Source organism: Anas acuta, chromosome 2 (genome assembly GCF_963932015.1).
Source record: "Anas acuta chromosome 2, bAnaAcu1.1, whole genome shotgun sequence".
Lineage (NCBI taxonomy): Eukaryota > Metazoa > Chordata > Aves > Anseriformes > Anatidae > Anas > Anas acuta.
The window spans coordinates 151,414,529-151,558,707 of record NC_088980.1 but is presented as its reverse complement, the minus strand read 5'-3'; the positions used below and the strand labels follow the sequence as shown (position 1 = coordinate 151,558,707).

Below are 144,179 nucleotides of genomic sequence, written 5' to 3'. Positions count from 1 at the left end.
GTTATCTCTAAATGTGTTTATGAAGTTAGATGTTACATAAAACCGCCAACAACAGCTTCGTGAGGAACCCAGTTCTGTCACTGTATGTTAGGTAAGATCTGAAACACTATATTGAACTCCTCAGGAGTCACCAGCCTCTCTCTGCCTTGTTCCTGCTTTCTGATTACATTTAGACAAGAGGTAGTGGCTCGGAGGAAACAAGGCCTTGAACAGTGCCTGAAAAAGTGTCATGAGAATGCCATTTTGGAGCTAGACACATCAATCTCACTTAGACCTTGTGCTAGTTGTCTGCCTCCATGCCTGGATCAAGCCCTAGGCCAGGAAGCTGACTTATAGTTTTATTCCTAATCCTTCTCTGATGCATTGTTCCCAGGACTGGTCCCATGATTTCCTTCAAGGCTGAACTTTTCCATCCTCTCAATATTACCTAACTGACGGGTGTGTTTTGAGTCAAGTCTCGGTAAGCAGCTGCCTCTGTATCTTGATAATGTCAACGGATGAAGTATCTATTTCCAGAAATAAAGTGCTACTGGTTTGCACCAAACCTCAGTGTAATCACTAGAGTCTATCCCACTTGCTAATGCAGACAGTGAGGGCTGAGTAACAGAAAAATACTCCTAATATAATAGGTTATTGCCCCATGGGGCAATTTTTCAGTAGCAGTTGGAAAGACTGTGATCCACATTCATTTCTCAAAGATGACAGCAAGGGAGGGGACAAGAGACTGCAGTTTCTGGAATGAGGAGCAGGGAAAGGGTGCAAAGAGCAGGATAAGCAATTGTCAGAAGCTCTTTGGAAAAATATAAACAATCTGGTAAGGGGGAGGAGGTGTGGGAGCTGAGCAGAAGCAAATTAAAAGGATAATTAGAAGAGAAAAAAATATTGAGTAGCTGAGTACATTTTAGCTGGTGAAGCCAGGGATTTCAGATGTATTCACAGCAGACAGATGGTAAAAAAAAAGGGGAAAAAAAAAAAAACTACCAACAGTGTACCCTATAATCATTTCCTTAACATGAATATTAAGGGGGTTTAGTTAGGGATGGGAAATATAGAGTTGGCAGCCTCAATATGCAATTAATTTGTCTTGTATCTTTGCAATAGTGGAAGAGGGATCAGAGCAACCAGAAGCAAAAGCCCCAACTCTGGTTTAATGTGGGACATGAGCTGGAACAGCCCCACCATCCTCCTGGACTGATATTTTAGCTGAAGTTTTCACATTTCCTTGTGTAAAATGTTGGGATTTTTTTCTCAGTCACAAATGTCTCTGGGCACCAGGAAGTTTAAGAACATATGGATTAAACAGATAAGCCATTTTGGTGTATAAATTATCAATACATCCTAAAGAAGAATGAACTAAACAAATGACAAAGAACTGTAACACCCAACTCCCCAATCTCCAACAACATCAAAATAGCAACAGCTGCAATAAGCATAAAAGGAAAGAATAGAAACCACATCAGCAGCAAAATGAAGAAACTGCATGTCTTCCAGAGCAATGGAGCAAAGTGCAGAGATTCCCATAGTAAATGACCGCTCAGCGCACCTTCATGGCATTGAGCAGAGACTAATGCAGTGAATTTCTTTGGCTTAGTACCAAAAATGCTGTCATCTTGATCAGGGTATACAATTGGCTTATACAAACCAGCCTGGATATCTCTATGCAGTGTGCTCCAGAGCCTCAGGTCTACATCTCAGTCCTCCAGGGCCAGTTGAGGTTTCCATGTAACAGACATTTTGGCAGATATGCTTAAATTTATCTTGTTTCTTTTTTTTTTTTTTTTTTTTTTTTCAGTGGTTAAAAGGTAATACTTTACATGTTACTGGCTTTCTTCAGGGATGTACTTGTTTCACCTGTCTAATCTAAAGCTAGGTTCAACTATAGTCAGGATGAAAAGAATCATCCCACAGACTTGGAAAAACCCTAAATATATGAAATGTTTCATTAAAAAAAAAAAAAATAATAAATCTCATTCTGACTGAAATTACTGGCAGAATTCCCCTTGATTCAGTTAAGCAAAGAATCATAGTATTTATAGCCCCCAAACCTGCTAATACATGAAGACATTTGACCTCAGGAGGGCAGTAGCCAGAGGCAAGCTATTCACACACTTGATTTTTCATAGAATCATGACTTTGGACATACCAGCTGTGATTGAACTGATTTTAAATAGATAATTATTTTTATTGAAGACCAAAACTGTTGCATATTTTTGCTGATTTCAACAACCTTTTAAATTTGCACCGCATTGATAACTGGGGAGGTTTACAACAGAGAAATTAATTAAAAAAAAAAAAAAAAAGAATAAAGGTTTGAGCTTTTTGATGTTTGCTTTCAAAATGAAATGGAAAGTAAATGGGAATGAAATAAAAGAAGAAGAAGAACAACAACAACAACAACAACAAACTTTGTGATTTCTTTAATGCAGTCTGTCCTATGAAAATGATATTTGGATTCTGAAATTTTGCAACCTGTACATTATTGGTTCATGTCTGAGTATCTCATTGTGTTTTGTTTTGTTTGCTGCTGCTGAGCTGTTGTGCCTTTCACAAAAGGAATAAAAAGGTTTTCATAAGTGTGTAAGTCACAAGTGTGAGATCAAGAGGGAGAGTTAGCCATCTTATTCACGGATCGCCCATGTTTTGACTTACTCCATGATGTGCTGCTCAAGAGCTATGAGTCTCCAGGTACGGTCCTAAGCCAGTTGGTAGGACCACCCACTCCAAGGTAGAGCTGCATCCCTCCTGGCCCTCTCTGGTAGGACATGTAGAGACCTAATCATCCCTCCCTCTAAAGTCTTTGCAGACAAAGTCCTTGGTGTGCCATAGTTTTCCTCATGGCCAGCGGTACCAGTCAAACTGAACTGCTTAATGCATCTACGGGAAGTAGCTTAATGCATCACCAGCTATGGGAAGTTTGCTGCAACAGCTGTGACACAGATCATGTTTCCTCCAAGCCTCTTTCTCTCTCAGCTGATGAATGTTTCAAGTACCTTTTTTGCACTGCCCAAAGTAAGAAATAAAACACCCTGGAGGACCTGATGCAAGAAGAAATGCCAGAATACGGTGGGTAACACTGTAGTCACTGGAGGGACAGGCTTACTTTCAGAGGAATCTCTGAAGACAAAAGGGGCGTCCATTTCCCTTGGCATCAGGCCTGACTTTGCAACAGCCATTTCCATATTTTACTTGTTTCAGCTTGGAGACTGTGATTCCTTGATAGATCAGATCTTGCATCACTTCATCTCCCACTTAACTAATTTGATGAGGAAAATGGAACTGCTACGGTGGCAATTTAAGTGTATTAAAGAAAAAAGCTAATGCAAAATTTTGATTCACCAAATTTAAAGTCCATTCCCATTACATTTAATAAGTTCAGCCTCTCTTAGTTCATCTGTACTTATCTTTAAGTCTGCATGGCTGGATGGCATTAGAAATAAGAAGATTATTCATAGTAGGGTGCTCTGCCTATGAACTATTTTTTAGCTCTCAGTAGAGATAGTCTTTGCTCAACTGTATATCAATTCATAATCACACAAGTGGTCAGCTTGCCTGTTCTTATAAAATCAAATCTCATACCATCAGCCACAGACCTTTCAAAAACACCAAAAGGAGTATAATTAATTCAAATGGAGTAATCATTAAAAAGGGTAGTCTGACACATGCTTTTTTACTTCCCTCCAGGAATACATGAATTATGAAATCCAAATCACAGATCTTGTTCATGCATGTGTGTAGGAAGAGGAGGATGAAGGGAACTTGCTACCAGAATTCTCACCCTTTTGCTGTAAATCCACGCACAAATAATTTCGGTCTGAAGGCCTGAATCAAGATGTACTGCACTGGATCAAGGAAAAGCAGGCAAGGAAGTGAGCCCAAGGAAAAAAAATCTATAACAACTGACAATTAAATTTGTCAATTGTCTTTATAACAACTGTTTATAACAACATGTTTGGGAGGGAGCATGATAAAAGCTTGCCTCTGGGATGGCAACAGGTGCTTAAATTCTGAAGGATTTAAGGAGTGATTGGGAGGGAAAAGAGAGAAAAAAACCTTCCATGTATCCTTGCAGTATCCTTCCCTGTCTGAGGAGTCGAGGAGAGGCAGCAAAGACCTCAGAGCTGCCATGGGAGCAGGTGGGGGAAGGTGCTGCTGTTATTTGCAGTAGGCATGTCTTAGCAGCAACCCTGAGCAGATGGGAGACCAGGTACCACTGCACACAGGCAATGGCAGCAGCCTCTGGCTGCCCTGGACAGGGAGAGGAATGGGTTTGGGTGAAGTCTACTGGGGAGCTTTTCTCCAAGTAAAAAGAAAGGAATAAGGAGATTGTTTTTGTTTATAGTAAGTTGAAGCCCAAAGAGATTGAAAAAAAAAATCATTAAAAAAGTTTGATAAATGCTAACAGTTATAATTACATTTACACTAGTAATAACTAATTATAGGGGTGTTACACATATACATCCATACATACAAACATTCCTTTTCTATGAATGAGTAACCTGTATTTGTAGGGATGCTGAGAAATCTTGGAAATGTAACAAATGTATATGTGGCCAAGAGTGCATTAAGGGAAGTGAGGGGAAAATGGAATATACCAGGTCTTAATCCACATCTGAAGTAAAATATAAGGTAATAGATGATCCACAGTTAAGCAGGTTATCTGAAAATGGGCAGTTCACAGGTGCAGAGGATGTCAGAGAAAGTACACATTGACAGAAGGATGTATTATCAAATTAAAGAAAACAGAAATCTTCTGGGGGACAACTAATTAATCTTGTACAGGATGACTACGGAGAATCATCAAAGCTGCACATTGCTAACAGTAGAGGTGGAGCTGCCTGCAGTGTCCATAAGATTGCAATAAATACCACCTAGTTACACCACCTACCCCTTTTCTTCAAAATTAGGTACATCAAACCTAGAGCTCCAATATCTTGTATTATGTTAATGCATATGTAAGCATTGTCCTATTAATACTAAAGGAAAATAATTTATATGTCTTCTGTTTGATCTGGCTCCATACTCTTGAGCCTTGGTTGTAATCTGCATGCAAAAGTGAGGGGGAACAAAAAACGTGAGGGCCATAAAACTTGATGGTCAATAAAACACCGTAACTGTCTCTTGAGGGAAGGCAAAAAGCCTTCTTTTGAGACTGTGCATAATATGATGGTTTTCTTGCATCTTCTTAGGGTCAGATATTTGTGTGAAACATGTCTGTAGCCAAATTAGGATTATATCAATCAGATTTGAGCCCTCAATGCCTTTTTTTATTCTTTTATCAGTATCACTGTTAATGAAAATCTGACTGATTAATTGATTTACCTTAGCTGATTACCTTGATTAATCGGGACCTAGGTGAACATCCTAAATACTTAGAAATAACTTTGTAGCCAGCAAAAGCAGATAAACACATGATTATGTATTCTGGTGAGTCAAGCTCACCCATATGGGATCTCATCTTCTGTGTCTCCATTTCCCTTCTGCTAATCTAACCTCTTAGCAACATTTTAGCAATTCCTGTGGGTGAAACAAGCAGTGAATAGAAATTGGAAAACTACAGATGACTCTGAACTTACTTCCATTAAAGCCGATGGATGCTTTATTCCATTAACTTCAAGGACATCAGTCTGGGTAATAATGTTATTTAATACTATATCATTGACAATGTCTTGATAAAATGAAAACTCCTTTTTCGTGCTTCCATGAGAAGAAGACAAAAAAAAAAAGTATAACCAGCATAAGTTTGAAGTTTTCTTTATTACCAGAATTTGCTGATTTGACAGAATTGTGCAATTTCAAAGAGATGGTTAATTTTACAAGTTTCTCACATTCACCTTACCACTTTGCCTATCTCAAACATTCCATCCCACTTGCTGGTCCACCAGGGTACCAAAGTTTCTGATAGTTCAGAGTTTCTTGACAACTCTGCTGGCAAGAAGGATGGAGTCAGGGAGTAGCTTCAGAGCCTCAAGAGCCAAAACTCCCAGTCTGCTTACTTGCAGACTGCCATGCAGTCAGAGTCTCCAGGGTTTCCAGTCCTGTTTATCAGCTCCAGAGTCAGCAATACATCCCCTTTCAGAGGTAGCTTTCAATTGCTATTTCTCCTATGGAAAACAGTAAAAAAAAAATAAAAATAAAAATAAAATTAAAAAATAAGAATAAAAAATATAAATAAAAATCAGATCTTCTTTAAAGGACTTCTCTGCCCATATTTCTTAATCCAAGGCCTGGCCTGAACCAGCTTTGGTACTTGGGCAAAGTGATATTGTTTCGTTCAGGGTGTAGCCACAGAAATGTAATTGTATGGTCTCAGATGTGGTCATTTCTCAGTTTCCAGTTACTGCCCTTCAAGTCTATTTCTATGCAATATGAAGCAGACTGGACGAAATCATTATTATTTTTTTTTTCTATATTTATTTATTCTGCACTGTAACAGTCATGGAGGGTTCACAAAACAAATTACACATCTCAGCTAAGGGGACAGCAACTATTAGCCAAAAAGCAGTAACATTTTACTCTGATCAAATATGAGCCCATGTACACATCTGGGAACACCTATAAATTAATTGTGCTGAATGTACATATACCTACATCGACTTCTTTACTGTAAAGTAAAACAGTAATTGCATTTCATTAGAGACTATTCCTAGCTGCCTCAATGTGAAATAAGCTTGGTTTAAGCTGTTGTGGAAGTGTCCAAGTAGGAATTTGCAGGGTTTTTTTTGTTTGTTTGTTTTTAATTATTGCTTGATATCACTTATTCACTTAAACAAGGCCTACAAATTGCAAGCAAGTAGATAGGGGTAACAAAATCAATACCAGTAGTAGTGGTAGTAGTAGTTTAGTACAGAGAATTTGCAGCTGCAATCTTTAAACAAACACTAGAATCCCTCACACCATACTGTCTCCTGAACTGTTATCAGGCAACAGTTCTCTAAATGCATTATGGGCAGGGGCTGAGGGTAGATGGCAATGCCCATATACAACATCCTTGTCTCACAACTGCTGCCAGCATGCTCATTTTTCCTTTTCTTCAGTTGGGTAATTTCATATAGCTTCTCCCACCCCTCTTCATGCCCACAAAGCAAAAAACACTACTGGCATTTCCAAGGCAAAAACATAGTTTTCTTTTCTTTATCATTTTATCCTCCGTCAGGGGTGATTCTTTTAACTAGCAGGAGAGCCAACTTCACGTTTCATAGGATATGCCCTTTTTAATGCAAAGCATTAGCTAGAATGACATTTCAGCACTGATCCTGAGAAAAGGACATTGCAAAGTGTCTTTATGGTGAGATTAATCCAGTGTAGCATGAATAAAAAAATTTCCAGTGCATTTCCATTCTGATTACATATCTACTTGGAAATCTAGATGGCTTGTTTAAATCATCAATCTACTGGGTTCAATGCCATGGAAATTGCAAAAAGAATTCTGTTTTGCAGGACCCTCTGTACTGCATCATGTTGAATGAATTTGAATGTTTCAATGTACAGAGCTGAGAAATTTTATTGTGACACTCTGTATGGATTGTGCTACTCTTTGCAGGTTATGTCACTTGAATCCACTATAATTATTTTGAAAAACATTTATTTTTCTTTACTTCCATATCAAACCAATTCTAATTTTATTTTTGTTGTTTCTTTTTCATGTTTTTCTTTTATTGTTTTTTTTTGTTTGTTTGTTTGTTTGTTTGTTTGTTTTTAGGGATGTATATGGCCCTTTTTTAAAGAACCCATATCTTGTATTTTATACTGTAACAACTTCATTGTGCAAGTACTATTATTACAACTATTTTCTACTGATAAAAGTACTAACATAGCAAACTTAACTATTTCATTAATTTTGTGAAAAGTCATCCTTTTCTAGAAATTTGACAGTTCCAGCTAATCCGTAAAGATAAAGAGGTAAATTTCACTGCCAATATTGCAGGCGCCAAATAGCAAGTGATGTTTGTTCTGCAGTTAGCACATTTGTCACCAAGCATACAGATGGTGATGTGTGGGACAGGCAAAGTCTTGGTGCAGGTCTTTCTCTGACTAACCCTTTGGTTTACAGATTTTTAGGAAAAGGAAAAGGAAAAGGAAAAGGAAAAGGAAAAGGAAAAGGAAAAGGAAAAGGAAAAGGAAAAGGAAAAGGAAAAGGAAAAGGAAAAGGAAAAGGAAAAGAAAAAGAAAAAGAAAAAGAAAAAGAAAAAGAAAAAGAAAAAGAAAAAGAAAAAGAAAAAGAAAAAGAAAAAAAAAAGAAAAAGAAAAAAAAGAAAAAGAAAAAGAAAAAGAAAAAGAAAAAGAAAAAGAAAAAGAAAAAGAAAAAGAAAAAGAAAAAGAAAAAGAAAAAGAAAAAGAAAAAGAAAAAGAAAAAGAAAAAGAAAAAGAAAAAGAAAAAGAAAAAGAAAGATGGAAGAGGTCACTCTTGGACAGCTCAATACCTTTTTCATTTGTTTGCAATTCTGGCATTACATATTTATTTCATTCCCTTATATTTTTGACAATGTACAGTCTCATTATGTGAAGCTCGCAGCATTTCACTTACCCCTAAGGGTACTTAAAAATAGCTGATTATTTTGTGTATCTTCTTGTTCTTTCTATTAATGCATCTTTTTGCCATTTTTAATTTTAAAAGTTTATAGTGCTAAATATTTTGGATTTTCTGGCACTCTTTTACTTCAAGCCACTTGGACCTTCTGCAGAACCATCTCCTGCAGGAGCAAGGTGCAGCTTTCGTGCCAGACTGCCTTAAAATTTCCCAGAGACAGCTATCCTTCTCCCTGTTTACCTTTCTGAAATAAGTGTAATTCCACCTTCATGGCATTGAAATGGATTAACAGAAGACTCCTAAGTTGTTGTGTAACAGCATCACGGAATCATATACTAGTTTGAGTTAGAATGGACTTTAAAGGTCATCTAATTCCAATCCCCTTACAAGGGCCCCATCCAACCTGGTCTTGAACACCTGCAGGGATGGGGCATCCACAAAAGGTTAACCTGTTCCAGTGTCTCACCACCTTCTGAGTGAAGAATTTCCTCCTAACATCTAATCTGAATCTCCGCTCTTTTACTTTAAAACCATTTCTTTTGTCCTATTATTATCTGCCCGAGCAAAAAGTCACTCTCCATCTTTTTTACAAGCTCCCTTTAAGCACGGAAAGGCTGCAGTGTGGTCTCCCCTAAGCCATGTTTTTCCTCTTTTCTGGGGCTGAACATATCCTCAGCTCTCATAGCATTCTGCTATGTGCTTGATGTATTTTCAGGTACTTCCAGAGCTGCCTGTTATATGAGACTGAATTACTGGGAAAGCAGGAATGCTGGAAGCCTCTCACTGGGGACCAGAGCCCCTTAATACTAGATGCTAAAAAGCTAAATCACAATGGAGTCCCTGTCCAGACATCTTGGAAGTTAGATGCCAGAAAGGCTGCGATAGATGAGCCATTCAAACAGGTGAGGGGTGGAAAAAGGAGAGCAGGCACTGGCTGAGTGGATCTGATATCAAAAAGAAAAAAGGTTATGAATTCTGATTCGGAGATCTTTCCCGCATTTGGGGAAATCCCACATTATCTGGAAAGCATCCGTAAGCTTGACAAAGAGCAAGACAAGTAAGAAACAGGCATGTGGGGCTATCTTCTTTCTTAGTCATCTGGAACAGACCTTTGGGTGACTCTGAGTTTGTGTAATCTATCCAGTTCTAAGTTAAGCATTCTGAAATTAAAACTATGCAACAAAACACCTTGAAATAGTGCAAACTCGTGCTAAATTAGACTGAGGACACTTGAGGAAAACCTCACACTCTGAGAAGTCAGACTGCTTTCCAACCACATAGGCAATGTAGGTGCTTTGGTGCATATTTAAAACCAAATTCTCCTAAATATTCCCAGATGTAAATATTCACTTAATTTGTCTTTATGTTTAATAGCTACAATAGTCTATGAAATGGAAGGGGAAGGGGAAAGAGAAGGGGAAGGGTGAGGCTAAATTATGCTTTCTAAACCTGAGTTCATTAACATAAATTTAAGGAAGACTGAGGCACTGAACTGGGATCAATTGGATGCCACAGGTTTTATTTATACTCTATATGTAAATTGAGTAAAGACATGAATCAAAATATGTTAATGGCTACAGGGTCCTCCAGTTTATCTGGTGCTCCAATAAGGCTCAGGACCCTCCAGGAACAGTTTCCTTAACCCTAATGGTTGTAAACCTAACTGCTATCATGTTGCTGGTTTCTGGATCATTTAGTTGCTTGAACTAATGTTCCTATATCTGGCTCCAGGAAACAAATGGAAGACTCATGGATGATTTCTCACAACGCAAATACAGTTTTAAACTGATCACCAGAAAACCAGTCATTCGTCAGCTGTCATCTATCCCATCCACCGTGGTAGAAGGAGAAAGTGTAGAATTGCCCCAGGGAGGCTAAGGCAGCTACTTTCCTGTCTCTGGGATGAACCAAGGCCCACATCTTCCAGAGTTTTAAATCTGCTCTTTAGTCAAGATTTACAATTCAAATGTTGCAAATCATAGAAGAATTAGGAACAGAAACTCAAGAGCTGAGTGCCAGGAGGTGGAATATGCACCAGGGATGGTCTTTCTCATCTGGCAGAAAATGGAACAGCAGAAAATGAAATCTGAAAAAAGAAGCCAAATTTTAATGTGAGAGGTGGTGAAACATCAGCATATTTCACCAAGTGAAAATTGGATCAAAGTAGGATTATTTTAAAGAAGTTATACAGTTATACTGTACATCTGAAGTACACAGTATAATAAGTATTATTACTTATGTAATAATACTAATGTATTAGTAATTATTTAGTAATTATTAAATATTAGTAATTATTAAATACTAATTACTAATGTACAGTATACTGTACATTATCCACTTGTACCTCAAGGTACAAGTGGATAATGAAAGTGGTTCTTTTTGACCTTGAAGTATAATAATAAATCATCAATCCCAGGTAAAAATATGAATAAAGTTTGAAGCATTCTTCTAGTTGTCATTCTGCAGTACCTACTTTTCTCAGATATCATTTCTTCATTGTTATCATTATTAGCCCTTGGGAACCCTCACCAATGTGATAAATCGGTATCCTGTTATGCCACATAGTGCACAGAAAGAGAATAAAAAGATGTCCTCTACCCCAAAATTGCTCACACTACAACTAAGACCAAACATCTGGATAGAGGTGGGGAACACATGAAAACATAGGCAGAATTTCTGGCTGCACAACCTGGTTAAGCCCTGTGTAGCTTTCATGGATCAAATTTAAGGGTATTTGGGTGAGTTAAGGTTACATATCCATTTGTTATGGAAACACACGGCAGTAAGGATGAGGGCAATAAGTGGAAGCTGGTATCATGGGTGGAGCAGAGACAAGATTTGATATTGTGATGCTGAATGAAAGAGGCTAGGTGGGTAGTTCATCTAATTTCAGTGAGCTCAGTTAAAACAAATTAGTGGTTTTGTTTGTTTCAATGTTTGTTTGTTTTTGTTGTAAAAGAAAAGGGAAATACTGAGGAAAAGTGCAAAAAGCTTGCTTGAGAGGGGTGATACGGCCAAAGTGGCAGCCTGGGAGAGCAATCCGGACAGCAGAGACTTACACAGATATGAAGAAGACAAGCTCCTGTATGATGGGGTCACAGAGAAGTGATGAATCAGAACAAGAGCTGACCAAAACATGGGCAGAAAAGTAGGAATGGCTGTGAAAGCACTTTGCTTAGGAATGTCCGTCAGAGAGCATAGGCAAGATGACATTATAAATTTGAAGATAGCAAAGGACCTGCAAGCACAGCAGAACAGTGGGGTTATCTGTAGCAAACCATTTCAGAAAGTGATTGTAGACAGTGCCTTTAACAGGATCAGGAAAGGAGGACATGGGGCAGACGTTGAACAGTCAGTTAGGTTTTTATCAGGTTTGTTTGCTTGGTATTCTTTTTTTTTTTTTTTCCTTTGAAAATATGTGAGGTAAAGGAGCAGATGAGTCAAGAGTGAAAAGCTTGAGAGATGGGAGAGTCAGTGGGGCAAGAAGAGAGTTAGTAGAAGGGAATTGGATGAGATTCTTCAGCCTCAGTAATCGGGGAAAAAATGGGAAAGATGAAGGGAGCAGGAGCTGCAGGAATGTACACACACTTGACCACTTGACAGCTGCCCAGTCTCCAGCTATTGCTTTAGATAGGTGTAGAGCTCTGGCCAATGATGTCATGGATGTTGCATGGATGTGTGAGATACCACAGGGCATCAAAACAAACACTAGCTGTCTTTGTGAAGTCAACTCAACAGATCCTCTGATCCTTGGTCAGTTCAGCAACGCACTATATCTCTCTGCCTTGAATTTGGTCTAGATTTGGTTGCCTACACAGAAGTACCTACTATGGCCTCATTTCCCAAGGTATCCTACCTGGCCTCTAGTGGCTAACTGAGGAGACCAATCTGCGGTAAGGCTTGAATCATCTCAGTCAGCCTCATTCATGTCAAGACAAACCTAGTACATCTGAAAAGGCCTATGCATTTGAGATGTTAAGCAATTGTACAGAGTCCTTGTCTCCAGTGATGAGAATGAGAAATCTAGCACAACTATAAGTAAACACCTACATTTAAACTACTTTTTTTTTGTCATTCTTTGTGAAACATGTAAAGGAAGTCCCAGAAAATTGTCCTCTTTAAGGAAAGGTGAACCCTGACCTCAGCTATAATTTAAGCATTAGAGTCTCTGCATGGGAAGGAATTGTAACAAATTTTCCACCCATAGAAATAGTGTTTAATGAGAACAATTATCTTGACATGAAACTCCACAGCAGTGGACACCCCACCATGCATGTTTTGCTGCTCACATCAGTACTTAATAAAACAGTAGAATCATATTACTTAAAATATTCATTGGTGCCTTTTTTTGATGTCTATTTGAATTCTTACTAAAGCAAAAAAGAGAGAAAACAAAAGGAAAAAAAAAAAAATCAACCCCCCCCCCCGCAATTTATGTTTTTTATTGTAATTCTTATTGAGTAATGACTAGGGATTGTGAGTTGTTGTGAGGTATTTTTATGCTTCAGATAACTTAATTATGTGCTCTCTTCCTCTTCTTGCTGGCTTAGAAGCCAAACATCTCTAGTGAGAATACACAAAACATCTCACAACTTCCTCCCAGCAAAAGTAAAAAAAAAAAAAAAAATTGGGGGGGGTTGACTGAATTTCTTTCTGTTTTTATTTGAACCATGGCAGAAATTTTACTATACTAAGTAAATATCTTATTAAAGTCATTTTGTTAACTTTGTGCATTTTAACAATGATGTAACAACTACCACCAGCTTAAACTTTTATGTAAAAAGAAAAAAAAAGAAAAAAAAAAAAAGAGCTTTAGATAAATTTCCTTTAGCAAACTAACAAACAAGGGCTTAATATTTTTTTTGGATACTTTTATGTATTATTGCATTTTAACAAATAAGTTTTACCAATAAATTTGCCATCCATTTAGGCCCAGATCCAATTTCAAGATAAGATGGGAAATACTATGCCGCTGTGTAAAAAATATCAAAACTAAGTGGTAGTTCAGCATGACAAGACAACATATCACTGCCCAGCTGGGATGCCAAGAGGAAAATCAAAGCAAACACTGGTGTTTGTAGGTTTCTGCACAACATGACAAATGTATGTTGTGATCTCCAGAGAAAGGAAGATGAGCTCAGGAAGTGTGTAATGAATGGCACTCTGTCTTTGAGAGTCAGCAGCACCGGGAGCAACTGCAGTTCCAGTAAAGCTCTGCTTCCTTCTTACAATGCTTTTATACTGAGCTGTTGTTAATCATTACCAAGAACTCCTGTTCCTATGTCTTCCATGGGAAAGAATAAATGCAGACCTACAGCATGTTCATGGCTGATGGGGCCTTGGAGCCCCTTCTGAGAGCCAGCAAGGAACAGTTGAGCTTGCAGGTGGGGATACATCTTTCCTTACCTGCTGAGGAGATGCTGTGTCTTCTGCACATCATGCTGATAAATGGTCCCCCATTTCCAGTGGAAGGAGGCAAGAGACATTTGGCAGCTGGCTAGTCTCATCCTAAAATGACTCCTAAGGGAACTGCTGAGACTCTTGGGCACACCAGTGGGAGAAGGAAGAAGGAAAGGGATGTGTGGAAAAGGTACACAGATATGTGAAAGATATGAAAACCAAGAAGCAGCTCAGAAGAGAAGGACTGAATCAGTGTACAGCCCTGTAAAAAATGTTTCTTATTCATTCAGAGGAAAATTTATGTAGTGTTACTCAGATGATCGTGAAAAGGGAGGGGTACCTGAAGAGACCAGCACTGAGCCCAACCCTATAAAGAGGCAGGGGAAGGGTGAAGTAGGTTGTACTGGCAGATAGCCCCATTCTGTGCAGTAGCAGGGCATTAGCTCCTGGGACTGAGTGGAGGCCTAAGCACAGATATAAATAAATAAATAAAAATCCTTTGTGCAAACACAAGAGTTTAGAGTGTTTAATTCCTGCCTGACTGTTACTTTCTTCTCTGCACAAGAGCTGTGCAGAGTGAGGACCGCTGTGAGATATAAAGAAGCATTGACTCTATTAGGTTTTAGCTATTCACCATATTAATCATAATCCAGCTCACCTTTCAAAAAGTAAATAACATCTTTAAGATTATCAGACTCAGTTTCAAGCAACATTTTTCTTATTAAACAAGCACACAGGACTGGGAAAAATCAATAGGAGACTTAGACTAGCCTCTGCATAGAGGGTGTTTGTTATCACCCGTAAGTCACTGTAAAAGATGACAAAGCTGCCACATCATGGAGAAAAGTAATTTTACAGGGCTCAGGTGGGTTCAAGTTTCTGTCTTCTCCACTCCTGTAGTTCAGTGCATCGTGTGTCTCCACCAGCTAAATGAATCTGCGAGCCTGCCAGAGACAGATGGTCACCACAGTGACGGAGCTCAGTGTGCTAATTTCCACTTTACAGTCCATGTTTCCTTCCGTTTTCTCTTTAGCAATAAAGAAAGGACTTCTAACTCTTTGTGAGCACTGCAAGTTGGTGTGTTCGAGCTGGTGTAACAGCCCACAGTTGCAGGTGGCTGGCTGACCACATTCATGTGAGGAAAGAAGCAGATTCTCATTTCAGCTGGTATGAGGAGACTTGAGTGATCACCACATTCACCACCTGGTTGATACAGTCCACCTCCTTTGCTGTCCTGATCTCCTCAAATAACTGCAAATAGCAATGTAAATTCAGTGAAATTGATATTGTTGAGACTAAGGTTATCATGTACAAAAATTTTTGTCTCCAGATGGTCTGATTTTTCTCTGTAGTTTAACAAATATGAAGCTTTCGAAATTAATTACTTATGCTAAGGTCGGGGGTGATTTTGAGGGAGTGTTTTTGGTGCTTTTCTTTGTATGTTTATTAAAGGAGTTTTTTGTTTGTTTGTTTGTTTTTATCAAAAAGTAAGGTCATCTTGAATTTTCTTACTAGACCTAGAAGTTATTCAACTGCTTTGCAATAGGGCTTTAGAGCTTGCAGATGTAATGGGAAGACCAGCTGTTTGGAACAAGAAAAGATAAGTAGCCATTCTAGCAAACTGTTTGCAATGAAAAGGAAAGGTGATAAAAGGAACAACAGAAGCAGAGAAAGATTAAACTATTGGCCTATGGTTTTACAAACAACCTATCTGTGTCAAAGAAAATCCCTCAATTTGCTTTCCATTTAGTACACTGCTTGTAGTGGGAGTTACAGTGAAAACAAATATATATATGTTAGGTGTTATGGACACTGAGAAAAATTTTGGAAGCATTAACGAGAAACTATGTGGGCTTGTAGTAATACCAGTTATGATACCAGTCTCAGACATACAAGAAAGCCAATGCTTTTCCTTCTCCCCTCTGGACTAAATGGACAGAATAAAACTCTGTTCTACTAGTGACTTTCAAACAGATGCCAAGCTTCACAGTTCACTTCTGTTACCTATATTAATGACCTATTATTTTTTGTGTTTGTCTTACTACCTGTGTTAATTCTGTCTTGAAATATAGCTACTAAAGCTCAATAGGGCCCCTAATATGCACATCTCTACATTAAAAGTAATGTCATGCACAGAACACAGCAAAGCTGACTTTACTTTATTAGCTGTGTTCACTAGACAATTCCATAACCTTCACCTGTCCTCTGCATATATTTTGATAACTAGCATTGAGTGACTCTCTCTTAAAGTGAATACTGGAACCTTTATCATGAAATTAATCAATATTACTTGCTACCCTTGATATTACATTCTGAGGATACTTAATTGTACATCTCTGGAGCACAGGGGTATTTTAAAAACATGTCAATACTATTAGCTGGCTGAAATGAAAAAACAAAATTGTATTCAATTTTTAATGATATAAGAGTTGGTCCTCATTTGATGTAACAGAACTTCAGATCCACACATTCTATGGAAATTGAATTATTTTCAGAATCTTCCAAAATTTGAATTGAAATTATATAAATTATTGCAAATTTCCTGTCAGTGCACTAAAACAAGGATAGTGTGCAATCAGAATAAGATTATTTAAGGCAACTTCTGCATTCATTGCTATCTGTACAAAAGCATGGTTGATGCAGTACTATCTGCATACTCCCAGCAGGCTTTCACTATGAATAATCACTATCAAAGTGTGAATATGTAGTCACCTAGAAAAGCCATGTGGAACTGTAAACATGGGAAGAGGACTGCCTCACTAGGTCTTCCAAGAGAAGGAAAGGTCTCTTCATGAAAACACTTGCCCTCTGACTAGACAGAAAATTCCACAGGATACAATCTACTTGAATACGCATAGAATCATACTAGATAGAGCCATATATGAGCACTCCACAGTAACATAATTTCTTTCTCTTTCTCCTCCACCCCTTTTTATTAAAGAAGAGAATGAGTCACCTCTTTGTAGCCCAGATTGAATTTGCCTACGATGTGCAGGCACAGACAATGGGTACTCCTCTGAGATGTCATGATAACTTATTAAAAGTTGCCATGAAAGTTAGGCTAATCTAGTGACTCTAAGTCTTTGGTGGACCATCTCTTGGAACTCCACAATGGGTGCAAAGATAGTGTCCAGTTCTGCAGTTTGATACTCAGCCATGATAAGCAATAAACCCTCCCTTCCTTTCCCCTCTTCTGTTCTTTTATTCATCATAAATTTCTAATTGCTTCAAGAAGCCATTTCTCTAGGCATAGGAGCACCTTCACTACACAGCCCTGATTCATCTGTGAAATTTATATATACATGTGTATATATATATATATACACACACAAAATATGTGCATATATTTGCATAACCAATACCTGGAAGGTAATATATATTTATGAACAGCACCGATCCACCAATTCAGGTGGCACAGAAATTTTTTGTTCCAGTGATTTGCATGCTATGTGTTATCTACGTTTAAAAAACACATGTAAGCTTCTTTAAGAACTAGCAGTAAACTAGCAGTAAACAGGATTCTTTCTAGTGAAAGAGGGAAAGGGAGACTTTGCTTTTGGGTTACAATATGGTTAGGCAGTTATGCTAGAAATGTATACATGCCTGGGATCATTCTTTGGCACACAGTGGCCTGTATTTGTACTATTAAACTCTCCTAGCCTGAAAAACAGGGTGGGTACATCCAAACTGCTAACTGGGAATGGTCTCCGGTCTGTGCTGATTCCCGAGCTGTGTCCAGGATGTGTCTGGGAGAGTGCCAGCTGGCTGCAGCCGAAACTATAACAGGAACCATTTAACAGGACTGGCGATCAAGTTCCCATCCCTGGGAACATTCCCTGGCACCGTTCAATTAGCTAGGATAGATGTAGTCCAAAAGTCTAAACTAATTACCATGAAAAGAGACAGTAATTCAGTGATGGTGTTTCATTGCCATATGTTGGCATCTTTGTGGTCTGAAGAGAAAATAAAACCATCCTAAGGAAAACTTCACTAAAGGAAAGCTCTGAAAGGCAATTGCAATACGGAAACAATTTCAGGCATCACTTATGACACTGTCAGAGGCATGAAAATGAGCAAGGGAAGGAAAATGAGCCCATAAGAATAGGGTATGACAAAACTGTGCTACCCTTCCTTCCCTCCTTGCTATTTCAATAGAAGGGAAATACATTAAAGAATGGAAGAAGAAAAACATTCAGTTACAAAGATGTGATGCTTCCTTTAATAATACTCTGAATGATGTATTGGATTTGATGGATTACTGGACTATAGAGTTAACCATATCCTATTCCATAGTGAGACCTCAGATCAGCTTCCAGTTAAAGCAGATTTCAAGATCTGGTATCCTGAGACTGTGTCCAGCACACTGTTGTAAGGAATGTTTACAAGAAAAAAGAACATTATTAAGAAATCTCCTTACCAGAAAGGCAAGTGCGCCACAGATATGCTGGGACCTTGTAAAAGCCAAACATTTTGAGTAAAATGGCAATTGTAAATAATAAATCCCACTTCAGGTTGAACTACTTTCTTTATACAGACACATAAATATAACCATATGTGTTTTAGAACTAATATGAACTAGTCCTACCTCCAGCATGGATTTCCCAGATAAATAAAGTAATCTGTCTTTTTGTCACAATTATTTGGCATAGCACACGCACTGGAACATGGAAGAAGGAAGAAACTGTTCCATGACACTATTGACTATTACTAGCCTAAGGCCATCAAATGATTGAATCATGAGAAACCACTGCATCAGCTAGGAGGTAAACAACTTGTGCAAAGGCCATTTCTTGCACCCATTATCAAGTACTAGATGTCCTTTGAAAACAGACTGAACTCCAAAGGTAGAGAACAAATTCTTTCCATGTTTACAGGAACAGCTTTTGGGATATGACAAATGTCTGATCCTTCTCCTATTAAATGGAAAATATTTATCTACTGACCTCCTCAAACATAGCTCAGCAGTGAAAAGAGGACTAGTTATAACCACTTTCTCACTGGATGGAAAATGTACATGTAGGACACGATGGACACAAAAGTAACTTGATTGCACCTCAACCAGTTCTCCTTTACCTGAACAAATAAAAAATGTGCTTAAAATGACTGCATCTCAGATGTGCCTCACTGCCCACTTGTATCTTGTTATAAGGAGAAGTTGTCAGAACATGATCTATATACCCTGTTAGCTTTAACCAACTTCCATTCACTAAATTGCGGGAGATAGATAAAGGTCAATTGGTGGCTGAGAAAATTGAGTTTAATCACAAGCCACCTAAGTGAGGAAAGACATTACCATCTGGCATTATATACTACATTAAACTGACTCTTCTCTGGCCTGTAAAGGTCATTATGCATTGTATGGCAAAGGCTGTACTGTGGGAATGCTAATTGATTTTTAATATTGGCTGCTGGTTTTCCTGTAGAGGGTGTCAAGTGCCTCTTGGGAGTACTTAGAGGGGTGCATTAGGAAGAGTGCTGTCAGCAAGTCAAGGGAGGTGATCCTCCCCCTTGTGCTCAGCCCTGGTGAGACCACACATGGAGAGCTGTGTCCAGTTCTGGGCTCCCCAGCACAAGAGGGATGTAGAACTACTGGATTGAGTCCAGAGGAAGGTTACGAAGATGATTAGTGGACTGCAATATCTATTTTATAAGGAAAGGATGAGAGAGCTGGTGTTGTTTAGCCTAGAGAAGAGAAGACTAAGAAGGGATCTTATCAATGTATACAAATATCTTGTGGGAAGGTGTCAAGAGGATGGGGCAGACTCTTTTCAGTAGTGCCCAGTGACCTGATAAGAGGCAACGGGCACAAACTGAAACACAAACTATTTTTTTCTGGAGAAAGAGCCCTCTGCCTAGATGGTAATACCTTCCCTTCTGTAAAGAAGCCAGTTGATAAACTCATTTAGCATTTACATACATATAACCTGCTTCTGATTGTCATCTTCAATGGCACAAAATGATTTGGGATCACACATGGTTACTGAATGCATGCAAAGCCAAAATCTTCCCAGTGCCACTTAGTAACAGTCAGCTACATTTCAAGGAAATCCTGAAAGAAAAAGTACATGACCAGAAGAATGTGTTTGCCAGGGCTCTGGTATGGAAGACTGCCTGACTTATAAAGATGGACTGCAGTGACAGAAGAAATTCCTGGCATGGCATTGGCAAATTTCTGTGTTGGTAATGCCCTCAGCCCTAAAATGAATTCTGGAAGGATAATCATCATCTCTATTAGATCATTAGCATGTAGGAATAGACAGTCTGTGAAAGAAGGACAGAAATTAATGAGGAAGGCATTTTTACCAAAACAAAAAACAACAGAACAACTTCTATATATCAGATGTGTATATTTCTAGAAAGAAAAAAAAAAAAAAAAAAAGAGAGAGAGAGAGAGAGAGAGAAAGAACAAAAAAAATGGTTCAGCTTTCAAACTAGGACTTCTTTAAATGACACTTCCAGTAGTTTAGACAACGTTACCATTTATGTTCAACTTGTCACAGCTTTGCACAAATGCTCAAATGAGGAAATGAAAAAGCACTACCAGAGCTTAAAATGAAGAGAGGAAAACAAAAGACAGCTTATTCCCAGTGCAATCCAAGCTCCTTTTTGTCAGATTTAAAGAATTTTATCCAATTTCCCCATTAATCAGATGATAAAGGGGACCCACATTCTGACATGAAGCATAAGATAATGTCAACATTATTTGCAAACTGCTACATTACAGTGACAGCCTAATGTTTATTACTGTCAAATTACTGTCATTTTAGTAAAAAGACCAAAAGAACTGGCTTTGCTAAGCACAGCTCTCAGTCCCACTAGAATAGTGAAGCTGCTCCCTCTTCCCCTGTGCTGTTCTCTGTGATGGAGCACAGTATATCCATTCCTATGTACAGACAGCTCTGTGAATATGCAAACTAATGAACGATTCAGGGACTTTTAAATATCATGAAACCTTTTTATCTGAATCACCCTTTGTTTTTTGATATTTTTCTTGTCCCTTGAAATATTTGCATGTATTATCACTACAGTTTATTTTCCTATTAGCTATTCTCCCTGTAGCATTTGGGCTTGTTAGGGACAGACTCTCTAGCCTTACACCATTTCAAGAAACTTTTTTTTTTTCTTTTTTTTTTTTCTGTGTCAGTTCTGGCACTTGTAGAATGGCATGCTATGCAATTTCAGAAAGTATATATCAGTGTACAACCTTCTAGATTTGCATCTACTACTCAAACAATATCACATTCTCATCACCTGCAATTTTCTAGTACAAAATGAAGACACTTGGTAACAGATCTGGGCTAATTCATTCTGTAGACTTGCATGCAAACACCTTAACTTTTTTGACTGTGTTAAGGAGAGCACAGCAAAAGCTATAAGCTGGAGATGGTAAAATCCAACCTTGAAATCAGTAATGGTTTCCTAGAAGTAGTATTGCTAAGAGCTGATACAATGCCTACACAAGAAAAGGAAGGGCAGTCAATGGCTTCTGTGGCCTTTTAAGAACGGTTTGAGATCCCTCTATCCAGCTTTGAAAAGAATTATTGGATTTGTATTTTTTGTCAGAGAAAGGGCAGCTCAGTTTCCTCTGTTCAATGTCTATGGGTGCTGCTAGGAGGAATGGAATTTCTTGTGCTGCCTTCAATGTATTTATGACACACTAGTTTAGCTAATGGTTCGTTATTTCTTGCAGTTGAACTTCGCATGTCAGATTATCACCTACAGAGGTCAGAAGAATTTTTTTTCTTTCAACTGTGTACTTAAAAAAAAAAAAAAAAAAGAAGAAGAAAGAAAAAAAAAAAGCATCAGAAGTACATCTTGTACTGTGCTCCACTGGTTTGTGTCCACAGAACCACTCTGCTTGGTGTAACCCTTGCCTCCAGTGTTTGCTTTTACAACTAATAATGAGCAAACTGCAATTAGCAGTAGTTCAAATGAGAGTTAGAATGATCAGTTAAAATTTTCATAACAAAGAAAATAAACTCAGGACATGCCTCTCTACACATAGGTGAATACACTGTAAAAATACACATTAAATGGCAAGCCCTGTAGATAGAGACTTTAATATGGCAGGTGGGAAGCAGAAAGCATGCAAGTGAGCTGAGGGTTAATAGCAATTTGCTTTGTCTGTCAGTGGGAGATGTTAAGTATTCCTAGCTATAATACTATCACCCTCCAGTGTAGCTGAGTGTCCAAACCAGGCACCATCTATCTCATAGAATTTTAGTAGTTTATTACCAGATGAAGCTCAAGTTTGTGGAATTAACCACTGCAAAACAGAAACAAAAGAAACCATTAGAAACCTTCACACAAGAAACTCATGCCTTCTTCCACAATGTTCAATTGCTTGTTCAATTTGAATCAGAGGACCTAATATAAAATGTAATGACTTTTAACTGACCCATTTTAAATTTGTCTTTGTTTCATTTGCATTCATTATTTGTTGTCCACCATTTAGAGAGGTATTTTACCTTATCCAAGACAGTGATGACTATCCCTTGCCCTGTCTGTGAGACATAGCCCTTCTCACATCAGGTATCTTTTCCACACAGTGGAGATGATTCTGATCCCTGCTTGCAGCAGATCTCATACTAAATAAGTAAGGCTGCCAAGATAAAGTGAGCTATGGAGATGACAGAGCAGGAAAGAGAATCTCATATGCACAGAGATTCTGTGTGTGAAGAGCTCTTCTTAGATGAATTGCATATACATAGGGATTGTTTGCTTACTACCTAATTCTACCAAAACACTTAGGTCATATCTTGTATAAACTGTGGAAGTCAGCTTAAAAATTACAGTAGGGATAAGCACAAACTCATACTAAATATAACTCATTACAAGAACAGGCAAAGGGAACATATCTGGTAAAATATTAAGGTGTTGTTTTTTTATCAATGTCAAATACAAATGACCTCCAGAACACTGAACTTAATTGCAAACATTCAATCTGATTAGTAAATCTAAAAAGTCTGTCTCTTCCAGAAAAGATCACTGCATTATTTTTTGGGGGTCTGAGGAGATGAAAAGAACTAGTCCTCTGGCAGGGACATAATAATTTAAGGCCATATCCGTACCAATATCTAAAACATGACTCCTAAATCTACAGATGTCTGAAAAAGATTTTAAAGTCAAATAAGGCAGAAGAGTAGGAGCTCTTTACTCCCAGGGAACTTCACATGCTTGAAGAACAGCAGTTGCTTTGTCTTCTGCTGAAATGCAGCTCTCTCTGGGGCAGAGAGAAGCAGCTGTGCAACACCACATAGAGATGCCACACAGGAACTTGATAGGAAAGGAAAAATTGCATGTGAAAGTACAGCAGCATCAGGAAGCTTGGTAGAAAACTCTGCAGTCATTACCCATTCAGATTACTGGGACAGAGATGGGAATTAAACTTCCTGTACCACAGGGTCTTTCAATACCCCTGTGTGGCAAAGTTTGAAGTTTGATATCTTATTTAAAGGCTGCCCACCACCTATAGGGCCCTTTGCTCTGATAACTGCTGCTACTTATGCTGTGCAGGTGTCATACATGCACATAGATTTTCATTGAGAAGCAACATTTGGTTATAGACTGATTTTGCTGGTGCCTACTAACATGAGCTGTTTCCAAAAATGTTAAAAAAAAAAAAAAAAAAAAAAAAAAAAAGCAGCAATCCAAATATGATTAAATATGATTCAAAAGCTGTACAACCCACTGAGTCAAGAGGGACCTGAACTGAGATAATAAATACCTGACTCTGGATGGACATTAGAGAGCTTAGCAATATGGTTTACATGCTTCTCCAAGGGGGAAAGTACATGGTGAAAACTGAATGCAGTTACTGGAAATGTAAAAGACAAACAAATAGCCCTGCCAGAGGCTTGGGAGATGATCGGTTTGCCCATAAAGGATTTTTGTTAAATCTGCTTAGAGCATTAGTAAATGTAAAAAGCATCCAAAGAAGAATACCCAGGCAATTCATCTGAGGTTCACAAATAATTGCTATCAACAGGAGGCAAGTGAGCTGTTACGACCTTCCATAGGTTTTGAGTCATCAGAGAGATGCTGATTTTGCACAGACACCCTCTGTATGATCTACCTTGACAGTAAGAGTATACCAACGCCTCACTAAGTCAAGGATTTAGAACCAGGTAAGGAGATGCTTGTGAGTCCCACTGGAGATCTGGTCTATAGCAAGGCCAAATCCAGCACCTGCAAAAATAAGGGAGTCAGATTTGCTCCTCTTTTCTGCTGCATATGGAGTCAAGGCCTGGCATCCACACCAGCCATCTCTAGTCTTGCTTTGTAAGTAATACTTACATTACCTTAATCAGACATCAGTACATGAGATGAAAGCATGGACTGATCCAAACAAAACTCATCCAGAGGTCAATATTAAGCTCATTTCATCCCCCTGATACTACTGCAGCATAGTGTTGTACACTACCATAGCAGTACCATAATGGCACAGTACTGATCCCGGAGTACAGCATGTTGGTAAGTAAAGATGAACGCACGATCAAAAGTATTTTCAGAGCAGTAAAGCAGAGGACTGAGAAATAATAGATGTCCCCTTAGGCAGGGCACTTGTAGGACCAGCAGGTGATGTGTACACAGAAGGCCATGGGACACTGCTCATGGCTCTTCTGTTTCCATGTTGGAAACAGCCAGACTGTGTCTACTGTAGATTACAAAGTGATGCAAATGTAATTTTAACAGAAGATTGAGTCTACTGCAAATATGCTTAAGGTGATGGATTGTGTGTCCATGCCCAGGTCCTGGCAGGGATTGTCCCATGTCAGACCCAGACAGTTCCAGCCGGCTCCAACAGCCCGGTGCCAGGGCCCAGCTGAGCCCAGCACCAAGCTGGCGGCACCTCGGGGAAAACAGATTTCTGAAAGGGCACAGCAGGCACAAGCTGAGGAGGAGGCCCAGGGCGAGGAAGAAGCAGCAGAGGGCCCAGGCCCCAGGAGGAGGAGGGCAGGAGGGGCTCCAGGCCCACAGGCAGCAGGGATTCCCCGGCAGCCCTGCAGAGCCCCCGCTGGAGCGGATCTCCACCCTGCAGCCCAGGGAGGGCCCACGCCGCAGCAGGGGGACATTTCCTGAGGGAGCTGCGGCCGTGGGGTGCCCCCACGGGAGCAGAGTGTTCCTGAAGGGCTGCAACCCAGGGCAGGGCCCCCGCTGGGGCAGGGCCATGGATGAGGAGGAATGGGAGGCAGAGAGAGGCTGGGGGGGCTGAGCACAGCCCCCATCCCATCCCATCCCATCCCATCCCATCCCATCCCATCCCATCCCATCCCATCCCATCCCATCCCATCCCATCCCATCCCATCCCCTGTGCTGCTGGGGGGGGAAGGGGGTGGGAGTGAAAAGGGGGTGTTGGGCCTGGGGAAGGGGCAGGAATTTGTTTTTTAATGTTTTTCTTTGTTCTTATTATGTGGATCTTTTTTTTTTTTTTTTTTTTAATTGCCAATAAATAAAATTGATTTTTCCCAAAGTTTTTCACAAGCTTTTCCATCCCATTTTCTCCCTCTGTCCTATTGTGGAGAACAGCTGGGCATGAGTTTTGTTGTTAGTGAAGGCTAACCCACCACATGGGACCAGGAAATCACCAATTCATTTGTCTATGGATACTCCGATAAATCCAGCTGGTAAGACCCTCAGAATTTGATGCCTTTCAATGGCCTTTCAATTTGCCTTTCAATGGGACAAATAAGAAAAAAAGTACCACATCTTGTTTCAAAAGTTACCGTGCTCAAGAGATTTTTTTTATGGAAAAATACAGCAGCCCTGATTTGCAAATAGGACTCTTGTGGCAAAATCCTGAACTCTGCTTCAAGACTGGAGACTTGTACTTTTGGGCAAGTAACTGTCTAAACCCAGGCTGTAAATCTTTTCAGATTTGCCCTGTCCTAATCAACCTATAATGCGTTATGGCCAGGTACTTAAAATTCTGACCATTGTTCATTTGAAAGATACAGATGGATCATGATGCCTGTCCTAAAATATAGCTGAGGCTTTTTAAATTTTAAAGCCCATTACACAGGGCTAATAGGAACAATACATTCACAGATACATGAAATAAGGCAGTGTTGTGTTCTGCTCACTGGATATGAAATGCTGCAGGTGCTTGAAAGAAAGTAAATAATAAATTGCAGTTGGCTAGGTTTATATATATATATATATATAATGTACTAAGAAACTCTTTGAAAAAATAAATGCCTGTGTATAATTGAGAATGTTGCCTGCTCTTGAGATGTATCTGTAGTAGAACAAAAGATCTGCAGGGATGATTAATAAGTAGCACTGTTTCTCAAGCACTAGCTGATTAACAGCATTCCCACTTACACAATACTCCACTTGAATTAGCAGAACAGGGTATCGTCAGTGAATGACACTAATGGGACTGGTGGTGGAGTAGCATAAGGAAGTCAACCCTTTCCTGCTAACATAATCTGATTATCAGGAACTTATTTATAATCAGCTCACTTACAGTCTGCATTTGCACAAGAGAGAAGACAGACGAGGGAGCACAGACTTCATGTTTAGTGTGTATATTCATTATTAAATTAATTATATTATTAAACTAACAACTTCAATTATTTCAACAGCAGTCATATGGGTCAGTAAGGAGGTGTCAGCTAAGCTCAGGCAACCAAACGAGGCTTCTAGCATAGGAGGAGTTCTCCCATATTCCTTTTGCTAGCCAAATCATACCAGGCAGTCCTGTCTTTCCCTTTCTTCTACAGCTCCCTCTCACATCTGTCTATAGAGGTAACAAAAGCAACCACAGTTCAAACTTGAGATCATATTATGTGGGTCCAAAACACCTGAAGCACATAAGCCTGGTTATAAAGTGGAGGGATTTACATTCCCTGACACTGTAAATACCTTTGAAAACCTCAGGTTCTTACAGCATCTTTCAAGAATCAATCTGAACTGCACTAAACAAAGCTGTAATAATGGTCCCATGCCTGTTGGCTGAGGGAGAAGAAAAGATGTGACTGTTACAATGACTGGCCTGAGGAGAAAAAGTAACAACAAGAAAGCATGTAGTATATTTTTAACCTTCTTACATATTTTTACAGAAATACAAAGGAAGAAAGACCTCTCTAGTTTTAGATTCCTCCCAACTACCTTGAGTTGGGTAGACCTTGAGTAATTGGTTAGTCTAGTGCAGTAGGTAATGAAAATTATAGGAATATCTGAGGGAAGATCCTGTCTCCCCTGTACCCCTCTCTCCCTCCTCCCTCCCCCCTCTCCCCCCCCCCCCCCTTTTTTTCCCCCCCTTGCTATGTACAAAATTGAATATATAAAGCAGAAAAGTTATTTTCTTGATGCCTGGAAAAAGACAAACTACATGTCCATCATGAAGAATGAGTATCTGGAGAACTACAGGCTGTCTGGCCTATAGTTCTTAGTCTCTGGGAAGGTTATGGAGTAAATCCATGCAGAAGTACATGTTCACAGAAGCATGCCAAGGACAAGAAGGTGACTGGGAAGAGTAGTGTGAATGTACCAAGGGCAAATCACACTTGACCAGCCTGGTTGCCTTATGTGGTGAGACGGCTGGCATGGTAGTCTTGGGAAGTGCAGCCAATGTCATGCACTTTAAAAAGAGAGGTTGGATGGGACCTCTGGAAATCATCTTGCTCAGCCTCCCTGTTCAAGCAAAGTCACCTCAAGCAAGTTGAACAAGTTGTCTAGGACTATGTTAATAGAGAGCACTACAGTTTGTGCAAACATTAGGGCATTCTGAGTCAGTATCATATTTTGTTGTTTCTACCTTATTTTTTTTTCCCCCATTTTTCTCTTTTGGTCAAAATAATTTTCTCATCTTTTGAATGGCCTAGGAACACCAGACATATCCTGAGAAAAGAGTATACTTTAAATATATACATATATATTTGGAAAAAAAAGATTTTGAAATAAGTTTATTTTGAAATGAAGTAGTAACTGTTCCAAACTTCCAAACTTTTTTTTTTTTTTCTGATAAAAGTTGAGCTCTGAGGAATATCAAAATTCAATAAATTCAATAAAAAGAAAAAGTCTTATTGGCATATACAGGATTAATCACTGGAAAATTGTGTTGATAGAAAATTTCAAGTTTGTTTTGGCTCCTCTTCTGTATAGTACAAAATGATCTACATGCATCACCTCTTTCTTAACACAACAGAATTTGAAAGTCTGCAAATTCCTCAGATGTTAAGAACCATGGAAGCATACAGTCTTAGATTTCCATTAGTGGAAGAGCTGCATGTTTTCTGCTTCCTAGTTAAAAGATTTCCTATACATATTCCAATGGAGAACTAATCTTATTTATACAGCTCTGGATATCTGGATAAGTACAATGAAGGTTTTTATTTTCTTTCTATGCAGCATCTAATAGTTATTACTGTGGGCTAGACACTAATATTTTAGGCAGTAGGCTGAAAGAGGAAATATTTTACTTTCTTAGTGCTAAGTTTTATGCATAGAAATTCAACTACATTTTCTAGTCTCTAGACTTTAGCCAATCCCATTTAAAACTTCCCTTTAAGCAGCAACTAACGTTTATACACAACCATAAATTTCCTCTTGTATGAGTCAACTTGGCCGATATTCTAGCTAATCCTTAGATTTATGGTGCTCAGGGATGTAGTCATGTTTAACAGAAGGCTCTAGAAACAAACACTGGGTATTAAAATGTCCTGATAAATACATATGCCAAGAAGGCAATGTCACAGGAACATTCAGAGTGGAAACCATCAAAAGACAGCCCTTTTCTGCTTACAATAAGGAGAGCATAAACCTTGGATGGAAGGACAGAATAAAGGAAAGATGGGAGGCAACAACATGGTTATATATACATCTCTCACATATTCCTACTTGGAAAAGCCCCTTCTATACTGTGTACCAAACCACATCTTCCACCCACATTACTATGAGAGCTGTCTTTTGTGATTTTCTCCAAGTTTCTGTTTATTTCCAGACTGCATTGATTGCCATAGTTTTCAAGGTATCAGCAAAGCTGGATTTGGAACAGAAATGTAAGTGGGAATCACCATGCTTCACTTCATACATCTAAAGTTTAAACATCCAAATGAGTTTAACCACCCACAAGAGCCAAGGGGAAAGAGCCAGGTGCTTTCAGAGGATGAGACACCTGATCCCAATGTACTTCTGTCTCAAATAAGATGAGTTAACATTTCAAGTTGTTTCTCTTGGTTGACTATAAGGGGAACCTGAGCAACCAGTCTAGAGTTTGTCATCTGAGTTTTAGATACATAAATCAGAACTGAAAACCTGCCCCATTTCTTTTCTTTAACAAACTTTACAAACTTTTGTTAAATTAATAACTACATGTTTTTTCCCCTTTAATTTTAAAAAGCATAATTCATAGCGTATGATATTTCTAATTGTGTCTTGCATGAGGAACGGCAGATTTGTTGGTATGTTAATAACGGTAAATACTGGTTTACTGTGGCTTTTACTATTTGCAAAAGCAGTAAGAGATGTGGAAATATTATATTTTTAATATATTGAAATAGAGAATTCATTTTTGTTAATAAAATGTATTTTTATCATTTCAAACCTCAGATTATTCCATCAGCTTGTAAATCAGAAAGAGAGGGAAAAAAAACTTTTTTTGTGAAGGTTTTAATTTTTATACCGTCATCACACATCCACAACTTAGTTCAGACACAGTTATTAGATGAGTCAATCTAGGGTCCTATGCAGGAAAAAGCACAGAATCCTGTTCTCCTTTATGTAGTTTGCTGCTGTGGTTAATCACTCTCATTTGAGCCTAATTTCTCATTTAAAACTGCAGGGCTTACACCCAGCATTAGTTCTTACTTTTTTCACTACTAGATTAGAGTCATTTAGTACTTGTTATTTTATCCTTGTGCAAGCAATTATAAACCATAATCAAGCTTTTTAAGTCTTTCACAGTAAGATATCTTCTATCCTTTGAATTATTCTTCTGAAGAGCACTTACCAAATACATTAAATTATGTACACATGCATATAAATATTATTCAGGAGTACACAAAGTGACCTTTCAAAGGGATACTGATTGTGGCATTTATAAAAATTATCTGCTTATACCTTTGAAGGCTACCACCAAAAAGTACTGAAGTTATTACTACTATGTGAGGGATTCCAATGCCAGACCAGCTAAGAAAAAAATAGGGTAAGTTATCATAGACCATGCTTGGGCCCTATGTTTTACTCTTACAGGATATCCCCCTCTGACCTAGGACACACCAACTTCCACATGTCAAATATGTCTAAATCAAGAGTGAACTCCAGGGAATCATTGTTGGAATACTGTGTGCCAAAAAAACCTACAATGTTTTAAAGATTAGCAACTGTTGATTGCATGGCTTCCCAAACTGGCTCAGATAAGCTGTGCTCTACAACGTGGGGGCTTTGTTCTTCCATTCCAGAGTTGGAAATACAAAATGGCTTTCAGTATTCAGATTGATTTTTTTAACAGCCTATTTTTCCCCATCTAGAGTATCCTGTTGTTTAATATACTATTAATTTCTACTTTCATTTCTTCAAATCTGTAATGAATGTAATAAAAAAGTAAGTGCAACTCACAGTCGCCACCATAAAGCATATCAAGAAACTTCACCACAATTCCTTACACACTTATCCTACAACTTATTCAAGAGGACTAGAAGACAATCTCTGCTTTCTTAACTTCTACTGAAGCGTATCAGTCTTAGAGGGTTTCTATTGCTAATAGAATAATAACATAGTCTGCAAGTGTATCAAGGAAAAAAAAAGTGTACTTTTCTTATTAATATGCTGTACATCTGAGAAATATTTTGAATGTCCAATGAAATTTTCTATTCAAAGAAACTGAGGTTACTTACTCTCACTTCTCACTCTCAAAGAAACTGAAGTTTCAAAACAAAAGTTTTTTTGAGTAAACAAAATTGAAACTATAAATTAAACAAAATAAGGTTAATTTTCACATTTGGATATTTCTGATCATGAAAGTCAGATGACTTCCAAAATGCATATAAGTGGTATTCACCATAGTTAATACTTGGTCCTCTCATTTGCTTTTGAGTCTGTGATCAACTGTCCTGAAGTTTTTAGGCCATCAACTGGCCTAATGAGTTTTTAGAACAGAAAATATTTATATTGCAATATGAACATTGCAAAATCGTCTAGTGGAAGCCCAAAGTCCATGAATGTATGTTTAGCAGAGTAACTCTATAGCAGTCTGTTACCATTACAGGCAAGGTAACCCATATCTATGGAGTTATGAGCTGGCAGTTGCATTATCATGTGAACAAATTTCTAAACAAATGAATTTTCCTTCTTTTTAATAAAATGGTGACTTCTGTGGAGGTGAAGTCTGCATATTTTCTCTCAGTAAGAAATAAACAGGAAACAGCATTAAAAAAAAAAATTAAAAAATTAAAAAAAAAAGCAAATACCACCACCAAAGAAAGAAAAACAAAACAAAACAACCCTCCCTCCCCCCCCACCCCCCCCCCCCCCCCAAAAAAAAAAAAAAAAAGACTTTATCAAATGGGAAAAAAAAAAGTCTTCCATCTTTGTGAGATGCTTGCAGGGTCAGGATCTTTCACAAGCAGATCAACAGTATTAGCACAAGTTGCCACTTACTCTTTTGCCTCAGAAATCAATGAACTGCTGAGTTTGTAGGCTGCTGCCTGAGTCAGCATTTGGAGCAGTTCACTGGGTTTTGAACAGGAGGGAAAAATCATTCTAGGATCAGTAAAAACCCTTCCTTTTGACTCCACAGAAGGGCCATCATTTCACATCGGGTGCAATACTTCTCTCTTGTTTTTAAATTTTAGTATAATATAAAGATAATACCATTTAAGCTATGTTACGCCAAATGTTTCTATGCATAAAGAACTGTGGATAAGTGTTTAGTTTTGCAAAAGCAGAAAGTGAACTCCATGGACTGATTCACATTTGATTTCTCTCAGGGTGGTAAGAGTGGAACCTTGTTCAGTCAGGAATTCTAGCACAGCAGCTTTCTATCTTGAAATAGCATGAGCTATTTTGATTTGTGGATGTAAAGATTCCTGAGGAAATTTGTCCCCTATCCTAATTAAATCTAAATTATTTTAATTTCATAAATCCCAAGTACAACTTTGACTGAAAGCTGGAAATTTCTGTTAAGCTTCTTCCCTAATTTGATATTTTTAGTAATGTCACCATTTCAGACTTAATACTTTCCAATAAGGAGGCTAAAAAAGAACTATGCAGCACAGCAGCTTTATTTCTGCCCTTGGCTAAAGTTTCTAAGCATTTTAAAAATCCAAGTTAGCAGAGATGTTCTCTCAGCTTGCAGTCGTAGAGAGAGCCTGCCTGAAGACAAGGGTCAATGCACTGTGAACACATTCCAGTATCTGAGAGTGCACAAACATTTATCATCTTAGCAATATGTGCTTTAACACTAACTACCTTCAATAATTTCCATTACCAAAGGGGTTTTTCTCCCCATTAAACAATTGCAGCTGTCTTGGAAAAAAAATGCTGAGCTAGTGAAAATAATTCTCAGCCCCTTCAACCAATTAATCTTTTTCATAAACTTGAAGCCAAAGATACTCTGATTCTTGGTTGTGAATTTACTTGGCTGTGACAGCCCTGAGGTTGTTGGATATTGGTAACCTGGAAATTCTATCATTCAATGACAGATGCAATCCCCTTTATCTGCATATTATGTACATTTTTAACTTTATAACTTTTTATTTTCATCTTTAAATTTTCCATTATTTTACCCAGAAAGATGAGAAGTTCCAACTTGAAAAGTATGCTCTGCAACATTCTTTAGAAAGGATGACCACAGTTTGTTCTAATTCAGTCTTAGACTATTATTTCATAAACATTTGTACCTAAGTAATGGTGGGAGACCCCCACTTTTAGATGTCCAAGTACTCTATTGGAAAGACTGTGAAGCAGACTGAAGCTGAAGGCTCATGTCCTTGCTCCAAACCTTTAGAAAAGGTGATGGTATGAACGGTTATCATAGAATCCCAGGAAGGATGCAGCCTTCCCTTCCAACGCACATACATGGTCTCTTGAAGTGAGTGACAAAAAATTTCCCCCTTTCAACAAGACCCAGGTTTCACTTAAAGGAGATCACAAGAAATACACAACCCCACTTACTAATAAAACCCAGCAGAAATGAAGCCCATTGAGAGCACAAACACAAGTTTTTAGTGAAATCAAGCAAACTATGTGCAAGACAAATAGGCAAATAGCCTGCAGTTGGTCCACTTTGGCTTGACTATCAGTTTCTACGCTAGTCTACTTAGCATTTAGGAAATATATCAAAATTATTGGAAATTCTAGGTAGCTTTTATAGTGCCACATATTAAAATAAGTTATGCTAGCAAAACATTTCAATATCAACACTAGGAAGCTTTGTTGTTGACTCCAGAGTGAAAGCGCAATACCTTACTCATTATATAGTTCATAGCGGTCCTCAAATTAGATTGTGTTGGTAATCCCACTGTCCAGTCTAAATTGTAGTAAGTGAAATTGCATTCTGCTTATCTAAATTCCAGCCCTCCCTGCCCAGGATCTACAGACAATTTTTACACTTGGCTAGCATTTAAAATGTTAGGTGCTGTTCCACACCAGAGGTTCCTGCCTGTCAATGTGAAGGGAATCCATTATTATATGTCTCTTGTGCTTACTCAAACATTTTTGGATTTTGCTCTTACTTATTAAATGTTATTTATTTACTACGTACTTATAGCTTGCTGTGGAAAACATTGCAGGAATGTAGTTGTAATACAGTGAGAGATGACGGCAGGGAAAATATTCTCAATTGTGAGAGTAACTGATAAAAGCACCTTAAATGTTCAAAGGTTAAAAGTAAATATTTTTTACACTATCATAGGGTTTTTTTTTTTTTTCCAGTTTATTAAACATGGTATGTTACTCATGATACTTCCATCAGTGTAAAGTTTAATATGAAATCTTAATTTTTCCCATATTCCCATAAATTTCCAATCCATCCTTCAATAGTCAGTATACAGTATTAGAAAACAATATATGCTGAAGAGGAGGCATTTGGTGTGAAGAAGCTATTAAGCGGTATTGCTTGTTTTCAAAATAAAAATAAATGTGGTAGGCCCAGACTGTTTTTCTGAGGATGAATGAGTTTCGGTAAATACAAAAAGAAAAATACATCTGATGAAAATGTAACCGAGGAATGAGACGCACACTCCACAAGAAATATTTAGGAAAAAAACGAAAGAAATTAAATTATCAGAATTTTATTTGTTACAAATTATCACAGTCACAATTAATATAAATATAAAACAGAGAAAGCATTGAGGAAACATAGCTGTAAGATACAAGATTAATCAAGGTGTAAAAGCCTCATCCAGTACTACTACTAGAAAACTGTGATTTTGTATCAGAGAAAACATTTCTATGCAAACACCAAGTGAAAGAGAATAAGCAGCATAATATAATTGACAGGAATTGAAACACCTTCATGTTATACAACAAGTTTCTGAAGGAAATGGAAGCTGGAATATAAATTCTACTCATGAGTCTTGTTTTAAGTAGACCTGTTTATGATTAGTTGATATGAAAAGCTTCAGAATAAAACACCAATCTTCATTTTAATTTATCCATGATGTTCATATATCAGACAAGCTATTTTGAAAAGCATATTTAAACTCTAAGTCATGAGAATTCACACATGCTTATACTTGCTGTGTAAGGCTAAGAGAAGTCACTAAAGGAACATGAAGTTGCGTTATTGCTTTGTAACAGGAACTTAAATGGAAATTCTTTATTGACCTCCAAATAAAACATTGTTTAGTCACTAAACAATTAATGGTTTATATATACAATTATTTTAAAAAGTATATAACATTATACACTTTAAGGCTTTAATACAAGAAATACAGAACAGGATTTTCATACTCCGAAGCCTGTCTCATTGTTGCCTAGGCACACGGACAAGTACAATGCTCTAAGCAGTCCGTAATTAACATGGCAGAAGTTCCTGAAAAAGAGAAAAACAGTATTTATTTGTACACATCCCAAGACTAGCTACTACTAATTCTCTGGAGACTGTCGGATTACAAGCAGTTGAATCAGGCAATAATGTATACAACAAACGTATGCAGATTTATGGAAACCATTGCAGAAACTGCTTTCATTGGAATTCAATGCAAGTGTGATAAAAGCTTCAATAAAGGTAAATTAATGATGTGATTATAATCATATTACTTGACCAGTAACACTGCAATTGACTAGTGTAAGAATACTATTCTTACTAGAACGGATAAATGTTGCTAGATTTAAGTTTGTCACGATAAAAGGCTGCCTTCTCTCTTTCTCTCTCCCTCTCCCCTGGTGCTCTCTACCTTCCTTCTTCTCTGATTTAGGTACCTTTTTAGATTTATTTTTTCCTCAGTTCAAAACCCAACAAATTTAATTTCATAGGTTACTCCAAAGAAAGAAAAAAACAAAAATGCAATAGCTGAACACAATGCTAGTGCATGTTATGTCAGAACTATCAAATTTTATACTGCAAATTTGTAGTTTCCATGAATATCTAGAATCAGCTGTTTTAAGTGATATAAACATTTTTTTTTTCTTGGAAGAAATAAAATGAAAGAAGGAAGACTTACTGGATTTAAAATTCATACCACTATTATGTTCAGTACCTACGCAGACTTTTTTTCTGACATTTACCAAATATAGATCTTGCATCTCATTAAAAGAGCAAATAAACCAGGACTCAAATGATTAACTTTTCTGGCAAGGTGGGTCATAGCTACTCAGTAGGAACACTATAAGGCCAGGGATTACTCTGTCTTCTGTCAGATGCAGATCTGGCACGCGCCCAAAGCCTACACTAGGATGGGTGTGCGCTTAGTCATGTGAGGAATTTTTTTTTAATTAAATCATGACCTGCAACATTCAGTCACATGAGACCCTGTCAAACTATGGGAGTTGCAAACATCCTCTGCATGATTTGACAGGGATTCCTGATCCACCCCCTCAAGAGAAATTGCACATATCTCTGCTGATCCATCCATCCTCCATATAGAAGGCACCAAGGAAAGATGGAATCAAAGCTATGAGTTAGATAAGCACTCCAAAAGGTTGAATTCACTTCTGATTCACTCACGCATCTACTAGCTATCCCTGCTACTAAATATTTTAGTTTTATGCCAACCTGTTTCATTGTATATGGCAAATATACAACTTAATATTTGCAGATGAAAACTTAATGATTTATGCAACTCATAATAAAAAGTGAGTTAGAAGTTGTCAATAGAAAGAAAGATTTAACCAGGGTCACTATGTATGTATATATGTATTTTAAAAAGATACATATTCTCGGATTTGCTCTAGCAGTTCTAGCAGCTAGTCTTACTCTTGGTTATTTAATCTTTGCCCTTTGAGCCCCAGAGGGCAGGAATCCTCTCTAAGCTCTCGTAACCTTTTTAAAAGTATTTTGCAGTAAACATTTACAGTAGTGTCAAAATTGTTCTAAAGCCATTTTGTATGTACAAAAAAATCCTTTGGCCTGTGACAGCAGACTCCTACATTTACTGTTGTGTAGGGAAGCAGTACGATCTATGCAATATTTTGAAGTATAAAGATCTAAAGTCCACTACAGACTTTGAGATCATGAGGTTAGCAGGAAGAATTTCCATTCCAAGTACAAAAACAAATAACAAATCTGTACAAAGTACAGTGAAATTACTTCATAGAATTATAAGATCATTTAGGCTGGAAAAAATCTCTAAGATCATTAAGTCCAACTGTTAACCTAGCACTGCCAAGTCCACCACTAAACTTTATGTACTGAATTCATCAGAAACAGTAAAGCTAGGTCTATAGTTAATGTTTCTCAATGGACTTGTCCTCCATTTGTGCCAAAATCAAATTTGCTTTTCATGCAGAAATGCTTGACTCAAAAAATCACTCTACAAAATGCTTTATTCAGCTTTGTAAAACCATTTCAGATCTGTTTGCAGACTAGATGATAGTTTTAAGCCATTTGAACACTACGAGCATAAAAGTACATTCATTTTCTTTCACCTTCCTCTATGTGATGAAATACTTAATTGGCTGAAATGCTGTCAGAATTAGGTATACCTTTGATTTCCAGTCTCAGATACAGTTACACAATAAGCAAACAGCCAGAGGACAGTGTCTGAACACCAGCACAGTTTAATGTCCTGTTTAATGACAATTTAAAATTATGGCTTTTCCCAGAGGAACTGAAAATAGGCAGTGATTTTGATTGCGCTCTAGTTCAATGCCTGTAACCATTAAGTAATTAAAGCCTTGTGTATAAAAAATTAAGGACCTGATCAAAAGCTCCATTATTTATCTAATAATTTCACAGACAAGTAAAGATACCTACCAAAGCATCAGAAGATTAAGGTTTTTGTTCTCTTGGCTGTCCAAAGAGTTAGGTTTCCTGACAAGAGAAAAAAAAAATACTTTTACTAAATTTGAAAGACTTTCAAACAAAAACTAAAGAAAACAATGTAAATCAAACTATAATTAATAGAAACTTAATGATCAACAAAAAACTTTGGATAACATTTGTAATGTTTAAGTTACTAGAATTTATGGAAAAATAATATATTACCAACTATTGGTTATGAGGTTTTACAGTTGTTTAATAGGGAATAGTTTGTCCAAATTTAACTAGCTAAACTAAGGATTTTAGATTACTAACACAAATTAAACGTTTTAAAATGAGAATTTAGGTGTTCTTAAAGCCTTTCCTACATTCTGAAATGAAACTTTCTAAGTTGTAGTCTCCCTGTTTTTATTGGTTATACTACGATAAATTAGTGAGATTAAAATCTTATTTGATTTATTTACCTTTGCAAATGAAGACCGTTTTAAGGGTTACACATCCTCTGCCTCTGACGAAAGCGACCTCAATTAGTCAAGTCAGAAAGTCTTTAAAAGCTTTGTGTTTATTGCTTCCAGCACGGAGCGAGGTGGTCATTAACGTACCAAAATTCTCATAAAAATTCCAAAGTTGCACTAGTGAAAAAATGCTCAACAAGATGAAAACTAGTCACATCTTTTTCAGAAAATTCATTAGCTATTTTAAACCATTTTTTACAAAAATATTTTGATTTAATGTGGCACTCAAGCAGATCCATACCATTTGGATACTTTAAACAGCATTTATATCTACTGTGAGTATATAAACGTACATTTAGTTTTATACCATTTTTAAGAAATTGTGCAATGTTTAATATGAGCCTTTTATGCTGATCATTGTTAAACGGATTTCTCCCTGTTTACTACTATTTATGGAGTTTTATTATAAGATAAAGCATAAAATTAATCTCACACACACTGATTTTCTTTCAAAAGTTTATTTAGTATCAAGCAAGGGTAAAACTTTGCTTAACACTACAGAACATTTCAAGACTTGAGTTACAAAATACCACATTATTTGCATTTGTAATTTGCTTCCCTTTTTACGCATGTTTGCAAAGAGAAAAACTAGCAAATGGCTGAAAATAAAGACTAAAAACTAAACTGTTGAAAACCTTTAAAATAAAAGGTTACGCTTATGTTAAAAGAATGGACTAACATATTTAGTAAACCTAGTTTAACACTAGTTAATCAAAGGTTATTTTTTTGATCACCTATTTTTCAAATACAGTTTGGAAATAACAAAGTTCCTTGTTTTACATATCTTTCTGTCCAGGTTGTTCTTTCAACAAAATATTTTAAGTTCAGTCCATCCATTCAGATTTTTAAGCGCTTTGATTTAATAAAAAGGGATTGTTCATAGAAAAAATTACTTTGAACAGTATACAGGACTGGTGGAGATTGGATATTTCACAACATCAGACAGTACAATCAGTATCTCGCATATGGCTGGTCTCTGTAGACTCCTTTTGTCGTCCTTGCAGAAGGTGCCTTGTGTCTTGAGTTGGTCCATTCTTCTTGCCCTACAAGAAGGGAAAATAAAATATAGTTAGACCCCTTTCAATATTCTCAGATGCTGTGCTTTTTAAAAAATTATTATTATTTGTGATTTAAATGGCAACACTATTAACTCAAACCAAGGTGTCCAAACTGAAGTTTAACACTTGAACCACAAAATGAGGGAGCAACGCACCTACATGAGATACCCCATGATGCTCTTTCAGCCTGTAACACCGTGGAGTGTGACAGATTTACAGGGACACTATTTAGGGCTCTGTCATTCAGCTGAGTCTACTTACTCAATATATATAGAAATGCCAGCTATACTAACAGACTAAGAAATAATTATGTTAGGATGAAATGAATGAAGCATCTGATCTATAAATAAGCAACCCTCAGAAATAAATTTCTTTGAATCAGCACCAATTTAGATTTAATTCAAATATGCAATCTAATAGTGAAAAGCCTCAAGTTTCACTACAAACACCTGCGGCTTCTAACAATATAAAGGCAATATTGATCTTCACTTAAACACACACTTTCTTTAACATGCAAGAAATTGGAAGGTAGATTATAAAAACATTAAAAAGTAGGGGACATTTGAATTTTGAAAGTAAAAGAAGTTTGTGAAACAACATGTGCTATGTTTAATGCTTCAAAATCCTACTGTATTTTAATGGTAATAAATATAAATAAAAGGTAGCAACATATTGTCTGAATAAATGAGAATCAGACCTACTGTGCAGGGCATTCACAACATGAGGGAAGATTCAGGACCAAATGCATAGTATAACTAAACAGGACTTAGGTGTGCTTTAATCATGTGAACACAAATAGAAATACCATAGAAACCAAGAGGGTAAAGAAAATAAATCCCAAAAGCAACCTGAAAAGAGTGAATGTGCTTCTAAATCTGTTTTTGGAGAATTGCTCTGCCCTAAGCATGCAGGTGTACAAGTGAACACAATGCAATTCAGAAACAAATTGTGGAATCCAAATTAATAAATATGGTAATCTAAAATGGAGGCATCATTATTTGCTGTTCTAGTCAACATAAAAAAAAGTATCGGAGTCAACAATCAAGGAACCCCCTGCATTTCTTTGAATGGTAAGGTAAGGTAACCTCCTCAGATGGTAGACATCTGAAATTAGGTGGCAGGGATCCCATAAACTAAATGGTCTGCTTTCATCGTCTCTTCATAATAGTCTCATCCGAGATACTTTATTTAAATAAATAAATAATAAATAATAAAAAAAAGATGAGGGAAGCATAGGTTACGTATCACACTGAGGTGGACAAAACAATTGCCTAGTAGGCAAGAGGCACAAGTTCAAATTTTGCTCTAAGGCTAGAAATAAACTTTATCTTAGGCATGTTCTCCAGCTATTTGGTAACATAATAACATAAATGAGAAGCAACGTCATGGGCTTCTTCATTACGATGAGAACAAGGTTCATATTAAGGAAGAGAACCCTATCCAGACAGTAAAGGCAGCTGGCTAAGGGACAAGAATTAAATAATATCCTAGCTTTAAAGTACTGCTGCAAATAATAGTTTAAATATAAAAATCAATCTTGGTTTAGTAGCAAGAACAGCTTGAGAGGAGTACTTGCTCCTTTCCAAGCACCTGGCTAAATTAGTAGGGTAAAACACACACAGAATCACGGAATTTCTAGGTTGGAAGAGACCTCAAGATCGAGTCCAACCTCTGATCTAACACTAACAGTCCCCACTAAACCATATCCCTAAGCTCTACATCTAAATGTCTTTTGAAGACTTCCAGGGATGGTGACTCCACCACTTCCCTGGGCAGCCTGTTCCAATGTCTAACAACCCTTTCAGTAAAGAAGTTCTTCCTAAGATCCAAACTAAAACTCCCCTGGCGCAACTTAAGCCCATTCCCCCTCGTCCTGTCACCACAGTTACTTTTCATCAGTTCTCCTTTTGGTGCCATTGGAGCTCAGAATTCTAAAAAATATTCTTCCTATATCCTCTGGACTTGACACCTGAGCTTCTCAGAGAACAAGAAATTCAGATTCTTGAAATTCAGATCTGAACAATAAATTCAGATTCAGAGAACAAGAAATTCATTTCCTGGGACACCGTTTCATCCTGGCCAGCATTAGGCAGCCATCTGCTCAGTGAGCTGTCCTATGAATTTTATTTTGAGGCAACTGATGTTCTTTGCGTAACGTAAGGATGATTATTAGTACTTGATTCCACATTTAAGGGTGTACTCGAGGGTGAGCTAGTTAAGAAAGTATGTAACTTGTAGTCACTAAGGCTTTATTGGCTCTAACCACAAATCATTCAAGGTACTTATAGTCTTCCTCTCAACATGAGTAAATATATCACTTAATATTCTGAGTGGCAGTGCTTAGAAAACCAATTCTAAATGGGAAAAACAATAAATATTTTTTTCAGCCTTAAATACTGCAATCCGTATTTCCCCCCTCAGCCAACTCCATCTATATTGAGCAGTTTAGCACATTTTCCCCCTATCAATTTTGCATTCATGAAATACTCTTAGAAATATCATGCTTATATTGGCAAAGCATTTGTTTTAATACTGAAATAAACATTTCACTTATATATCTATCAAGACCAACTGAAAGTGCTGGGGGATAGAGGAATTTCAAATGACCTCTTCTTTTGATAAATTGACTTTTCCCTTAAGCAAAATGAACTCATTTAAGCAGATGATATTGAGCAAACTTCTGTATTAGGTTCATTTATCAAGACAAACATCTTAGTTGAGATCATTTTTGTTTTCAGCAGGAAACACTTCAAAATGTAGTCCAAGAAATGTATCACGGAACATTTTCAGTTGAGTTCTGAAATCACTGTAACATCCGTTACCCAGTCACAACTCTCACACTATGTACTAGCAATCCTAAAATGTTTGATATTTGAGTGATCTAGATTTTATTTCTCTGATCTCTAGCCAGAGATTTAACATTGATCCCTTAAGCAAAGGTGCCTTTTAACATGCTTTATGCTTCTAATCCGTAACAGATTTCTTTAATTAAACCTGTCACTACTGTAATTCTAGCCCCAAAAAAGTGTAATCTTTACCACTGGCATATGGTTTTGCTTCATTATGCATTGTTTTGTCTCTGTATGAGCAACCCACTGCCCTCATGTCTATTAGCCACCTAAAGTACTTTTACAACCTTTACATAATGACTCCCTGCTTGATTTCACAAGACTGATGCATGATAAGAATACAAGAGGACCATACAAAGTACTCTCAATTAGGCTCTGACTCAGTACAGAAGTTCAGCGTATTCCTGGCTGGTATCAAATTGCACACCAGTTATGCCACACTAGAAACATTTGCTTTCAGCAGCAAACAGCTTCTGAAGTAAGTCCAAAAACACCAATTTTTTCCATAAATCTCATTGCATGTGACATGAAAGGAGTACTTGCAGCATGAATTAGATTTTTCTCTTTTAGCTTTTTATTTCTTTGATTTTAGTTTTAGATGACTATGTTAGCTAACACACCACAGAAGCCTCCTACGGTATTTTTCTCAATAACCACATGTGGAGCTCTGTGACAGCGCAAGGATCCCTGAACAGCTGTTAACCACCGCAGAACTGAAGTCTGCCTTAGGGAAATTATTCTTCTATGTTTATATTACTTTTTCAGAAGACTTTACTACTGTACTCATTCAGCTCAAAGCTACTCACCATAAGAGTCGTATGTTTCTTCACTCAATCCATGGCCATAGTCATAGTAATCTGCTCCACTGTATAGGAGTAGGGAAGCAGGAAGGGGAACAAGAAATAAAGAAGTTAAATTTTAAGAAGCAGTTCTTACAATTACTATACATTCTACCTGTGAAGAGGAGAAAGCTTGAAAGATGTAGACATGTCCTAAGCTTAGGAAAGTAAGCAACCATGTGACAATGACAGCTGAGGTCCTCTTTGTTCTTTAATGAGAAGGGAAAATAAGATGTATTTATATCCATTTAGGTTTATTTTTCATCTTTGAGACCCTGGTCCATAGTGGTAAATGTGGATGTGGGAATTTTGTGTTTAAAATTATGCCAATAGGTTGGAAGCTCGAAGATCTTAAGACTGCCAATGAAAGAAGAATAGCCAGTGTACGTATGGAACCCAATTCCTTTGCCATCAGTGCCTACTACTGTCTAGTATTTTGCCTATGCAACTTTGAATTGACAGATAGAAAACATAATAAAGGATAAACAAGAGTTAGATGCTTCCTATGTGTTTGCAAGGTCCAATGTCTTCAAAACAAGAAAGATACGCGCATATTCAAAAGCTATTATTTTAACAAGTAGACAAGAAATGGCAATCGAAATTTCAAAGTTAAAAGCAGAAACCTGAAGTCATTAGTATTCAAAAATCTGTACGAATATTATAACCATGGACTAAAACAGTCTTCCATTTCGTAATGACATTTCTATTTCTATTAAGACCACTGAATGGAAATTGGAGGATTAGCCTTATTACACGCTCCTTTTCCATCATGTTTTCATATTTTATAGAAATGTAGCTATGTATAGGCTTTTACAAAATTGATGGAACAGGCAATATGTAACAGAAGACCATTAGACATGTCCGCAGGATGTCAAAAGAAAGTCTGGTTTTCTTTCCTTTTCTTTCTAATGATAGACAGACCCAGGGCTGATGATAATTGGAAAATAAATACTCCACAAACTGATGCCACCAAATCTTTACTTGCTGAGTGAGAAGGAAATCCTTGTAAAATATGATCACTAACAAGTAATTGCAAATATTGACAAAATGCTTCCAAAATTAGATTGATTGCTAACAAAATTAAAACCAGAGAGAAAAGGCAATTTATAGCCTTAATATGAACTAGCAGATAAAGCATTTATTTTACCACAAATAACACGTAAGTCAAAATCACTTCTAAAATGAGCAAAATTACAATATAGATTTTTTTTTTTAACTAACAATTTTTAAATTCCACAAAATAATCCATGCCAGACACTGTAAAGCCCTGATGTGTGCAAATACATATCCAAAAACTGTGGATGAGTATTTAATTGTTAAATAAAGCTTCCTCAACAAAAAGTTAATAGGAATGTACTATGAAAACCCCCCAAAAAGTATCTGTGTCCAACATAAATGCTATCTGTGGTTTGCCAGCCCATGCAGCGCAGACCAGAATAACAAGGTCGAAGTTTGAAGCCTAAGAAATAACACAATTTTGCCCTGCAGCAGCCAGCGATAGAAGTCTTTATTCTGACAACCAACTTAAAATTGACATTCACTATCCTTCCACATGGTACATAATTATTTATTTTAAGACTGTCAAGTTTAGATGTCTATAGCAGCTGAGCCCTATCCCCGTATCTGTCAATCCTGTCAGAATGACTTTTGCAGGGTTTCATTTCACAGACCTAAATATATATTAAACAAAAAATGACTCATTGTACAGTATGCAAACTGCAAAATGAATAAACATTTGAAAGGAAAAATCTTTTACTTTCACTAAGATGATATTATGACTTATCTGTATTAATGGACAGACCCTTCAAAATTAATAACCCGTGTAAAAAAGAGCCCAAATTATAATGGGAAATAATGCTGCCCAGTGATATTCAATACCTTCTGTTTTGACTGCTTTCCTTAGTACTCTGTAACAACACTGACTCTCTCAATTCAACTGACAAATGCAAAACTTCTGAGAATGCAACCAAGAGACTATGACCCAAAGAAAAGGGTACAGACATCTGTATGCTTTAAGGAGTTCTGTGTTAAAGGAAAGAAACAAAAAGCGTTAAAGAGATTTGTTTCACCTGTTGTAGAGTCTTAATACGCTGTGGCATTCAGAGCCAAAGTTATCTTTGTATTACACAAAAGTACTAAAGTACTATACATGAAGTTGCAATTTAGAGAGTTCTATCATTTCAAGGCAATAATCTTCTCACAGGAAAACTTTTCAAAGGAATCTACAGTACTAGAATCAAACTAGTTCCTAAACTGAGATATTTGAGGACAATTATTTTGTGAGAATTTAAGTATTTATGTCAAATATAATTATTTTTTTCCCTCTGGACAGAAAGTATGATGTTAAGTCTCATTTTTGAAATACACACACTTTAAAAATCTTTAGGCAATAGTAAAAACATTGTGTGACTTTTTTGTTTTAAAAGCATCCTTGATATTTGCAGTATTTTATGCAGGTTCTATGGCATCCTAGCAATTCTGATTGAAGACTGCTCGTGTTTTATATTTCCCTTTAACTGATTTATTCTGCAAGGGAAACCCGTTTCTTTCTACTCCTTTTCATCTTGTGTACCTCCCTCTTTTCAGAACAAGGGAAAAAACACTACAGGATCCCTTCTCTTTTCACCTGGCAATACTAAACTGGGAGTCTGCTTTGAGTTATTACGTTTTCAGTTCTGAAATGTCCTCTTGAGGCCATTTTCTACAAATTTCCTTCCTGACTTTTTCCTTGTCCAAGTGTCTGCAAGCAGTTTCTCCCTAGCAGATGTGGGCAGTACCTGAAAATTCTGCAGTGCCTTCTTTGTAAATGGGTAATTGCACATAGTCAGGTAAGCTTTTCAGGCATTTTCCTAATCTTGGAATAAACAGTACAAGTGCAATCAACACCGGTGTATCAGCTGTGAATCAGATCTCATGTACATGTAGAGTCCATTTTTACATCTACTCATATTTAATTTTGTCTGTATTCCCATAACAGCACGATGTCTTTTGGCTTTGAGAGAAGTCAGGGAAAAGACAAAGAAAAAAAGATAGCACACAGCAATAAACTTAAGTATATTGCCTCAAAGTGGTGTGGGCTTGGCATTAAACCTATGATGCTTAGAGAAACTGTAACATGAGGTTTGAGTAGTTTATGTATGGCCATGAAGAAATGCCTGTTTTCTCTGTCCAAGAAGGCAGAGATCTTGAGAATCTGCACGTTCAGATTCTAGCACTGCAACGCTGATGAAGTAAAGTCTTAGAGAAGTTGTTTTACTATGGAAAACAGAGCACTGAGAAGCTGCCTGCCATTTTTCTAGAACCACTGTGCTGTGAGAAGTGTCTGCGAGAATGAGCATTGTTACTTCTACACTTGAAGCAGAAGTGGTATGGTAACAAGTCTTACCACTAAGGGGAGAATAAATGGAGTAAGGGGAGTTCAATGCAAAAGCACAGACTTTAGCACTGGTTACTGGGTTTCTAAACACCAAGTGAAGTAGAACACTTTCCTCCTTTGCAGTGAGGAAATCAGCTTTTTTGTTTGTTTGTTTGTTTGTTTCCCAACCAGTTCAGCCATCTGTAATGCTTGCTAGGGAAAAATGGCTAAAAAGAAAAAAATTTTTCTGCTTTTTATTTTACATATTGGTATCAGAATTAATTTGGGGACTGACAGAAGGCAGGGCAGTCTCAGAAAACTTCTGAACAGAGAAGACTTCCTTTTATTTTAATTGCAGCTTCACAAATGTCACCTCTGTCCTATAGAAATTACACATAAAAGCAGCGAAGTAGAAAGAACGAGTAAAGATCTTTCTAGCAAGATATCTTGTATGATAGACCCTGGCTGATATGATTGTATCTGAACAGAACTCTTCCACAAGGACAAGACTCTTTCTAGCCTTCCTATCAGATCTTCATGCTCAGCTGCTTCTGAGATCACAAACCATCTGTCAACAGTAAACAGGAAGAAGAGTGTCCCAAATGTTATTGTCAAGACAATGATCACAGTAGTGAAGCTTCTCATCTCCACAATTGTCTTGAACATTGAGTTGAGTATCTGTTCTAATGCGTTTGTGGATCATTAAAATAGAACCCAGCTTTCAGTAGCATAGCATGAAATTGGGACATCAGAAGGAAATTTATGTCTTTTCTTGCATCTTACAGATAGAAGATTTTTATTTACTGCTCAGTTCTGCCTCTTTTTGGCAGAAATTTCTTTGGTTCATACTCTTATCACTGCATCTCAGTTTATGTCTGTAATACAGAGATAATGATCGCAGATAGCAGCTGACACCTGTAAGTGAAAGCTTTATAAAATACAAGCAAATGATGCAATCATCTTTAAACTACATCCCGTTTTAATCTCATAGTACAAATATCAAATCTTATTTCCTATAATCCTAAAAGATGACCAGAGTGCCCTCTCAAGGATTCCCTTAGCTATCTCTAGAAATTATTTTTTATGGTAGAAGTTGTAATAATTTTCACTTATGTTGAAGAATAGTGAAATGTCTTCAGAACCTTCGTCAAACCAGGCACTGAAGTATTTCTATGTATTTCTAGCAGAACTCTAAGCACTCTAAGAACTAAGTTTTGCCATAAAGCTAAGTTTTACCATCTGAAATGTCCACTTACTGATGTCTGTGAATTCATTCAGCTTCACCCTCAACTCTACTCTTATCATGTTCCATCTCCCAGGATGGACATAGCAGAAGTGACAGAGGGGCACAAAGCAAATATGACTTCCTCTCAGGAACAGCAGCAGCAGGAACCTACAGCTTTATCTGGAAACTATCAGTAGACTACCATAATAATCATTCATCAGCATGGGAGTTGCTAAATAAAATGCCAACAGTTTGCCACACCAAAAAAAGTAAGCACCAATAGAGAGGCTAAGAAGTTGAGCTGCCTCACACTGGCATTTTGGTTTGGCCTGTGAAATAGGACCAAACTCCTGGCATCACCCCATGACATTTGTCTGGCTTACAAAGCAGTCTGGGGTCACATGTGAATGAGGCTACTATCACAGGAAACCAAATTGGAAGTCTTGAATAATCCAGGTGTGTACCAGGAGTGTTCCAAAAGCTAAATGAGGACAGAGAAATCAAATATATAAACATAACACTGAAGGATGTGTTTTCTTACCCTCACTTCCAGACAGAGACTACTCAGGATGATGGAAGCAGTGAGGATAACAAAGATTTGAATGGTGTCAGTCAGACTTTTTAGACTACCTACTGCAATCCCAGAAGCAGATGTGGGAACTGTTCCATCTCTAATTCCTGGCTATCCCTCTTGAATCCTGCACAAGATGCTGCTGGAGAGCTGAGATATGTGACTCCTTGTCACATATCTCTGTGATATCGGAGTACAAGATAACACTGCCTATAATACATTATCATCCACAAAAACTGCACAGACGGTATGTCACCATTCTGTCATTAGAAATACTGCTCAGTAAGATATACATCACACCTTCTTGTCTTTCTAATTTATTGAAAGAACAGTACAAGTTTCATCAGTTTCCCATAAATTTGATAGCCTTACTCATCAGCTGAAATTGAAGAGCATTTGAGAAAAGAATTATCATTCCATCCCAGTTTTATGATTAGAATTCAAAATAATAAAAGTGCCATCAAGTAATGTATTTGGTTAAAGGCAGACTACATTTAAGTGTTTTCAGGACTGCATAATCATAAGCATCTGACAGATCTTAAAAGCAATGCATTGCCATGTCTGAGATCATTCTGGTGCTTCCCTAGCACCCCTTACACCAGCAAGGTTCAAGTCATGTTTCTCGAAGTACAGTAAGGCAGACCTCTTCCTCTTGTGTTAAAAACACAGTTCAATCTGTTTAACTGCTAGGACTTGCTTGCTGGTCTCCTGTGGACTCTATGACATGTATCAACATGCATGTTCCAACTGCACTGCATACTGCTCTCATCTGATGGGACTATATGACAATACACTTTAAATTCTGATGGCTAATGAACTGAACATTTTCTATTATGTGGCAGCTGGTGCCAAAATTGTGCTTAAAAGTACAGTTTCCAGCTCCCAGTTATTTCTTCTAAAATAAAAACCGGGGAGAGTAGGGGGTGTGGGGGGAGAGAGAAAGAAAGTTGCAAGGTTTTACTGCAACCATCTCCTTTTTCTAAAATTTGCCCAATTAAAATAGACATTCCCTCACCAGTTGAAAAAAAAAGCAATTTTTTTCTTTCATTGAAAGAAAAGAAAATATACCAGCTTGCTCTCTAAAAAATAAAACTGCAATTTTCAGTTACTATTAGTAAGCACATATAATACATGGACTTTAACCAAGCAAAACAGCATCAAATTGTCATCTACAAACAACATCAACACAATTCATCAACACAAATTCATCAACACAATAAAGTGTTCTGAACTGATGAAGTCCAGTTTCTTATGCCTCTGTCATTTGACTAATAGACACTGGCTTCCAAAACAGTGTAAGCTTCCAGCGAAGTTCCTTCTCCACCCGAGATGTGGGAAATAAATCCTCCCTATATATTTTTCACTGTCTACTGCAAGTGTGAATTTATGATGCAATCCTTTCTCTAGTTGTAGAAGGACTATGTTGTCTCTCTTCCTTCCCTGCTTATCTTTTTTAGTGAAACTGGTAGAAAGTGAATTCCTATTTATGACATTTTAAAAGTTAATTCCAAGTGAGTAAGAATAAATTCCAAACTCTAGAAGCCTGATTATCCAGGTTTTTTCTCCGAAGACCATACATCCAGTGTCATTGCTGCAGCATCTTGAGACCTAGCAATTGGGTATTAATTTTTTCCTCTTACTGAACGTAACATCTTTGTAATCTTCATTATCTGAGCTTAAACTACCTTCTTTTTGAAATCATACTGTAATCAAATTGAAGCCCTCACAATTAAAACATTTTTAATCTAATTCCAGAAGTAACCATTAATACCTACATTGTAGTCTTTTATATTCAAAACATATTTACCATTAATAATTTTCTCTTCCTATTAAGCATTTCTTCAAAGATCCTATTTATCCTATCTTTTTCTTACAGTTTTACCTGTACAGTCAACCAAGGAAACCTCCTAAGTCCTACTTAGGAGGATGAGTAGGATGACTCATCCTTTAGATGAGTCCTACTCATCCTCTTTAATTATACTGTGGAAATTCAATGACACTACTTTTAAATGCTGTATAGCCATCCAGGAAAAAACAAACTATTCATGTAAATTGAAAAATTTAATTTTGCTTTTAAAACAAATTCCTTTTTTGTATTCTTCATACACTTAGAATTTTATGCTACTTCTCTTTTTGTACTACTTTAACACCTCTATGTAAGATTTTTCCAGCAGGTCTCTTAATCATATATTATTAAATTAATTTGTAACAAGTTTTCAAAAACATTGAGGAATAGTCACAGTAAAATAGATTAGCAAAGCCATGAGGGAAACCAAAAATAGTTTTGGTATCTAAAGAATATTTTATTAAGTATTATTACTAAAACTTGAAATTAATTTCTTAAATAGTGATATTTACTAATATCTACATGATGAGGACTCTGAAAAACTTTTCTAATTTTATGAGCACACCGTGTGAAATACTTGCGTTACGATTTATTTTTCCTTTTCTTTTTTTTTTTCAGTTATTTTCCTTCACTACATTGAATTGGCTTAGTCATGTTCCCATTTACTGAGGTTTCAGAACACTGATTTCTGTAAACCTCCTTTTTTTTTTAAAGTTCAAACACATATGCTAGAATAAAAATTAAAAGTAACTGTGCTTTTGTGAGGCACTTCTCAATATTTTATCTTATCATATCTTTACAGATGACAAAAAAAGGAAATCAGCCATCTGAAGATTTACCTGAAGAACTGGATCTGACAAACTGCAGAAAATAATGTCTTCCAAAAATATGAGCATAAAAATTAAGCAGAAAACCATATAGCAGGGAATTTTAGTTAAAAGATACATTAGCTTGTTTATGCTAATGCTTTTGAAGCTTTATTTGTACAGAATTACAACCTCCAATAAGCTCATATATACCTGGTCTTCATGTAACAATAAAATAATAGCAAAATAGTAGCCATTTTCCCCACACTGCTGTGTATTGATTTGATTTATAAGTCAAAGCATGAAACACTAGCAGCTAATAGCATTAAAATCCAGAGAATCACATCTTGAAAAGCTACAGTAACAGACACTGTTTTGCATATAATGCATATTTATACACCCTGGAAATGCATGATTGCTGACAAACTTAACAATGTAAATTTAAAACACTGAGCATCACAAACAAAATGTTAGCAATTAACTTTCAAATGCCAACAGCAACACCTCCGTAAGCTAGTTTCAAATCCATATACTCAGCTGTATGAAAATTCTCCTTTCATAAACAGAAACATTGTCATCTTCTGTGTGACTACTAAGCATGGTTTCAGAATATACCTGAAAATTTGAATTCCTAAGGGAAAATGAGGAGGACAACATCTCTGGGCCATGGTAACAACTACATCTTCAGAATCAGTTTGTCAGAACTAAGGTGCTTCTGGAGTGGTATAAAATCAGGGATTTACATATTTGGAGAATTTTAGCACATCAATTTAGCTGTGTTGTTTAGGCATCAGTTGAGCAATGGCCATTGCTTGATTTTATTTGTGTATTAAAAGGTAATATTTTTGATGTGATATCCAGTCACTTTTTTCTTAGTTAACTACCACAAGCTACTAACCATAAATCTACTCAAACGTTTCAAACTCCTGGGTCCTTGTAAGTCTTCTGTAAAGAAATTGTCTTGAAACAGTCACTTGATGAACGGTGAAGAGTAAGGCTTCACTGCATGGCATTCATAATGCTGGGTTTTTAACATGCTTGTCAATTACCATGTGTGGTTATGTTTTCAAGGATTTAGATAAAAGATTTAAAGTTGCATAATGTACTTATCCTTCAACACATTAACGAATGAACAAAGTGAACTAGATGCATTGAATAAAAATAAGTGGACTATACAGAATTTGTAAACTCCCTCCAAAAGTTCAGATTAGCTTGACAGGATGGCTCTGAGGCTTACAGGCAAATTGCAGTTATTTGAATGTACCACATTTGGGTGTGATTTGAAGTGGTAGCAATTACTGTTCAATATGCAAAGAAAGTGACTGAGAAACACTGTTTAAAGTCAATAGCACAATGGTTGTTGCTGAGAGAAATGTGGAGGATTAAGAAGCTACTGTGAAAATCAGAAAACAGTTCAAGAAACAGTGAGGAAAAGCCAGCAATTATTTTAAGTGCTAATCTTTCCCCTTTTGTATCGGTGTTTAAGATTAAATTCTTCTGCAACTGAGTGAAGGCAAGATCATCTCCAGACTGAAGATCTAAAGCAATTTTAAAATCATAAATGTTATAAATTAAACACCAAATGACTACATTACTACATGAGTGACTTACTATTTTTGTCCCTAAACAGACACAGACATATAGTTATACAAACTATTTATTTTATAGTAGAGACTGCTGATCTCCACTGTAGATAAAAATAATGAAGCTAGTCAAAAGCAATTTTTTCCCCAGGAAAATAAATAAATAAATAAATCCAGTTTTAAATGCTACCAGAAAAGCATAAGAAGTTATTTGAAGCTTCTGAGTGGCACACACAGACAGATGGGGTTCTCTAGATTGTTATTTTTTTTGTGCTACAGTAACAACGTTAGCCCTTCTCTCTTGATAGCAAACTTAAAAGCAAACAGTAAACCTTTAATGCTGTTGGAGAGGTAACAAACCCACCCCCTTTCTCCACAACCTTGTCACATAATCTGAATTTTAGTAACAAACCTCGTTCTCTGGCATGTTAACTCTCTGCAGCATCTGTCAATGCTATGAATGGTTGATCATAAGTACCTCTGTAGTCATCTCAATGCTATTAAGCAGATGGCAGCGCTAAATCCGAATGATGTAGTACATCTCCCTGGTGGACTTTGTTTCCATACACTACCATTATTCTACAATTCCTCAGTGATAAATCCTACGTATTCTAGAGAACATTAAACAGTGAACTGACAGCACCAATTGATTTATTAGCATCCGTTTCCCTTTGCCCTATTATTGTCTTCACAAACATTTGTGCAGATCATGTATGGGGCCACTAAGGGATGAAAACATGTTTACTCAATTTGTAACATATTTCAGAGATTTAGAATTAATAGATTTTTTTTTTCATATGGAAAAAATGTTTAAACTGATCTACCAATTAAAATTAAGACCCAATTAAATTCTGCTGTTTCCTCCACAATATTATTTTTGAATTTTCATAGCAGTAACATTGGTCCATTAAAATACCCATTACTTGCTGCAGTAAATCTAAGTCAAAGATTATGGTTCTAGACAGGTTTGGGAAGTCCTTTAAGGGTCAGCTGGGTCATGTAAGAAAGCATTCATGCAGGGATAAGGGGAGCTGCCAAATCTATGTGCATCTGACATATGTAAGTATCTGCACCAAGAATCACGTGGGGTATCACAGTGGTATCACACACTTGCAATTCACATTCTTCTGTAAGACCCCAAAACGATTTTGGTGTACAACTGCAAATATTAAATTACTACACACGTATATAGGCCAGATTTCCTGAAGGAATTACTGATGGCATAATGTGAAGCCTGCCCTGCATGACCGAGTAACTAATTCTAGTCTTGCTGCTTTCCTTACCTCAGCATTACGTATCTCCCATAAATGATCATAGCTTCTGACAGCTTTCAGTACACTATTAAGGTTAAAACTGTCCTGGCTGCTTGAAGTATTTGATTTTCAGAAGCTGAGAAATGTTTTGTTAAATTAATTTTAGATTATACATACATATATATATATATGTATATATATATTTATGAAGATACTGAACAGCCTCATTTATTAACCCTACTAGCTTGTACTGGCATAAATTTCAAGGATTCTCTAAAAAAAAAAACAAACACTAAGCATACAATTTAGTTGCATCTCTTCTAAAAATCTGTTAACCAGCCAAACTCTGCACAGCTCCGAGGGATATTTTTTAAAGGTTCTTTAACCATAAAACATAATTCTGATAAAAAAAAAACATCCCCAAGCACTACAATCTGGGGCTTTGTTACATGAACAAACAGCAGTGGATAAGAAAATGTTTTAAATGAAAACGACTTCTATGGGATTACAGGGCATTAAGATGGATGACAACTTGGAAAGAACTCTGATGTTTCTCTCCCTATTAGTGCTGTGACAGGTTTTAAGTAAGGCTTCACATTGTGCGTGACTTTTATATCCCTTCTTGTACTTGACAATGTCAAATAAAATGCCATTGAAATTTAAACACAAACGATTTGGTAGAAGCAAGCAGGTTACAGTCAGGAAGAACTGTTTGCAAATGCATGCAAATTCTCAGCTACCTTAATGCACACAGAAATACACAATATGCTGTTCTTCATATCTGAACACAGCACACCATCCTAGTCCATCTCAGATTTGGCCATTTCTGGAAAATACACTAAACATGTCATAACTGAAAACAGAATACAGAATACAGAATACAGGATAGTACTCCTGTGCTGTACTGAACGGTTGAATTTGGAGAACATATACTCGTGCACACAGACATCTCAAAAACATGCTGCCATGCAAAAAAAAACAGAGAGGTATTTTAATTATATTGTAATTTTCCATCTTTAACAAAGGAAGCTGTGAAATATATGAGATCTTTAAAAACAAAAGGAATATTTCAACTGTCTCCAGCGTATCCCACAGGAAAATACACTTGTAAACATCAACCAGGTTTGAAGAGGTGCATGAATAGGATTCAAATGCTGAAAATCTACTGCAAACAGAACAAACTCATCTTTTCAGTCTATTAGCTATTTCTCAACTTCCTTCACTAATACAAAATGTTTTTAATATCACAATCTTCTAGAGAAATTAGTATCAGAAGATATACTAAAAATACTATTACCCTTAAAAGATTATTTTCAACATTACAAATGAAAAGAAGAAATGTTGTTTATACACGCTTGTCACTAATGCATTTTAAACATATAAATGCCCTCTATACACAAGTCTTTTCTATCCATGCTTTATAATGAGGGTAAAATATCAAGAATGATATAAGGTTAAACTACGCAAATAATTCTATTTCCTGTAATTTCCTTCACAGAAAGAACATAGTAATACACCTAAATATGATAAGTATCTCTCAGTGGTTACAAAATGACATTTTGCAATATGGGCTACTATTTGATATTCAAATTAAAGCCAGGAATGCTGTTCTAGGTAGCTCAGATGGCTGTTTATAGTTATTACTTTTTGCCTGCCAATACAATCCTAAAATTATTTTTGCCAAGCCAGAAAACATGCCAGAGAATGAGTATCCATACCCCATTTGAAATATACAAGCAAGTGAATCATTTCTTGTTTTGTTTTACCATGTATCATTTAATAAGATTACGGTAAAAAATATGAATTATTATTCAAGAGATAATGCAATTGAAATCTACCCATATGTAATATTATGAAACTACAGGCAAAAGACAAAGTAAAGCAAACAATTTGTGAATCATCTCCTTCCAGACCACGCTGAGTTCAACATTCATATTGTATGTATGAATATTATACATATTCTTATGTATAATCATTAGCTCTTTACATGAGCAAATATATTTATTGGAAAACTTGCTTTTTGCTAATTTTAGTTCAAATGAAAAAACATTCTAGTGAAAGCCTGCTTAGCATGAAGAAGCAAATGCTAGTAATGTTTTCAGTTTGGGCTCAGTCAAATGACTTGGTAATGAAAGCTGACTGTTTGTGTGCAATAAACACTGTTACCAACACTAGAAGCAGTAAAACAGAATAGAATTACCAACATAAAAGTTGAGGACTATTTTGGTAATTTTCTTTTTGGAAAAAAAAAAAAAATCCATTACCAGCAGCTGGTCTCTAAATGCCTACAGAGCATCATATTTTGGAGGTCCTACACTGCTGGTGTCATGCCTTTTTTTTTTTTAAACCAATTTTCAGTACCTTGCAAGACTTTATAGGAATCAAGTATCATATGTACAAAAGTATTATTTTCCTTGTGTTAGATCTCAATAATAATGACATTGGAACTTTCCACTATGCTTTTTCACATTGAGTTGTTGGGCACAGGAAAATATTCATTTATACAATTAAATTTATGTTGGGTGTGTCAACACTATAGCTAAGCAGATGTCAAGTGCAAACAGCTTTGATCTCAACTTTGCTGTGAACAGTTCTGTAGTATTTCAGATACGGCTATGCTGTTCAAAGTAGTCTAAACATTCAGTGGAAGGTAAATGAATACTGCTCACAGTAACACAGTGTCAACTACATCTCTCCTTTCCTTCTGTGTTGTTGCCAGAGGGCATAGTTTGAAGCCCTAAGCACCCCAAATAACCAAAGCAATAACGTATAACTAGAGCATTTCCTAGCATTTTTTCAGCATTGCCTTGACCACTGTAAGTTTATTGCCATGTATTGTTTCAAGAAATTCTCAATGAGATTAGGAAATCTACTACTAATCAAACTATCAGCATGGGTCTAAGAAAAGAATAAGAAGAAATTCACTAAAAGGTGCACAAGAATTCCATTTCATTTTTCAAATGTGCCCACTAGAAATACCCCAAAATGGAGATGATCAGCCAAATTACTAAAAAATGTGTCATATTTGTTACAACTTGATACAAGTAGTTTGTACATCACAGCTTGTATTGTTTTTTTCCAGCACTGGGAACTAGGACACAATAGTTTTCCTTGCAATTCATGGAACTATAAAATAGTTTCTTTAAGAAAGTGAAATTGTAAGTAAATAAATCAGAAGTGCTTAAAATACTGTTGATTATGTAAAGGGAGGAAAGGGACACAAATTAACATGAGATTTAAATTGTTCATAAACACAATTCCACAGAAGCATATACTTTTATTTTTTGCTTGCCTATTTTTTTAACATAGCAACACCAAATAAATGTAAAATACTGCAGTATAATCAGGTTTGAAAAGTGAAAAAAAAATCAGCTGTGTTTCAGCTGATTTACTACCTTTTGTAGAGTTCCCACACCTTATAAAATGTTTTGAACATCAATTCAAAAGTAATATTCAATTTTCCTGAATTTGTTGAACAGCCTAACACATTGATTTGTGATTTGGCGTCATGGAAATTCTTTGTCTCATATCATTGTTTCTTTTCAACCATTAAGTAACTTGACTTTTTTACTTCTGCACTACTAGAGACAAAACACTGGTGGTTATTTCTAATAAGCCTTTTATAATATTTTTCCTGTCTAAAGTGAGTCTGAGAACGTAATTAAGTAAAATTAACTTTCCAACTGTACAACAGTTCATCTGTAGTTACTGCAGATCTTGGACTTACCTCTGTGCTTGAGTACTATAGCTGTTGTCATAGGAATCATAGCTTTGCTCATCATAAGCAGTTCCATAACCATCATCATACTCCTGAAAGGATAAAAAATATAGGTAATATTAACCCTGAGCATACTCTAGAAACAAAGTAGCAACTTAGTTCTAAATATAAAAGACAATACTGTCCGGAAATGGATATATGACCTATATACACCCTGAAGTGGCAAAATCTCGATACTAAGAGACTAATTCCACACAAATCTAAGATTGTATAATAAGTTTGGAAGTATCTTGAGCTACTGGCAGCAATGTGCTTCAAAACAGATATTTTAGTTAACAATACTGGCTTGTGCAGAGAAAACTACAAATACTTCATGTCTCCACATCTTTGAATTTGAGGTATGTCAGCTACTGACCTTCAAGAAAGTTCAGGGAAGCACTTCAGTTAGGAACCAAAACATCTAAATAAAAGATTGTGAACTGCTTCATGCTGCTGACTCTTAATTCTGGACACTAAATTCAGTATTCCTATGTAGACTACAGATGGGAAAGAAAAATTCCCTAGAGATAACACTAGTAAGAACCACCACTTTACCTTAAATGCTCTCTGTACACTCTTCACCCTGTAGGAGTTTAGTAACCATTATTTAAGACATTAAATTAATGACTCTAATAGTGTTTCTCTTGAAGTATTTAAGAATTTGGTTGAAGTATACACCACAATACTGCTCTTCCCAAAATAGCGCAGCATTTAAATACTAATGTTATCAAACCGTGTTAGCTCCAGCCACAAGCCATACAGAAGTTTAATATAAAAACAGGTGACAATGATGCTGTGCTTTCATAGAAACATGGAATGTACAAATGTAAAGAACTGTCACTAATTTACTGTTGGATCAACAATAAACTTAACTGAACTAAGCTGATGTTGAGTAAAAATGGCATCGCCTTTGTATTGATCCCTGACATGGGAGATTTAGGAAATCCTATGCAAATATCCCAAAGGCCTCAATGAATAATTAGAGTTATCTTCTCCAGTTTCACCAAATGAAAATAACTCTAATTAGAAGGCACTTTGAAAACATAAGGACCCAGAGAAACCAAAATCAGGCAATGTCACATAAATGTTTTTTTCTGAATAAGTGTGTATCAATCCTGGCAATATAAGAATAAAGTCTTATGAAAGAACAATCTCTCTCCTAGGAAAAGAACCCTTTTCAAGAAATTTTCAGTGAGGACTGATAATAATAAAAACTACTGCTTGTGTCAGTTAGGTGGGGCTTGTCCTACCCTAGTAGAAAACTCCTTCAATAATTTGCATCTGATGGCTTGCTCAGAAGGAAAGCTTTCTACAGCAGAAATTCCAACGACATCCTCAAAACAAACAGGAAGCTGAGAGATTTTCTAATATTTTCATGTCATTTGAAATTGCTTATATGGAAAAGCAAGCAAGCAGCCCACCAGGACTGTTCCGCCACTGCTAGCTCAGTGACTATGATTGCTTCCCAGCAATGATTACAGAAGGGTGTTCATGAATATTTGCAGGCACAAGGGAGTGACAGCCTATTCATAGGCCTGGAAAAGGGAACAAAGATTCTTCCAATTGTATGTCGCAAAGAGATGCACGGATAAACGGTACCACTCAAAAAAGGAAATTCATTGTTTGCTCTTTCAATAATTCATTGTCCTGAAACTAAAAGCTAAAATAGAGTCTTAGCATTTTCTTTGCCCATCTGATACAGATATGGATTTTCCTTGATGAGCCACACACTAAACCCACAAAACCATTCCCTCCTGGCAGTTATTATGAACAAGCACTTTATTACTTCTTGATGCAATGCACAGACATCTGTTAACAATACAGACATTGATCAGCAGCAGAAGCTGTCTGAGCCAATGTATTTGCTCTGTTCCAGAGCATTTACATGACATTTGGTCTCCTCTCATAGAATCTGCTAACTGTGAACGAGCCATCCCTAGCTCCCCAATCTCCAGTGGTATATGCACATCAGTGACAACAAATCGAAGCAGAGGACTGAAATTAACCTTTTAACATTTTAGGAGAACTCTGGCCCTAAGGAATTCATGGAGAATTCTTAAGCAATCAGTCCTATTCTTCACATTATACCAACAACTTCAAAAAAGGAAAAGAAAAAAAAAAAGAGGAAAAAAAGAGGAAGGGGAAAAGAGACTAGCCTGAAGCTATGGTTTATCTATGACTTCTTGCAGACAAAAGAGCAAAGTTAACTTGAAATAGGAAAAGCATTATCAGGCTAACAAAATGCCCAGCAGAATGAAAGTACTATTCTGTGAAGGCCAATGCTTTCTTTCAGTCTTGTGTGTATGTAGCTAGCTTTCTCTTCCAGAAAACTTTTGCTTGGAACTCACTATTACTCACCATTGTGTGTGTTAATTTCTAAAGTAGAGAATTTATTAAATTTTGCATTATTGTTTTGCTGAAGGTGACTCTAAGCTTTAAATGGAAAGATAACTGGTTTCCATTTTTCATATACACTTAAGCCTGGCACTTAAGCATTAAGATCAACCTGTGGTGTTGCAATTACCATAATCTGCTTAAATAGATCCATTCTTCCTTTTTATTGCTGTATTTACATTTATAAAATCACAGATATACATTAAAAACATAATAAACTTCCCGTGCTACATGATACTAAAATGGACTATGTTTAAAGAGCAGTTAATGATGTTTTGTTAAGAGAGAAAAGATTCAATTTAATTTATTTACTGTGCACTACTCCCTTGAAACAGCAAGGAGGCAGGGGCAGACAAATTATGCTTCAGAGCTTTCCCTGAACTAGATCTGACATCGTATTTTCTGTCAGTCACGCTGCATTTGAAAACTTTTGCTTTTGGGAGGTTATTATTAAGGCTAGTCAAGACAGAGTATTTTCAGTTTTTAATTAAAACCACACTATTTTTTGTTTCTGAAATAGACCTCTTGTGGATTCAATAAATCATAGAATCATAGAATATCCTGAGTCAGAAGCAACCCACAAGGATCATCCAAGACCAACTTCTGGCTCCACACAGGACCACCCTAAATCAGACCACATGTCTGAGAGCATTGTACAAATCTTTCTTGAACTCCAGCTGGCAGGCTTGGTGCTGTGACCACTTTCCTGACAGAGTTTTATTTAACCTTCGTTAGTACCTATACAAAATGTTCTCAGCAATCTCACTATATGTTTCAGTACTATAATACATCATGCAAACCTAAATAAAAGCAATTTTTACATATATATAATGAAAAGGGAGAGAACTTTAGTATAGGATATCTGTGTATATTTTAGTATGTCATATTCACTGCTTGCCAGTGAATATGAGTGAAGCCATATTTCTTCTCCAAAAAACAAAAGCCCAACAAAATCATGTTTTTAGCCCATGAATGGGAGCACTTTCTATCATTCACTATTCTACTTCTCAGGACAACTTAGAAAACTAACTCTCATCAGAATTAGTCTGAAGAAAAGGCAGCAAATGTGCTGTACGGTTTATGATTGATTACAATACAAAAATGTAGAAAAAATACTGATCTGAAAATGCTATAGTCATCTTAAAACTGCAGGTACTTTCCACAGGGCACTTGAAATACCAAGCAGGAAGACATCAAGAGGCAATGGCCTGACTTATGTACTTTATGATCTTAAGATTTTTTTTCCAAAGGAAACGAACGGCTAGAATTACAAGAGAGATCTTCTGAAAAAGGAAAAAAAAAAAAAAAGAAAAGAAACTGTTCTGCAAAATCTTTAACCTTGTTAAAAATTCCACTATTAAGCCAGCATCACGTTTCCTCTTCAAGAGGGCTTTTGCCTGCAGTTGTCTTAATGATAGCACCTGCGGTTGATGTAAATCCAAAGGGTGAAGAACAGCATTTGGTAGCTGGAATTGTTTGGTGCAAAGTGCAGACATTTTTCATGGACAGAACCAAAGGCAATACATAAATATGCATCCTCAAAGTATATTAAACGGTAAGTTACAATCACAGGTCAAATGATGATAAAACCAATGAAAGCAATCTTTACCAAAACCTCTGCAGTGCCCGACATACTCTAAATCAAGCTAAGTCTTGCTCATCTGTATTTCTTTCTAATGATTAAGTACTTTGAACATACCCTTGTTCATGGGGAATAGGAAATGGTGGCTTTAAATTATAATCTGCTGGCAGTGACAGTGACAGACTAGTGTTTGGCCCCCCTTTAGGTGAAATTAACAATGTTTCAAAGAGAACAAGACAGAGAAGCAGGAAAAAGAGGGGGTAGGAAGTTCATTTTAGCAAAAAGGCCATTTGCAGTGCTGGAAAAAAAATCATCAAATCAATAAGAAATCATTTTCCCTGCTCTGCCCCACTACGGAAATACATCCAAGGGAAAAAAAATAATTAAGGCTGTTATCACTATAACTAAAAGGTTGTTGTTTCTTTTCCTCATCATTCTCTGAAATTAATACTTACACCAGTACTTCATCACCAAATACTGGTGGAACTTTGTCTTTTCAGATAAAAACGATCACGCTCAAAAAAATACAGTGCTTAGAAATTAACTTGAAGGAGAAAGCACAAGAGAAAACATCAGCATAAGGCAGTAAAGAATTTTTTCAGCAAATTAGAATTGTAAAAGGAAGGAACAGACATTTTGTTGTGTGAAAATAACATCTCCCCATCACTTAAACAACAGGGAATATGGGGCAATCAAAACAAATATGGGCAGCTACTTCCATCTTAAGTCTGAATGCTAACATTAAGGACATTTGCAGCAAACATGTACAGACTGTAAGCTTTTAGTTTGTACATTTTCATCTGTTTTCATCTAGAAGGAGACCAGAGCATATTCAACCAGAACAAATAAGGTACAAATAAGGTATTTCTGAAATGGGAGAGATGTACCAGTGGATTATGTTTTGTGCACTTAAAAAAAAAAAAGAAAAAAAAAGTTGCTAATGAATATAGGCAGCAGCATTTAAACCAAGTGACTATCAAAGTGACTATCATGCCAAAACAGTTCCCTTTCCCTGTATACAGTGGCGAGGGCCAGAGTAAGAATCCCAAGGAGAACTAGGGCCTATGCAATAACATCAAGTCACAACATGGCCCCAGTTCAGATTAGCTGCTTGAATTCTGAAATAATTCAAGAAATATTTTATATACACAATATAGGTTATGTTTCAACTTCAAGATAATCAGGCATGAAAACTTTACAGCTTTTCCTCCAAAAAAAAATCCACTGTTTCCACAGCTAAAATGTCTGATTGAAAGATTTTCCACTGTCTCTTCAGCACATCTTGAAAACCCCAAAAGCAAAGGTAAACATAAAAGAGAAAGAAACAATGAATTGAGGGTCTTAATACCTTTAAAACTCTTTTTTTATTTTTTTTTCACATTTCTTTTTTTTTCTTGACCTATTTAGCATGAAACAGAACATTGCAATTAAAAAAAAAAAAAAAGACAACGTTCTGATGCTTTGAACTTCCTTTTTAAAAGCCTTACCAGAATTTACACTGACTTTAAGCACTTTTGTAAAACAAAAACTCAGTGAACGCGTTGCTTTAAAAAAAAAAGTGTAAACCACAACATTATCCACAGAAGGGAACAGAGACAGAAAGGACAAAAAGATCATTATGTAGTTCCTAGAGAATGAAGCTTCTCCAAACCCTTTTCCAGGAATCAGACAAAGCTTCACACTCAACTACACAAACAAGAATATTTGAAATTAATTTGAATAAAGCTATTGCAAGTTTTTAGGAAAGTATCAATATGCAGAATATCAAGGTAAATTTAAACATGGTGCAACTATTGCAAAGTGAGAATAAGATTATACCGGAAATCAACGAAGGTAGGATTTAAACTCTTTTCCATGTCTTATGTCCTCCGGACTAACCCTTATTTTGCCTAATATTTTGCTCCCCATTCCATGAGACATTCACTTGTAAATAAAGAACTTGTTTTACATTTTTCATATGGTATGCAAAGATTTTGTTCTTTTTTTTTTCCCCTACAGATCTTTCCTTTTCAACCAGGAACAGTAAGTGAGCAAATGAATGTTAATGAGAAAAAGCAGTCTAGTTTACAAACAGTTTACCTTGCAAAATCAACAGGAACACTGCTCCAAGAAATTGCTCCCACAGTATATTTTTTGTAATCCTTACTCTGTTTTTCGAAATCTTCTAAACTAAATATGATCTCAGTGAGGAGATGCAGGAAGAATAAATACAAATCAGAATGCTGTGTTGAAAGGGTTAACTCCTGAACTATCAACTCTTATAGACTCCATACAGCCCTCAGACACCTGGGAACTGATAGCAAGAGACCCAGTAGGGACTGAGGCCAACTCACTTAACAAGATGAGTGGTAACACTGAAGGTATGAAAAGTACACTGATTGTGGCATCAATCCTGTCAGTGTTCAAGATGCATTTAGACAATGCACTTAGATTTAACTCTCAGATTAGATTTTAACTCTCAGATTGGCCTGTGTGAAGCCAGGAGATGGACTTGATGATCCTCCTAGGTCCTTTCCAATTCAGGATGTTCTATGGTTCTACATTTGTGGTAAACAGTTCTTTAGGAATTGAAGTATTTCCCCTCCACTCAGAGTCCATAGTCCTAAATGCATCTATTGCATTTGGTATTTTCCTCACACAAAGGAAATGGACTTTGTATTACAACCAATACTCAGCATCTGCAGAATTAAAACTGAATGTTCAACATCAAGCCTGGGAGAATTTGAACGAACTTTCTAAGAGGATGTGCTAAACAACAGGCTGTAGGTTACTCAGTTGAATGTGCTTTCACCTGTAAAAAGTAAGACTTTGCATTCATTCCTTCATTAATTGATTCATGCACATTTTATATTAATCACCAGCTTGCGAAATGAAGTCTAGACTTCATCCAGACACACACTACTTGTAAACAAACCAACCTCACCCCTTCCTTCCCTTTAAGCTTCGCACAACGTTCTAAGAATTCCTTCCAAAACAGAAAGGATGGAAACCACAGCTCCTGACCCTGAGAATGCCAGGACAGCCATTAGCCTGGTGGTTAGCACATGCTCTCCAAAGAGAACTGAAGGAATGTGAATACCTCTAACAATAGTCTAAACCAAGGGCCTTCCAATTCTGGAGAGATTCCAATACAACATCCTATCTGATTATTTTTTGGGTAGGATATTGTTATCCAGCATGTTACAATAATGTCTTTGAATGTTCCCCATTTCTCATATGGAATAGAATGAGCATAGTCTCATACCACTGTAGTACATATATCTTATAGTATATGTAGTGTAAGTATAGTCTTTTGGAATAGACTTAGTAGGAGAATTACAATCTTAAATCTGAATTAAGTCTGAAAACATTGCTTTGTCTACCAGTAAAAACACGGTATCTCTGTAAATATCCACAAATGTATGCTTCGGGAACTATAAACTTAGAAACTTAAGAATCTCTAAGATTTAGGATCTTACAGAATCAAATGATAACTAAGCAGAGATTTTGAAGTTTAGATCTTGAAGTTTGTTATCAGTATCTGTTCTATTCCAACTGCTTTGTTCATCCTTTGAAGAAGCCTGTATCTTCAAATTAAAAAATATTGACATGTAATTTTAAATTGTTCATAATGTTCTTTCTCAAGTTACAATTTACCTAACATTAGGACGGCTCCCTATGTCTCTTACTGTTTGACGTTCCATCATAATTCAATTTTCTATTACAGAAAGCAATCTCATTGAAGTACTCTAATTGAAACACTGCTAGACATTATGTACGTGGTCACTGCTTTAGGTAACCCTTGCCCGGACACAAGAAAACAACAATAAACATCCAGAAACAGAACTAAAGATCCACTTCACACTCACACACACTAGGAGGAACGTTTAGAACTGATTGCTTTCTGAAGTACTGCTGAAGCAAATCTTGACCATAACTTGCTCAATCGTAATCGTTATTTTTCAGTTCCACACTGCCACAAGAATTCATTTTACTTTAAACAATCTACATTAAAAGCCCAGTCCTTAATGCCTAACATTTGATTATCAACTCAGATAAATCTCCCATTTCATTTAAAACATATAAGCAGTCAAAATAGGACTCGGCATGGCATCATAACAAATATGTTCCCACAGAGTACAGAATTCAAATATTTAGAGAATATTTGAAAAATACTTCTGTAAAACACGAGCAGGAGTGAATAAAAATCTAATCTTAAAAGGCTTCAGTCCCATTGCTGTGTTACTGATTTAGAAAAAAGCCCCAAAGGTTTAAAGCTGGTAGAGATGACAAGAAGAAGAAGCAAAAAGCATAAACTGTTACTAGACAGTAATTGAGATTGAACAGTTACGTTCTAACCTCTGTTTACCTGAATATCGATTAAGGAGTCAACACTAAAAAAAGAAGTAGTGAATTGCTAACATACTGTTATATATTTCTTGCTTATTGAAAATTATGGAAAGGATTAAAATCTCCAGGTAGTAGTTAAATACAATTTCTGTTCCTTATCTTAATGGAATAAATTGTCAGTTTAAAAACACATGAAAAATATTTTGACTTTTATCTGTTGCACATGTTTGGTTCAGTAAATATAGAAACAGTCTCATAATTAAGAGAACAGCGTCCCTGAGACTGCCTGTAAGTGCTTCAATAAATCTATCAACTCGTATGTTTTCCCTTATCCAAGTATTATAAAAATAATCCTGGCCATGCTTCCATCTCATACTAGGCTTTTTCCTGACCCAAGCAGTTGAAGATGCAAAAATGGGAGGCGTATTAGCCGTTGGAGCAAGTTTATCACACCAGAGCAGTGAGGTTAGAAAAGTGATAATAAAGCTGTCTGGCTGAAGATGCTGGGATTTTTCCTACAGTCCAAACTGAAGCTACAGCTATTTAAAAAAAAATAAAAATCTTAACAGGAAACAAAAAGGAACTGTGGTTTAGTAGCTTCAAAAACTTTATCATGGTACTAGCAATAATGTAAAGTCCAGAGAAATGGGTTGTGGGACTCAATGAGATGTGTAAGTGAGACATGCAGAAGTGGAGTGGGAAAACTAGGCATACTGAACTGGAAAAATGTGCAGGTACTGCTCCTAGTCCAGTATGTTGTGTGACTTCAGCAGGAAAGGCCACATCAAGCATCCAGAGTCAGCATTAAAGACATTTAAGAAAGCTGATTGATGGACGGATACAGTCTACCTCTGTGTAGAACCTTCTGTAACAGTTACGTTCTGGACAACTTCCTTATGGGCTCCAAACATGGGACAGAAATGATCACCTATTTCTGTTGATCATTTTGTTAAAATGATCCTTGTTAAAATGCATTTACATCCAAATAAATTATTTTTTGCTTCTGGAACGATTTTCCCAATGTAAGACTCTTTCTTCAGAATTAACCCTTCTGTTTTTTTCAGACTACAGTAACTATCTTCCATTTTGGTGTTTTTTAAAGTAACATCTTAAAAAAAAAGGGGGGGGGTGGCGAGGGGAGCATGTTAGGCAGTAGGCAGAACTGAGTAAATTACTCTTAGATGTTAAAGATTCATTGGTCTGACAGATGTTCAGGACTACAGAAAGAGGTTGCCAAAGGGAGTGACTGAAAGCGGAAGCTGTTTATGTGAGTTAATAATGGCCTCATTTTCTGTCACATCATGTACATAACAGTATGTCAGAGGAAAAGGGCAAGATTTTATGTATGCAAGTCCTGCATCATCTTAGATTACGAAATTACAGAAGCAAGTGGTTGAAGGCTTACATCCAGAATACAGTTTGCTTCTTTCTAAACTTGCATATTTGCACACTATTTTAACAAGCACAAAGTAGAGGCTTGTAAGCCTGTATGAATGAAAACCGTCATGGACCCTCACAGACATTCCAGTGTTCAATGGAAAAGTTTGAAATGCTGCTCTGTAACTTCTCCAGATATCCTGGTCTCTGTAGCTCAGAAACTATATGCCACAGATGCTGCTTAAAATAACATGTTACAATACCTCCAGTATGAGTGATGTTGTCACTCTGTCGACAATTCAGCAAATTGTGACACTTTACCATCCTTGGATATTGAGTTTGCAAAACAGCACTTCATACTTAGACATAGGCAACCAGCAATTAGTAAGCAAGGACAGAAATATTACTAATGACTCTCACCATGTTACCTAAACCAATAAAATATACAGTTTGGGCACTTAGATTGTATCCTACAATTGGGCATGTGGAAACAGTATCAAGCTTTAACACCTAACGTATAATACCCTAATGGTTCATGTCCTAAAAAGAGTTTTCTAACAAAGCTCACAAAGACACAAAATATGGTAATTTTAAAATGGACCAGTTTTCACAGTTTCGTCTTTTCAATTGCAGTGTAACATATTTATCCTGATTCAGATATCTTGTTTGGAAGATAAGTGATCCAGTTGTAGAGAATATTCATTTTAGCAGTTTTATAGCGTAGCACTTTTTTTCATTATAGTGGGTGTTTTCTAATCATTCTCTCAGGACAGAAGCCTACATCAGGATACAGATTCAAGATGCTATTGGTTACATCCATACCATACACTTTTTTGCATATATGCTACAAATAGGTATTTATAAATATGAAATTACTCAGGTTTACTTTCTACCACATCACTATCCATTCCACTGCCTATGCTGTGGAAAAAGACTGGATTGATTTGAAAGAACTACCAGGGTTAATTGCTTTTGAACAGTCAAGCCAGGTATAGCCAAGCAGCATTTAAACATGCTGTTCAACTATGAATTCTCATAATGTTAAGAAACTACATTAGATTCTCCTTTATTGTTCAGGTATGTACAAAAATGTTCATGCTAATGACATTTAACTTGTATCTCCATAAAGGAATGTTACGTAGAACTTTAGGTTTCTGATCAAATGGACAACGGTTAAGATTTGATTTGGAGCTTTTGTGGGGGGAAAATGTGGTAAGTTGGGAGGAAGAAGATAGATAGAAGAAAGGTTTTGACATAAAATAAGACTTCTGAATAGGAAAAACTTTTTCTGGAACTCATGAGCTCCTCTTTTGCTAGTCTGAATAAAAAGATACATAGTTTGGACAACAGATCTAGCTCTAAAAAGGACAAACATAGCTTTAAGATATACAAAAACATCAAAAGCTTTATCCTTGAAAACGTTTTCTGTAACACAATCCATTTTTATGACTATAGTTTTGATTTCATAAGCTTCTTTATTCTACTGCTCCATAAGTTCAGAATTTATTAAATTCATACAATTCATACAATTCATAACTGTCTGTAATTTTCAGTCAGACAAAATATTTTGATATGTTTAATTTTTACTGCAGTGAACTCAAGACAAAAATGTAAGGCTTATTGAGATGCACTGTACAATTGTTAAAAATCTTTGGATCAATTCTGAAGCTTTCATAAAAGTATTTTAATTGTCTAATCATTGAACTGCAGTATGACTATAAATATGGCTCTAGGCTAAAGAGTAGAACATTATTCTCAGTTCAGAATTAAAGGTCTACTGACAGTGAGATTTTTCAGATTTTTAAAGCAGAAACCTAATATGCTTAAGAGCTACATAAATATTTTGCCAAATACACTGCAAATGTCTTTATGATAGCACATACAACCTGAAGTGATACGAAACAGTTCAAGTCTAAGAAAGTAATGAGATTAGCACGTTCTCCATAAATTCTCAGAGCAAGACTTAATTAGGTACTAATTAAAGAAATTCTGCTGAGTTCTGAAGTGATAGTTAGGCTCATCCCTCCAAAAATCAATACGCTTCATTTCAACAGTTCTGAAAACAGCTCAACTTACATATTCACCATAAGTCTCCTGTGCTGGAGGTGGTGGAAGGGGCCGGTAGCCTGCAGGTGGAGGTACTCCTCTTGCTCTGGGTGCTAGAAGTCCACGGCTACGACTGACTGGTCCTCTACTGGGAGGCACTCCTCTGGGCGCTGGTGCACCTCTTGGTACTCCTGCTGGTGGCGGAGGCACTCCTCCACGACCCCTGTGAATACATGGATCACTTATTAAATAACAACCCCCCTGGTATCCCTTTCAACAGCTCCCTCCCTCACATATGACAGTTTTGCTCTGCTACAGCCAGACAAAAACCCTACGAAAGAGCAATTTTAGTTTGGCATTTTTATTTGTGTTTGAATCCAATTATACACATTAAGCCATAAACACTGAAAGATAAAAATGAGACGTATGATTCACTGATGAACTTCTTACTAGCTTCAGCCATTCTTTTTTGCTGGTTGTATACACAGAGACACCCAAATCAATTTGCTGGAATCAATCATCTTCACTACAATTTGATTTATAGTATGTGAAATCACAATCATAGAATATCATGTTAATTTGAACCTGTGAGGACACATAATACTCAAATCCTGCACAGAGGAATCAGCTGCAACTCCCTTCTGATCCTGAGCAAGCTCCTAAATGCAATCCAAAGATCATGTTGCACATAAGAGATTGAACAGGTCAGAATAAATAATTAAATTTTCCTTTTTTTTTTTTTTCTAAAGATGAGGTTTCCAGCTGTTGCAGGAAACATTCAAACACGTAATAAATGTGCAGGGTGATTAATTGGACATAACCTCATGTTCTATATGTATTTAAAGACATGAAATAGCAGTATATACATAGATTTTTTTAAATTTCTAAAAGAATAATAAAGGTTAATCTGTAACCCATTAATTTGAACACTTAATATATGGATGTAAAAATCTGAAACCTAAACAAGGACAGTTTTCAAAAATATTTGATCCATTTACAGGTAGAGTTCCCTCCTGCCTCCCTATAGTAAAGGGAGAGACTTACAGGCATAACTTCTGTGAAGCTTACATCAATTATCCACTTTTAAACAGGATGTCTAAAATATTGCTAATAGACATCTCCTTTTTAAAGGAGTCCATTTTCCCCCACTGAATATAACTGAGTTTAAATGACTGCTCTGTAGGCATATAGACTTGCTTTGAGGAAGTCATACCATTAGTCTAATGTAGCAGTTAATAGAAGAAAATGAACAAGCACAAATTCTTCACAACCTTCTCTACATATCAAGCCGTCATCTAAATAATTTCCGATGTAGTAGCTGAGTAAAAATATTCTGTCCTGATTTCAGTAGAAATTTCCAACTCAACCAATAGTACAGAATAAGACCCAAATCTCTTGATATCTCTTACTTCAACTGTCATATATTTTTATTAACTTATCAGAAAAAATATAATAAATTTAGCAGAGATTATTAGTATCTGAAAAAGTGCACCAGTGATGAAAGAATGCAGAAATGTAAATACCGGCTACAATCAGTATCTAATTGCTTCTAATTACTGATCAAAACACAGTCACAAAGTATTTTAAACAAGCCTAGAGAGTAAGTGATTTAAAACTGTGCTTATTACTTGGTTTTGGCTAATCTGTAGAATGCCTCCTCAGGACAGGGTACCAGCTGCTTATTTGACTTCATTGTAGTGGGGGCAGGGGTGAGCAGAGATGTTCCCAGACACAGCCTGCTGAAGTAATATAAAGAAATAGCAAATGTGACACTTTCCAAGTGAAGCCAAAGAAAGGGAAATGAGGCTATTGGCATAGACAATAGTCAATACCAAGTTAAAAAAAAAAAAATCAGTAAAAAGACTCAAGAATCACAAGCCGTAATTTTCTCCATGGCATCCTTTAGCTAGGGTACAAGTGAAAGCAGCAGGAAATTGGACATGCTGAAAAACATGGAAAAACGTTTGAGGGAGGAAAACCATTTTTTGAGCCAGCTTAGGTTTACTCTTGAAGAGGTATTATAACATCAGATACACGGGATGAAAAGGTTTTTTCTGCATTTCAAAAAAGTTAATAGGATTGGTGCGGTGACGGTTGGAAACCATGCTTCTGCTGTCTTAGGAGACCATTTATATACATTTTTCTTCAGGAGTTCTTAAAGGAAGCACAAACAACCTGAGAAGCCTAGTACTGTGTTACACCACTCGTATGATTACTGCACCATGCTGCAGGAGACTACAGAACGGTGCAGAGACAAGAAAGACAAAAACAGGAGAGTTCAGTTAACACCATGCAGATGGAGCCAATGTCATATCATGGTGTGATAGTAAGATATAATTTTTAGAAACTAAAGAAGGTATCAAGGAACTAATGTTTGGCTGGCAGAAGCAACAAACAGAAACTGACTCATAGTATTGAGAACCACTTGAATGGGAACCTTTGTGTACCTTCACAAAAAAACAACACAGTTCTGGTATTGCATAATTTGGAAAATTAATTATTTTGAAAAATTAATTTATATTAGAATATAAATTATGTTTTAGAAGATTCATTTAAGAGTAAAATGTGTATATGCAGTATGGGAAGACATTCAAGAACATCCCAAGGGAAGTCACACCAAATACACGACTCAAAAAAAAAAAAATCAAGATAAATGAGAGAAGGCAAAAGGAGCTCAGTAAAACTATGACAGCAGGGCAGGAGGTATTTAATCAAGTATAACTTAAAAAGCTGAACCCATCTTTGAACTTGAGGGACAAACACAAATAAAATAAGTTTGAAATGCTCACAAAAGCAGGTCAGATAATTTAAGGCATTTGTAAAAAGCCTAAAACAGCTAGAAATCTTTCAAACACCCTGAAATCAGGAAGGTTGAAGAGTCTGAAGGCCAAAACAACAGTAAATAATGCTAAGGTATGTATGTATCTATCTATCTATATATTTATTTAATTATTTATTTTTTGCTATACAATCAGAAAGGATTGGACAGGGTTCTCATGCTACAACCTTTTTTTATTGGGAATGCATGGGATGGTGTGGCCAGCTGACTTAGAAACAAGTTACAGAACAAAAAGAACAAGTAAAAGTAATTGTACTATCTCTTTATAAAATGTAGTATGAATTCAGATGCCTAGCTCTTAAATCTGGAGCTGAATGCCAAACTGAATGTCAAGGAAAGGAAAGGAAAATATCAAATAAAATTCAAAGCAGAAAATTGGAGGAGGGTGCAGGTAGGAGTGTGTGTGTGTATTCTAACATTAGACAAAGTAATAGGTTCTGAGCTATTTCTACGCACAGAACATTCATAATTAAGATTGGTCCAGTATTCAGGACAAAAAAAAAATAGAAAATAAAAAAGAGAATAAATAGAGCTGTAATACTACTATGTATATTTATGATTCTGTTTTCTCATTTTTAAAGGGCATAAAAACTGGAAGAACATCAGAAACTATGATAACCAGCAGTATAGAACAACCTTTATATAAGAAACAATTAAGTAGATTAAGGCACTTCAGGCTACAAAGGAAAACTGAGGACAACATACTTTGATAAAATATAACAAAAACATCAATGCAGTGGAAAAGATATAAAAGGAATTATTCACCTGTCATTCCCTATGTAAGAAACAGAGCATATCAAGTAGGAGAAATGAAATATTGCCTTAAGGTCTCAGCCACTATGACTGATCCTACAAAATGTTATTACAGAATCGTGGATTTTGGAAGGTACCCTTCTGGAGGTCATCTTGCCCAGTCCCCCTCCTCAAGCAGGAGCCACCTGAGATAGAGTCAGCTGCATAGGACCATGTCCAGACAGCTTTTAAGGATCTCCAAGAAGGGAGACTTCACGATCTCATTAGTGTTAGGGACCTTAGCCTTTTTTTGCGTGTGTGTCACTCTGTTCCATTCAGCAGTGGGGCCACATTTTCCTTAGTCTTCCTTTTAGTACTTAAGTATTCACAGAAGCCCTTCTGATTGACTTTGACATCCCTCAACAATGTGATGACTCCTGTAAGTCATCTCAAACTTACAGCTATGCAGCAGACATCTGTTATGGGCAAAACAGATGGCCCAATGGCTGGTTATTCCCAATACATCCTTTTTAAGATGCCCATCTTTCATCTATGCTTTAGTTAATCCTACCACACTTGAATTCTGATTCATTTTGCTTATTTTTTTTTCCAAAACACCTATTTTAATTTATGTATTTCTCTAGTTTTGTGTTTGTAAGTAAAAGCTACACTCACACATACTTAAATGTAACCCACTGTACTTCCATTTCTAAGTTTATTTTATGTGCTAATTATCCTTCTTCTTCCATTTATACCCTAGACGTTTATTGGTGTGCAAATACACATAACATATTAGAAAGCACTCCCACTGGACAACTAATGACTTTTCAGCTAGATTTCCTAAAGAGCTTCTCCACGTATTCCATGCTGTGTCTGCCATTTCTGATCCAAACACATTTTTCTTTTTTGATTTCATGCTTCTTTTTTATATATATATTATTTTCCTGCTCTTTTTCTCCACTAATCAACAACTGAGGGACACCAGTCATCTGCTTTGCAGTTTCCTGCAGAAACTGCATAGATGTCCTTTTCTCTACCCTTTTTAAACAACAACCATCTCACTTATAAATCCAAAAAACTACCTGCATCTGGTAAAATTTAAATTCATACTTTTACAGGTATTTCATCCAAACCAAAACAGCTTTGTTCTATCACTTTCAGAGAGACATTTTACCACCAAATCAAATTCATAATGGGTTCTAGTTTGCCCAAATCTTTTCCACTACTTTCACAGCTGAGGACATCATTCTGTACACCAAATTTCAGCTGTCATCACCAAATATCCTTGTCTTTGCATATTGCCTACAGGCTATATTTTTTTCTTTATGAACAACACTTAAAATATAGCCTTTTTTTTTTTAATTACGTAAAACTATTTGTCATGAAGATTTTAGGTGACATCAACATTTCAAGATAATGAAAATCCTTCAAAAATCAGATATTCTTTCATATTAATTGAAAGTTTGGAAAAGTAGATTTTGAAACTTTCTGAAACATCAGCAATTAGGTATTTTAATTATAATTATAGCAGGGTTATTCAAATTGCTATTAAACAGTCTTGACCCATAACTTTAGTTAATATATATAATCCATGGTTTCATTACAAGCAGCAAAATTAGTGAAAATAAGTTATCCTTTTGAGAAAGAAAAAATGTTGTATTAATATTCATTCAGAATGCTTCTGAATCTAAATTTAATCAACACATTTTGTTGCCTTTTAGCCTTCTCCTTAATCCTCCCGCCATTTCTTTGATATAGAAGAAAATATCTTTGTTTCCCTTCTAAAGGATACAGAGCATTATCTTCAAACCTTGAAAGATGTACTTTACCAAAACTCGTTTTGTCAGCCTGTGATGATAGCTTTGACTACCTGCTCATTGGATTTTGAAATACAAGTATCTTTTGCCCTTCTGTTTTCCCTCCTCTGTAGCATATTGTCTCATACCCGTTCAGAAGTCTTCTGAATGTCTTCTTTGCCCCAATGCCCAATGTGAACAGCTTTTACAATACTGAGATTGCCAGTAATATCCAGACTAACAGTGTACACAAATGGACACTTAACTCTCCATGTCTTCAAACTTTTTGTATACTTTGACAGTGTATGAACTTTGAAACAGGGTTAATGTGTCTTATTTTCAGGACACCTGAAATAAAATGGTCATTGTCTGTGATCCCTCAGATTTATAATACTACAAATACGCCAAGTACTTAAGCACTATGGGAGACAAATGTGTTTGTCGTATTTTCAGGACACCTGAAATAAAATGTTTGTTGTCTGTGATTCCTCAGATTTATGATACTGCAAAAACACAAGTACTACAGGAGACAAAAAATGCTTGCCTTTTGCTACATTTATGAGAAAAACTCTACCCTTGAATCTTATCTTAGTATGCTAACCATGAGTTTCTCTGATGAAAATTCAACTCTTTAAGTACCTAGTAAGTATATTTTCTACTAAACAATCTGTAATAGTTAAAAAGTACTTAAACACATATCAAAAACCTAGATTGCAGCCAGGTGCTATGATCGTGACCTCTAGACAAATTTTAAAGAAAAAGCCAAGGGTCTAGGTACTTGAGACCACTGGGACTTACTTTATTATCAGTTCAGTTTTTATTTTCCAGAATGCATTAATCTTGCAGTGGTGAATTCAGTGAAGGAAATTCAACCTGACCATTTAATTGGGCGAAGTGAATCCAGATGCTAAATTAAGAATTACTTTTACTCCTGGAGGTTAGTAATTAACTTATACACTCTGCAGTGGAAAAAGTCTTTCAGTCTTGTTCCCTGGGACAAGACCAAATAAAGCAAAATGTCATAGCTTTTTTTTTTTTTTTTAAACATACTAATCTGTGTCAGAATAGCACATCAAAATAATTTAAGTTAAATCATAACACAACACCCCTTGAAAATTATATCATGTAAACTATTTTGTTGGAAGCTGAACCTTCCTCCCATACTACTGTTTTATTATATATACTTGCAATTTAGTATGAGAAAAAAATTACAAATCAAATGTGAAGCTATTTCTATAAAGCAGCGTTCTCAATCTGCTGTCATAAATAAATTGAAGAAGGAAAAAAACAGGTCTTTTACAAAAAACTTTACTGTGCTACAGCGTCATAGAACAGTAATTACATAAGATCACTATACACAAACCCTGAAGTGCACCTTACTAGAGACGGTTAAAATATTAAGCAAGCATTGAATTTTGTACTTTATTAATCTCTTGATTTTTGACTTGGCACATGGGTGTATTTGGTTTACACGGCAAGTTGTTTTTAGGGGGGAGGGGGCTGCAGGAGTGGCCTCTGTGGCAGATCTTCACACTGCAGCCCATGGAGGAACCCTGTGGAGCAGGTGGATGTGGCCTGGAGGAGGATTATTTTCTTTACCACTTCCTTTAAGGAGGAGCAAGAGAGGTGTGTTGGAGTTCAGCCGCCCTCACTGTGAAACCACCACTAAGAAAGCAGGGAAAAACACTAACAGAAAAACAGTACCATTCAAAACCAGGTTATATTATTTATTAGGCTTGGAGAAGCAAACATTTAGAAGTAACTGACAGGTACTATTATGATCCTTGATTGCCAATGAAGTAGTATTTTACTATCTCATACAACTTAAATACACCCACGTAGAACTACGTGAACAGTTATTCCTCTTAGGTCTTTATTAACAATAATTATCATTGCTACTTTATAGTAGCCCTATGCAATTCCTATGATTTATTCACATCAAAGTTACTGCCTTTGACCCTAGCAGGCCCACGTTCTCCTACCTTCTCTCCAGTTTCTCTGGGTAATAGCTCTAACATCTTTTCACTTACCACTATTTCGTCTCTCTAGTATTACATACTGATTGTTATTTCAAGTGTGTTACTTCAAGTTTCTTCTTTCACAGGGTGACTTCATGAGTTAGTAAAAGTATTCTGATTATGCAATCACAGGCACTCCACAGCTTTCCTTTATTTTTTGTTTTACTAAACACAAATTAAATTAGAACCCACTGTATGAAGATCTTTTCTCAATGTCACTCCTCAAGGAGGGGAAGTAAATGTAAGAATAATTTAATATAAAAACACTTGGGAAATTTAGGACCAGTTCTGTAACACTTTAATACTTGGAATTCTTTAATTTTAACATTCATAATCCCATACATGTGCAGTATTTTCAGCTGTTCAGTAAAGTAACAAATTTTAACAGATGTTGAGATGTTTTCCTTCTTTGGGCATAGTCAATGTTGCTCAAACAATAGATATTTTTGCTTAGTTTTACAGTAGACATCTATTATTTTAAACTGTGAGTACCAAACTACTGAACACTTCAATATATAGGTGTCCATCACAGAGCTATGCTTCCCACCTTTTCATCACTGTATCATTTAACTGCTTGAGAGGAAGGCAGACTTTGCATGGTGATCAGGATAGACTGGATCAACAGGCAGACCAACTCTACAGCATTCAGCAAGGTTAAATGCTGGGACCTACACTTGGGTCATAACTACTCCAGGCAGCGGTATAGGCTTGTGGAAGAGTGGCTGGAAAGCTGCCCAGCAGAAAAGGACCTGAGGGTGCTGGCCATCGTGAGCTATGCAGTGTGCCCAGGTAGCCAAGAATGCTTAAGGCACCCTGGCCTGCATCAGAATTAACGTGGCCAGCAGGACTAGGGCAGGGATTGTCCCCCTTGTATGCAGCACTGCTAAGACTGCACCTCAAACACTGTGTTCAGCTTTGGGTCCCTCACCACAAAAAAGATGAGTTGTCTGAGCATGCACAGAGAAGAGCCATGAAGCTCTTAAAGCTCATTAAAGAGACAAGAAAACGAGACTTATGAGGAATGGCTGAGGGAATTAGGGTTTAGTATGGAGTTGAGAAGGCTGAGGAGGCTCTCTACAGCTACCTGACAGGAGGCTGCAGCAAAGACTGTGTCAATCTCTTCTTAGGTGACAAGCATTAGAATGCAGAGAAACTGTCTCAAATCATGCCAGGGTAGGTTTAGATTGAACACGAAGAATTCCTTCACTGATGGGGTGGTCAAGCATTGGGACAGGCTGCCCTGGGAAGTAGTAGGGTCCCCATCCCTGGAGATATTTAAGAGATGGGGATGTGGCACTGAGGGATGCGATTTAATGATGGACTTGACAGGACAGGTTGAGGGTTGGACTTGATGATCTTGAAGGTCTTTTTTTAAAAATGTGAATCACTGCTGAAGCAAACACTCCCACATAAATTTTATTTCATATTCTTGTGTCAAGTAGTAATACATACATTCAAGTTTCAGAGGGTGGTGTTTTTTTTTTTTGATAAATAGGGGATTTATCAAAAGATAAAATAAATAGAATACACTGAATATACGTGGCTTTATCAACATTTATAGATGCTTTTGGAGAACATTATATATGTGCTTCCAAAAATAAACTATTCTTCAAAAAACAGCTTATTGTAGACAGTATATAATGACTTAAATTTAATGAAGTGACGAACAAAGGACAATTGAATTTGTGAAAACATTACAGCAGTGATCCACATCACCTTGTATTACTTTTAATATAGACAGCAAATTCTAGCCTACACCTTCTGCAATAGCTTTATTTGTCCCTAGATGGAATGACAGGATCCTAACCCTGTATACATAGAAAAATTAATCAAAAGTAAATAGAACAAAATAAAGAACATGCATACTCATTCAGGAATACAGATATTTAGCTATTTCTTTTACCGGTCAGGTCAATTCCTGTATGTAGGCTTTATGAGAAATTCTTTTCAATTGATAAACCTGAGGGAAGATCTGTCCTGTTTTGTCAGAGAAGGCAAGTAATACTTAATAAAAAGTTGATGTTCAGCATAATCCCCACAGAAAATGACAAAAATGTTGTGATAGCATCTGAAGGTCATAATGTCTAGCAGTATTAGGAGGGAGGAAAAAAAAATATAAAAGGAGTCAGTAGTAGATGGAAAGAAACACGTCTAAGCCCAAGTTCCGTGATCTCCCCTTACCTCCCCAGAATAGTATTTGGCTGTAGAGTCATTAAAAAAAATTAAGGCAAAGAAGCCTTGAGCAATCCAGAAACACTGGAATAAAAATTATGCTGTCAAACCAAAACCACTAGGAGTTTACTTACTGTATACAGGAATACCTGTGTACAAGCTAGAATTTTGCATGAAAGCATGACAGATGTATTAATTGAAATTTTTGTATGCAACTGAACATATATATAAAGTCATCTTAAAAGAAGGCACTTGTTAAGATGCATTATCTCCAGTTTCAAGATGTCTGATAAGGAGTAAGAAAAGGCATAAATTAGTATTTAAGAGAAACTGTTCAGGAATAACTTAATATAGAAAGGCTTGTGAACTCTAACACTTATCACATCCTTATTGGGATATGTCAAGTATTGAAGGCTGATACCTTAAAAATATTCTGCAGATTACAAACAGATTAAGATTGAGTCTTGTAGACTTAATTTTTCCAGTCTTCTCAGACTTTTGACTACTTTGAAGATATTCAAGTACAATTTCTTAATATGAAAGCTTTGCTTCAGTCTCTCCTACAGGTTTCAAGGATGCTTGTTATCCAAATTGTCTCATCATAAAACAAAGCCTTCCTCTAATGAAAATATTACTCACTGAAGTCACAGTCTGTGCTAAAAAGAATCAGAGCATTAGAACTGAGTTTGAGATCTCATCCCAACAGCTGTAGCCTCTCAGTAGCAACAACATTTTAAATCTCACTCAAGGAATCTTTTATGTTACAGTAGAACCTCAATTTCTGAGGGGAAAAAAAGACAAATTTAAAGAGAAGCTTTAAAGTAAGGACATAACCAACAGCCTTACAGTTTTCTTTAGAAAATAGAGGGACAAAAATAATTTTTAGCCGTCATCTCCAAGTCAAATGCTAACATTTAATTTACCCTGAAGGTTCTTCAACAATATGCTAGTGCAACGAACTACAAATGACTTGGCTGAATAACAGCCTGCATGTCTTACATGCATGTTTGAAAACTTAATCTGAAATCTAGAGGATGGAAGCATGTGTGAGAATTTTAATACTCTGAAAAAGTTAATGCATGTACTACATAATTAATAGTGGAAATTACGTATGAGGAACTTTAGTGATAGATAAGGATGCAAGATCAGAGTAAACAACCATCTTCTGTATCACAAAAATACTAGCTTAAGGACACATTAGAAACAAAACCATGAAACAAAACTGCAAGTGTCTGTACCAAGCCCTAACAGCATCTGTAGTAGACCTGTTACAGGTACCTATGGAAAAACTGAAAACAAGATATTTAACTGAAGTCTAACACGCTTAATCTGAGCTAAAACACTTCAAAACATTTTGAAGTTTTAAAAGCTGAAATGTTAGTTTCAAGCTTGCATTAATAAAGAAACATAGCTACAGCTGAAGGAGAACAGTTTACCAGAGAAAACTGTTACACTTAGCTGCTGCAGTCACAATCTTTCTGTACTGTAACAAACTGTTATGCACTTTATTTAGTTTTGTTTTCACACTTCAGCACTCAAAGGAGTTGAAGCTGTCATCTCAGTACTTCAATGAAGATAGGGAATGCTAGAGTAAAAAGATCTCCTGTGTCAAGAAAAATAAGGCAAAAAGAAGCAGTAAACTTGTCTATTTCTGAATCAAACAAAAGCCACATTTTAAATGAAAAATGTTCCACTGAGATAAGCTGAAATCGCAAGTCTACCTCCAAAACACTTCTACATTTCTATAACACAACCCTGAAAGCCCACTATAACACAGTAAAAAATGGAATGTTTATGTTGTTATGTATTATTGCACCATATATTATTCTAGAGAAATCACTATGAAATTCCTAAGTAAAAGCAGGACACTTTTTAGCAGTTTTTCAAAAGCTGTGAACTCCACAGGGTCAAGATGTAGCCTCTGCACATACCTAAAGAGCAGGTGAAAGTTAGTAGTCATGGAAGTGCTCACAGTAAGCCTAAACATCTTTTATGATGCATAGTGTTTCTTAAACTGTACCTGCCAAGTTCCATAGGACAAATTTCAGTTCACCGTTAATTCTTAATTCAGTCTAAACTGATTTGACTGGCTTAGAAGAATCAAGATAATTTCCCTTTGTTCTTATTTTGGGATATTTATTTCACATTTCTTACTACTGTACTTTGAGGTTTTTATTATTGTTAGCGTTTGAAAGAATAAGCTTAGAATATACATACTCAAACAAGAGCCCACTGCAATTGAGATATTTACCTGGACAAAGCAGGAACCGGTACTCCTCTTGCACGAATAGATGGTTTTCCACGAACTACTGGAACTTCTGCATTTTCTGAACCACCATTCAAATAAGTCAATTCTTGAAGCTGTGCCTGTCTGATTTCATCATTGTAGTCCTATAACGGGGGGGGGGGGGGACAGAGGTAGAGAAAACAAATTGTTCAACCACTATACAAAGTTAGAATCAGCAAATGCCACTCCTAAAATGGCTTCCTCCTAGTCAAACATCCCATTAAACAGTTTATTAAACACAAGAAAGTTACAGGCATATTATCCAGTCAAAATTTTCTAAAAGAATTCTATGTATTTATTGCAATTTTTGCTCAGGTCATGTTTTTCTTTTCTACTGATTACCTCCAGATACCTTTACCAGTTAAAACGATGAAGATGCTGTAAAGTAATAAGAAGAAATCAAGGTCCATATTCTGAGCTGAGATCTAGCCTATAGTTGTTTCAGATGGCTAGCTCATTAAAAGCAGGAAAAATCTCCTGCCTTGCATTGCAAAGTAGTAGAATGTACTGTTGAGAGCAGCCCTCATGAACAAGGAATAAATTATACACCTACACTTAAATTCAGGAGTTGAACAAATTTCATGTTTATTTTCTCACTACAAATGTGCACTCATATCTCAAAAAAAGAGTTCCAAAATCTTCAGTTCTACAGTATGCAAGAGTGAGCAAGCTGAAGACATGATTTGTTTCTTACTTTGTACAGATCTTTCCCCAAGGTCTACAGAAAAGAAAGTTGAAGTAATTTACATGGTATTAATAAGGTACTTCTCAAACACACACAAGTCTTTCCAGGGTACCTTAAGCCATCCTCCATGGCATATCACAGGAATAAGTACCATAATGAACTCTTTAGAGCATATTTTCCTGTCACTTCTCCCCCACACTTAAAATGAGCCGAAGAATGAACCTGTCAAACAGGCAGGGTGAATCAAGAATGCTTTATTCAGCATCTATACATATACACTAAGTATCAAAATACTGGTAAGTCCTCTAAGAATGAATAAGCCAATGCTTCTGATAAAAGCACTCATCTTCTGCAAGCCCACCCGTTTCAAAGAATTTTAAGTACTACCTACTTTACAATTCTTTTATGAAACAACACATCTTTTTATCAGATGTGTTGATACTGATACAAATCTGATTACATTTATGCACTATGAAGGTACCAAAAAAACATGAGGCAGTCTTGCATCAGACAACTCATTCCAAAACATTGCATTGGAAGATTATTGGAACATTAATACTTCTATGAATTCAAAGATCAATTATCCTTGAAACATTGCTTCCCCTAGACTTCCACAAATACTATAGTCCACAAATACTGTAGTATTCCTTTAGATATCATTTTTTCCCCTTTAGATTCCATTTATGAAGAAACCTACTAAATTAAGATGTGGCACTACTCAAATATTTTGCCATTTTTCAAGGCCCTGAAACTCACAACTGCCCCTTTAAGATCATTTTCTATTTAACATCTGCAACCAAGTGGCAAAGAAGAGGAAGAAAAAGCCTAGAAGATTGAATCAACTGTGCTGTTCCAAACTGCGTATCTGAAGATTTTTGAAAAGCAGATTCCATTATAAAATAGAGGTTGGACCCAGCACAGTTACACCACCACAAGGAGTAGACTAGAAAGAGGCAATGAGGAATATTCTGATCAACTACTGAACAGAAATGCTTTACTTTTGTACTTTGTTTTTGGACCAGATCTGGCAATAAATTTTAAAAAGTCTATGCAAAGTACAGAGTAAAGAATTTTGATCTTGAACTAAAATGTTACTGAAGTGTTAAAACTGCACCACAAACACAATATTCAGCTAACAAAGTTCTGACATAGCATACTTCAAAGATGACTTTCTTAACATCTCCACAAGACATACTCCTCAGAATTAGACTCCTAGAAAAATACCTTTCACCATTATTTGATATCAATTTATTTTCTTAAAGATGTATAGTGGCAACCTAAGCCTGTTGAGTCCTTTTCCTTCCTGCAGCATAGTACTAGATGTACCAGCAGCATTAGTTACAGACAAGGACTCCATCATGTAAAGGCACAGATCAGAAGAGAGGGTCCTTATCACAAATGCCAGAGGCAGGAGAATACAGATTGATGGGCCTGTACAAGGAAATAACAATACAAGTAGCCATGATAAGCAACAGTGTTAATCCATTAGACTAAAATGGATTCTTTAATTAAAGCTAACAGATGGTCAATTTATGAATACCCTGCTGGAAAACATTGCACTTCCAAGTTGCGGAGACAATCATCCCTTTTCTACACTTGGACACGGAAACCCCTCAGACTGCACTCCTCCCCTTTAGAGTTTAGGCAGAGGCAATGGTCAAATGCATTTCAGTCAAAGGCTGCTGGTGATCTTGAAACAAGCAAAGGATAATGTCCATAAAATGAGAGAACCATCTCATCTTTCTTGACAACATTTTCTGAACATGGAGGATGTCTCCAGGTGCAGGACTTGGCACTTTCTGTTAAACTCCATGAGATTCTTGACTGCCCACCTCTCGAGCATGTCTCAGTCCCTCTGGATGGCAGCAGCCCTCTGGTGAAATCAGTCACTACTCCCACAGGATTGGGTGAGGGGAAGATGGAAGGCAGCAGGGCAAGGCTGAGGGGAAAATATCTAGCTTTTTGTCCATCTGACAGAATGAATTCTGGTATGGATTAATGCCAAGCACAACATCCACCAATCTAGCAGTCAGCCAGTCTCTTGCCAGAATAAACAGACTACCTAATCTAAAGGAGAATATAACAAAAGCCAGGTAAGAATCAAGGCAACTTGATAAGCACAGCCAAAAAAAAAAAGTGTCAGAAGCTTTTATGTCTTGCTTTCAGTTATACACTGCTGCAGCTGCTGACCTTCAAGTAAGGGTAAGGGTGTTTGTTTGTGGATCCTGGAAGATTAGAGAAGCCTGTAGCATTTTTGCTTTACTCAGCTACAAGGATATTTTGTATTTTGCACTCTAGCATCAAATGTGATTGTATATTCAGTCTGGTTTGGGAACTGAAAAACTTCCACAATATTCATGAGTCAGGATCAGCACCTAGTGTTAGAAGGCATAGTTAGCTTGTACTGTAAAGAACACAAATTAAGGTCAGGTACTGAGAGCAGGACTTCTTGCTTCAAAGAAAACTGATAGTTTGCTAAGAAAGCCACAGCAGATCTTCCAGGAAATAAAATCAAATTGCATTGGCTGCACTTAACCCAATATTATTTCTAGAGGATACAAAGCCAGTCCTTATTGCTTCATGGAGTTACTGCCGCAAGGAAGGGGCAGAAAAGATTACAGCATTTAGAACCATTGTGATAAGATTACATTTGAAAAGCCAAAGGGAAATTAAGACAGTGTTGACTTGATCTCATATTTCAGGAGAGATTATGCAGTTCAGCTCAATACAATAAAGGCAGCAATCAAAAAAGTGAGTAGGAAAAGTGTCTAACCAATAAATGGAATTGCTCATTATCAGACTAATTCTGCTGGCTTAATAGCAGTACAGTAATAACTAGATTTTGATAAGCATATTTATTACGACATTAGGTGAACTAAGCTCAATGAAGAAATAAGATCATGTGGACACCAGACATACATCCTGATTTTCAGTGAATGTAAAATGCGTTGTCAAATTGTGAGCATTTTTATCTAAAAACAGATGTTTGCTCACTAGAGTAGACAATACAACTCCCTTATCTCATACTGAAAAGATATTTAAGGCTTCACACAATCATGAATCATGTAAATACAGTAACCAACATGACAGTCCAGCATTCCTACAAGTTCTGCTGGGTGTCCCTACATAATCAGTTCAGATGTCTGAACAGTGGTACGTTTATTTAACTTTTTTGATGTATATGAGAGGTATTTTTAACTTGTTCACAATTTTATGATGTAATGCTCGATTTAGCATTAAAAGATAAATCACATTCACAGAACAGTTGAGATTCGAAGGGAACTCTGGAAGTCATCTAGTCCAACTCCCCTGATCAAGCATAGACACCTACAGCTGGTTGTCCAAGACAATGTGCAGATGGCTTTTGACCATCTCCAAGACAGACTCTACAACCTCTGGGCAACTTATTTCAGTGCTCCATCACACATACAGTAAATAAGTTCTTCCTGATGTTCAGACAGATCCTCCTGTGCTCCAGTTTGTGCCCATTGACTTTTTCTAAACACTGAGCACCACTGAAAAGAGCCTGGCTCTGTTCTCTTTGTACCTTCCCTCCAGGTATATATGGACATTGATAAGATTCCCCCAATCCTGCTTCTGGAAACTCAGTACATTCCTTTGGACTTGAACTGTCTTAAAACACAGATTTTATACTATATTTTGCATCAGAATATAGTCCTGTACAAAATTCCTGATTATCACTGCTTCCCATGCATTAGTTCATGTTGTGAAGTATCCAGCATTTCATCTAGCTGGAGTCTGGAAATTTTATACAGAAGGGCACCGTGAGAAAGAGCATCAAAACCTTTATTGAAATTTAAAATGATTACATTATCTGGTTTCCCTCATCCAACCTGGTTAATCTCGCCGTAAAAAGAAATTCCCTTTGTGAACATGCTGGCTGTGACCAGTGTCCTCATTGTCTTTCCGTTGTTTCTCAGTAACTCCCACAATCTGCTCTATAATTTTACCAGGCACTGAGACAAGGCTGACAGACTAGTAGTTAGCAGGGTATTCTTTCTTGCCCTTCTCGAAAACGTGGCCAACATTTACCCACTTCCAGTTGACTGGGAACTCTGCCAATTTGTAGAATCATAAAGGTTGGAAAAGACCTCCAAGATTATCTGGTCCAACCATGACCCTGCTACCAGTGTCACACACTAAACAATGTCCCTAAGAACCTAAAAACCACGTCCAACCTTTTCTTTAACAGCCCCAGGGACAGTGACTCCACCACCTCCCTGGGCTACCTGTTCCAGTGCCCAATCATTCTGAAATGTCTCATTCCAACCTAAACCTCCCCTGGCACACACAACTTGAGGCCCTTCCATCTAGTCCTATCACTAGGTATCTGTGAGAAGAGGCTGACCCCCAGCTCCCCACAGCTTTCTTTTGTTGTAGAGAGCAATAAAGTCTCCCCTGAGCCTCTTCTCCAGACTAAACAGCCCCAGTTCCCTCAGCCACTCCTAAGTTCTGTATTCCCAAGAATGCTGAAAAATTTAGAGAGCTCTTATGACATCAGCCAGCTCTTTGAGTACACTGGGATGAATTGGACTTCACAAACTTACATGCATCCAACAGATCCCACACAACTTCAGAGTTGGCTGGGTGTTTGTTCCTCCAACTCAGGGCACGTTTTTGTAAGAAACTAGTTTTCATTCAGGAAGAAGCAAGTCAGAACAAACAGCCAAGGAACACACAGTCAACCTGAGTCACTTGGGGACTTCCAGTTTCATGGATCTAGACTAGTGCAATATAAAACCCCCAAAATATATATACACACTAGTGTTGTCAGGTCATCAGCACCAACTGCTTCACCCTGGAATAGAAATTGCAGCTGTACTCCTAAAAAGCTGTAGCAGCCATATAGCCGATACACACACCAACTGGTTCTTACACCTATACCAACTTACTCAACATCTGTGCTACTGTCACTCAGAGGTATACACCTTAGCAAAGTTCCCTTACTGAAGTTTCCCACATTTCCAGATCTGATACTTATCAAGAACACTAGTTGTATAACATTATCAGCACCTTATAAAAAGAAACCAAAAATCATTATACCTTGAGCATGTTTTGCTTTCTGCATTTGCTCATTTGATAACCAATACAACATTCACCATGGAACTAATCCAGTTAGGACCTCTGCACACAGTTAACACTACCTCAAATGCCCAAGCTGTGTTTTGTAAAGACTTCCATATTAACACATTTTTATAATTTGAGCTTAAATATTTTGTACATGACCAGTTAACAAGAATAACATAGCTCTTATTATCATGACATGAGACTTCATCCAGACAGTTACGCATTCATATAGTAGCTGCGTTATCAGAAGGAAAGGACTTATACACACCACTCTTTTGAAGGTTTTTCAAGTTAAAGCGAATGAAGCAAGATGTCCTGACCAATATCATACAGTAAGTTGATTTTAGAGACTAAAGAACAGTCTGGAGAAAACAGTTCTAACTCCAATGACCTTTCTATAGAAAAATATCACAGTATACATGAATTAAAAATGATTTTTCTTGCAAGTATCAAAATATTAGGATAAGGACTTTAATGAACAATAAGATCAAACACTATGAATTAATTGTTCTGCAAAACTGCTACTTGTATCAAAGTCTAATAAAGGAACAAAAAATACTAACAGGGATGAGAAACTTCTTGATTTCTTCCAATGCATGTCCCATTCTGGCATACGCTTCTGCTGGTGGAGCAAAAACTTCAATTAAAACATGCAGATCATCATTTAGGTGGAAGTATTTTGCCTCTCCACTTTTTCTCAATTCTTCCTCCTGGGAGAACAGAAAAGAATTGGAGTTGTATTATGTTTAAAATGAGAAGGTAGGAAAACAAGTGTTAAAATTCCTTTGGAGACATTTGCACTTACTGTTTGCTCATGTTTAGATGTCAACTAAAAATACAAAATTATATTTTCCTGACATATTTCAAACAATAACATTTGCTAAAGTATCAGAATATTATCAGTTTACTTAACACCATGCCTAGTAATCCACAGAATAGGCTTCAGCACTTTCTATCCACATACAGGAATGGCAATATAAGGGAGAAAACTTTTCCCCCCCATGTTCAACAGTTTCACACAGAAGAGATTACAGAGAAACAAATAACATGAACTTTAAAGTTTCTTAAAAGGTCTTTAGAAACAGGTTTGTTCCAATATTCCATAAGAGCAAGTTTTTTTCACCCATATTTCCATCTTTGTTTCACAGCAATCCTCAAGTATTTTTCATTTATTTTCTCACTGAGATAGTGATGGGTGCATTCCAAGAGAATAAACAAGAAGCTTTGCCAACAAGTTGAGGGAGGTGATTCTTCCCCCTCTTTACTCCACTCCCATGAGACACCACCTGGAGTACTTTATCCAGCTCTGGGACCCCCACCGTATGACAGACATGGACTTGTTAGAGCAGGTCCAGGAGGGCCATAAAGATGATCAGAGGGCTGCAACACCTCTCCTATGAGGACAGGAGACATTTGTGGTTGTTTAGACTAGAGAAGAAAATGTTTTGAGAAGTACTCATTGCAGCCTTTCAGTACATAAAGATTGAAACACCTGGGCCTAAATAGGGCCCTGATTAGGGCCTCAATTGATAGGACAATGAGTGATATTCTAAACTACAACAGGGTTATGTTGCCTATTACATGCCTATTCTCAAGTTAGAATAGACACAAGAAAAATATTTCACTCAGAGTGGTGAGGCACTGACACAGGTTGCCCAGAGAAGCTGTGGATGCTCCATCCCTGGAGGTGCTCAAGGCCAGGCTGGATGGGTCTTTGGGCAACCTGGTCTAGTGGGGTGTCCCTGCCTATTGCAGGGATACCCTGTTTCTAGCCCAAACCATCTTCTCCAGACCACTGCTTTGAACATTACTGTACTTGAGCATAGCAATGATGAAATTGCAAATGCTTGTTTTGGCACCTGGATTACTAAACAGAAAAAGCAGTATAGTCTGTTTACCTACTGTTCTCCTATAGGAGAAAATTGTTTCTCTCCATATTCAAGATCAAAGTATTATATCAAACAGGGCAAGAGTGATGGACTTCAATTTGGTATTTGACAAATAATGAAGTTTCAACTAGATTTGCAAAGGAATGCATAACGTAGTCACATCTGAGAACTTCCCAGCCTTTCTGACCAGTAACTTAACACCAAATAATACACTGAAGAGAAGCCCAGAATTGAAGACTGCTATTCCTTCTCATACAAAGAGAACTACATAGTTAATATTCTCTCATTTGCTTGTTCTTTGGACAAGTTTTAATATAGCGGTACCAAAGTACTAACCCAGAACGTATTAAGATCAAGGCAAACAAAATTAAATCATCTGTTAGCGAAAGATGGTTGAAACAATTAGCACAGATAATCCAAGCAAAGCTAGAAAAAAAAATAATGTCTTAAGGTTTCTTTTCTATTAAGTCCTACATATGGAGTCTCCAGCTGGCTGAGCAGTGCCTCCGAAGAACTAGAGACGGATGCAACCTGTTTTAGGTTATTAGCAACAGGATACCTTTATGGCACCAGTATCTTCTACATATTACAGAATCACAGAATCACAGAATTTCTAGGTTGGAAGAGACCTCAAGATCATCGAGTCCAACCTCTGACCTAACACTAACAGTCCCTACTAAACCATATCCCTAAGCTCTACATCTAAACGTCTTTTGAAGACTTCCAGGGATGGCGACTCCACCACCTCCCTGGGCAGCCCGTTCCAGTGCCTAACAACCCTTTCAGTAAAGAAATTCTTCCTAACATCTAACCTAAAACTCCCCTGGCGTAACTTTAGCCCATTCCCCCTCGTCCTGTCACCAGGCACATGGGAGAACAGGCCAACCCCCACCTCGCGACCTATTCCACAGGTTTGAGTACTGGAAATAGTAATTAGTAGTAATTAATGGTCTGCTTTAGTTCTGAACGATGCTTTCATGCTTTATAAGAACTACCCCAAATAAAGATAAACAATCTGTTCTACCTATATTATTCTAGAATGTCTACATCCCTTATCTCTACATCCGTTATCCTTTGTAAAAACCCTATCAGACCTACAATTGTATCAACCTTACTCAAATATTAGTTGCATTAAAATTATCTGCGAACAGTTCTCCAACCTGTAACAAATTTACTAGCCACTTCATTTAAAAAATTTTAGTTCAGCACATTTGGCTAGCATCTCAACTAGGAAAAAGTCAAATAAAGATATGAACAATTACCAAAAAGAAACATGAAAAGTTCAAATGATTCAAATAGAAACCTTTAAGACTCCTCCAGGCTTGTGGATTTCAAGTTAGGATATGAACTTTTCAACTTAAGCTTTTGCTTTTAATATGAAGAAAACCTTTCTACTGCAGAGCTATTAGAAAAACTCAGGGGGTGGAGGGCTTTCTATTCCATGACACGCATTTTGATATAAAAGCATGTATGGTAACAGAAGAATGTCAGTTCAACACATTCCACAAGAACTGAAAAGTTCACCATATGTCATTTAAAGTAGTATTTGGAGCCTTTATTTGTAAAGATGTTTTAGTAGGAATTTTAAGTACACTTTTCTTTATTCTCTAGTCAAACTAGCATATTGTCTTCAAGTTACTAGCAACATAGGTTTTTTTTTCCACTACTGATGTGCTCTAAAATTACTTGCATTTTCTATACTGTAGATTAAAACATAACAGCTCCCATTCCAAATAAACCCTTTTTCATATTTTCAAGCCTTTACTATGCAATAATAAATTTTTATAAGTTTATTTTTTATAATTGTATTAAATAAAAGCTATTAAGGTTTTCAAGAAGGAATTAAGATTAGTTCTTAATTTAGTTGCACAGAAAAATCGAGTCTTTTATGGACTCTAATCAAATTCGACAAATACTCTATAAATCACATAACATTTACTTTGCTTATGGAGAGATGTACTAAAAATTATGTCAATTTAGGGAAATTCATTCCAATGAAAACCACAACTGGCCACTTGCTTAAGCTACATAAATCATCCTCAGTCAGGGTTGATTTTTTTCACTTGTAATTAATCTCCTTTCATCAGCTGTTTTCTTCTTTGTCTATAAAACTAAATGTTATTAAATGTCAAGTTTAAATGTTACAAGCTATTTTCTGTGAAAATCTTTGACTATCTGTAAATCACTTTCTTTCAAAGGTGAAAGCACTTGGGCATTATTCATTATAAGTAGCATAAGACTGATCTAGTGACAGGCCACTGATAATGCCACAGTTGCTTCCCAAGGGACTCTAGTTTGGGGACCAAAAGTACACCTTATGGTAGCCTCAGAATACTGGTCATGAGAATAGACTCCTCACAGAAAACACACTCCAACTGAATCTAACGAGTACAAGCATAACCTATGTTTATTTGCTCTCAGACTTTTTATTTTGTTCTTGGAGAAGTAAACACTCTGTAACATTTGGAAAAAGTTTAAAGATTCAGAAATTTTGATCACTTTCCAGTAACATATTCAGGTCTTACCTTTGTTTTGTCTCTCATAGAACCTTTTCCCAAAATAGACATTTTTGTCAGTGTTTCTTCCTGCAAGCGCTTTAGAGAATTGCCACGTGGACCCAAAAGCTTTCCCACAAAGTTGAACTGTAAGAAAACAGACATTAAACCCATTGGATTTCTAAGCACAGAAACCAAGCAAAATGGAGTACACTTGGATAAAGTTTTTTTTGTTTTAGGTGCAAGTATTAAATTATGACAGTGAAGTACAAATGTGTTGGACAAGTTAATAGCAAGTTAGTGACTCTACCAGATGCCAACAGAAACCTAGAAATATCTGAACTCAAAGAACTTTGAAACAGCATAAAGTGTCACATTCAATGCTGAACAGATGTGTTCAGTCAAACTGTGATTCAGTTTTTCAACAGTTGTTATCAGGTACATAACCATAAAAACAAAACTGGCAGTTATTTCTCACAGATGCAGTAGCAACCAACCACAGCTTTGAAGACAAAAAAAATCTGAATTGCCTTATGCTGCCATTAAGATTTATGAAGTAATACAGCAACCCATACAATATACCCTACACTAAAATACAGGAACAGGGAATTAAAAGCAGAAAATGTAAACATATAAATCTTTTCCCAAACCAAAATTAACATTCTTAAGACCTGCTCAATTGTTTTTCAACCCCTATTATCACTGAAGTTTACCGAAACCATCTGGGGTTCATAACCACAGCATTACTGTTAAGGTAACTAGGGAGAAAAAAGTGGTGTGCAACAAAAATACAGGAAGAAAATTACTTGAGGAAAATCTAAACACATCCATTTATTGAAGACATCAAAATTCAGGCCACCACAAATACATGATGCTCCTTCAGCCCAGAAGGTGCTCCACAGGGGAAATACACAACTATGAAACCCTACCCATGACAGGGAAAATAACAAAAGTAATGTTCCTGTTGTCATTTAAAGACAAAATTGAGCTCAAAGGAGCGCATAGGGGCAAGAAATCTCCACAAAGCATTTTCCCAGTCACATACTGGGAGAAGAGCTGTGTGAATTCAGTAGTCCAATTTTGTATATCATTGTACTACCTTTTGGAAGGTATACAAAATTTGAAGGATAGTTAGAAAAAACTTTAAGATTCATTTGAAGTATACAGGCTTCTATTTAAGTTTGGGGGGAAAAAAGTCAAAAAGCACCAATAAACATAAGCCGCATATTGAAATTTGTATGGAATGTTATCACTTTTTAAAAGTAATAATTGATTCCATTCAGAATAATAAGTTTATGAAATAAAATACTATTCAGGTGTACTTACTATCCCCAATAAGACTTCGTAAAACCTTGATATTCAAACTGCTGTAATTTAAAGTGACCCACTCATCGTGAAAAGGACAGTTTTAGCAATCAGTAACATACGGAGAAAATACATTTAAACTATTTGTTTTTCTGGTTTCATTTATGCAACAGTTGACTCTTCCTCTAGTACTACATCATTAGAGGGCCACAATGAGCTCATTTGATCTCCTTATCCCCCTAGATGAATTTGATAACACTTGACAATGGGAAAGTAGAAGCTCTAACAAACTCCTTTGTTGCTACAATGGAAGTGCTGATGGAAAAAAAAAAGCCCAGCTGTGGTCCTCCTGCAATGAAGAAAGTCTACAGCTCCAGTTAATCCACTTCAATTTGAGACAAAAGAAACTCAAGCATTAAAAAAGCTTATTAAAAATGAAAACGTAATTCTCCTCCCCTTTAGAACCTGTGAGCTTGATTCCTGAGTTAGAAACAGGATACAGTCGAATGAATGGTCATGGATGACTAGTCCACACCAGCTATTGTATTTAAGGCCTTTCATTAACTAGTATTTCCTGAAGCTGTCAGTTCAAATTTCAATAAATCCTCAGGTGATACCTTTAACTCCATTTTATTAGACACATTACATTGCTTTTGTCCTTACAGGTCTTAACATGCTATCAAAGAAAAAGTGTTAGAAATTGGTTGCCCAAAATGGGGGAAAATTTCCATTGCTGACGGTATTCAGGACTCAGGTGTCACCTAGTTTACAGTCAGGAGGTCATCAGAAGGTTGTACCACATGTTTTCCAGAGATCCTCTACTACAGACCTACAACTTCATGATTACAAAGGTGTTACTGCAATGAAAGCATTTAAACTAGTTGAAATAATTTGTAACAAATACTGAACTTCCAAAAGTGAATATAACACCTTGTCAATAACCTCTGTAAAGGATCATTGCTTATGAATAGGGACTATGGCTAAACTTAAATGGAAACCTTCATGTAATGGAATACTGTTAGCTTTTTACCATTTCAGGTTACTTATGTTTTCTGAATTAACAAGGCTATTTTAATGCAAACAAGTACTATATACATTTCTAAATGAGGTTTTCCATTTAGAGTAGAGCATGCTAAAATTATTTCTCAATGTTCAATACCTGCAGTCTGATATAGACTTAAACTTATTTTATTAAGTTCAATTTTTTGAGTGAAATTCCATTTGAGTATTTATCACAATCTAGCAGTAGGCAAGCATGTATTTTAACTACAGTGTATAAGGCTGAACATCACATCACTGAAACAAACTACTTGACCATTAAAAAATAAAACACACAACTTAGATGGAAGAGCACACTTGCAACAACAAAAATGGGTTCTATTTTTGCATGTAATTTTCAGAGAAAGCAACTAGCTGGCTTCGGAGCTCAGAGAAGAGTTGTGATCCAAAGCAGATTTGTTTACTCAGCTGTTTAAAACCAAATAGTTTTATTCTGTTTAAAACCAAGTACTGTGTAAATATATCTAAAGCTTGACCCACAAAACTAATACCAAATGTTTTTGCATTTTTTTCTGCAAATACAAGAAAACATCTAGTGCTGATGCTAGATATGGTAGCTATTCAAGTAGCGGCACAGTTGACATGTTCTAGACAACACATTTAATGAACATGAAAATGTATTATCTATATCCTGAGATCCACTGAACTATTCTTTCCTGTGCACCCATGCTACAAATATTAGATTTGACAACTCTGAAGCATGAGAAATCTTCACTGCAAGTCTGAAATTTTGCTGATTTGAAGGTACAGTACATCTAGATACAGCTTAAAATGAGGATTGTGACCAGAGGTTAGTAGAAATGGCTTACTACATACTTCCAAAGACTTTGTTCGCACGTAAGAAAGTTAGAAATTGACTGGTATTTCAGATTCTGTAAAACCCATTTGATATTGAATGAAGCTTTTCAGTAGAGAATATTTACTTTGAACGAATACTGGATATTGTTTGAACTACTGGCTTATCTCCCTTTTATATTAAATGTGAAACATCTGATCAGCAAAAGCTTAGTTTTAAATATTTCACCAAGATATAGAAACAAATCAAAAAGAATCAGTAAATTGCATTCACTATTTATACAGGGTATTATCTCAAGTAGTCAAGAAGTAGTAGTCAAACCTAAGTCTAACCCTCACGCAGACAAGTTTTCATTACAAATTTAATAAATCCAGCCTAGCTGCTGATGAACCAGAAGCAAGTACATCTGGCAGATCTAAATTCTTGTACAAGTTAGCTCACGTACAAGCTTCACGGCTGCTTCCCATGCTTCACATTCCTAAAGTTTATTTGCCCTTCTGAACCTAGAAAAAAACACATTCAGGTCTAGTATTGAACTCAAGATTATAAACTCTCTGAATTAGGCACTGAATAGTAACAAAAGGGTATTGGAGCAGGTCTGGGCAAGTCAGATTGGATCAGTCACTTATCAGCTCTAGCTCAAAATCAGACATGCCAGGCTCCTCTCTTTACTTGCTCCATACTTGTACAGCATGATCATATCTGAGTTGCACTCAAATAGCCCAAATTGTACTCAAGTCCACTAGCTTCAGCTTAATGCTGTATTAAAGCAGTCACGCTGCTTTCCAGCCCAGGCCAGTCTGGAAGCTATTACCTGCAAACAATTCTCTTCAGCTACCTGAACTAGGAACAAGTGCCAGGTATGAGTGATATTCTGTAGCATTAAAACAAGGGCTGTCTATACATTAAAACAGCTTGCAATATCCTAGATAAGAATCAGGATCTTAGTATGGATATATTATATACATAAAATTGAAGATGGATATCATCATAAAGTTGTTTTGGGACTGCTCTCAAGGCTGTGCCAGATATGGTACCTACAGAAACAAGATTATAGCAAAAGAATTAAACTATTTTTAGTAAAAATGGTATCAAGATCCAGAGTAACAGACTTGGAAGGGATTGGAAAAAACACTAGAAATTGTTACTTCAGCTACTGTTTAAGCCAAAGGTATTCATAAATCCTTGTTTTAATAAAGCATTTTTGCAGATATAGTACAACAGAGATTATGGACATTAATGCTTAACACCCATTTCCTTCAGAATCCTCACATCAAAATATGCCCTTAACAGTTATCTAGAGATTTATTTCCTTACCAAAGCACTGCTTGAATCTATTTCCTGAAAACAGTTCTGGAAAAAACACTGCTACAAAGGAATTATACAAATGAGACATCCTTTCTGTGAGCATTTAATCTATTGTATGAATTTCAGCAAAAAAAGAATTAATGCCAATGCTACATCATGTTTAAATGTATATATTACAGGAGGAAGGATATAAAAAAAAGTAATCCTTGTTTATCCCCACCAAGACAAGTCTACTGAGAACGGTTCATCCAGCTTAAAATACTTAGTGAAAATACAAATGCTTGACCAAATGCTGTGCTGTAAAGCTCTAGCCAGCCAATGTCAAAGCTGTAGAAAGCTTTCTTGATATATTAGTTTTCTGCAACGGTTCCTCTGTGATAGATTTACTAGGAAAAAAATAAAAATATTTAAATTAACATTCAGGGCACTTGCCCTTAGAATGACCTGAAACTGGGAAAACTTCAAGACTTTTCTTACTCATTTCAAGAGAATAAGGTTCCTATAGGAATGGAACTATTTCATGCATTTACACCATCACAGAGTGCTGTCTCCTTCACACAGCTCTCAGAACAGTAATAGGCTTCTAAACACCTATTTGACATTAAACTTGGTCAATTACTGTAACGTTATTCAAAAATTCTCTGGTATTAAACCTAACACTTGTTCCTTCATATCACTTGTGATTATATACTCATGTCATTTCTCATTCCTACTGCAGGAAATCCTTAGAACCCAGCTGTTATGAAGGTTTGTTTTTAACTGGTCATGCAATTAATATTTTAATCTTTCCATGACTATGTAAAACTGCAAATATTTTAAAGTGACATTTGCATGTGTAATGTATGTATTTTAACTTTAAATGTTGAGCTAAGGGATTAATGCACACCTGCGCATTAAGTAAATTTTGAGAATATGTATTTAGAGTATCACTTCAGTGAAACTGTATGGACCACTTCTTCCTAATTCTGACATCTGCTCAATTCTTAATTATAGCTTTGTAAGCAATTTTTAGAATAGTAGCCTATGAAATGGAAGAAATTCTCCATCTTGATCAATCTCATTGAAAACCATCTTTCCACTTATCCTTGGAAGCTATTTCACCAAATTCTGAACACTTCAGTTCACTAAACTGCCAAAACAAAATCAGATTTGAGAAAAACTGCTTCAGTGAATATTCATCAAGCTTGTGGGAGGAAAGATAACACTTGCCTCATATGTATGTATGTAAGCTATGAAACACCTTTCAACTCTTGGCATTTCATAGCAGTATTAGGATAGATTTAGAGTCCCTTCACTCTCAAAACAGCCACATCATGACCTTCTATTGCCAGCCCACTTTAGTCCTACCTTAAAGTCCGTGCAAGTTTAAAGATGGATTTTTCAAGCATGAAATGCAACAGAAGTACAGGTTTAAGGATTGCATTTTCACACTTGACCTGGAGTCAGCAAAGATATTAATCTGATCAAATAGTAAGGTATATTAAGTCACCCTAAACTCCAATGCCTAACCTGACAAGATCTCGCTCCACCAACTCCAAATTAAACATCCAGCATCCATGTGGAAATCCTACAAAAAGGTAAAAACCTGGAAATGAGACCTACCTGAGGAAGTTGTTCCTTTTCCAATTAGAGGAAAAATTAGGATTGTATGCAACCTAATCCTTGCTTGTAATCCTAGTCCAGTTAGAACAGGACTGCAGACCACATTATCAAAACATTCAAGCCTCACCTAAATGCTTCAGATTAGTTTCTTATCTTAGCAATTCAATAGCTAGACCAACCTGAACAACTCCTGACATGATTGCATACAATCAGATTTTGAAAATACTTGACGGGACCTGCAACCGACAAGGAGTTTCCACAAGGCTTTGTCTCACCAAGTAACACTATCATTAAAACATACTTGTCCTGTTTTTCAGCATGTACAGGAGTTCAAATGAAGATCATTTGAATGCACAACCAACTGGAGCTGAAACTGAACCTAGGACTATTTTGCTTTATGAAATAGTTTGTTCTCTCACATTCTATTAAACAAAAAAAAATCTTAGGCCAACTACTTGTAGCATGAACATTAAAGCTAACTTCTATCATGGCTGAGCAAGACAAATTCATGGCTAAATAATACATGCATAGTACCGTAAAAAGCAACCAAGAGCTGTCAGGTAGAAGGCAAATTTAACATCCTCAGGAATGAACACTCAACTGTTGGAGCAATAAGCAGAAGACCAGGAGCAGGAAGATTAAGGTAAAGCAATAACATCCAAACAGAAAAAGAGATGACTTCTGAACCTGAGGTCCAGATTCTCTTCAAAGACCAGCTGCTCCAAACTTTAGTTGAATAACCTTCTACTGCAGTTAACCTGTCACCATGCAGGTATGTCAGAGGTAGAGGTTCAGCATGCACAGGACCCAACCTTGATCCTGCAAGAATACATCTAACAGGGCAGGGAATACAAGCAGGCATTGCAGTGACAGCTTTGTCAGATCAGAGCTTGAACTGACTGACTTATTTTGGGGTTTGTATGATTTATTCAAGGAGTCAGAGGTGGTAAGGTCTTAAAGAAGGAAAGCACAGTGAAATACTTAAAGCAAATTCAGGTAACCCTGTGCAAGGTTTAGTAAGGTATCCGAAGAGTGAGAAGTATGCTGGTGGGCTGCTTTGGTTCAGGGACCTCATTTACAACCAGAACTAATAATTGATACTTCATTGATCACAATTATATTCCTACAAAGCATCATGACTTGCCAGAGAACCACAGGCAAACATTAACAGAATAGCCTCTGCTAGCAAAATCGCTTCCATTTGTAGCTTCATTTATAGATATTTCACATTCTTAAGGATTTGAGCACTTTAATAACCTGCTTTTCTGATCCCATTTAAGCCGAAAAATCTGCATCATTTACTTGGGGAGACAGTACTCTATTTGCAAAGCTGAAGAAAGCCTCACTTTTGTCACTTTCTGGATACTTACATTTTCCAAATTCAACCCAAACTGGCACCCCAATGCTTAATGGATTTATCAATTATTGTAGTAACTTTGTCAGCTCTAAACACCAGATTCTCTGTTCACTAACACTGAAAAGGCTACACTTGAAAGACTGAAGTAATCCTTGTCTGGGAACTTGTATGGTAACTGTCAACTTTAGTGATGACTGCTAACATAGAGAAAGAAAGGAAAAATTGCTAGGAGAATGGCTCCAAATTCAATATTCACATGCAGAAGAGCTTTTTACACAGCTGTCATCCATATTTAAGTCTTACATTCCAGGCTTCTGAAGCATTTATCACTAACACTGATCAGCAGAAAGGAGAAAATTACTCACAAGTGAGAATCAACTTTTAACCATTTTTGTGAGGAACTATCAACTTTGCATCTTCTTCAAATGACATTTGCATGAGTTCTAACAACTCTTGCAGGCAAAATGATCCAGCAAACATCATATGCACAGGAAAGCATGACCCAGAGGCATAAACCTTTTATGTGAAGCATCATTTCAGGTTTTTATATAAGCACCCCATAATGTTTTCTTAAATTCTGCAGAATCTGAATATTATAAATACAGCTCACCAAGGTGACTGGAATAATTTCATATGTACCCTGACAGACTTGATAAAGCATTCCTCATTTGCGCCCTTCTCTGAGCTTATGAACAGAACTAGAATTAGTATCTAGAGCAAACATTAGGATGCAAGAAGACTGCTACCCTGTGTATAGGCATTCAAATCTCGTCCCTTGCTGCAGACTACAGTACACCAGGATAAGGCTCTCAGTTTGCCAAATTGAAGCTACATCACCTTGCACAAAACATTTAAACTTCTTAGAGCTCCAACATAAAACAAGCCTGGTTCTAGTAAACAAGACAACACTTAACTGCAGCAACTGCTTGTTGTTTGGGGCCCCTCCAGAGAAGTTCAAGAGTGCCTGTCACAAGTTTGAACTGATGCTCATGTCCTAAACTACTCCTATCCAGTGAGAAATCCCAATGCCTTTAGACTATGTTTGGTCTGTGATGAGTAAGCTTGACAAAAATATCATATAATAAAATGGAAAATTTTGAGAGAAAATGAACGCCTCCATACCAATTAGGGAATAAAAATATTCTTAAACCAGAAAATACTTAGTTTTATTCCCTCCGGTAGAAGAGATTTGTGTGAGCGGAGATACCAGTGTTCTCCTTTCTGTGGAAAAATTACTAGTGGAGACATAGGCATAGGAACTCACATAGGAAGTCTGTTCTGCACAGTAGTTGTACTCTGCCACCTAGATCCTGGTCTTCTAAACAAGGACATACAGGATTACAAAGCTCTGTGTTCAGACATAAATTCAGGTTTCTTTCTACAGCACATACTGGGCTTAATTCCATCTCAGACAGCCAAAGAATGTCCACAGAACACAACTACTAAATACATAGCAAAGCATCCCTCCCTTTCAAAAGACAGCATTGGCTTTCCCACTAGCTATGCTAAACAACAATTTTAATGTTTAGATCTTTAAAGAAAGTTGACACTGAAGAAACCGAATCTTTCAAAAAGACATTTTCTCCTTTTAATAACCACCTTGCTTTTTCTCCCTTCAAGCTCATCTGTCCACATCTCAGCATTTGAAAACATCTCAATAGTTGAAGAAAAATATCTTGATTAGAAGGACTGTCCACATAAGCTTCCCCTATTTGTTACCTCCCCTTCTTTACAAGGACTGTACATGGTGTTTATAGGTAAGTTTTCCCAGTCATTAAATAAAGATGACTACTAAGGCAGAATTCCAAATAGGTACCCACATACAAAGGGTATTGCAAGTACACAAGTTCATTGAAGCAGTATTTCATGAAACTTTGAACAGCAGTAAAAAAATCTCTGCAAGCTACCCAGAACAGAACACTAGTAGTGCAAATAAAGCTATTTAGAAAAAAGTCCTCCAAGTGAAATGGAAGAAGGATTGAAGACATTCCTTTCCCCATGAGTAAAAACAAAGGCAGTCTGTACATTTCCAATAGGAAAAGGAAAGCTATTTAAAACAGGTGATAAACACTAACATCCTGATGATTTTGCACAACATTAGCCTTAAAATTTGTAAAGAAATACAAAACAATGAGCTTCCACAGCCTCTTGTACACTGAATACACATTTCCATGAAGCAATATTTTAAACCAGGATAACATCTGACCATGAAGAAACATTAAGAATTCATGGTGGTTAAATATATTAATGGAATAGTCCCTGCTTCCCCTAGAACCCATTGTATAATTCAGCAGCGTGGGTATACCTAGTTCAAGACTAACACTAGCTGAAAGTAAGGTATTTACACAATGAACTCCTCTAATAGCAGATTTTAAGCTTCACTTTTGCATACAGTAAGTACATTTCAAAGGCTGATATGAGCATCAGTTTAAATATAATTCCTTCAAACATTTTCAGGGCAGTAGGATCCTCTTTGGTCTTTGGAACTGAAAACACTTGTTTACAACCTACTATTTTCTGTAAGACTAGCAACACTTTTCTGCTCATTTATTCCAAGAAGCTTTCCTACATTACGACTTCCATAGACCACAGAACAGCATTGGTACAGACTGTTTTTAAGTGAAACAGTCACCATCTTAAGATATTAGTGGAATACCTGTTATAAGCACTTAAAAAGGTATGAAAACTGAACTTACCTTAGGGAATTGTTTCACTGGAATCAAAACTTTTTGTCCCAACTTCATATTTTTATTGATGACTACGTCAATATATTTTTCTTCTTCCTTTCCTTCCCCTTTCTGGAATTTTTCAATTTCTGTTAAAGGAAAAATGTTTGTTATTTTCTCGGTTTAATATTAAAAGCTGAAAACTGAGAATCTTTAAAGTCTACATAAATTATAAATAGTAACTTTAAAAATAATACCTTATAGTATAATATTAGTGATATAATACATAATTAATACACATTACACAGGCGAATGGAGCAAACCATGTTTTTCTTTTACAGTGTTTAATATTTATGTTCATATCAGCACTTTCAATTAGCATTGCAAGTGTTTTAAATGAACTTTTAACTTAATATTCAGAATATGCTTATGTATTAAAATGGATCAAGCAAGACACCTTTAGTCCTTTCAAGTTCAAAAACTTACAGCATAGTTTAATACTTGACTGTTTTCTCCTATATAAAACACATAGAACTTTCTATAAGCTGTAAAGCATGCAGATGGTCGTCTACTGCATACTTTAAGTGTCAATTCAAGCTTTCAAGATCTCAGCAGTGCAATTAAAGCACCTTGGTAAAACACTAATCTCAGATTTTTAGGTATGAGCCAAGATGACAGGAATACATTTTAGAAGGAATGCAACAAAAAGGAACTCAGGATGCATGACCATACTCATTCTAAAGATATTTCACGTATACAAAGGATTGATTCTTGATTCTAGTTCCTGCCAATATTGACTCTCCGTTGTGCTAATGAAAAATTGATCATTTCATTTCACAGGTGGTAGAATCAAAGGGGCATACAAATACTAAAGAAGTGTTGCTTGAGGTCTTCACTGGATTGGAGTCCAGCTTGTCAGAAGTTCAGACCTGTTAAGCACAGGGCATAGAAAAACCCAATGTCAGAAGTACTATGGAAGTTCTTCTATGGGCATTTAGCATTTGTCCTCCACAACCATCTTCACCATCTTCAAATATACCTTTAAACTCTTAGCAAGAGTAAGCAACCTTGTATTCTACTTCAGTACAATTTAGTGGTATTTATCACAAGCTTGGAGTTTATTTTTATTCTTTATTGCATATGAGCATGTAACAGAAGTCTGGACTGGAGAAGACATGCAAGATCATCAAGTCCAAGAATCAACCTGACCTGTAAAGTAACAGCACTAACCAATTTCCCTTAGTGCCATGTCCACACATCTCTTAAATGCTTCCAAGGATGGGGTCTCCGCTACTTCCCCAAGCGGCCCATTCTAATACTTGACCACCTTCTCCACAAATCAGTTCCTCCTCGTGTCCAACCTAAACCTACCTTGACACAACTTGAGACCATTTCTTTGCATCCTATCACTTGCCACCTAAGAGACCAACACCCTCCCCATTACAACCTCCTTCCAGGTACTTGTAGGACATAAGGTCTCCCCTCAGCCTGTTCTCCAGGCTAATTCACCCCAGTTTTCTCAGTTGCACCTCACAGGTCTTTTCTCATTTCTTCACTAGCTCTTCTGTGAGACTAAGTTGAAGACTTCTGAAAGAACAGTCCTCCCCAGTTATGATTTTAAATCTCCTTGGCAAGTCCCTAGAAAAACTTAATCATATGCATTCTAGCAGCATAAACATTCTGGAGGATCTATATTCTATAAAGCAGCCTTCCTTTAAAGTTACCTTTATGTTGTAGCACACAAAAAAAACCTCCAAATCCCTCAGTCCACAGCCCCACAGATAGACAACAGCTGAGGAATGTATGAATGATTTTAACAGCTGAATCCCAGGAAGAATTGAATTACTGTGGTTTTTGTAGGTGTCACTTTATGAACTGGAGAATTATGAGCAATTAGATTGATGTAAAGTTATATTAACTTCATCTGAAAATGGATTTTAAGACTAAAACTTTATAAAGTATGATATTCCCACTCACAGAAAGCAGGTGACATGTTAAATCCAAATTTCTGAACTGCAAATGCAAACTTCGAGTGTAATATCAAATTAATACAAGTAAGCTACTTCTCATACCCTCTGCTTCCTGATATAACAAGGGCAATGACAAAGGTCTCATATTTCCTGGGAGACAAGATTGGATACTCAAAAAAAACACAAAATTGACATTGATTTTTAATAGTGTTCAAGCTGCAGCACTAAATATAAATATTCAAAGCTCAAAACTACGCAGTCAGAAGTGTAAGAGGTTCTTTAGTGTATTTTGGTATAAAATGTCGCTAAATGTTGTAATTGTAATAAAAATAGAGCTACTCTTATGGATGAAGCGATGTAATTACAGCAAAGTTTAAGATCAGGACTAGAGGTTCTTCAGAAAAGCAGAAGAGCAGAAGAACATAGTTTGACTCCAATCAAGATCCCAATTACTACAGCACAGTGTATTGATTTAGTTTTGAAACAGATCAGTGCAGAGGAGAGTCCCAATAATCAGACTGACACAAGATCTGTTTCGTTGTGCCATATGCTGTTGTACAAACCAGTATATACACACTGCAACCCTACCCTGCCTACTTGAAAGTTTATTTTCATAGAGTTGCAATTTCTAACATCTGTAAATGCCAAGTGAGAATTGTCAATTTATGAGTGAACCGTGGTTCAGGGACTTTCATGGAAAATGTTAAAAAGCATTACATAACTGAATGAGCTTTGTTTCAGGAACATCCAGCTCTTACACTTGCCAAGGTTAAGCTCTATTTGAAGAGTTAAGAGCAGGGTCCTAACAACATCTCATGAACATTCCTCAAGTTACACAGCTGGATAATTACTTCAATACACTGTACTTGCATTTCCTAAATTTTAGCTTACATAATCATTTGATTCTGGTACTTGAAGGTTTTGTTGATGGCAACCTCAATATTATATTCACTCAATTCTATCGTATTTTGATTTACTTAATACAAAAATTTAAAAGGTCATGGAAAGTCTTGCTTGTTTCAGCAGTGACTCAACTTGAAGCAGCCAAGTCAAATTTTGAAAGAAATCCTTTCATTAGTCTGAAGATCCATCTACATACCCCAGATAGCTGTATACTTTAACCATTTTAAGAACCATTTATTTACATGAACTCCCACTGTTTAATAAAGCTTCCATTTGCTTGAAAAAGCTACCAAGACTCATAAGACTACCAATCAACTGCTAGTAAACTAGAGCACAATTTTCCCCCAATTTGTTTCAAATCCAAATGATTTTCCTCTGAGCAGCCATAGCTATGAGCACTGGCATAAAACTACAAAATAAGAATTTTCTATTATTCCTATGTTCATCAAACCCACTTTTTATCAAACCAACTTAAGACTTCATGCACGTTCGCTGAAATACTGACAAAAGTTATCTTGTGACCAAAAATCAGATTTTTTCCTCCTCATTTCATTGCACTCAAACTTAAAATGAATATGAAATATTAAGCATTAGAATTAAGCACAGATATCAAATGAGCTGTACAAATTATGATTCTACCATTCACATACATCCAGTTTTAGATAATTAGGGAAAATTCTCAGATCACATAAGAAATCCAATCAGATTCTCAAGGTCAGACAAAGATTTGCTTTTTCCTAATCCTTAGATCACATTCTCTACTGCTTAGCTATATGAAGCAACAACATCTCCTAGATCACAAATAGTAAATAAACATGTGATTAAAGCTTCCCTTAATGCTAGAGATTAAAATCCCATGTTCTCAGACCAAGGATGCAGCTAATGCAATAGTCCAGGAATTTAGCTGGATGAAGAAATAACTGCAGGGATTTTTCTCCTTTACATTTAATCATAGCAGAGAGATCTAAGCAATGATTACTCCCCAGTTAATTCACCAAACAATATTGCTAGATGTATCAGATAATGACAAAGTAGAATTGTTTCATGTTAATCTCAAGGTAGAATTAATCTTCCTACAGGAGAACTACAAGCCAGGATTCCAGGTCACTCTGCTAAACCAATGCAAGTACCTGCGCTTAATGCAGAATGAAGTGCTCTCTGTACTTGTCTGGTGTAAATCAATTTGTAAATCAATGCAAGATCAAATGCCAGAGTAAACAAATGTTTATTGCATTTATCCTTAATACGATGTTTACTAAACAAGATCAACAGAAATGAGAACAAGCTAAGTTTGTCTGGAAATCCTTAAGAAAATGTACTTTTTTTCCCCTCAGATTGAGAGGTCTTAAGATGCACTAAGCCTGCATCAAAAGCAGCATGGCCAGAAGAGCAAGGGAAGGGATTGTCCCCCTCTACTCTGCTTGTGAGACCCCATCTGGAGCCCTGCATTCAGCCCTGGGGCCCCCAGAACACGGAAGTATTAGAGCAATTCCAGAGAAGGACCATGAGGATGCTCAGAGGGCTGGAGCACCTCTCCTATGAAGACAGGCTAAGGGAGTTGGGGTTGTTTAGCCTGGAGAAGAGAATGCTCTGGGGAGACCTGACAGCAGCCTACCAGTACCTAAAGGGGGCTACAAAAGAGCTGTGGAGGGACCGTTTGTCAGGAGGGTGCAGTGATAGGACAAGGAGTAATTGTCTTAAACTAAAAGAGGGGAAATTTAGTGTTAAGAGGAAATTTTTCACTCAGGCAGTGTGCTGAGGTGCTGGTACAGGCTGCCCAGAGAAGCTGTGGATGCCCCATCCCTGAAGGTGTTTAAGGCCAGGCTGGGTGGAGCTTTGGGCAACCTGGGCTGGTGGGAGGTTGTACTTGCCCATGGCAGAGGAGGAGTTAGACAATCTTTAAAGTTGCACTTCAACCCAAAACACTATGATGAATTTAAGTGATTTCATATTGATTTTCTATTTCAGATGGAAGAGTAAGTAAATAACTCAAGGCTGAACTAGGACATCAAAACAATCATGACTTCAGAAAACATATGGTGTTGACAGAACTACACCAGTTTCACTAGAAATAATTATCATATTCATTTTCAAAATGCAAATATTTTAAGAATAATATTACAAATGTTCCTAAATAAAGGGCAATGGTATAATATGCTGAAGCTGTTTTGGAAGTTACTAGCAGTACAACAGCAGCAATATATTTTGCTTTATTATTTTGATGGAGCTGCTAATTCTGGAAACCATTGTTAGGCACATGAGAGGCATGAAAATCATCAGTAGTCAGCATATATTCACCAATGGGAGTAAGAGCCTCGTAACTGCTGGTGTATGGACTGAACGGGAAAAGAGGTGCATTGAGAACTGACTGAATGGCCAGGACCTTTTGGCACAAAATCTAGTTGTAAGCCAGTAATGTGCAGCGTACCTCAGGGGTCATTACTGTACACAGGTTTGTTAAACCTAGAAACAGAATGGTTTGCATTAGAAGGGCCTGTCAGAGATCTAGTTTAGTGATTGATCTAGATGATAGGGCAGAGCACACCCTTAACAAGTTTGCTGATGACAAAACTGGGAGGAGCACCTGATACACCACAGGGTCATGCAGCTTCCAGAGTGATCCTGGAAGGCTGGAGAAATGCACTGATGGGAACCTTGTGAAATTCAATCATGAGAAGTGCAAAGTCCAGCACATAGGGACAGAGCAGTCCAGGTATCAGTACATGCTGGTGACTACCCATATGGAATGTAGCTCTGCAGAAAAGGACATGGGAGTGCCAGTCCAAGCTGAACATGAGCCAGGAGTGTGTCCTTGCTGCTAAGAAGGACAATACCCTGGGCTGCGTTAGACAAATTATTGCCAGGAGCTTGAAGGAGGTAGTGGGAAAGTATCATTAGATACTTCTTGAAAGAAATCTCTACTACTGGCCAGATGAACTGATGGTATGGACATTCGGATGCCCTCACATTAAGAGAACAGTAAAACCAATGGTACTACGAAAATACTTTTGTATACTAGATTGTGGTTTTATGATTTTATTTTTTTAATCCCCTTTAAGGAATACACCCAAGCCTTGAGAAAAGACTAGCTTCCAAAGCAAAAAGGTGGATTCTAAGTGAGATTTAGAAAAATTTCAGAACAGTTTTTCTTTGAAGAACAAGGACAATATCTGTTCAGTTTCAAGCTTTCTCAATTCTTCCAGTACAGAGCATCAGTAACCACTTCTGAACAGTCTTTGGGATTAAAAGAGTACATTTATACCATATGTGAAGTTCTTTAACATTCCATACTGTTTTTCTTATTTGTAAGATTTCCAGAAACAAAATCCACACTTGTATCTCAGGAAATTCACATTTGAAGCTCACCAATTCTGAAAATGCTGGCAGTTAAAACTCCTGCACTGAAATGAAGCCATAGGAAGTCTGTAAAGCCAGATGTTGATGTAATGCTCACAAGCCCTACCATGACTTATTCTGCTAAGTCCACAGTGCAGTATGGCAGGACACCAAACCCAACAATAGTTGTAATTGTTTGAGGGCTTAATCTCATTGACACTGTAAAAGGATCTTGACCATGCTTCAGATTATACACCTTTTATGCTGGACAGATAAGGTAAATAAAATACTTTTTAAAAATAAAACACTTAAGTAATAAGCAACAATCAGGAGTTTCCTGATGTAAATAAATGCTTGGACAGATCTTTCCCACCCCACACTTTTTCCAAAGCAAATACTGTCTCATTTTCATGAGAAATGCAAATTAGAGGAGTAATCAAAACTACCCTCAGAGACTTAAAAATAATGAACAAATATTTGTGGTATGGTTATATCTAGATCTATCCTGAATGGTTATAAAAGACTTGAATGAAAAATGGAATGAAGCTTCTGGTGTTTAATGCAGCTGCTCTACTACTGTACCCACACACATACTTCTGCATTTATTTCAGAGAATTCCACCTAGTTTCCTCAGCCATCATCTTGATACTTCAAAAACAAAAGGCATTTTTAAATACAAGTTTACCCACAACAGTATATTCTAATTTGGAATTGATGTAAAAAGAAATAGTTAGCATGAACTATGTGTAAGAAAAATTTTAAAAAATACACATTACAACATTTGAATTCAAAATAACTGTCTTTTATATGCCACTGCCTTTGCAGAAGCAAAGGACAACAAATCTGATTTGAATTTACAATAAAATGAGTGGTTCATGCTAGAATGTCTGCAATATTCAACACACTCAAATTATGAATATCGACGTTGAAGGACTTAAACCAATCTTGATATAAATTGCATTTACAGGCATCGTAAATTCAGTTTCACAGTCTGAATACTGCTGTCTGCACTGATCTGAAAATACTTTTCAGTCACCAATATGACAAATATTTTGAATAGGCCTTTTTCTTTAAGCAATTCAAAACTAATTGAACACCTTTACATCAGAAATGCCTACACTAGATTCTGTTAAGACTGATTAATACTAGCAATACTTGAAAATACTAATGTAGGAACTATCATAAGAGAAGTAACATCTAAGATATTAACAGATGTTCATTCAGCCTCTCAGGAAAAAAAAGATGTAAACATAAGCTTCAGCCCTATATTTCCATCCTACTTCACTGAAAATTACTATTTATCTCACTGTGAATAGAGCCTTGGAACGCATGTGTATAATGAAGTGCTAAAAGTTCCCATACGATTTACCCACTGTTGACAATTTTCTTTCAGGAACACTTGTCAATCGTACATTGCAAGTTCAGGAATCCGTTAGCTACAAAAACATCAGCTCATTTGTTCCATGATTTCATAAGAAATTACAAAGGTAGCTTGAATATTCATGTGGGATAAACAATACTTTGTACCCCCCACACACATTTCAAACTGGGATGCTGAACCCTACCAGGACAAAACCAATTACTCCTATGTTCCTTCCTGCTTCAAGAATGCCTAACTTTGCTTTCTAAATAATGGTAACACTGGCATTTGTCCTGTTTAGAGCAGGGGATTTGACTTTCTGAGGTTTTGTCAGGTATTCTGTGATCCTGTCCTCTAAGTGGATCACTAAGTAGAAGGTGTCTGAGAAGTGACCCTTGCTGTCTTACTTTTATCTACTACATCCAGTAAATACATCATTTTTTTTTGTTGTTGTTTTTCATGTAACAGCACAAGTAGCCCACAAGTAACTCCTAACAAAAGTCAGAGCTCTGGAAGCCTTCTGAACTGGAGTACACTAAGAATAAAATATATGCATTAATATCAAGTGATGTTCAGGTTTAGAAGACTTCTTCATCAATGTAGTATAGTTCCCTCCAAAGGCAGCACAGGGAAACACAATTATTTGCAGTAGATAAAGCTAAAACAAGTGCAGATTTCAAATGAAAATCTGTAATTTTATTTTGTAGGTGGTATCAAGCAAACAGGTCGTATAAGGCTTATGGCATAGAGCACAGACAAAATTGGATTAATATTCTATATTAAGTCCTTACAAAAAGGTGTTCCAATTCTCACATTTACGTGTGTAAGGGTTACCCAATCATATTCATACAAGATTTAACTTGTCATCTTGGTGAGTCATCAAGAGCCTACATCTTTTCTTCCTCACTTTGTACATAGAATCTTAATTGAATAAGCTTTTTTTCCACTGATTCCTTCAGCACCATTCACATGAAAGGAAGTATAATTTAGGTCTCACTTGAGAAGTGGATACAACCCGCAGTTCTTAATATGCATGCATCACACTTAAAATATTGGCAAGTCAAAACAGTTACCATCTAGCCATAGCATATCCAGTTAATGAAGTCTAAAGCAGAGAGACAAGCACTAGCAGGCCTCATATTTAAAGTTTGAGAGGACTAACAAAGACCACTACAGTCTGCTGACAGATTCATACAAACCACATTTAATACTGGAAAAATACCTACACTACCAAAACATACATCTTAGGCTATCCTCTACCCCTGTGTTTTTTGTAATTGACAATTATTCAAGTGTACAACTTAACATAGCATTAAGCAAGATTTATGCAGTCATCAACAAGACAAAGTAACATTATCTTCCCCTACTTTAAGTCATTTTCAGCAATTTTAGTGCTTTGCCAGCACCCTCCATCCCAACTGACAGAAGGCTATGGTAAAACTTCACACTGGTAATACTTAATTCAGCAATATAAAAGGTATCTTATTGATACTTGTATTTAAAAACATTAGTTCTAATGAATTCCAATCCATTCTATACCCCCCTCCAAAATTTATTTCCTATGTAATTCTCTGGCACATGAGGAACTCAACATTTTTACTTCACTCTTTACCAGCATGTGCTGTAGCCACACCACCCCACTTCACAGAACACAAAGGCAAGGCCTGGCAGAGTGATGAAGCACTCATTGTAGAAGATCTGGTTTGAGACCAACCAAGGAGCCTGAATATACACAAGTACGTACAACCCAATGAGATACATCCGCGGGTCTTGAAGGAACTTGCAGATGAAGTCACTCATATCTATCATATTTGAGAAGCTGTGGCAGAGGCTTGATGTCCAGGTGGAGATCAGTGAGCAGTGGTACCCCTTAGGTGTCTATACCAGGATTATTATTTAATATCTTTGAAGGGACATGGACAGCAGGATTGAGTACACCCTAAGCACATTTCCTGATGACACCAAGTTATGTGGTGCAGCTGACACACTGGAGGGAAGGGATGCCATCCAGAGGAATCTGGACAAGCATGAGAGGTGGGCCTATGTGAACTTCATGAGGTTTGAGGCCAAATGCAAGGTCCTTGCATTTGGCAACATCAAATATCAGTACATACTGTGCAAGGAGGGGGGTTGAGAGTAGTTCTGCAGAAAAGGACTTCGAGGGTGTTAGCGGATGAAAAATTGGACATGAGGCAACAGCATATGCCTGCAGCCCAGAAAACCAAACATATCAAACATATCATAATAAACCAGGCTGCATCAGAAGTGTAGTTATGAAGTCAAGGTATGCGTTTGTCCTTCTGCTCTGCTGTTGTGAGACCCCATCTGCATTCAGTTCTAGGGCCTCCGGCACAGGAAGGACCTATCAGAACAAATTCAAAGAGGGCTACAAGGGTAAGAGGGCTCAAGCACCTCTCCTACAAGGACAGGCTGAGAGAGTTGGGGTTGTTCAGCCTGGAGAAAAGGATCAAGCAAGACCTTACAGCAGTCTTCCAGTAGTTAAAGGGCACCTACAGGAAAGCTGAAGAAGGACTTGCCAGGACAAAGCATAACAGCTTTAAACTGAAAGAGGTTATAGAGTAGAACTTAGGAATAAATTCTCTAGAGGATGGTGAGGCACTAGAACAGGTTGCTAGAGAGGTTATGGATGACCTGTCCCTGGTCTAGTGGAAGATGTAAAGATGTAGTTCCAATCTCCTTGCTATGGGCAGGGATAAGACCCTTCCAAACCATTCTATAATTCTATGGTACTGTAGCCCAGAAATCCGTATTTGATACCTAAGACTACACTGGAAGCTCATACTCCATTTGATTATATATATTCAAATAGTCTAGACAGATTCAGACAAACCCAGTGCCCAGCCTATAGCCCCATCATTACACTGCTTTGCATGGTTGAAAGCATATGCCCAAGTCACCCATCTCCTCCAAACATTTCCCAGAAGAACATGTTTTCTAGACTAAATGACTTTAAAAAAGTGTATTGGGATTATGTGGCAAGGTTTTTGTAGCAGGGGGCTGCAGGGGTGGTCTCTATGAGAAGAGCCCAGCAGCTGCCCCATGTTAGACAAGGGCCAGTTTCAGACAGCTCCAAAGGGACCCGCTGCTGGCCAGAGCTGAACCAATAAGTGATGTTATTTGTGCCTCTGTGAGAGCAGATAAGGGGAAAAAAACCTGCTGCGCAACAGCAGCTGGGAGAAGAGTGAGAAAAATGAGACAGAACCATCCCTGCAGCCCCCGAGGTGAGTGCAGCAGGAGGGCAGGAGGTGCTCCAGGCACGCAGCAGCGGTTTCCCTGCAGCCTGTGGAGAGGCCCCTGGTGGAGGAGGCTGTCCCCCTGCAGCCCATGGGTCCCACATGGAGCAGATCTCCACACTGCAGCCCAATTACAGATTGTAATTAGTTAGTGATCTGTCCTCACTTCAAACCAGGCGCTTTTCTTCATCTTATTTTGTCCTCTTGTTGTGTTGAGAGGAGGAGTGAGCACTGCAGTAGAGCTTAGTGAGCCAGTATGAAATCACAAAAACTTTCCATTGTTCATGCTTCAAAGTATTAGGGAGCAGAACAGATGAAGCTGTCACAAGCACATGTAATGCATTTAAGTTCTTCCACTGAATTCAGCAAAATCAGTTGTAGTGGACATTTGAGTGTTTGGACTTCAGAAAACTCATGCTTGTTAGATTCAACATAATCAGTACCAGCAAGCATAATCTGTACCTTACTAGAAGTACTATTGAACCCAATGATACATGCAGCCATGCCTTAATACCTGTCTAAAACAGCTGCCTTTTCACCACCTCTGCGTAACCCATTCCAATACTCATTTATCTTCATGTTGAAGCACATTAAGGCTTATTCTTGTTGAGACTGCACTCTTGTTCAAAGCTATATGAACATTCCTCTTCAAGTCACTCTTCAGTTTCAGAAGGCACAGTAAATAAGGTTGTTTATAAAATCCAGTGAGAACTACCACATCACTGAGGTCAAAGGAAAATACCTACATTCTGTGATATTACACTGCTCAAATAAACTAAGGAAGTGAATGCTACCACTTCAGCACCTATAAGGTGTTCAAAAAGTCTTATGCTGGTGTAATCTTTATGTATATCTGTTGAGTCATCCTACTGTTCAAAGGAGTAGTTCAGCTGTAACATACAAGGATCTAGTCCAACTGCCTGATGACATTGAGGTTAGCCAGAAGTTACAACATTAAGGGCATTATCCAAACGCCTCTTGAGCACTGATAAGCATGGGGTATCAACCACCTCACTAGGAAGCCCAGCCCAGCATTTGACTACCCTCATAATAAAGTTAAACAAGTCCTAGAGCATTTATGTATTCTGGTCTACATACATATGAAAACAAGCATACAGAGGCTAACTTCTACATGCAGAAGGCAACTAATTCTAGCATAGCATTCTGATCAACTTAATCACCTCTTCTCCTTCAAAACACCATTGCTACTATTGTCAGAAGACAAAATAAACAAAACTATTTTATTATTTATTTCTTACTGACCTTGGCTGCAGTAAAGCCAAGTTAACTTTTTTTTCCATCTTTGCCTGGTAGGCACAGGTTACAGTCTGAATACTTGAAACATGCTTGGCAGTTACAACATACAAAGGTAGTCTATATATCTGCTACCCAAAGGAAAAGGACTTAAAATTCAACAAGTGTTAAGTTGTATCAGCTTCAACATAAATTCAGTGTTGAAAAAAGCTTAGCATCCAAGTTAAAAACTAACAAGCAGAAGGGGAATCATTAAGATCCTTTCCACATACTTAACATCAGGCATTCCCAAACATTTGTGTATGAAGAAACATATTAGAGAAGCAGATCACTACCACAGTCAATTGTTCCAAATATTTTTTAAGAATAACAATGAGTTGAGCCACTTCATGAAATTTTTGACAAAGATATAGGATTTCTCTACAACCATAGCAAACCTGAAAGTTCAGCTTATGGACTCACTTCAGCTGCAGTTCTCACAAGGGAGGGCACCAACATCTGTTCATTAGTTTCCCAGCAAAAAAAAAAGCAAGATCCAAACCTGTGAAAAGTCTATTCCCTGTAGGAGCACCTGCTTATCTATACTTTCTTTAGTGGAGGCATAGCAATCTTTTTTATGGCATCTATCCAAGTTTAAGAAAATAAAACTAGTACTTCTAGCATTCCCCTAGCAGAATATTTATAATTTTCAAGACTTAAGACTGAAAGAGTACAACTTAATGTTTTATACCTGCGTAAGTATCTGAAGTAGCTACCAATTTCTGCCAGTAAGCTTTAGTTAAAGTAAATTGAAAGATTTTGTAAACAAAGTTTTAACACACACTTTTAGTAGCATTTATGATATATCTGTATTTGCCACAAGGAACAGCTCTATGTATTTTTATCTAAAGTAAGTGTCTTCATGTTTTGAAGAAGTAAATCTAAGCAGTTCTCTATAAAACAAATTATAGGAAAAGCCATTACAGGTTAATAAGTTTGCTTATTAGCAGAAGTTACTTTAGAAATCTGAGGTCTGATTTCTCCCCAATATGCAGTCATACTTTGCTTCTTGCAGCTGTCACATATGCATGGAGTTCTGTTCAAGTACTAAGCAGTCAAGGTATTAAATCCAGCAGTCTTTATTTTAAAGCAATTTAAAACCAAGCACTTATACAGAAGTAGGAAGTCTGATGTGCCTCAGTTTACCACTTTCAGAAAACACATTATCTTGCACAGTCATGTGATCAGTTTCAGGAACTATATCATTTGGGTTTCAATCCAGCTAAATGCAAAACCTTGTTTTTCTTCCTCACCACTACAACTTTTTCCCCAGTAATGACTCATGTTTTTTTCCTTTATGTTAGTAATTCTCACATGTGATGTACAAGACAGGTGACAGTTTAGTGGAACAACTCACAACCAGCAAAGTATATCCACACTGAAGGTGAGAGAGATCAAAGCTAAACTGATTACACTGGTTTGAGATATCAGTAGTGAGTAATGCTGGGAAAATGCAAAAGCTTCAACTGACCAGATGCCTGCCCTGCTTTCATAAACACATACAGTCAAGTTCCTGGTCCATTTCTTCCTGCCAACATTATGAAAAGCACCAACACCAAGAACCCGAGGCATCATTACTCTTGGTTCAGTGTCATTTAAAATGTTTCCAAATGGGAAGTTTGGTGCTTCTATTTCTAAAAACATAGAATCAAAGTATTATCTAGATGTTAGAGTGGAAAAAGAGGCTGCATTTGAAAAGTGTAGTTGCCCAAGAAATGCAGGGTCTGGGAAGCCAGAGGATGAATGGTAGCTGAAAGGAAGCAGTAAACACTCAGAATGGCAGATTGTTGTATCATGCATGGGAAGCAAAACACTCAGAAAATGTTTGAGAACAAAAGACCAAAACAATCATAATCAGACTTCATTCTACAAATGCATTCATGAAGAATGGTTCTTGTAGGTATTGATATACAAATTAACATTTCACATCACTTCCATATCTTGATTCATTGAGCAAGTGCAAAGATAACTGATTTAGTTAAAAACAGTAACTAAATACAAACATACTATTTAATATAAACCCAAGAAATAAAAGTGCTTAAGTGAACTGAACAGGATCTGACTGTCCATTAATACTAAAACTGGAAAGAACATTTAACCAGGGAAAAGTTTAACTTCTCATCAAGCCATCAGCAGAAATAGCCATAAACATTTCTAAATCCCCAACTGGGGGTATAAAGACCTAATGGTCAGTGTTTCAGAGCAAGAAAATATCAGACACATTACGCAATCTCTACAGTACATGAACAAAGCTCCATTCTCAGGGCTGCTCTTTTGATAGCATTCACTTCTGAAGCAATACACATTATTTAACAGGTTATTATTCCAATTTACTACAGCTCTCAAAAATATGAACACTAAATTATCTGAAAGAGCTGAGATAGGAAAAGCATTTTTCTTTTCCATTAAATTCATATAGCTTCCATTTTACCCCTTGCATAATAACTATCTATTGGCAGTACCTCTTGACAGGAAGCAAGGGATTAACTATGTAGCTGGCCAGAAGCATCCATTCTCTTTAATCTATTTTTCTGAAGGGGCCATCTGCTCTTATTTCTTCATTTCATGCCCTAGCTTGAAATCACATTCACTATTCCGTTAGTATTTCAATTAGTTGCACACAAGTTTCTCCCATGTCAGGATGGCTGTCGTGAGGATGAAATGCAGTAAGGTGAGAGGGGAAAAGGGTTATTACCAACAGCTGATTGACTAATTTATACAGCTCAAATAGCTAATTAGTCATCAATAAAATGAAGGGAAAATAACCCTTTCTCTAGCATTTGTTTTATTACAACACAGCTTGACATCCATTACTGACAAGTTATCTACAGCCATGTTTTCAAGTGCCAAACCTGAATGGAAGAGGGACTAGGTTTGTTCTCCTCTCAGCTATTCTCCTTCAGGTGACTATACAAAAGCTTCAAATCTTTGATAACAGCACCAAAAATTTCCAAAAGAGGAGCCCAAAGTGCCTCATACAAATGCTGACAAGCCTTATCTACATGATTAGCACCATTTGCAAGGACTTATGAATAATAAATGCTGCTTCTGAAAAATTTACTCACCGCAAACTACAAGTTTGAGCTACAGCCAGATATCACTAATACAATAATATCTAATTAAGCAAGGGATTCTGGAAGTATGGTACAGATTGAAGCAAAGTACTATTTCCCACTGCATCCAAGCAGGAAAGCCAACTGTCCAACTCCAACTTTTCCATTAATTTAACCAGTACAAAAACCAGCTCAGATACTGGGCAGGTTCTGGCTTAGCATAGAGAGCAGCTAACTTCTCAGCATCTTCATGCAAGCCAGTATAACAGAGAGCTTTCTAGCCTATGCAAACAGCCACTGAAAACTCTGGCCATTGCCTTGAACACAGACAAAAGGAATCAATGCCTTGAGGAGCTACTAGCTACTTACAGACAGAAAATAGATTACATTAACAATGTTGAGCTTACTCATTGAAGAAATTTACTTGTTGAGATCACATTGTATCTTTTTCCTTCTATCTGAAGCATTAATTTCAAAGTGATAATTTGTCTAGAGTTCTTCACAGAGCTGACCTCAACCATCTCTTTGCCACTTATGCGATAATGAAATACATATCAGCATTTTTAATTAACCTTGTATTAATCTATGTGAGCTATTACTTAGTGTTCCAAACAAGGCCTATTATTTCATGAGGTGCATAAATTTCTTAAGTGCATCTATGAATAAGTGACTTATGAATATGATAGTTGCCCTGCACTCTCCATTTAATCAGTGATAATTGCTATATTCTAAGAGCTTACAGTTTAAAGGCTTAGTGAAGTGTTACTTTTAAAACTCAACTTAACACTTACCAAACCATCCTGGGTCTCACTAGTTAAGGAATGCATCAGGAGAACAGTACAGGCCAAAGCTATTTGTTTCCATCTACATCTTAATTGCATTTGGAAACCCTGAGCCCAAAGGCAGCTCTACTACAATTACAGCACACACAAGCCTAAGCTTGTGATTAAGCAACAAGCAGTAAAAAAGAAAACCTCTGGGATAGCAAAACAGTCGGATGCAAATACTGTTTTCAAACAGGTCAGTTACCAGTTAAAGCCTTTAAGCCTTCAACTTTTCATATTCACATGTTAAGGCTGAAGCTTAGAGAATCATTTAGTATTACTCACATTTTACAGTATATCATTTTCAGCAGGAGGGACCTGCATTTCAAGAAGCAGACAATGCTTGGCTACAAAGTCCCTATGCCTAATGAACACTGAATACACACAGCAGCCAGGTACAGCTCCCACAGAAGCAGCTACCAGCTTTCTTTAAAAGGGAGCAACATCATCTCCCAACAGTTCTGTTTCAACACAGCAGCAGATGCTCGTTAGGCTGAATGCCGGCTCCCCCTGCTGACACACTGTCAGTATGAGAGTTACAGCACTGCTGTCATGCTGAAGATACAGGCTGTATTTCAGAAAAAAATGTCTGAAAAGCCCTTTAGAAAAACCTACAAGTAAAAACCACATGATGACTCTAGTACTTAGTGACCTACCACTATCACAGCAGTGTTTGACAGAAGGATAGTATCCAGAAGTTGTCTTCATTTCAAAAATCACTAAGATCCTCCATGGGAATCTGACAAAATCCCATTGTGGGACACTTCTGCTCATTCTGCTCCAATTAATACTTCATAATTACCTGATATCCAAATTCACAAGAAAATAAGGCTGAAAGAAGTCTCAAAAATACATCCCTTCTCTCAAGTATTTTAGTATACTCTTGTCATTGCTGAAGCTTGCTTCATATGACCTTAACAGGTACCTGTGAGAACTTAAAGAACAGATACAGTAAGCTTCACTGTTAAACCCTGTTACATGCTTTTATACAGTTGGCCATAAAAAAAGTCTTATTTCTCCAGACCATGAATGCATGGTGTAATAAAAAGTTCAAGGGTATCTAGTAAGTCAAAAGAATCTTTAAGAACAATTTGTTAGACCAGATAAATTGGGTCACAGTAGTTCTTTCTAGTCTTCAGAACCATGTTTCACCCCATGGTCTTTGTCCAGAATATCATTAGAATAGCTCTAGGAAGTTTAACTAGAGCCAGAGACATCACCCCAACCTAGTTACTATGGATCTTCAAACTGGAAGCGATGCAAGTTCTCTTTCAAACAACCAGAATCTAAGCAAGAAAAGTCAAATGATTCATAAACTGTTTTGTTTTAGGAAACCCCAACACCTACCACAAAAGTCTTGGGGGAACCCCTGTAATGCACAGAAGTCAGCTGTGATGTACCCTTCTCCACAGAAATCATATGTTGCTCCTAAAACCAAGGCAGGCTGGAAGCAGTCAGGTAATTAGTACAGTGAAAAAGCACTCTGGGCTTCAGAACTTTTGTAACTATGCAAATATGACAAGAAATTTGCTCAAACCATATGAAGGCAGTTCTAGGAGGGAAGAGTGTTTCGGGCCAAATTTGGTTGTGTGGGCTATACTTAAGCACAGCAAAAAAAAATGAAAGAACTAAACAGACATTATGATGAACCTCAGTTTTTCACTGCTGCAAAATTGAAATATATCACTTAGTTTGTAGAAGGGTGGAAGATAAAAGGGCAATTTTTCACATCAATTTACTCCAAGCTGTATCATTAAGGTCTGCACATAGGAGGGTACATCATTGCTTTTCTTTCTTTTAAGAAATAAAAATCATAGATCCTCAGTACCTGACAGTTAAGGAGCTCAGAGAATGGAAACTGAGCTGCTGACCAGAGATCATTGCTTTACTGCACACTCTGGCTGGCCACCTCCTAGGGGGATACAGATCAAAAGGAACCAGTAAGGAAAAGTTTTGTCCATTATCAGTTAACACAAGAATATACTGTAAAGGAAGAATTCCTGTGTTAAGAGCAGTTCTTTGGTTTCTGTACATTTCAGAAGCAACACTACTACCCCCCCACCCCCCCCCAAACAAGCAGAAAGTACAGCTGAAGAAATCTAAAAGCTTCCTGCTTTCAAAGAACTTTCCTTCAGGAATACTGTTACTGCTCCTGGATGATCAGAGCAGTTGAGACTACAAATGCATTTACTTTCCAAGCATCCAATGAATGCAGCAGGATCTTCAGTGTCAGAGCAACAGCAATTTTCACTAGATTCTGTTTTATCCATGAAGAGGCACCTTCCCTTACTGGTTATTCCTATTATACACTCCAAGTGGATTAATAAAGTTGAAGGAAAATAGTAAATCCTCAAAGGATTTGCAACTTCAGATTTTTCATTGTCACTATATTACACTAAGATCAGCACAGCCAAACTTCTAATCTAAAGGGGAAATTGTTAAGTGCAAGAGCAATAGGTTTACTGAAATTATTCCTGATTTAGGTTTCCAATTATTTTGTCAAGGAATCCTTCCTGAAAACCTACAAAAGAACACCTAGATAGGCCAAAAATTAAAGATTACCAACTACAAGCATTGAACTGACATTTGTTTGCTGCTGCCTTGCAACTTCGTTTCTGCTGAGCTGCTAGCTGAAGCCAAGTCTGATAAACACATCAAATAAGAAATGGAAGGCAGCCAGCAAAACAGCAACTGGAAATGGAGAATAGGAAGGACAAATTTAACTTTTCAGTTTCTTATGAATCTTACCTTACAATAACGTAAAACAATTAAAAGACAACACATGCCATAAGAACAGTAAAAGATAAATACAAGAAAGATGAGTTATAGCAAAGGAATGTTTTAAAATAAAAGGCAAGGAAAACAAAACAGGCACTGCTCAACTGCCGAGACAGCTCAGCTTAAGGCACGGAAGTCAGAATTTAGTTTGGACAAGACCCATAAGATCAAGCCCAGCCATCCACTAACTGCCAAGTCCACTACTAAACTATGTCCCTAAGCACAACATCTATACATTCCTTAAATACTTCTAGGGATGGCAACCACTAGACTATGCAGTCTGTTCCAGCATCTAACCACCCCTTCTGGAAAGAAATTCTCCCTGATACCCAATTTCAACCTCTGCTGGCACAATCACTTCCTCAGCTTCAAGTATTTTCCTTCCAACCTCTAGTTGTTACTCTTCAGCTTCATCTTTGTCATAAATATCTAGCCTACCACTATGATGAATAGGATAACATTGTTAGAGAGTGATAAAGGAGGGCTACAAGGTTGAAGGGTCTGGAGGGAAAGTCATATGAGAAGTGGTTGAGGTCCCTTGGTTTGTTCAGCCCAGGCTGAGGGGAGGCCTCATGGCAGCCTGCAGCTCCCTCATGAGGGGAGTGGAGGGGCAGGCGCTGAGCTCTGCTCTCTGGGGACAGTGACAGTACCTGAGGGAACGGTGCACACCTCACTTTGAATCAAATATGTCAAGAGAAAAAGTCTTGTATTTCCTATACTTGATTTAACAGCTAATCATCCGAAGTTTTAGTACTGTGCTTTACTTTCCACTTGCACTCTTTGCTACATATTTCACAGTAACTTCAAAGGGCCTCTTAAAAACCTTTATTTACCTCTGTGGAGGTAGTTATGCACTCAAGCCACAGGTTAATGATCACTTTCACAAATGAATCAGGCTAACAAGCAGCCTACAGACCTTTTATCAAGCTTGCAAAGCATTTTGCAGAGCTTTCCATGATATTCTTGAAGATAAAGATGTTCAGGATTCTGTACCTAGAATGTTGTACGACTGACATTTTAGTCCGTATGACCTTAGTTACAGGGCCATATGGATTTTCTACCTAGTGATGCACTTGGAGACTTTCCTTCTTACTTTTCAGGTCCCTATCTTTGCAGATCATAGGATCATCCAGGTTTGAAAAGATCTTCATGATCATTAAGTCCACCCATAAACCTGACCTGCCAAGTCCCATCATTAAATCACATCCTTTAGTGCCACATCACCATCTCTTGTTTTCTAGTCTCTTCACCAGCTTCGTTTCTATTCTCTGCACATGCCCAAACAACTCAGGATGCCGTAGGCCTTCTTGGCCACCTGGGCACACTGCTGGCTCATGTTCAGCCAGCTGTCTGTTGGCCAGCACCCCTAGGTCATTTTCTGCTGGGCAGCTTTCCAGCCACTCTTCCCCAAGCCTATGCCGGTCAAGCAGATCAACAGCCCCTACTTTATCAAGATATGCCACTTACCCAGTGTACTTGTCCTTTATCATTCTCTATCACTATTAATAACAAACATTAAGCCTGCAAGACTCCTGTAGAGCTCAGATAACTAATAGTTTCTGGTAAATTGACTGTTATGTCAGGTACCAGTTAATCCATTTAAACGTGCTTTTTACTGGAACTGCTTAATGTTAATTAAAAAGGCATGCAGTACCACATCAAACCCTTTACAAAGGCTGCCTCAACTCTGAACCCCAATAACCAACTCTTAAATCAAAGCACTACCTTATTTCTCAATTACACTTCAAGTTCAAGTCAGATGGAGGTAATTCAGGAGGCACAGACATCACATGCATAAATTCTAAGTGCACACAAGTAGAGTCAAACAAGCCATGGGCCAGAGGAGAAGCCATTCAGTGCTGTGACTTTGCAATTTCGCCAGTAAATAAGTGTTCAGAAGGTTAGAGTTTTAATTTGCATGGCTGGTGTCGAAAAGGATTGAAAGTGACAAACCATGTCAGCTTAAATTTGAAACCTTTAAATTTGATCTCTCTCATTGACTGCCAAAGTAAGTGTGCAAGTGAATTAGAAGTCAGCTTTGGGCTCAGTGTGATCATCGGTGAGCAGCTGCAGGCTAGAGTCATGCTTCAGAGCAGATGAGCCCAGGGTGAAGTATGCATGATTATCTTAAGCTGCATTTTGCAGCTTCCCTGTTAACATGACTTGAATGCCTGATAAACCATTTCTCCAGACTTTTAAGAGACTAAGAATCTAATTGTTCACAAGCTCTATGACTTGCTTTCCCCGTGCCATTTCACTGGAGTAAAGCAGTGAGGCAGCTACAACAAGTGTCAGCTTGTGAGGTGTTACAGAGCAGAGAATATACGGCCTGACCAAGACATGAGGGACAACCACCCCAATGATTGCTTCAAATTCTTATTTCTTTTCAAGCTATATTAACAAAACAACCTAGGTCAGCCCTGTCTGGTTTTATGGAGCTGCCATCAAGCTACATCCATTCATATTACTGTCACAAATTTCTCAGTGCATTATGCCTGCAAAATAACTGTAGTCTATGAAAGCTTGCAGGGTTTTGAAGTCTGATTACGAGACGATAACAGCAGTTTTTGCTTTCTAGTTAACCTCCAGGAATGACAACTTAAAGGGACTTTGAAGAAATCTTTCAGTCTGAAGGGCGTATTACAGAATTAACTCTTAAGGCTACTTGAAACATTTAAAATCCCTCCAGCTTTTCATTTGCTTTACAAAATGCTTACAACCTTCAAAAAGCATTTTGCCAGCCTCCAAGAGCAGGACACCTCAAATGAGTTATTTCTTCGTTCATGTATGAGAATGCAGTGAGAAGTGAATGCAAATGTGAGGTTGTACAGCAGTAGTGGATGTGTAACTCCATGAGGGACTGGGAACCAGAGGCACCATGCATGTCTGTCCCACCCCACATTTGCCCTAAAAGCAAGAAGATTATTCACTAACAGATTTATGTCACAAGCTATGTATGGTATTTCAATACATGCAATCAAACACACCTTTTAGATTTGTGAAAATTAGAATTCTATTTATAAAAACCTAAAAAAAACCTTAGTAAGCACCCGGCAACCTTCATATCCCTAAAGGGATTGATTCAAAGTTAATATCTATGAAACCTTTATTATATCCTTACTTTATTTTTACAATGCTATCTTGTCTGCTAAAAAAATCAGGTTTCTATTTTCCACAATGGAACAATACTTTCTACAGTCCTTCCTTGACATTTAAGGAGGTACTGTTTTTAGGAGATATTTGTTTACCAAACTCCTACTTTTGAAGTTTTGAGCACAAATTCCAGCAAACCCGTACTGATCAGAACTGGTCACATGGCTTAGCAAGGGGACCCAACATCATACAGCTAGCACATACAGCCATCTACTGATCAGAGGGCTTGTTATTCCTCTGTGTCTTGTTCTTGAGGAGAGTTTAAGGGTAGCCTTGGTGACTGAAGCACTACCTTGAGTCTCAAAATAACTAAAATGAGATCATCAGAAGAATTATACAAGACCAATCTATATAGAAGTAAAAGCCAAAAAGCCAAAAGGTTATGTACTGGGACTCTACCTCCTGAAGTAGAAATTTCAGCTGTCCTAACCTTAGAGTTTCTTTCACCTACACATTTACCATTATACAAAGCAAGTGCCAGACATCAGCTCTCATGTCTTCCATCGCAAAACATGCCTGGTATTGACATGTTTTCACAGTGAACTTCTGTCATCATGCGATCTCACATCCTTTACTCAACATTCACAAAATACTTGTCAATACCACGCACAGGTCTGAAAGAGAATGATGACAGTAAAGTAACTCTTCTTACCAATCTTTCTGCATTTTATATCATCACTTGTGAACTAAGTTATTACAATCAATATTACACTTGAGCATTTACCAACATTCACATGCAATCCAAAATGTGAATAGCTATCAAAAACACTGAAAAGCTGCTCAGTGCCTCGCAGTGATAAAGAGTTGGTTTGATCTCAGAAGTATCACTTCTACTTACAGAAGATTTTTTTATGTAAAGCAGAGTACCTGACAGTTATGAGTTGGAAAAATGCACATTACTATATTTTTGCTCATTCAGAGAACTTTATCCTTGTCAAGATTCTGCATCTACAGAACCTTTAAGACAGTAACTGGACATAACATTCCAGCACCCACTGTCTGGGACCAGCTGCAAATTAATCCTATTAGCATGGACATCTTATTGCATCTTATTGCACATGCAGAAGAAGTCTGCTTCTGACCTGTAACATGCTTAATCACGTACAGATAAAAATAAGTCCCTTTAAAAGGGACTTACTGTTCAAGTATACAAGTAAACCTCATTTGAAGCAGGAAAGGATACAGTCTAGTCTCCTTCATAAGATTACTACTGCTCTAAAATTTAAACATTAAATATGTCATTGATTCTTTAAAACAATTTCAGCAATGGACTGCATCCCAAAAAGGCAAGTCTCCAAATGCTTGAACAGTTTTGAGCAAAAAAAAAAATCATTACTATACCAGGGCAATGAAGGATACTGATCTTTGATTTTAAAGCTTTGAAGATGCTGAAAGGTCTTATTAGGGAAAGGAAACAGTTACCTCAATTCCAGAAGAGATTAACAATACTGTCCATAAAGAATACTCTTGCAGCATCCTAGTCATCTCATCATTGCTCTTTTTCAGATGACTACCTTGAAACTAGAAAGCATGTCAAGCTCTATTTTTTCCTGCATCATTTACAATTATGCAATTTGTATGTATCCAAATTATAATTTGTAATTATAAGTATAATATGCAAATGTGTCCACTTGTGCAAAAGCTATAATTAACAAATTTTTGGAAGTCTATACACAGGACCACTTCTCCCTAGAAGCCAAATTCCAACATGGGTAGAGTAGAAATTTTAGTGATGTTGCTCTTTTGTCTAAGAGCACATACTTCAGCTGCTTCAGCACCTCAGAAGGATTTGCTGGCTCAACCACACGATTCGTACAAATCAATCTGAAGTTTCTCCAGAAAGTTGGCTTATCTACAGTATTTCAGTTAAAGTAAATGCAGATAGTAAACAATGGTATTAAGACATCAGAAACACCATTACATAATTAAGCCAGTTATTTTAAGCACTTAAAGCCTTTGGTAAGATCTCCTAAACTGGGAGAAGGCACTGAAGCATGCTTCACTCTAAGCTGAAGAGCTACACGAGCTAGGTTTTAGAAAATAGACAAGCCATTTCATTTGCCTTATTAAACTGTCATAGAACTCACTGAACCTGACATACAAAATGCAAACTAAAATTACATATGTTTTCCTACTAATTGCATTAATTTACCTGCAAGTAACAATTAAGACAAATGAACCAGACACTGATAAAGTTTTGTGAAGACAATGGGGGCTGTAAAGCATCTTCTTAGTCATGCATCTCCTACTTCTATTACACAGACAATTTACCTTTGATTCTTTGACTGTACATCTGCCTAGGAGGATTTCATAGAAGTTACAGAAATATGCATCTTAAACTACAACCATTTGATACTGTCCTGTTTAATAATTTTACTTGACAGGCAAAATGCTTCCAGTTTAAGACAAGACTGTCTTAACTAAGCAAAAAAAACTAAAGACTAGAATAGAGGTTGGATCGATGTCATCTACATTTTTTTTCCAGGGAACACCAATTTTTGCTACTGGAAGTATGCATGCAGATACCAGATATTAAACAATAAAAAGAAAGCGGAGTTTCTGCCCTTTAATTTAATTTCAGTGGGAATTGCAAAAGCTTAGTGTCCCACAGAGTCATGACTCTGGTAATAGTTGTAGAATCATATACTTTCATTATATACTTCCATAAACACTGTTTGAAATAATATACCTACTTCTGTAACTTCTTCATAATTATGATTTACACAATCTGTACATGTTAAAAAATCCACTATTACTAACTGAAAGTAACTTCACTAATTTGCAGCCTTAAATTCTTAGCCATCAAGCTTAGCACTTATAGCAAACAAACATCTGTTTGCTAATCCAATCCCCTTTCTCCCACTATCAGTGGCACATTTCCAAATTCAGAATCAGGAAAAACATGCAAAATACCAACAGCCCAAGGGCACACAGCTACAAATCACATGGCATATGCATTCCACAGCTGAAACTGACAGCTACCTGTAACTCCAGAGTATTTCACACTACAGTTGATCCCCCATCAGATTTAGAGATTGGCATTTGCAGTCCATTACACATCAAAAAGTATGTCAATGCATTAAAAGAAGCATTGATTGAGACTTGTTCCTGTGATGTGAAGTACTGGAGTACCGCTCTGCAATCACTTCAGTTGAAGCAAAAATCATTTGATTTTGCTTAGGTTATATGCTGATTTAACATAACATATTTCAGTTGACCATCCCAAGCACTTTATTAAGTGTCTATCTACAGAGCTGCACTTGAAAGTCACCTGCTAATTACCCATTTCCAAATTTACATGAGGCATTAGAGTGTAAGTCACATGGGACTTTACTGAAACAAAGAACCAGCACTTTACAGCTTATGTGACATGCCAGATGCAGAGGACTCAAAATTACATCTGATTATCTGGAGCTACATAACCAAAAACGCATTTTGTTTGATTATCTGGAGATATATAATTGAAAAAGAGAATGTTTTCAAAAAATCAATGAAATAACTGAAGTATTAAGGTACAGCCAATACCTAGAGTCCCAAGCTCACGGGCAAAGATATAGATTGTAGTGTCCTTTTGAAAAAGGATCACGCATCTATGAACTGTGAACTATTTATTATGCAGAAACACCCCAGGCAAGCTAAACTAGGAAAGCATTTGGGGCATTTAACTGGGAAGCTAACTTCCAACACAAGCAGAAGCTCCTAAACCCCAAAGCCGTCCTATGCAACTCGGCTTGGGATAAATCAACCAGTGACCGTCTCTGGTGGCCTGAAATCTATCTCTGGAGGAAAGCTGAGATTTGGGGATATCGGTGCCGGATTTACAGCCACTCCGGGAGACGGAGCGGGTCCGGCCGAGCACCCCCATCCCTTGGGGGATCACCACCGTGACCCCCCAGCCCCACAGACCCCGAAGAGGGCTGGATGTGGAGGGGTCCCCAAACCCCCCCCCGGGAGCTGGCAGCGGGGGAGGCGACACGGATAATTGGGGAACCCCGGCGGAAAGTTCGAGCAGCGCGGCAGGGGCCGCCCCCCCGCCGCCCCTCACCTTGGTTGACCAGGCGCAGGGCGTGGGTGAAGGACGGGTCCAGGGAGTCCTTCTCGGCCATCAGCTCGGGCAGATACTTCTCGTCCATGCCGGAGGCACGGGGAGCCGGAGCCCCAGCGGGGAGGGAGGAGGAAGAAGAGGAGGAGGCGGCGGCGGTGCGGGGCTGCGTCCCGGGCGGCGGTAAATCCTCGGAGGCAGCGCTTCCCAACCCCGGCCGCCTCCCGCCAGGGGCTGCGGGGACGCATCCAGAGGGCAGCGCCGCGAGCCCCCGGCCGAGAGCGGGGAGGGAAGGGGCGCCGAGCCCCCCTCCCCCGGTCCTGCTCCGGGCACGGACAAATCCCTTTAATGGAGACGCACTGCTAGGGCTGGGGGGGGGAGGAAGCGGATCACAGCGCGTTGGCCCCCAAGGAGAAAAATCGGGGGGATTAATTAATTAAAAAAAAAAATAACGGAGGCTGCGGGCGCAGCGCCCAGACCCACACCTGCCGCCGCGCTGCGCCGACTGAGCGGGCGAGCCCCGCCGCGCCAGGTTTAAATACCCCGCCGAGGCCACGCCCCCTGAGCCACGCCCATAAGCCGTTAAGCCACGCCCCTCGCTGACCGTTGCTCCGCCCCCGCTCCTCCCAACGGGCGGTACCGGTTCCACCCCCTCGTGTGCCGCCCCGCCTATGGGGGCGCCGGTTGCTATTGGCTGGCTTGGGCTGTCAGTCAGGGGGGCGCTGCGGCTAAGGATTGGTGGCTGCACGTCCGAGAGCCCCGCCCCTTCTGGTCTGTCCCGCCCCTCAGTGCTGAGGGGGTTGGGCTGGGGCTGGGGGCTCTGAGGGGTTTTCGGGGGCTGTGAGGGGTTTTTGAGGCGCTATGAGGGTTTTTGAGGGATGGTGAGGGGTATTGAGGGAGCTGTGAGCGGTATTGAGGGGACAGGGAGGGATATTGAGGGGATAGTGAGGGTCTCTGTGGGGTCGTGAGGGGCTCTGAGGGGTTTTGAGGGGCTCTGAGGGGTCGTGAGGGGTTTTAACGGGCTTCGAGGGGCGGTCTCTCCCCTTGAAACCCCCATGGCAGAGCTCCCCTGAGGGGATGTCTGCCCCCCAATCCCCGCCTCAGGACCTGCTGCCCTCAGCCCCCTGAGGGCGGCTGGTGAGGGCAGCGTCCTCCCTTAAGGGAGCCAAGAACGGCGAGATTTTGCTCTTTAAATGAGAACAGAAGGCACGATTTTTAACTTTTTTTTTCCTCCCCCGAACACCGTTCGTTCTGTTTATCCAGCGTTTTGTATTTGTTTCTCTCGTACAAAACACTCCATAAATACTAGCTAGAAAATCATACCGCTGAATTACACGACTTTAAGTGAGTTTGTGGTTCAGTAGCGGCCCATTTCACAGGTAAGAGCAAGTTCGAGAGACTCAAGCCTATTTTCCTGTTTTTTCAGTGAATGCACTTGGTATATTACATCATTATTCACTTTGATCTTTAGCTTTGAGACTTTACATAAGCCTCCTCGTTAGACCTTAGGTGTTTTATCAACGAGTCTTTGGTGACAAAAACCCAGAGTAAATGAGAACAGCCATTCTCCTCAGTAACACAGCACAAGGGCAAAACAAAAATACGAAATCACTGATGCTGAAATCCTAATACTAAATTTTGTAATCATTTTGACATGATCAGCTACAGTTAAAAGACCACTGAAACAATCTTTTTTTTTTTTTTTCTGTGACAATAATCGAATAATCTCCCATTTGTATTTCATGCAAAATAGGTTTGTAATGCATCTTAGTCATGTCCTTGCAAAATGGAGAAAAAAACTCCGAAAAAAGACTAACATGAGAAATCACTCACTCAGTGCTTAGAAGCAGGGGTTAAGGTTCCCTTCTGAGAATTACATGTGCTCTTTCACCCTCAAAATGGAAGGGCCATCTATTAAGGTATGTTGCATCTTGTTATATTTCACAGACTGGAATGTCTCATAAAAAATGTTCGATGCTCTACAGTATAAAATGTACTTGATTTACATTCTCTGTACTACCCCTCCAAATAAATCTGACCCAGCAGTAACAAGAACCAGAAACAAATTTACAGAAATATATTTTTAAAGTCTCCTGCATGACATCAAACTTGACAGATACAACTAAAACATACAAGCAACTGCAAAAACTTGGATTACAATGAATGTTTTATTTCAACCTTCTATATACATCTTCTATAAAAAAAATACTGAAATGCAGCCATCTGTTGTGAAACAGGCAGACACACACAACTTTGACACAGAACAATATGTAGGAGTGTAATCTTTATTGAATGACCTGGAGCAAAATAATCCCTACCTTTGCCTGTAAAGCCAAAAATATATTTAAAGTCCCTCTACAGCATACAGAACTTCAGACAAAAAGGTAGCTCTGTTATACAAATGGTATAAAACACAATGTACCTTTCTTGGAAAAAGTCATATTCCCCCCGGTACCTGATTAAATAAACATTTGATGTTTTATAAAAAAACGACAGTATTTTTTCCTAAAGTATACCAATTCCCTCTGGTTTTCAATATAGAAAGGCTTACTGTATGTCTAAACACTGGTTTCTCACCAGGTCTATAATAACGTAGGAAGTGTAAAATTATCCACAATTTATCCTATCGTTGAAACTCAAACCTGCACATAACAATATATTGTTTTCTCCAGTGAAATTCACTGGGATGTAATAAAATGAGGAGGACAGAACAGATGGAAATACATGGTATAGAAAGCAGCTTAGGTTATCTGTTTACCTGGGAAAAAACTCCAAAACAGTTTTTACTGTCCAAAAAAAACCACAAATCTTAAGGACTGATTGTTTTCCTGCTACTGCAATCTATACAAAGCTTGAAAAACAGCTTGGTCGAGGAACTGTCCAGTAAGTACTAGTTTTACTTTTCACAGATGTGTAAAAATCATGAGTCCGAACTTTTAAACTTCACAGTTAAAGTGCTTACGCCTACTCTCCAACAGTAAAATTAACAGGATTTTTTACACATGTCCACTCTGCTGTCTACATGCACGTGGCAGTCTCACGAAGTTAGTCCAGTAGGTGTTTATCAGCTGGGAACCAACGTCAGAGTAACAGCTCTGAAACCACCAGCTCTGTGACCTGTCAGCATCTGTCAATTATTAAGAAGAAAAGGTAGACGCCAAAATTAATATCCGCATAATTGAAGCACTAGGACATTTTAGTACCTTTGCCCTCTGCTGTGCAATTCAATTCCTTACTTCTTGTACCTCTTGACACAGATGAAGAGATATCAGAGGATTGTGTAAAGAGGCTGCAACTGAGCTGCATCCTCACTCTGGCACAACTTGTTGCAGGCACATTTTCCTTATTTACTGGGTCAGAATAACAAGCAGTATTTTCACAACTAAGTCATGTTCCTAGTATTGCAACTGCACTGAGATATTCATGGTTTTGCCCAAATTACTGTCCACTCATTTTTATTTCATACGACTGGTGTTATTCCATCTACTCAACAATCATATTAAGCTGCCACTGACCATAGTAGACTTTACATGGCTTTAATGTACTTCTTACCTCTGATTTAGTGGGTCCTGATTTAAAGCACAAACCGTAGCAGACTGTTAAGGAATTATTAATTATTTAAGCCTTCAGCTCATTAAAATGCATACAGCTGAAGACCTATAGAAGCAAAATCTATTTTGGGAAATAGTTTGTCACAAATACCACATTTAGTGAATATGTCCTTGATGTGACTCACCATGGTTCTGATTAGCATGTTGCTAAGTAGGTGCTGGCTTCCTTAGTGCTCCAATATATTACTTGCCAATTTCTGTTAGGCACATTGAAATTATCATTGCACTCCTTACCTCAGTATTGCTGTAGCTATTTTTTTTTAATATTATTATTTCTTTTTTTATTTTATTTGAATTTGGACTAAAGTATGAAGAAATAGACAAGAGCAAACTATCAATCAACACATGTATCACAAAATGTTTTCAGAAGCTCTGGAGGCTTTCTTCTGAATTGTGGCTTTCTCTTTTACCCTGTTTGCTCCACAGTTAAAAGTTAAGGCCACTTTCATCCGCAAGGAAATTTACTCCTAAGGCTGTTTCTTTTAAAAGATCTGTTACATGGATTTCATATCTTATTCACTCTTTCTCTATGTTTTATTTCTAAGAGAAGCAAGATTTGCAGGAAAAAAAAAAAGTAGCTTGAGTGAGGAGAAAAAAAAATCTGGCAGATAAGCTCTTTGCCACATTATTCATAGCCACTGCGGCACATGCACGCTCATCTAAGTCTTCCGTTTCTTTTGTACCTTGTTTTTTGGTATTAAATATCAGAAATGGGCTAACAGCAGCCTCATGGAGTTCAGCAAGGGCTAGATCAGGGCAACCTGACCTGCTATAAGATGTCCTTCTCCTGGGAGATGGTCTTCAAGGTATGTTCCAATGCAAACCATTCAGTGATTCTATGAAGTGGAAAGTCCTGCACCTGGAGAGGAACAACCCCAGATACCAGTACATGCCAGTGGCCACCCAGCTGGAAAGCAGCTCTGCAGAAAAGGACTTGGAGGTCCTGGTGGACACCAAGTTGAACAGGAGCCAGCAGTGTGTCCTTGTAGCATTGAAAGCCAACAGCCCCCTGGGCTGCACTGGGAAAAGTGTTGCCAGGAGGCTGAAGGATCCTTCCCCTCTACTCAGCATTGGTGAGGCCACACAAGGAATGCCATGTCCAGTTCTGGGCTGCAGTACCTGGGAGAAGCAAACATGCTGAAGACAGTCCAATGTAGGCCCACACATATGATGCAGAGACTGAAGCACCTCTCCTATGAGAAAAGGCTGAGAGAGCTGGGACTGTTCAGTCAGGAGAAAAGACAGCTCAGGAGGAATCTTATGCATGTCTTAAACACCTGAAGGGAGGGTGTAAAGAGAGCAGAGCCAGCCTCTTTTCAGTGGAGCCCAGTGCCAGGACAAGAGGTGATGGGCACAAACTGGAACACAGGAGGTCCCGTCTGAACATCAGGGCTTTACTGTGCGGGTTACTGAGCACTGGAACAGGTTACCAAGAAAAATTGTTGAGTCTCTCTACTTGGAGATCTTAAAAAAAAATAAACAACATCTAGACATGGTCCAGGGCAACCAGCTTTAGGTGTCCCTGCTTGAGCAGGGGTGTTGAACCAGTGATACTACAGCAAAACAAGTAAATGACTTTTTTTGCTGTTGTTGAAAATGTGTGGTAAACATCCTCTGTGAAATCATTTGGACTGTGATCCCAATACCATTTACTTCTTTCCCATACAAGTTGCTCTAGACTTCTGCCTAAGTTATCATCTTCATTATGTTCTTCAGCTCTTATAAGAAAGAAAAATATTTCTAATTGCTTATAACACTAACTCTGGTTACTCAGAGGTAGATACTCCTCTGTTCTTAGACATAATCAAAATGGTTAACTTACCCACACCTGTTCTCTGTAATTATTAAATTATTATTAAATTAACTGTAATTCAGTCCTAGGTTGCACCTCCTCATATTTTTGCCTGCGACATTAAGATTTTGACATAATTTTGCTGTTTCAGACATTCATAATGGCTAGTTCTGAACAATCCTGTTAGTATATCATTTAACTTTCCTTAAAAATCTCATGGGCAGCTGTTATGATTTCTTGAACTGCTGTCTTCCAGAGAGCAGAAAACTGTGTCACTAATCTCTGCTTGGGCTGACCTCCTGCTATCCAGGTTGAGCACCTAGTACATGAAATGTGTAAGAACTGGAAAGATCAACGATGACATCATTTGTAGCAGGCATATTTTAGCATTCCTCATTATTCTTTTCCGGCTTTTAAAAGCATCACAACAGCCTCTCCATTTTCTTGTACAGTAATTGAGGCAATACACTGCAGTGAGTTCACCACCTTGTTCATTATATTCACGTAAGCCATGATCCACGGGGCTTTTTTCTTTTGCTTATACATTATTGCTAATGGCAGTTTTAATGGTGCATGTAGTCCTGGAACTGCATGCACATATGCCTTGATCATATGATCTACCTTCAGACACCACAAAGAACTTTATTTTCTTTGCACTGAGCTATTTCATAAGATTAAACAGTCTCTTCTAATTTTGCTTTAATTAAGATGCAATGATTTTACATCCTTCTGTCGCGGTATTGGTTCTGTACATGTTTTTATTAAAAATCTACATTTTGACATTTTCCTTTATGTATTTCCTAATATTTCATATAGTTGTGATGATGCAAAAAATTTCGGTATAGTCATGGTGAAAGGACTTCTTTTTGTATACTCTTTCTTTCTTATATATAATAAAAATTTTAAGTATAGTTCTGTATGTATAAAATGGCTTATAAATAGTTTTTCGCTACTTCTTTCTTGATCCTGGACTATCGCTATAAAAGAATGTTGCATTATTGCTGAATTTCTCTGCTCTGAACTTTTGCCAAATTGTATGCTTTTTTTTTTTTTTTTTTTTTTTTCCTGTGTAGCATTCTTGTAGATATGATGTGCTTTGTACACTGCTGAACAATCTATATGTGCTATGAAGCTACATGCATCTGGGCTTTCCACATGCCTCTTTTATTGCTCTGAACTTGGGTGGTGCCAAAATCTATTTTACCCTTATCTTTGTTATACCTATCATCATCCTGGTTACACCTCTTTTCGCACATTACGTTGTGTGCCAGTAAATGTTTTCTTCTGTTGTTTGGACAGCTTTTTCCAATGTGAAACAGTTGCTATTTTTTTTTTCTCTCATTCAATCTCATTAAAAAACAATCTTTCATAGACTGCCTTTCCTAACTACCAGACCTCATAAGATATACCTTAATAGTTGTCTTATTAAAACCTTGATATCTCTTGAAACATTTATCTTTATATGGTGATGTTTCCTTTACTAAGAAATATGTCTTAATTCAGAATGATATAATTTGTGTTCTTATCTGTTTTTACCTGAGATCTTAAAGTACCTCTGTTTTCTTCCTTGTTTATTGGATTTATATGTCGAGGTTTTGGTAGCCCTTTCATTCTATTTTCTGCACCATTTTCTTTGAGGAGGAGGAGTGAGAGAGTGATTGTGGTGCAGTTCAGCTGCTCAGCAGGGTAAAACACCCACACTTCATTACCAGCTGGAAAGAGTGGCAGTTAAGAGTGAGGAATATTAAGAACTCCAAACCCTGAAAGAAATCCACTACATTAGTGTCTTCTACCTACCACTACTTTTTGTGGTAATTCTTTTCTGATCTACTCATATTCTATTTCTTTCATTATTCTGCATGAAAATTGTAGTTAGTTTCTTTCCTTCTGATAATGTATCAGAAAATATCATTGTTCAGACTGCTCAGATCCACAGAGGTAGGGTAAACTAAAGATACATAATAGAGGCCATTTGGTGCTGGTAGTTTATTGCATTTGCTTTTAACTCAGACTTAACTCAGACATGATAATCATGAAACAAATTTTTTAGTTCTGTTAAGGAGAAGGGATAACAGTAAAATGTCAATTTTGGGGAAAAAAAATAAATAAATCTTGTTTAAAATTCTAGAAGGTAGTGGTTTTCAGTCCAGGTATTCAGCTACACCAGATGCTACTAGAATGAACCAGAAAGCATTTAATGAAGACTTTGCAGAGTACGATGAGACCTAAATACACACACAAATAATGAGCTCTTATGAGTGACCTCTAAGTGTTTGCTTACCTGAAGTGAGATTTTGATGCAAAGCAGCAGTGGTAGGAGAGCCCCAAAGGAGCCATTGAAAAGTAAATCAGCTATACACAAAGTACACCATAACCAGTTCATCTTCTGTTGGGGAATGGGAGCGTGCTCCTTCTGTACCTTCTACAGGCAACAGATGAAAGAGAATGAACTCACCACAAAAGACAGCAAGTCTTTGCCTCCTGCTCAAAGAAAGTATACAGAAAATATGTGAAACATTGATTTTTATAAGTGTTCCCACTCTGCCAGGCAAGTATGCTACAACGGAAGAATCAAGCAGCGCAAAATGTTCTCGGTATCCTATGTTCCAACTATCTTCTGTGATTCAGAGAAGAAAAGGGCAGAAACAACCATCAACCATTTGTCATCAGAGATTTGCTCAGTTCACTAGCACTTGCTGAACAGGCTAGTGTGTTTTTATGTCTAGATCCAAATAATGTCATTTGCGCTTTTACAACAAAGTAATTCTGTTTTCTAAAGCTGATGTTGTCAAACCACCTATCAATACCATCTCCACAATGAAATGTTGGTGTGGGTTCACTGCTTAATTTCATTCTATCACAAAGTAGGCAACCAATATATTCAAAAAATATATATTTTTAGAAAGTCTCAGTTGTACATACCTTGATAATCATTAGTATTAGAAAAAGAGAGAACCTATGGTAGAAAGGCAGAATTGTGTCAAATACTATATTTATGATGTTTGTCTCACAAGAAAACCAATTTTTAAATCCATTACATGACAAGCTTAAATACAGTTCAAATGCAACTTCTGATCGGTGTGTTTTGGTTTTATATTTTGGAATAATATGTTTCTGTATTACACTTATCTTTTTCTAAATTTTTGCATTAAGCAAATTGAATATTAACTCTGTAGGTTTAGCATATCTTGATATAGACAGTAAATAAACTAGTGAAGTTCCATTTCAATACCAGCCTGATTTCATTTGAGATGAAATTGAAATAAGTACCTGCCCTGCAACATGGTATTAATAGAACAGTAATCTTCAGTTCTTTGTAATAATTTTACATTCTATAGTAGTTATATGACATATATGGCATTATATTTATTTCACTATTTAAGATAAAGTAATCTGGATGGAAGAATCAAATTAATTTGTTTATCAGGATTCATCTTTCCATTAGTTGTCTCATGGCATGAGAAAAACAGTATTTGTATCGTGCATTGTTTGAATGTTGAGTGGTCACAAAATCAGGTACCATTACATGGAGATAAGGAGAAGGGGGAGAGTGTGTTATTAGGACAGTTGTTGCAACACTCATATTAGCTTTACAATTATAAGGTGGTATCTTATTAGCTATCTTACACTTAGCTATCTTGCATTAGCTATCTCCTGCATCCAGTTTTGAGAATGATTAAAGAATTAAGGTATTGTGCCAACAACTTAGGAGACAAAAATCAGTATTATTTGCCCTTTTAAAACAACAACAATAACAACAAACACAAAACCAATAACAAACTGGAGGACTGGTTATAATGGCAAAGAATATATTGGAATGTTTGTGATGTAACAATAACAACAAAAAAACATCTGCAGAAGTATCAAATACAGTTATATTAATAAATAAATAAATAAATTAATAAATCAGAGCACTAATAAATCCCAGGGGAAAGAGCTCTGGGAATACAGCGTAGCAGTTGTGTATTAACAGATTGGCTTTTGGGATTTAAAGAGAAATTCTAGAAGTTGTCCCAGATTTGTGAGTCCTAAATGTGTTGTGGAAACAAGACAAAATGCATAGAAGACAGCAATATAAGAAATGTTGAGAGAGCTCTGTTGCTTTGGGGGCTGGGTAAAAAAAAATGTGTCTGTGAGAAGTCACTGTATAAAAAATAACCAGTTTCTACAAAGTAGTCCTGAGAATTCAATAGATGAGAACGCCCTTATTTTAGATTTTTAATTTTGAACTCAAGTGGAAAACAATAGTCCTGACCATATGTTACAATTATAACAGCACTTCTGTCAACAAATTAGGTTTTAGCAAAATGAAGGAACATAATAGACAGGACTGTTTCACTCTAGTTCCATGTGTAATGTGAAATGTTAAGGCAAAAATAGGCCTTTGCTTTCCTGCTAAAAGGCTTAAATCAAGTGTAATTTCTCTCCTTTGCCCAATCATTTTCCTTAATAATTTGGGATATTGACTTAATGCAATTCTGTGTCTTAAACTGAGATATTTATTTTTGGTCAGAAGAAAAACAAGTTACTAAAAATCAATAGTTTGAATTTTATTGATGCACTGTCTTATTATTTTGGCAGTGAACAGCCAGTAATGTGTGCTAGTATAAGAAGTGCTTAGTAAGGCTTAAAATCTATCCAAACACAGATTTCCTTAAATATTACACATCGCAGGGCTAATACCTGAATTCTGGCTCCTATTCTCAGGCTCTAGATATTTTTGTTGTTGTTGTTGTTTTAATTAGTGGAGAATTAGAACACAATACTTCCCAAGGAAACAACCTCTGATTTCTTAAGGAAACTGTTAAGTTTTATTGACTTTTCAAGAGTTCACCTCTTATACGGTTCAAGTAAAAGTGCAATGCTTGAAAAATGGGATATAAATGTGTCTTTTATATTACCTTGAGAAGCTAAGGATATCTTTATAGCATTAGTACTTAGTAATTGATGCAGTCATCCTAAATCTCAACTTTGCTGCTGCAGCAAGTCCCCAAAATTAGCATAACAATTGGCTGCTGATATTTTCATTCATTACTGTGATTTTTTCTGGTGTTTTGCGACAGATCTTTTGTTCACATGATATAATATGCAGTTAAATTACCCCATTTTGTGTCTGTTTTTCAATAAACAGAATGTGTTACACAAATATGCTGTGTTCTTAGTTGTATTGTGAAACAAATACAATGTTCTGAATGACACAAATAATTTTATTTTTAATATTCACTATGGTATCTTTTTATTATTATTATTTTTTTTTTACTTCATGATGCCCTATATTATAGCTATAAGGATAATAATGTGATCTCTTGTGCTCTATATTGCATTAGATTTACTCTGCAGATTAGGAAACAATCCTAAAAATATTCAATCCTAAATATATCCAGATACATTTCTACTTCATTTTTATAGCACAGAAATAGAACAGCTATAATTCTATACTAGTAACAGATCTAATTTGAGTAAAAACACTTCAGGTAGGCTGGGACAAATTAAAGCATAAAAGTGGGAATGTGTGAAAGAAACATATGCTTACATTTCAAGATTTGTGGTATTTAGTTATGGCAGTGTTAATGTCCTGTTGGTTTTTCACATAGAGGAAGATATGAATATTCAAATTTCTTTAAGCAGAAAGGCCAGTAGTCAACAGTAGCTTTATAAAACAATGCCTTGGCAGATGCTATTGTCTTTCACATGCAGGAACAGGATCAATGTGAATTTTCTTTTTGCTAACAGTCTTACAGGGAGCTGCATGATACAGAACTGTAGAAAAACAAGATGGAACAGACAAACCCCCCATGTCATCTAGTCCAGCAGTTTGCCCAAGGAAAGAGTCCAGGGGACACTAATATCAGCTGAACTGCCTTGACAGAAAATTGGATATTCTACAAGTGAGGGCCTTTCCTTATACCTACAAACATCTCCTTTGAAGTAAAGCATGCGTGCAAGTGTGCCAAAACAGAGTTCACTGTAGGACTTGAGCTTTTGCCCTAAAGCTCTCAAACAATGTATATAATGTTTATTCCACTTGGACTATGTATAGAGGTTATTCTTATGCATCCTGCATCTGTTCATTATTATTCACCTAATACAAAGAATGTGAACAATTAAGTTATGTTTTTAGAACACAGGTCTTTATACAACTGCCCAACTACCCTTTCTTATATTAAATATGCTAGATAGAAACCCAACTTCACCCTTCACTATACTGTCTTTCATGTGTTTCCAAAGTGTTTTAGTTTTCAACAACCATAGCTGTGAAAATCATATTTACAATACCGTCCCCCAGTTAACCCCTTTCTAGACAAAAAGGTTAATGCCAAACCAATTTCTTATTTAAAACCTACTGCAATAAAATTGCTGCAAACCTTTGGTCCTCCATGTCTCACTAAATGTAAAAGCCAGACTTGTGAAAGGTTAACAAAAAAGTTATGGGTTCTTGAAGAATAAATTTTGAATAAAAATTTAAATAAAATGTTAATGGTTCAGTCATTTTAGTTAGATCCTTATGCACTAGAATACAGGATGGGTAAAGTTCAGAAATAATGTTTAATCTTAAAATAGCTCCAAATCAAAAAGAATCAGAAAAAAAATAATAATAAAATAGATGTGGAGAGTATTATTATTCCAGCAGTGTTAAGACAAAAGATCTTAATTCAATGAAAGAAATGGAAGGAAGTCCAAAGAAGTGTGCTCATCTTGTTTTTCTCTCTATTGTAAACTTAGAACTTGATGTCAGATTAGAAAAGAAAACACTGTAATTTGAGGAATAAAAAGTTGTTTTCTTCTTAATGAGTGAAATCATAATCTGTCCACTATCTGTGGTCCTAAACTTAAAGGATGGTTCATTCATATCCCACAGCTTACAAGATCTAGCTACACTCAAGGCATTTCCTTACTATGACAGTCTTGCAATTGGCAGCACCAATATTTGTATCCCTCCAGAGAAGATTCAACTGTTAAAGTTATTGTTAATCAAATAAGAAAATGCAATCCACATCTTTGTTTCAGAGACGTAAAATTACATCAAATGTGTAATTTTGAAATATCATAGAAGAAATTGGAAGAAAAAATAATAATTTATAATCTAGTTTAGTGTTCATATAATCTTTATCACAAGTAGCTCTTTCTTACTAACACTGAGCTCTCAACTTTTTTTTTTTTTTTTTTAATTAAAGAAAAGAAAATCCATATATCATGTTACACAGCTGATTTTCATCCAGATATGCTGATACAGCAGGAGTCTTTACTGAAGTAATTTCTGGCCTGATTTTATAAAAACCATCAACCTCCACTCTTAAAAACAAGAAAATTTCTAAAGTTTTACACAGGCAGTGATATTTGTACTGTGTTTCTTTTTGAAATTGAGAAAGAAAAGACTCTGGAATTCTGAATCTATTTTTCATTCCCCAGAGCCTTAGAACCAACCCACCAAAAGAGGGAATAGGCTCTAATATTAGAAAGTATTAAAGGAATAGAAATTAGCATGGATTAATAATGTGAAAGTTGATATTAGTCGTCATTAAAAAAATCTGTTGTTTTTAAGACTTCGTAAGGCTTCAAAATGGAAGCTCTCAAAACAGCCCTAGGTGTTTCTGTACTACGTCATTTAACATTTCCCGTGTTGAAGAAATTCTTCTTCAACCTTCAGACTTTATTTATAAAATAAATAAAGAGGCTGTTTCAACTGGGTTTTAAAATCTTGACAAAGGTTCAAGAAGGTAGTTTCCTGTTATATGGTTCTTGAGAGCTGTCAAAAAATAACTGTTTTACAAAATGGTCTGGGAAATGTAGTTCTATTGAAGTGATTATTTTGTTAAATAACCATTATAAACACATTGCAAAAAGGGGATGAAGTGCTGGTAATGCTTGATTAAAATGTATGTAAAGGAAATGGTAAAGGAAACATGGCAGTAGCAAGACAGCATTGAGGGGTAATAAGGGTTGATATCCTTGTTTGTGCTATATTTGGTTAAAATTATCTGGAGATTTTAGATTCTGTGTTGTGATTACTTTCTTTGAAGAAGACACATGCTTTTTTTGAGTATAATGTAGGACAGTTCAGTTTGGTTTTATGTTGTTTTACAAAAGGGTGTACAAGTAACATTCAATAAATCACTTAATATATATATTGTACTAATAGTTGAAATCTTGAATTTTATTGCACTATTTAAATATTCACACAAATGGATGATATAGCTTTTGCTTGTACCCCAGTGTTACCTATATGATGTAATCAATAGTTTTATACACGCTAGAATTCAGTTTCCTGCAGTGCTGATGCTGTACTGTTCCTGCAGATAGGTGTTTCTGTACTGCTGGAGAACATTTTTAGTCTCTTGGATCTGAATGACATAGAATTTCTTGGAAATGACTATTTAGTTTATGATACTACAGTCTTGCATTTTTAAAGAGGGTCATTAGAACTGAATTATGTCTTTTAGAAATTCTTAGTGCATTCTTTTTATTTTCCTTCTGAACCTGCCAATGCCAATATTTAAAACAAAACACTGATTTTGCACAAATACTTGATTTTGCACAAACTGTCTAAGCAGTAATAATATATGTTTTGTTCTCTATATGAAAAACTATTAACTCTTAATGAGATCTTAGAATGAATTTTGGAGTTGAAGGAGAGAGAATAGCTTTAGAATTGCTGACAACCATAACTGTAGTTACTGACTTCTCTGTTTTCATTACCAGTGTGACAGTGAGGCCACCACTCGTGATTCAGCATAGAGTGAACACCAAGGATTGTGCTTCTGTTCAGCACAAAGGTGACACAGCATTCATTTGGGTGGGCAGCAGGTACCAAACACATCCCTAATGCAACTTGACATGCTTAGTATAGCAGATGTGACCTCCAGCTACTGTTGCAGATGGATGTGGATCGCCTATAGATCTTGTGTCATATTGCCTCTCCCTGTACAAATGATGCCTTGTTATCAAGTCTCGAGGAATCTCAGGTAACACCAGATGCTCATTCCTAGGCAATTGAATTGCATCTTTCCCATTCTTGGAGAATTTCTTCCTGGCTTATGGAAAAACAATGAAAAGACACTATTTCCTTTGATCAAAAAGAAGGAAAAAAAATGGTTGGAATGATTGTGATTTCTCATTTCAGTTAAGAAAACAAATATATTGACTTCAGACTGTGTTTACTTTTTTTGTAAATTACTGAGGTGTGTCCCATGGCAACAATCTGTTTCTTTGATGGAAACCTCAATGAAATCTGTCATTAGCTGGTTTGTTTTCACATACCAAGTCTGCTATGTAAGGCAGATTCTTACCAAATAAATAAATAAAATAAAATAAAAATTAATATATATACATATATATTAATATATATGCTTGCTCCTCTGTGTTTTTATTAGGGTTACTATAGAAATTGAAATTCTTTGCCAAGCTTTTCATATCCTGACAATATTTAATGACTTTATGATGCTTTGGTAATTTTTTAAAGTATACAAATCAATCTAGCATGAGAGCAAATGAAAATAACTACCAGTATAACTGCTAATTGCTGTGATCACATTGTGCCAAAGTTTATGCAGGTGTTTAACTTCAAACGTATACACAGGTCTGTTGCAATGGCTTCTAATGAGCACATCTATAACGGAGACAGAGAGCCACAGAAACCTTAGCCAAAATGAACCTTCTTCATCTTCTCACTTTTCCATGATCCTGCTTCTGTGAGCAAAAATATTCTGAAGAGCAGCTTCTGTTCTGTAGTGATACTTCATTGAAGTAGGACTCCTTCAGTGCTAGCAACTTAGAATAAAATTGTCTCACACCACCACTAAAGACAGATGGATAGAGAACTGCAGTGATTTTTTTAAGTGGTTATTTTTTAGGTGGCTGGTGCCAAAAAAAATGGAAGCCAAACCCCTCAGAGTGCTTTCTGTGCAATGCACTAGGGACAACTAGTTCCTTTGGAGAGGCAATCCAAACACCCTTGGATTCAACAGGGATCTGCTAACACAGCAGTTACCAGAGGAAAATTCTGACCGTGGGAGAGGTCCAGATTTTGTGTCTGGTCTGCACTTGAGGCACCACTCATTGTCAGTTCTGCAAAGGAGATGCAACAAAAACTCCTCAAAGTCAAAAGCCAGAACCCGCTTATGAGGGAAGATGCCTAATGTGAACAAATGGAAAAGATACCATTCTAAAAACATTGTAACGTCCCCGTTTTACTAAATAAGAAATTCTTTTACACTAGTGCCTAATGAGTTGACTTAAAAGTGTAGAGTCCTGGAGTCTCACCTTGCCCTCAAGATTCCTTATTTATTTATTTATTTATTTATTATTTTTATCCATTGATTATGTAATGAAAAACAGTAGCCTGTAGGCACATTCAAAGTGTTCCCCTTTGCTGAAAAGGAAAGATTCATGAGGGCAGGAGGAGAAAGGATGTGAAAGAGTAAATTTCTAACTGGCTACAGTAGCTTTCTGAGCGGAAAGCATTCAAGTTAGCTCTCAATCCTACAGTTAGCTGTTACAAAATGAACTTAAACACCTAGTGAATCTAAGTGCAACAAATCTCACAGTCAATCCTGCAGGAAAGTAAACATTCCCATTCCATCCACTCCACAGATGAGAAGATGCAGAGACAGCAACATACCACAGTATCTCCAAATTATATATAATGTGTGTTTATTTATTATTATTATTTTTAATAATTTGTTATTATTTCTGTGGGGGGAATAAGATTTGGGGTTTAGATAAACATTTGTGTTGAACAAACAAATAAAATGGGAAAAGCATTTACAGAGGAGTCCTCTGTAAATTGTACAGCATGCAAACTGGCAATAAACAGTTTGTGTGTATAATTCATTTTATTAAAGGGAAGATGTGAGGAAAAAAAAAAAAAAAAGTATTGGAAAGTGCTTCTGTTTCTGTTAAGCAAAGGGAATTCTTTGGGATGGTTTTCCCCGCTTATCAATACTTTTTGAGAAGTAAGCAAAGCTCTGTAAGCCTTTCTGCAGGTAAATGTGCATTTCTGGTGTCTAGAACAACACAACATCATCACACTAGGGTTTGGAAACAGCCACATTTCTTCATTGATTGTGTGTTGTCTTTCTGCTGTTGCTACACTTTTCCATAAAAAGCGTGTATTTCCAATAACTTTCAAAGACTACATTTTCAAACAAATGTCCTCTACAGATACTGTGCTATTAAAGTGAAAGAAAGGGATAGCAAATTCCAGGTATTAAAGTTAAGTGTGCATATTCTCATCTCATTTTTTATAGAAAAAAAAATAATATATATATATATATATATAAAAATATATTTCTGTACCTTGGTAAAAGCAAGCTAATCTTTTGCATATTTCAATGAAATTTACAGGAGTTATGCATAAAATTTTGTTCTCATTGGTGCAAATCAGAAACATTTCACTGTCAAAGAATTTTGCCAGTGACTAATGCCAGCAGTTGAATATCTCAGGACAAATACTGTTATTCTTGTTTCTAAAATACATAAATAAATAAATCCAAATGAGAAAGATAATTAATTATAGGTTAATGCTTCTACCAGGTCATGATATTGTAAAGAACATTACTAAGTTAATAATTCTGATTTTTACTCAGTACAGCTGCAATTTGCAGCCTAATTTGCAACCGATCAGCCATTGTTTATAGGTTTCCTCTCCCACCAACTTAGTAGAAATAGTATTGTTCTCTGGGAAAAAAAAAAAAAATATATATATATATGTGTGTGTGTGTGTGTTTGTGTGTGTGTGTGTATATAAATAATAATAAAAAAAAAGTAATGATACCCTTAGTCCTGTACAAACTCATACTTCCAGTAATGATGGTAGGTAAGTTTCATTTGGTCAAACTCAGGATTTCACTGGAGTTGGCTTAGTTTGTCTTTCCTGGGTGGTTTGATTTAGATTGACAACATTGGGAATATTATCCAGAGTGCTTTTTGATGAGCTACCAAGTGCAACTGGTTCAAGAAACCTGGTCTGGCCCTTGCCTGTAACCCCAGATAGCCAAGGCTAAGTGAAAAAAACAAGTTGTGCAATAAAATCAATGA

General features: G+C 37.0%; 1 protein-coding gene and 1 long non-coding RNA gene across 5 annotated transcripts; both read right to left on the bottom strand.

Annotated features, from left to right (window-relative positions):
* Positions 1 to 34,148: 34,148 nt before the first annotated feature.
* Positions 34,149 to 127,261, bottom strand: KHDRBS3 (KH RNA binding domain containing, signal transduction associated 3). 4 transcript variants are annotated; one of them, XR_011093259.1, is made up of 12 exons: positions 126,744 to 127,261; positions 100,805 to 100,923; positions 90,712 to 90,828; positions 86,861 to 87,007; positions 80,489 to 80,628; positions 70,309 to 70,419; positions 68,711 to 68,903; positions 56,923 to 57,005; positions 42,524 to 42,582; positions 38,704 to 38,853; positions 37,290 to 37,346; positions 34,149 to 34,907 (listed from the first exon to the last, which is right to left on the bottom strand). XR_011093259.1 is itself a non-coding variant. In XM_068672700.1 (10 exons), the coding sequence occupies exons 1-10, from the start codon at positions 126,829 to 126,831 to the stop codon at positions 38,762 to 38,764; spliced, it is 1,149 nt and encodes a 382-aa protein (XP_068528801.1). In that variant the 5' UTR covers positions 126,832 to 127,261; the 3' UTR covers positions 38,253 to 38,761. The 4 variants fall into 4 exon arrangements, 3 of the variants coding, with proteins under 3 accessions (XP_068528801.1, XP_068528802.1, XP_068528803.1); XM_068672700.1 differs by lacking the exons at positions 34,149 to 34,907; positions 37,290 to 37,346 and having other exon boundaries at positions 38,253 to 38,853; XM_068672701.1 differs by lacking the exons at positions 34,149 to 34,907; positions 37,290 to 37,346 and having other exon boundaries at positions 38,253 to 38,853; positions 70,309 to 70,416.
* Positions 81,449 to 86,854, bottom strand: LOC137851517 (uncharacterized). The gene is made up of 2 exons (XR_011093260.1): positions 85,460 to 86,854; positions 81,449 to 85,333 (listed from the first exon to the last, which is right to left on the bottom strand). It is a non-coding gene; the product is annotated as an uncharacterized lncRNA (long non-coding RNA).
* Positions 127,262 to 144,179: the final 16,918 nt, after the last annotated feature.

Bases quoted from the DNA above. Each gene is read 5' to 3' on its own strand.
- KHDRBS3 (XM_068672700.1), bottom strand. From the start codon at position 126,831: ATGGACGAGAAGTATCTGCCCGAGCTGATGGCCGAGAAGGACTCCCTG. The intron at 70,420-80,488 runs GTAAATATCTCA...ATATTACTTCAG, and splicing joins CCGGTTCCTGCTTTGTCCAG to CAGGCTGTGTCTGGGAACAT. The intron at 68,904-70,308 runs GTAATAAGCACA...ATGTATTCACAG, and splicing joins TACAGATTAGCCAAAACCAA to GGGTCGTGGAGGAGTGCCTC.